The sequence below is a fragment of the Paroedura picta genome, chromosome 4 (genome assembly GCF_049243985.1).
Source record: "Paroedura picta isolate Pp20150507F chromosome 4, Ppicta_v3.0, whole genome shotgun sequence".
Lineage (NCBI taxonomy): Eukaryota > Metazoa > Chordata > Lepidosauria > Squamata > Gekkonidae > Paroedura > Paroedura picta.
The window spans coordinates 130,097,804-130,241,982 of NC_135372.1; the positions used below are offsets into that span (position 1 = coordinate 130,097,804).

A 144,179-nucleotide genomic window follows, 5' to 3' on the forward strand; every position below is an offset into this window, starting at 1 on the left:
CATACACAACATATATTTGGCTGTTCCCCCTATCCCCCCCTATCCCCCGCAATATGATTTACCCGGCTCAAAGGTTGTGCTTCTAACTTCTGCACACTGCCTTGCTTAGCGCCCTCTGAACTAGCTATTAAATAGTTCTGTCAGAGATTAAAACAACAGGGGGAGTGTGAATCCAAAGGTAACCTATGAAATAGAGTTCAGTCCATCCATCAATCAAATATTTATTGTGCTCTTCAAAGAGCACAGAACCAATCAAAATACAAAAAAGAAAAAAGAAAACCTTGAATATTCATAGACAGTCTCGGGCAACATGAATACATAAGAAAACATTGACGGACAGTGGACTGTTTGGATAATTGAAACAAAATTAATACAAAGGTAAAACAAAATTTTAACAACTTTCAAATTCCTGCCAAATCCTGTATAAGATGCCTCATATGAGCTTCCCAGTTTAATAGGCTTGCCAACTCCAGGCTGATCAATAGCTAAGATTTAGGGAGGGGGGGGGCTGGGAAAGAAGGAGTGGAGCCAAGGGAAAGGGCAGAGTTGGAGGAGGGGTGAAGACAGGGGAGGGCAGATTTTGGGGAGGAGTGGGACCTTAGCAAGATATAATGGCATTTCTACAGGGCACCTAATCAGCTGCAATGCCAGGAAAGCTCCAGAGTGCACCTGGAGGGTGGCAACCTTAGGTCTACACCATGAAAGGTAAAAATATACCCATGAGGCATCTCAACTGACTAGACATCAAATGACACATCAGAAGCCTGGCTGAGACCTGCCTCTGCCTGTAAGCATGTGATGGTAATGAAACCCTTTTAAGATGATGCCTCTACAATACCTAGATATGTCCCGTGGCAGACAGAAGGGCTGTGATTGTTCCGCCGCCTTTTGTTTCCAGAGTCTTTTGATATCAATTGTCAACTTTCCCATTTCTTTTTTCCTTTTCATCTTTCTCGGTCTTTCATGACAGAAAGCATGTTTGGGATCTGCACACGGGGAACACCAAGACAGCTTCAGTAATGCCATCTATTTTCAGCAGCCTGCAAACCCCAAGACTTGGCTCTGATCATTCAGCACTGGCGGGGGGGGGGGGGGGGGGCGGGGGGAAGCCTTTTCTTCTCTATTTATAAAGAAATGTAGGTCTCCTGACCAGATGTTCAAAGTGATGAACCTGAAACAAAAGCTAATTCTAAGACAACGGGGAAATAAGGCAAAGTCAATCAAGCCACAAAAGGCATAACAAAAGCGAAGGGATACAGACTTTTTGCTGGTTTGTAATAAAAGCCATCATGTTTCCAAATTTAAATCGTTCCAAGGGATAAAATGCCTTTCTGCAGTTAAAAATTGCGGGCAAAGGCTGCAAGATTGTGGACAGGAGGATTGTACAAGGCGGACTTTCTCAACTAGGGTTTCACAAAACCCTGGGGTTTCGGGACAGCCCCGGAAGGGTTTCACAGATTGGGTGGGAGTTTATTACTTTTAAAAATATATATTTTTAAATTAGAATTTTCGGGTGACATGTATGGTCATGTTGACTCCCCCTTCCCAAAATGGCCAATGATGGACCTGGAGGGGTGGGAAGGGGAGGGGCCCTGGCTGTTCAAATCCTTGCAGGCCGAGGCTCACTGAACATGGTAGTGACTGGAATCCATAAAAGTAAGTACTCTCAAGATCTGGGCTATTCAAGCTGTTTTGAGACACCCCAGGTTGGTCCTTAGCTGTGCAAGGAGGAAAAATGGCTGCCATCTTCCCTTTTTATTTCTGGTTCACTGTAAGCAACACAGGTCAGGCCAAACATATGGCTACCCAGAATGCTTTGCATGACAGAAATAGGTCAACTGGCAGACTGCGTGAAGTCAAGATCCTCAGCAAGAGATCTCCTGGCTGTTACAACATTAATGTAATCCTTTGCACAGAAGGGCAGGGCAGGATATTTATCCCCACCTGAGCACCACTGGTACAAAGGAATGGAACCACACCTGAACCTTTTGGTATTGTTTCACCTTAATGCCTCTTCCTGGTCCTTCTGTCTTTAATAACTGGCACAGATAAGGCAATCTTTGGCAGCTCTCACACACCTGACTTCTGGAAGCGGAGATGGCAATGTGATGCAATATTGTTGGGGCCATGGGTGAAAATTTACCAGTGCGGAATGTCTGAAGCTATATTCTGCACGATCGCTCCACTTCTGAGGTTTCTTGGAACCTGGAGAATGTTTCAGGGGTTTCTCAATGATAAAAAAAGTTAAGAAAGGCTGCATTAATGCAAAAATATAAGGGAGTGTCTCTAAATCACATCAATAATAGAAACCTGAAGAATGCTTTGGGGGTATCTCAATGATAAAAAAGTTGAGAAAGGCTGTACTAATGCAAAAAATATAAGGGCATGTCTCTAAATCACATGAATAATCTATTCCTGTACAACCAATAAACATTGGAAAACAGAGCCAGCACATTCAAAAGAGTAGATTAAAAAACAAACAAAGGTGAAACGAGAGTGGTTTGATGTAAGTGTGATAGATTCTAGCTCTACAAAGTGTGTATCCTGCTAAAGACAAGTAGCAGGTTTCTCTGCATGTGTGTGTGTCCTTTTCATTGTCTTTAAATCCTGGGCCAGCGAGTAAATACAAGCCAGCTTGGTTTAGTGGTTAGGAGCGCCAACCTCTAACCTGACAAACTGGGTTTGATTCTCTGCTTCTCCTCATGCAGCCATCTGGGTGACCTTGGGCTAGCCACAGCACTGATAAAGCTGTACTGACCAAGCAGGAATATCTGGGCTCTCTCAGCCTCACCCACCTTACAGGGTGTCTGTTGTGGGGAGAGGAAAGGGAAGGTGCTTGTAAACCACTTTGAGACTCCTTCGGGTAAAGAAAAGTGGCATACAAGAACCAACTCTTCTTCTTCTTCAGTAATATCAGGGCTCTCACCTCCCTCACAGGGTGTCTGTTGTGGGAGTGGAAAGGGAAGGCGAATGTTAGCCGTTCTGAGACTTGTTCGTGTAGAGAAAAGCGGCGTATAAGAACCAACTCTTCTTGTTGTTGTTAAGTTCTAGTAAGTAAATGCAGCAAGGGTTGCCCTCCTTTCTTTTGGCTCTGTGCTTATGTTGTGTAAGTCACTTAAACAGGAGATTTCCCAGTCACCTTTTTTCCGGACCAATTCTCCTCAGTGCAACCCCCTCAGACCCATCACGTACACAATTTCCAAACCCAGAGAGCTTTGCCATCCAAGCACAAAGTCTACTCAGGTACCAAAACTTCTGATTCCAGGACTTGGTGGCTCTGATCTGCAGGCCAGGAAAGGATGATCTGCTTCATGGCTACCAATGACACAGGAGCCTGCAGAACACTAGGGTTGCCAACTCTGGGTTCCAAAACGCCTGGAGATTTGAGGATGGAGCCTGGACAGTGAAGTTTAGAGAATGGATGGACCATGCAGGCCACCGTCCAAAGCATCCATTGGCTCTCGAAGAAGTGGAATAAATCTTCTAAACGTTCTAAATAAATCCGTAATGATTCATGTAGGCAGGACATCAGTTGTATTTCTGGGAGTTTTTCGCAATCCTCTGACGACCACTGCAAATTCACGTGGTGCCAAAGCTGACATAACACATTAGCCCCTTATTTGAAAGTGAATTCTAATCATTTCAGAAGGCAACTTGCAAGTCAGTGTAGAACAGGGGTAGTCAACCTGTGGTCCTCCAGATGTTCATGGACTACAATTCCCATGAGCCCCTGCCAGCATCCTGCCCTGCCCTTCTGTGCAAAGGATTACATTAATGTTGTAACAGCCAGGAGATCTCTTGCTGAGGATCTTGACTTCACGCAGTCTGCCAGTTGACCTATTTCTGTCATGCAAAGCATTCTGGGTAGCCATATGTTTGGCCTGACCTGTGTTGCTTACAGTGAACCAGAAATAAAAAGGGAAGATGGCAGCCATTTTTCCTCCTTGCACAGCTAAGGACCAACCTGGGGTGTCTCAAAACAGCTTGAATAGCCCAGATCTTGAGACTACTTACTTTTATGGATTCCAGTCACCACCATGTTCAGTGAGCCTTGGCCTGCAAGGATTTGAACAGCCAGGGCCCCTCCCCTTCCCACCCCCTCCAGGTCCATCATTGGCCATTTTGGGAAGGGGGAGTCAACATGACCATACATGTCACCCGAAAATTCTAATTTAAAAATTTGCTGGCAGGGGCTCGTGGGAATTGTAGTCCATGAACATCTGGAGGACCACAGGTTGACTACCCCTGGTATAGAACATGCATGCCAGCTCAAATTTGTCAGATTAATGGGATCGTGGCCTGAAATGAGTTGTATGCATGTGAGAGAGAAATGTTTCCCCCTTTGCTCTTGCACAGGTCTTTCCAGATGACAGGTGTCCGTGTCCCTGTCAGCTTCCTCAGTCCGATTACTCACTCCTGCACCGTTTGCGCCGATGCCTCAGTGGGGACGGCTTGTTCCTCTTTTCTTTGGATTTTGTGCTGAAGAAAAGAAAGAGAGTGGCTATCCCACAGGCCCTTAAATGTCATAGGACTCCACGAAACTAGGAAATAGATGTCTCCTGAATTTATGACGGGGGAATTAGCAATTCTGGTAGAAGTGGTAACAAGTTAGATATTCCACTTGCCTATACTAAGAGAGTATCTCGCAAGAAATCTTAGAGACAGCTCTAAAAATTAATAAAATTTAATCTAGATCCAACATACAGAGAGAATAGAGGTGACTGGGTGAGAAAGAGGGAATTTGGCTTGTATGAGAATTATATTTCCCATCCAATGTATTGAGAGGGAGGGTTTCAGAAGCAGCAGCCCTTCCAGCATGCTGGGTCCTCGCGTAAGGTAGAGACAAACACGAGAACAGAGAACACTTGGTTCTGTTCTCTTTTTATTTATTTAGATTTATATACCACCCTCCCTTACAGCTCAGGGCGGTTTACCAAGAACATGAATTGCATAATACAGTGCAATATAGTTTGGTAACGGTCTCATTAACAATGTGGAAGCTTCAACAGTCTTAACATAGCATGGATAACAGCAGAACTTTTAATCACAGTAAAACTTCAGTCATGCCCCCATATAATTAATGTATCTGGATGGGAGGGGGTTCTGGGAATCTGATTGGGTTGTCATTGGCCTCAACCCATATCCTGGTGGAAGAGCTCCATTTTTTAGGCCCCACGAAACTGGTAGCTCCATCGGGGCCTGGATCTCTTCCGGGAGCTCATTCCACCAGGGGGGGCCAGGGCAAAGAATGGTTGAGGTGAGATGTGCTTCCTTGGGGCCAGGGATCATTAGCCAGTTGGTGTTGGCTGAGCACAGTGCTCTTTGAGGAGCATGGCCAGAAAGGTGGCCTCCTAGATACACTGGACCCAAACCACGTCATTACCTTAAAGGTAATGACCAGGACTATAAAGTGAATCCAGTATTTGACTAGTAACTAGTAACCATTACAGCTATTTGGATCATGGGCCGGATATGGCGCCTCCAAGGTGTTCTCATGAGAACCCTGGCTGCTGCGTTCTGGACCAGTTGTAGTTTCCATATAAAGGATACAGGTAGGTCTGCGTAGAGCGAGTTGCAGAAGTCTAGAGGTGACCGTCACATGGATCACCGTGATAGGTGTTCCGGGGCCAAGTAGGGCACTATTAGTTTGGCATGGCACAGGTAGAAAAATGCAGAATTGTAACTTGGGGGTAAGGGCAGGGCAGAGAAGCCTTAAGACAAAGTTGTGATATGATCAGGGAGGCAATGACAAAGAAATGGAGGGTTGTTAATGGGTGAACTGGATTTTGATAATGCACCATTAGGAGTACTTCCCGGGCTATTGAAAGACTCCAGGTGAGTCCTTGGGCTCATGGGAATTGTAGTCTATTGACATCTGGAAAGCCACAGTTTGGCTACCCCGGCCCTTAAGGGAAACAAACTGATATAGGATGGAATCTATTTATTTATGGATACCCTGTGGCTTTCACATTAACACAGTAAGCCAGTAATTAAAGATCTGCTAAAGTTCCTTTTGCCCTGGTGCAATTCAGCAAAAGCATTATATATTGAGAGATGGTGTTGGAAGGCCAGACTAGGAACAAGGAGATCTCCATTTAATCTAAAACTCACTAGATTCTCTCTCTCTCTCTCTCTCTCTCTCACACACACACACACACACACACACACACACACACACCGCTCACGTTGTTGCTGTAGGGGTAAAATGAAAACGGCATGGGATCCATATACATCTAGGAAGATGGACAAGATAGAAATGTAATAGCTAAAATAAAGACTGTCTGGGAACACCACGTGACAAATTCCATTCGCATCTTAATGTATACATGGGCTCCGTTTAGTACTTCTAAGAACCAAAATGAGAGGGTGTAGAAAATGTGTTGTTTATTTCCTCTTGTGGACTCAGACGAATTCTGTTCAACTCTGGTGTGAAAGACAGACACATGCACTGTTTAATCCAGCGTTCATTCTGTCAAATTTCCCCCCTTCTTGCCATGCTTCTAGCAGTCTCTCTGCCTTTAAAAAATAACCTTTAAAATGATAGATAGATGATGAGTAGATAGATGATATGAGAAAATGTACAAAGACACTTCAAAAACAAACAATCCCCCCCCCCCAACCCATACGTACTTATGTGGGTATTTTTGCAAAAACACCAAGGACTTTAAAAAAATGTACAAAATTGTAATTAGACTAACTTGTGCTGGAAACGGACAAAAGATTTTAATTGTTTTTTTTTATGAGCTCAAAAATCATTCACCTGACCAGAACACAGGCAGCTGGCTTCTATCACCCCAAATTGTGCAAAACACTAGGATTTAAACAGGGCAACCCACTGGCCTCTTTTTAGAGCAGCCTTCCTCAACTTTTCTACCATTGAGAAACCCCTGGAACATTCTTCAGGCTTCGAGAAGCCCCAGAAGTGGCGCAATTGTACAGAATATGGTGGGAAAGCAGAGCTGTGGACACGCCCACCCCCTCCAGGCCAATCATTGGCCATTTTGGGGAGGGGTCAACATGACCATATATGGTCATATCACGCAATAAATATTTAACACAATTTTGAAACATATTAAAATCAATTAATTCCCACCCATACAGGAAACCCTTCCAGGGCAACCAAGAACCCCCAGAGTTTCACAAAACCCTGGTTGAGAAAGCCTGTTTTAGGGGATATTTCCTTCCCCCCCCTCTTTGTCCTTTTTTGGGGCACCCTTAAAAAAAGAAACTGATGGAAATGTCTTTTTTTGGCTTGGAAGTTTAGAAATATTCCCAGTTCCTAGCAAATGTCACAGCTTAATCAGTAGGGATATTTCAAATGAGATTGGCCACGTTTGTCTTGGTGATCACTTGTTGGAAGCAGTCAGTCGAGAGAAGCCGCCACTTTCCTGCTTTTCGAAATAAAGTAGCCCCAATTGAGCGGAAAGGCTTTCGTTTTTTTCCCCAGCCCTCCGAAAGTGAATCTCCACACCCTCTGCTGGTCGAAGGGGGCTACGGCTTCGGCAGGAGAGAGCCAGAGGCTGGAAGGGAAGTTGAGCAAGAGGGAAAAGGCGATTAGTCAAGCAGAGTGCGCAAGGCCTAACACAACTCGTTCGTTAGGAGGACTGTCTCCTTGGCAGGCCTTTTTTTTGGCAGAATCTGGGTGTGTGGGAGCAATTCTATTCGGAAAGTGGGAAAACCAAGCGGTTAGGACTTCTTTTTGAAAAGAAAATAGACTCTGGGGAGAATTGTCAGCTGCTTTTTGCCCTCCAGTTAATGGGGAAGTCTCATAAAAGTAGATTTTTGTACGTCTGGCAGTTCCTTTTTGAAATCTGTTTAGGCGATGACAGGGGCCGGAGCAGGTGGGAGGGAGAAGAACCTCATCATGAGGTCAGCAGCTCCTGGCTGCCCACCTCATGATTCTTGGAGGTTTGGGAGCATGGCCTCAGGAAGCTGTTCAATATACACCTGAAGCAAAATAAAACCAGAGTCCTGTAGTATTAGGCTACTTCACACCAACACGGCTACTCATTTGAATCTAGAGAAAGTGGTTTATAAATCAAAAGAAATAAAATGCTTTTATATGTGTGTCTGTGTATATGTATAAATCCAAAGAAATAAAATGTTTTTATATATGTGTGAATGTGTATATATATATACACACACATATTTTATTTCTTTGGATTTATAAACCGCCCTCTCCCCTCAAGCAGGCTTTGTTTCAGTTCTGGTTTTGGATTTCTAGTTGGTTCCAACATTACAATCAGGGTTGCCAGCTCTGGGTTGGGACATACCTGGAGACTTTGGGGGTGGAGCCAGGAGTGGGTGGGATTTGGGGTCAGGAGGGACCTCAGTGGATTATAATGCTATGGAGTCCCCCCTCCAAAGCAGCCATTTTCTCCAGGGGAACTGATCCGTGTCTTCTGGAGATGAGCTATAATGCCAGGGGATAGCCAGGTCCCACCTGGGGGATGGCATCTCTAAAAATTGCATTGGGCAGGAGTAGAAAAGGGAGGAAGGAGGTGGAATAATGAATTGTTTTAAAGTAAGGCAGTGTGAAATGGATCACAGCTGCCTATTCATATTTTATTTATTTTGTTTATTTCACACATACACACACAACGTTTCGGTTTTTGGTATGGATTCCATTGGATGCTTTAGGATGCTTAGGGCTGATCCTGCGTAGAGCAGGGGGTTGGACTAGATGGCCTCTATGGCCCCTTCCAACTCTATGATTCTATGATCCTCTGTGGAGCAAGGCCCCCACTTGGTGGAATAAGCTCCTGGAAGAGAGTTAAAGCAGTTCTGCAGGGCGTGCAAACTAGAGCTCTTCCACCAAGCCTTTGGTAGAATCAGAGTCCAACTCCACCAACCACAGCCAGAGCCCCCCCTCCCCCCAGCTGCCCCCTGCAGATACAGTTGTTTAGCATGAGATCACAGTGTCCTAATGCTACACGTTGAATATTAAAGGTTCCATCATTATAAGTTATAATGTTAAAAACTATTGTATGTTAGAAACTGTTGTACGTTCAAAATCATTGGGGGGTAATTGACAGCTTATATTGCTAAATTCTGTCAAGGCAACTTGGCTAAACTTTGCATGGCGCTAGAAGTCAAAACGGACTCCGGACATTCAGGCTTGATGAAATACATTAAATACTGACCAGTTTATATTTTGCTAATAATTTATATAGTGTATTGTATCTATTTGATATTTTAACTGCTGTTCTTGTCTAAATGAAACCATAAATAAAATTTCAGTTCCGGTACATAAAATGAAATTTATCTGATGGTCAGACCGACCTTTTGCGTGAACAGCAAAAGTTTAGTCATGGTACTGTACTAATTGTTGATAGTAATTAATCACATTTGGGTGAAATGTGTTACATATCATAATCTTGTGATTTCTGTTTGTTTTGGTATAAAATTGGGGGGGGGAAATGATAAATATGCTATTCTGTGTTTTTATTATTATTATTATTTATTATTTATTTGATTTGTATGACCGCCGCTCTCGGACACCGGCTCGCGGCGGTTCACAATGTTTTAAAACAAATACAATATATTAACCATTAAAATTCCCCATTAAAACCCCATTAAAATAATGACTGAGTCACAATGATGGCGATTAAAAAACTATTCCCATACAGGCCCACTGGATGAGCAGAAGGGAACGGATGGATAATTGGGCATAGGGTGGAACAATCTGGGGAACCAGGTCAGTCTAGTACTGGCCTCCCCCCTCCGGGGAGAGGGGTCCGATCTTAGCCCCGGGCCATCACCCGGCCTTAGACAAACGCCTGGCGGAAGAGCTCCGTTTTGCAGGCTCTGCGGAACTCAGAGAGCTCCGACAGGGCCCGCAGCTCTTCAGGGAGCTCGTTCCACCAGGTAGGGGCCAGGACCGAAAAGGCCCTGGCCCTTGTCGAGGCCAGGCGTGCCTCCCGGGGTCCTGGGATCATCAGCAGATTCTTACCCGCAGAGCGAAGTACCCTGCGGGGGACATAAGGAGATAGGCGGTCCCTCAAGTACGCAGGACCCAAGCCGCGTATAGTCTTGAAGGTTAGTACCAAAACCTTGAACCTAATCCGGAAACAAACTGGCAACCAGTGCAGCTGCTTCAGCAGAGGCTGAACATGGGACCTCCAAGATGATTTAGTGAGGACCCGTGCAGCTGCATTCTGTACCAGCTGTAACTTCCGGGTTAGAGACAAGGGTAGGCCCGCGTAGAGCGAGTTACAGAAGTCTAATCTAGAAGTAACCGTTGCATGGATCACAGTGGCCAGGTGTTCCGGGGGCAGGTAGGGCGCTAGTAGCCGAGCTTGGCGTAGATGGAGAAACGCCGTCCGAGCTACCTTAGTGACCTGGGCCTCCATGGAAAGTGAGGTATCCAGAATCACTCCCAAATTCCTGGCTTGGGGCACAGATGACAATTGTACCCCGTCCAGGCAGGGAAGACGCGCTTCCTGTTCCTGCTCCCTTCGGCCTAGCCAAAGGACCTCCGTCTTGGAGGGGTTGAGTCTCAGGCAGCTCCTCCTGATCCATCCAGCCACTGCTTCCAAACAACTGGCGAATTTTTCTGGGGGGAGATCTGGCCGGCCATCCATCAAGAGATAGAGCTGGGTATCATCAGCGTACTGATGACACCCAAGCCCATAACTCCGTACCAGCTGAGCCAGGGGACGCATATAGATGTTAAATAACGTGGGGGAGAGCACCGCTCCCTGTGGCACCCCACATGGGAGTGCAAAGGAGTCGGATAACTCCTCCCCCACAGCGACCCTCTGTGACCTGTTCTCTAGAAAGGAGGATAGCCATTTAAGAGCCACCCTTCCAATCCCAGTATCAGCGAGGCGGTGAACCAAGAGCTCGTGGTCAACCACATCAAATGCGGCTGACAGGTCTAATAGCACGAGAATGGCCGACCCGCCCCGGTCTAGCTGGCGCCGGAGATCATCTGTCAGGGCGACCAGCACGGTCTCCACCCCATGGCCAGGACGGAAGCCAGACTGGTATGGATCAAGGGCCGAAGTTTCCTCCAAAAATGCTAGGAGCTGGTCCGCGGCGGCCCTCTCAACCACCTTGCCCAGGAATGCAAGATGCGATACCGGGCGGTAGCTGGCGGGGTCCCGCGGATTCAGCGAGGGCGAACCACTGCCTCCTTGAGCCGCTGAGGGAATTCTCCCGATGTAAGGGAGAGGTTTATAATCTCCCTCAGGGGAACACCTACCCGTGGGTCGCTGGTCTTAAGCAACCACGACGGACAGGGATCAAGGGGGCAAGTGGTCGCCCTCACTGACCCTAGCAATTTGTCCACTTCGGATAAAGAGAGCCGCCTGAAGCCATCAAACCTGATACCCCGTAACGGCCACGGAGCTTCTAGTTCACAAACTGTATCAACTGTGGCAGTAAGGTCACGACGGAGCGACAAGATCTTATCCGCAAAATAGCTCGCAAAAGCCTCGCAGCCAAGTTCCAATTGTCTACTATTTTGGTGCCCTCCTTCGAGGGCAGTAAGAGTCCGAACTACCCTAAATAATTGGGCTGGGCGAGAGCTAGCGGACGCGATTTCCGCAGCAAAGTAGTCACACTTTGCCGCTTTCACCGCCATCTCATACGCCCTCATAAGCGTGCGATGAGATGTTCTTGTAGCTTCGTCGCGGGTCTTCCGCCACACTCGCTCTAGCCGTCTCACCTCCCTCTTCCTCTCCCGAAGCTCCGCGGTAAACCACGGAGCCTGCTTGAGGCGAGGGCGGAGAGGGCGCTCAGGGGCTATCTCGTCAATGGCGGCCAACAGGCGGGACTGCCAGTCCTCTACCAAGGCCTCCAACGAGACACCGGAAGGCATCGGGTCCCGCAGAGCATTCAGGAATCCTTCGGGTTCCATAAGTCTCCGTGGGCGGACTAAAATGCGTCCGTCACCCAAACAGGGGAGGGGTGGCATCCGTAGGCGAGCCTTCAGGGTATGGTGGTCAGACCACGGAACGATGTTGTTAGCCACCAGATCGATCTCAACACCAGCACCAAAGATCAAATCCAGGGTGTGGCCAGCCTGATGAGTGGGACCAGCAACAAACTGCGAGAACCCCAGTGTCGCCATGGCCGACACCAGGTCCAGGCCAAGTCCTGGAGCCGACGAATCCGCATGGACATTAAAGTCCCCCAAAATTAATAATTTGGGGAACTGCAATGTCCAGGCGGCCGCCGCCTCCAGCAGGCCCAGCAGGGCATCGGGCGGGGCAGTGGGTGAACGGTACACCGCCCAGATGGCCACGTTCTCGACCGATTCCCACGTCAGGCCGACACATTCAACTCCTGGGATCGATGGTGCTGGGAGAGCCCTGAAGGCATAGCTGTCCCGGACTAGGATCGCCACCCCACCCCCCCTACCATGGACTTTATGTACTTTAGTCTATGTATTCTATTTATATTGCAAACCCCAAGCCCTGCAAACAACAAAGGCAGCTAATAAAAGCTTTAAATAAATACGTCAAAATAAATAAATATTAATTGCTGGAATCACCCACCTTTACTCTCAGCATATCCAGCTGCAGGCTCCCATTTTCATTTGCTTTGATCTTCTTTGGTAGCCATCACCCTCCTGCTAGCAGCAGCTTTTTAAAAATTGTAATTTTCAGATTGTCTTTCATTGTGCTTCCCATTGTTATCATGTTACAGTTGCTTCCTTGATTCATGTTAAATTGGATGCCGTTGCGGATGTATTGGGTCTTTCCTAGTTGGTTGCAGATTCAGGTAGGTTGCCCTGTTGGTCTGAACCACAACACAAAAAAACAGGCGGTTCTGAATAAATATCCTAACAGAAAAAGAGAGAACCTGTCCCAGGCTATCAAAATCAGTTAACAATATATTTATACAATCTCTATCTTAATGATAAATGAAACAACCAGAACGGACTCTAGATTTTGTTCCGTTTTCAAAGTAGACCTTCCATCGGTGGTTTTTTCATTCTAGGATTTTGAAACTTCTAGAAGTTTTCAATATTTCAACCAACTCAAAGTTGTAATCAAAATTCTATGCATATAATACCGGCCTTTAGCTCACAGGTATGGGAGAGCTTTGTCCAGATACCATTCCTGCCAGATACATACTCTTCCTCAGACTAAGAACTCCCTACATGACAGTGGGAATATATAGCAAAAAATTAATTCTGTTAAATTAGTAAACTGCATTACACATCCAAATACAGCCATATGGTAATTCTTTGCCAAAACAGCCAATCAGTTCCCTGGAATTCAGTTGTAGTTCACAAAAACATAGGAGAAATAAAACTTCGTCAGTGATCAAAGGCTCCCACCCCACCATTTGCTGTTTGTCCCATCCACTCACACCAGGGATAGGCAAGTGTTTTGGCCTAAGTGCTGAAAAGAGCACATCAACCTGTAAAGATATTGGCGTGCCAGCAAACATGGAGGCTGGGGGGGGGGGAGTGTGATGGACAGGAGATTGCCCTGCTGTTGAGAGGTAAACCAATGACAATTCTCCTCTCCTGTCTGCACTCTCTCTCAGGGGCTGTTTCTGCACTAGTGGTATTATTCAGATTTGCATTTTTAAAGTGTCGTCTTTTTCATCTGTTTCTGCACTGAAATCTGTTTCTTCAGGCACGGGCCCGAATTGCCCCATCACTTGCACCACAGCAAAGGAAACCCCAGAACAATTGATTCCATCTTTTCTAATGGGATCTAACGGGGTCCGAGTTGGGGCTGTTCAGTGCGAAAATGTGTGCATTCGGGTTTTTTGCCGCACCCGCCATTTTGAGTTTTGGGTACACCCCTTTCCTTGTCGGGGTATATAAACCAACTCTTCTTGGCACATCGCACACAAACACATCATCAATAGAACAGGATAGGGATGCCAGTTCCCAGATGGGACCTAGGGATCCCCTAGAATTATAGCTCATCTCCAGACTAAAGAGATCAATTTCCCTAGAGAAAATGGCCGCTGTGGAGGGTGGACTCCATAACATTATAGCTCCTGTGAGGTCCATCCCTGCCTTGAATCCCACCCACTCTTGGCTCCACCCCCAAAGTCTGATGGCATTCCCTAGGTCAAGGGCATGCCAATTCTGAACCAACTCCTAAAATGGAGGGAGGAGTTATTTGTGTTCATTTCCCTTCTCTCTGTGGATTGCTTTTTGTTTTATTCAGGCAGCCAGCTCCAAGTGGACCTTCTTGTAGTTCTATTGAAGTCTGCTTTTCCCTCTAACTTCCAAGTGGCATTATCAGAAAAGCAGATGAGGACTTTCCCCATGACAGCATTGGTATTTGTCCTCCTTATTAACAGAGTGTTTGGAGGCAAGGAGTGATAAAGGACATACAATGAAAGATTAATTTGAAGACAGAGAGTTGGAAATCCGTCAAGTGGTATGGGGAAATATGGGGATGAACAGCTATTCTGACTAAGAAGCATGTAATCATAACCGCCCACTTTTGTGTGAATCAAGATATGGGTGAGCCAGAAAGGTAAATGTCTGTGAATCATCACAATACGAGAAACAGGTTTCTATTAGGCTTTTCATAAGAACATAAGAGAAGCCATGCGGGATCAGGCCGATGGCCCCTCCAGTCCAACACTCTAGAATCATAGAATCATAGAGTTGGAAGGGGCTATATAGGCCATCTAGTCCAACCCCCTGCTCAACGCAGGATCAGCCCAAAGCATCCTAAAGCTCTCTATCACTGTGGCCAAAACTCAGGTGTCGTCAGAAGGTATACCAGTGGGCCCGGAACTTCAGATGTCTTCCCTCTATGGCCCACAAAGCATCACTGCCCCAGACATAATATACTGGGGGTTAGACTAGATAACCACCTCTACTGGAGGTTAACTTGACTTGAGCCTTTAAAGTTGAGTCCTTAAACTTGAGATGCCAGGGATTGAAGCGTGGACATTTGGCATACAAAGCATATGAAGCACCAGTCCATATTTGCAGGGCCCACTGTGAGAAAGCCTGTATTGTATCACTGAAGTCAATCATTTTGTGGCTGGCTCCGCCTCTTTCAGCAAGCATTTTGTAGCAGCCAATCCTTGCTGTGCCATGCCAGAATTCCAAATATGTCCATGGGGTCAAATGAGTTGGAGACCCCCTGCATTGGAGGGGGGTCTATAGTATTGTACCCCCCACTGAGGTTCCTGATTTCCCCAGGCTCCATCCCCAAATGACCAGGGGCTTCCTAACCTGGCAACTCTGTCCCCAGACACACTCCTTTTACCCCACCCGAGGCCAGAGGGGATGTGGCGACCCTAAAACCAGGCAAATGTCATGTGTGGGAAAGGCCCTAGAACACCCAAGCCTAAAAGCAGCAGGCTTGACTCACTCCAGTGCACAATCTCCCCCATGCATATTCCACAACAGTCTCGTAGCAGACAATAAATAAAAGCCATGAGCTCTGTGGCATCTTTGCGACTACCCACCGCCTTTTTTGCAGCACAAACATCTGGAGGCAAGAACCTCTTCATGCCACTACAAATGGCTTCATCTTCGAAGAGCCACACATTTCTTTTGCTGCAGGCAGACCTGAGTAAAGTATACTCAAGGTCATACATTTCTATGATGGACCGAGGTCCCGGTCTATAGGAAATGAACAGCAGCAGCAACAAAAGACCAAGGAAGGTGTTGCTGCGTTTGGATCTTTGCATTCTGTTCCGACCAATTCTTCAACTTGTTGCACAAGGAGATTAGCTCCCCACGGTAACCTTTACCAGCGCTGGGTGCAGAATTTCCTGTTTTTGCAGGCTGTGCATTGCTAGGCTGGGCTGTCAGCAGATTCTGGGGGTGTACAAGGTGATTGAAGAAGGAGTTTGTGGTTCTCTGAAATTCTTTGATTTAGTACTTGCGAGTCAAGAGACGGGACTCGTAAAGCAGTTTCCCAGCGACTTCTGTCTCAAAGGTGCACGTGGGTCTGATAAATGTGTTGCCCATCTGTTCCCCCCCCTTCATTCATAAGACAATACTCTGAATAAGCAGAAGATGCTTCACTGCCTAAGGCTTTAGAATAATTACCCTGCTCATGGCAAGGCGACAGCCTAGCAACTGACACTGCATTGTTGCTCAACAACAGCGTGTTCGTCAGCTTGCTGATGTTCATATTTCCTCCATTTATACCCAGACTTTCCTCCCGAAGAGGCCTACATCATTCTCTTCTCCCTTTTATTCTCACAACAACAGCCCTGTGATGTAGGTTGGGCTGAGAGTATGTGACTGGTCACCCAGTAGGGTTGCCAGATCCCGCAGTGGAGGCGGGCCCCTCTGACAACAGGCCCTACTTCTCCACCTGCCAATCAGTGGACTGACAGGGGGACTTAGTGGTAGAAAGACTAAGGCCCTGTCCACATTTCCAGTGTCATACAGGAAGTGACATCATCATGCCATGACTTCTGGGTGCCACTCTGTTATCTGGAAACCAATATGGCAATAAAATATCCAAATTGGACTTATATAGAGTCGTCTCTCTTCAGTAATTATTTTATTCTTATTTCACACAAGTAGGACTAAATAAAATAGAATAAAAGAATAAAAGAATTGCTGAATAAAAGAATTACTGAATTAAAAGAATAAAAGAATTACTGAAGAGAGACGACTCTATATAAGTCCAAATTGGATATTTTATTGCCATATTGGTTTCCCAGTGTGTCTGTATTTTTCTATATCTGTTTCTTCACTGGGACCCACCCCTCCCAGTACATTATTTTCACTCCGGTATTTGGGCAAAAACTCTATGGTAGCAGCCAGTTCGGCCATTGCAGTATTTAATAGGAATGACAACAAGGACCACATTTTACCCACTTTCTCTTTATTTAATAAGAAGGAGATGACTCTTCATTGCATGTATACATCAAGCAATTTGGATCTTTAAGACGTTCTACAATGTGCTCTACCTTGGGGCTACTCTTGGTCTGAAAAAGTCATGTGCTCGAAAGTGTGGCGATCCACTTTCTGGATGGGGTAGGTATGGCACCACCACACCATTCCCTGAATGGGCTTCCACAGGGTCTTGGGCCAAATGTACCATTTCCCTTCAGACCTATAAACCGGATAGGGAGGGGGCTGCCCTCTTTGCAGTGTCTCCCTCAGAGGTCCCTCTTAGCAGCTCAGAGGAAGCTGAGGGGGAAGAGCTTTGCAGAACTCCAGAAGGGCGAAGGAAAGTATCAAGACTTTTCCTGCAACTATTCAAGAAAGCCCGGGTGCCTGGTTTAAACATTCACTCCCTGTTAGGGTTTCAAGCCTTAAGAAGGTATTTTGAGCTCTCCTGGTCTTCAGGCAAGAGCAATTTCTTTAGCTGGGTCAGATGGCAGTGCTGGAGGTATGATGGAGGGACCCCTGGAGATCTGGGGGTGCAGCCTAAGGTGAGCAGGGTTTGGGGAAGGGGGGAGGGACCCCAGAGAGGTCCCCAAAGCAATGAAATTGGCCTGGAACAGGGTCAGGGCCTTTTCAGCCCTGGCCCTGGCCTGGTGGGATGCTCTACCCAGTGAGATCAGAGCCCTGTGAGACCCGAACCATTTCCACAGGGCTTGTAAGACAGAATTGCTCCACTGGGCCTGTGGTTGAGGCCCTGAAATGACATCAAAAATTACCTGGCCATCTGACTCAGATTCACCCGATTAAATCCCAATGGAGGGCTATATTGCATACCCCCTCTCCCCCAAGAAGGATGCCACTTAGGCAAATTAGTTCTAATTTTAGAATGTTTTTTAAACCTCTAATTTTGCATATTTATTGTTTGTTTATAAATTGATGTAATCTGGGAAAGGTGGGAATCTGTCTGTCTCTCCGTCCATCCGTCCATCCGTCCATCCGTCCATCCATCCATCCATCCATCCATCCATCCATCCATCCATCCATCCATCCATCCATCCATCCATCCATCCATCCATCCATCCATCCATCCATCTGCAATTTTTATACTACCCTCCTTTATGGTTCAGGGCGGTTCACAGGAAATGTGAAACCAATGAGACATATACAATGTTAATTTAGTAACTGCATCAATCAATGACAACAGTAACATCAATAACACTGAACATTTAGTCTTTGAATTAGCATTTCGACCATAACCCTGCAGATTGGTCAGATTGGTGGTGTGTGTGTCCGGAGGGCACAATAGTTGTGATCGAATAATAAATGAATGAAAATAATGCCGCACAGATGACCTTCCACAGCTGTCCTTTTCTTCAGAGAACTGATCTCCATCATCTGGAGACCTGAAATTTCCAGGATTATCCCACATTGGAATGGGCCACCCTGGTCCTGTGGCTCGGTAAATATATTGACACTTGGCCTACCTCCAGCTAGGAGCAGGCAAGTCTCCAGAGCAGGGGTAGTCAAACTGCGGCCCTCCAGATGTCCATGGACTACAATTCCCATGAGCCCCTGCCAGCATTCGCTGGCAGGCGCTCATGGGAATTGTAGTCCATGGACATCTGGAGGGCCGCAGTTTGACTACCCCTGCTCCATAGCACCTTGAAGGAAATCCCTCCCACATAAGGAACAAAGTACTATGTTTGCAAAGAAACAGGAAGCGTATAGATTCTTCAACCAAATTGTGATCCTCTTTGCAGAAGGAGGAACCAAAAGTACAGAGGACAATGCCACAGAGAACAAAGACGTCACAGAACACACAGGTAGTAAATATGCAATGGCACCGGGAAAGAGGAAGAAAAAATCTAGGTAGGGACAGACAACTCTCACTTAACGTGAACCAGCTCCACAGTTGAGTAGTTGGAACACTGTGATACAGACCTTCTCTAAGGTTCCTGGAGCTGGCTGCCTACTCAATGCAGTACATTCTTGCTAACCAGATTTAGGATTTCTGATGCCTTGTTTGAATATCTGGACGATCTCTGGCCTTTTGTGTCTTCAGAATTAAATATTTAGTTACTATAACATGCCCAAATTGTGCATATCAGACTTATGGCGGGTCTGGGGAGAAAGTTTTCTCTTGAGTGATGCGTAAATAGAGATGCCAACTTCCAGGTGGGACCTGGGGATGCCCTGGAATTACAGCTCACCTCAGACTATAAAGTTCCATCCCCCTGGAGAAAATAGGTAGTTTTGAGGGGGAATCTATGGTATTGTACCCCACTGAGGTCTGCCCCAGCTCCATCCCCAAATATCCAATAGTTTCCCAACCTGTCACTGGAGATTGGGGAGGGGGAGGGGGGGGCTGGTCAACCTATATACAAGTGCTTCCATTTGGAGGATGGTTCATAGGTGGCCATGCTCTGTCACAGACTGAATGTCCACATCAATCCTGAAATCAGCATCTTGGGAGTGAGTTTTGTCATTAAGAGAGCAATTTGTGTCTCTCAGGCCTGGTGCAGACATAAGAATTAAATATGATCAGTAAAGATAGTGCAGGTCATAGCTGATCAGTTGCAGAGATAATGCAAAAGTTTTAGTTCTAGGAGAAGAAAACCCTGTAGAAGCTACTAATGCTTTTGCAATCCTGGCCCTCTGACCTTAGACGTTTGCTGATGGTTTCATGCCTACTAAATTTCAAGTGTAGAATCAAGGCCACTATAAATTTATGCGGGCAAAGAAATGCAATGAAAATCAATGTGAAATTTATCTGATTATTTAAAACATTTTTATTTCTGCCTTTTTGAAGTCCCTAAATGCAATGTCAAACAGAACAAGAAGTCTTCACCTACTGGTGGAAGACACAACAGTAGAGGGAGACAGAAGAATCTCTCTGGGGAGGGAGTTCCAGGTGCCACAACTAAGAAGGCCCTTTTCCAGATTATCACTTGCCTAGCATCAGAGGGAGGGGGAACATGAAGCAGAGCCTCTGAAGGAGATCCAAGTGGCCCAGCAGGTTCACATGGGAGTAAGCGGTCCTTAAGGGCTGCTTGCCTGAAGCAATATAAAGTTTGAAAGGCCAATACAAGCACTTTGACTTTAACCTGAAACAAGACTGAAAAGAATCTACCAACCCCAGCTCCCCTTTATCATTGGTGGGAGAAAAAAAAAGTTCTTAAAAATCATGATCAGCTAGTGGTATTATGTCACTTTTGGGGGAAACTCAGAAGTGATGCCAGCCTGCTCTAAGAATTGCCAAAAATTCTATGGTAAGCCTGATACAATCTATGGCAAAATCTGGAGATTCCTAGAGCAGGCTGGCATCACATCCAGGTTTACCCCAGAATTGATGTCCTCAACCCTCCTGGTCTCCTATTGGACAGCAGACAACCCTAGCTTGGAAGAAATGGGGAGCCAGTGAGAATGGAAGAAGATTGGAATGAGATGGTTTCTGTGTCTCACCCCAGTCAGCATTCTCACTGTAGCATTCTGTACAAACTATAGCTTTTGGACAGTCTTCAAGGGCAGCCCCATAGGAGTGCCCTGCAGTAATCTAATACAGCTATTACTAGGGCATGCCCCACAGAGGCCAGGTGTTTCCGGCCCAGGAATGGCTGCAGCTGGCTTACCAGCCAAAACTGTTAAAAGGCTACCACGGCCACCTGTTTATCCAAAGGGGTGCTTGCATCATTGACTGCAATGAGAAATGCTTGCACTCTTCAGGGCAGGGCATTCAGTCATGCCATGGAAATCAGTCCATGACCAGGCTTTAGAGTACATTTTGGTTGGGCTGTAGTTTCGCAAGTGGTACCAAATAGACTTTCTTCCTAATTGTGTTTGTGGCGAAAAGACATCAGGAAAATCCAGGTGGGCCTGCTAGTTCTGGGTTGGGAAATACCTGGAGATTTATGGGGGTGAAGCCTGGGGAAATGTCAGATTTGGAGAAGAAAGGGACCTCAGCAGGGTATAATCAGGCTCCTCCTGAGATGGTCCCCCTGAGGCATGGGTATTGGTATCCGTGGTTTGTTGAGCCTGGGAAGGAGGAGAGAGTGTTTGGATGGTTTTAGCAAGGTTTTCATGACTGTAATTGGTGTTTTAATTGCTGTTTTATGGGGTTTTATGGCAAGGAGGATTTTTGTAAACTGCCACAAGCCATTTGGGAGTGATGCTATGGAAACGGACATAAAAATAAATAAAATAAACAATGCTATAAAGTTCACCTTCCAGAGCAGCCATTTTCTCCAGGGGAACTGATTGTTGTTGCCTGGAAACCAATTGTGATTCTGGAAGATATCCAGGTCCCACCTGGAGGTTGGCCACCCTATATCCAGGTTAGGGCCAACCAATACCACCCCCCCCCCTCGGAATCATCTCCATTTTGTCAAGAGTAAGCGTCACCTTATGTCCTGGGCACATTTCACACACATAGGATAATGCACTTTCAATGTGCTTTGGCAGCTGGATTTTCCTGTGCAGAACAGGAAAATCTACTTCTCAAGTGCATTATCTATTGTGTGCAGAATAGGCCCTGGACTCATTATGGCCACATTAGATAACGCACTTTCAATGCACTTTCGATTATCGTATTCTGCACAGGAAAATCCAGCTGCAAAAGCACATTGGAAGTATGTGGGGTTTAATTTTGTTTCATGGCACTTCTTCTCCCCCACCCCAACTCTTAGCCACAAAGGCCCTGACGGTTCATAAGGCATGAAACCAGCATCCACCCAGGCCAACCAGGGCTTGAGCGCACTGTAGAGAGCTGAAACAGTGTTTCACAAATGAATGCAGTGAACATAATCCACGGTTTCACTGTGGCATCTGTACAGAACCCGGCTCTTGCCCAAGCATTCCACAAACCCATGTGAGTGTATGTGCTTGTATAATGTTGCCCTTATGTAACCAACTGTGTTCTTGCCCACGTAACCTATCATTAAAATCCAGCAAGGATGAGTGACGACTGTCATTAGAAACCGAGAATGCCAAATGAGATTTCTTACCGAATGTTTATTGAATCAGAAGGAAATCAAAATATACACTCATCTAGAGTTCAGGTGCTAGCTGTGAATTATAGCATTAGTCACTGTCCCTCCCTGTTACAATCATGCAGTTTTCTGGATTTTCTATCAACATTATCAGACCTGCACATAGCAGGAGCTTTATAAAGCTGGTACAATCGTGTCCAGCTTTAGGATTGGGTGGATGAATTTTTTTTTCCATAAAGAAAGTAGCTTTAACCACAGACATACATTATGAAAACTGCCTGTGAAGCTCCTCCCTAGCCTCAAGATAGAAAAAAAAATATTAGTAACACAGAAGTAGATACATCCTCTGAATTAGTAAGAAAAAGGAGATCACGTCTGCCCCCTTGTGTCGCTTTCTTGTTAATACTTTAATTGCTCCCCCTGCAAGAAGTTAACTTCTCCCATTTTACTACAGGAAGAAAAAAAGATGAGCATGAATTAAAAACTCTGTACATTTCAGCTTTTAAATAATATTAATAGCTCGAGAGCAAAATCGAAGCATATCTTAAAAGCTGATGATTCTGTATTTATGATCCTTTTACACATCGCCCACTTAAAAAAAAAATCAGATGGGGATTTTGATGGCTTTTTGAAATCTCTGCAATTGTCTCCCTTGCACACCCCGGCTGAGTCCTTCCTATCACATGCCTTGAACCACAAGAAACTGGTCCCCTTTATTATCTTGGAGAAGTCTTAAAACTTATGAGTTTAATGCCACATTGTTCCTGAGAAGCTACAACTTATGCTTTCTCTCCCTTGGTTACATGCTTCTTCTCGCCCCTTAAATGGTTAAGGGTTAGTGGAAAACCGGATGATGAAGTCATAGGATTGGACCCTGCAGATGATTTTCACCAAAGAACAGGGGCAGGGCTTACTGTTCACCGAACCTCTTCCACTGCAAACCTCCGAGTCCTTCCTTGAAGGTGTTCCCTAGGCATTTTAAGAGGGTAAGGCATAGATGTCTCACTCTGTAAGTGTATTTTGCTTCTAAGAGACCTTTTGTTATTTACTAGCCTTTTAAAGAAAACATTCTGTAAAGCAGGGGTAGTCAACCTGTGTTCCTCCAGATGTTCACGGACTACAATTCCAACGAGCCCCTGCCAGCGTTCGCTGGCAGGGGCTCATGGGAATTGAAGTCCGTGAACATCTGGAGGACCGTAGGTTGACTACCCCTGCCGTAAAGGATGGCTTCAAAATGTGAGCCCGTTTTCTGCCTGGGACTGAGCATTTGCTTGGCAGCAGGATCCTGAAAGTGGGGCGGAGGGGAGAGAGGAACCAAACCAGGAAGTCCCTTGTTTTTCCCAGCAAGGGTAAGAAATGACGGGGATCCAATGATTCTTCAGTAGCTGGAGAGGATTCATGACTTGGGTTTCACAGGAACAGGCGCAAAAGACACTGGATCCGTTTGGACTTCAGCGTCCGACATCCGTTTGGGGCTCTGTTGAAGGACAGAGAGAGAAAGAGAGTCAGATATTAAGTATGCTTATTCTGGAGCCCTGCACAGACATTCAAAAATCCTCTAGGCCCCTTTGCACATACGGTGAAGTAGACTGAAGAATTCTCTGTTTTGCACGTCAAAATTGAAATCATGGTAAGTCAACGTCTGGGTCAAGACAAGATGAGTTCTGCAACGTTATGCAATCCGGCTTCATTTTGTATAATTGAATTCTTTCTAACGACAGAAGGTAAAGGATGCAATGGAGCAATACAAGCTCTGAAAACCTTCTCGCCCTTGTTCTCCGGAATCTCATTCTATTTTCTCTTGGCCTTCTCTTATTTCACCAGGCATTGGTCATAAACCTTCATGCGTAACTTTGCAGACATAAGGTCCAGAAACATATTTTAAATAATAATAAAATACTTTATAAGAAAAGTGAAATAATTCTACACACATTCACAAGTGACATCCGGCTCAGGATCAGCATGCAAACATCTCTTGGCCACAGAATACTTTTTAAGCTTGCGGATTGCTAACGTTGATCCTTCCTGAATTGACCTTGCAGGAAGCCTGTGGACCATAGGGTTCGATGTGCACTGTATGTTATCAGGACCAGCTACTTTCATTCTAATACAGCATTATTTCTGATACCCCCTTACAAAAGCAGTAAGATCCCACCAGTAGTGTCTCTACCTGTAAAGGTAAAGGTATCCTCTGTGCAAACACTGGGTCATGTCTGACCCTTGGGGTGACGCCCTCTAGCGTTTTCATGGCAGACTCAATATGGGGTGGTTTGCCAGTGCCTTCCCCAGTCATTACCGTTTACCCCCCAGCAAGCTGGGTACTCATTTTATGGACCTCGGAAGGATGGAAGGCTGAGTCAACCTTGAGCCGGCTGCTGGGATTGAACTCCCAGCCTCATGGGCAGAGCTTTCAGACTGCTGCCTTACCACTCTGTGCCACAAGAGGCTCATGTTTCTACCTGTAAGGAATGTTAAAAAGAAGATGCGGATGCTACTCAAGTTGGGCCACAAGGAACGGTTTCAATAGCATAGCGAAGGAGGTGAGTGGGATCCTACCAGTCTGGTCAAAGGGGGACAATGTGTTTCTCATGCACACACTGCAGACAGAAGAACCTCCACTGCCAGTAGAGGACATCTTAGGGTCAGCACAAACTTCCTCAGGCACAGGAACACCTCTGTGCTAGTGGAGCAGACTGGTAAGACCCAACTAGGGTTGCCAACTCTGGGTTGGGAAATACCTGGAGAGTTTTGAGGTGGAGCCTAGAAAGGGTGGAGCTTAGACCTCAGCAGGGTCTAAGGCCATAAGAGTCCACCCTCTAAAGCAGCCATTTATCTCCTAGTGAACTTATTTCTGTTGCCTGGAGGTTAGTTATAATATCGTGAGATTTTCAAGTTCCACCTGGAGGTTGGTAACCCTAGATCCAAACCATAATTATTATATTTCATTTCAACAACGCCTGCTACTCAGTGATTTACAATTAGTATCCGACGACCCTGCCCGGTGGCTCACAGTCTAAACTGCCAACAGCCAGGTTCTCCAGTGACACTCGAAACGTGGAAAGGGATAATTGAGTGCTGGGTGTTGCGTCCAAGTTCAGAGCTTTAGACAGAGTCTGGGCTGGGGCTTTTGGGAGTTCGAAGATGAGGTCTGGAAGCACTTATGTTATAAGGGCTGGCAGGTACGTATTAGGCCAAGGTTTATGTAGGACGGGTTTGTGGACTGGGTTAAAATTGTATTCCCTGGCTCCTGTCCATGTTGCAGTGGATTTTAATGGAATTGGGCTCACAGGCATGGTCATTTTGATGCTCTATTTCTAGTACAGTGGCTTAATGCAGCCCACAGGTATACACTTCTTTCTAGACATCCTGCTAGCAGGAGATAGCATTCTACATGGAAGTCAAAAGCCTGGAGAACCTGTTCTAAATTCCATTGGCAACCAATGCATTTTTTTTTAAAGGCTGATCCTGCATTGAGCAAAGGGTTGGAATACATGGCCTACCTGGCCCTTTCCAACTCTATGGTTCTATGACTGCCAGGATTTTAAGAGGTTGGGAATCAGACAACACTTTCCCAGAGAGCTGAAAAACGGTTTGGTGCAGCTCTCGTTGCCAGAGGGGTGCCTACTTAATCCTGTTATTCCTGTCTCCTCTCAGATTAAAACAGGTTTTGTGGATTTTCTGAAGCACATCCACGACAGCTTTATTATACCACTTGCAACTCTGCCTGCAGAAAGAGAAATCGGATCCCCCTTCTTTTGCTCCTCCCTATTTACAACCAACCGCAGCTCCTTGGGACTTCTTAATGAGCAAAATCTCATGGTTTGTGCTTGCCCTGCAAAGCAGAACTGGAAATCGCAGTTTGATCGTGTTTTGCAGTTGGGCTGAGCTTTCTGGCTCAGATGGGAAGTTTCAAACCAAGAAGGGAGAGAGGGAATCGAGGAGGAGGAAGAAGAGGGAGGAGAGGGAGGGACGGGCCAGAACCAATGGGATGAAATTAATTCAGAAGAAATCCCATCTAAACATCCGGAAGAAGTTCCTGACAGTCAGAGTGGCTTCTCAGTGGAACAGGCTTCCTCAGGAAGTGGTGGGTTCTTCATGTTTGGAGATTTTTAAACAGAGGCTGGATAGCCATCCGACAGAGAAGCTGGTTCTGTGAAGGCTCAAGGGGTGGCAGGTGACAGTGGATGAGCGATAGGGTGGTGAGTGTCCTGCACAGTGCAGGGGGTTGGACTAGATGACCCATGAGGTTCCTTCCAACTCTATGATTCTATGAAATGAGCCAAAGGGTTGCTTCGGGTGCCTGCAGATGGCATGAAACCATAGCTTGGCACTCCATTTGAGCCCACCCACTGTCTCACTGATGAACATAAGAACGTAAGAAGAGCCCTCCTAGATCAGACCAATGGTCCACTTGGTTCAGAATCCTGTCCCTTTGGAAGTCCAACAACAGGGTGCAGAAGCTTAGGGCCTTCCCCTGATGTTGCTTTCCTGGCACTGGGATTCAGAGATACACTGTCAGCCTGAATGGAGGTTCCCTTGAGTCAGCAGGGTTCGTAGCCATTGACAGACCTCTCCTCCATGAATCTAGTTCTGTTTTAACGCTGCCTACGTCTGCGGCCACCACTGCATCCACATTTGAATCACTCGCTGCATACAGAAGCATTTCCGGCTGTCTATGTAATCTGGCAAGCCTAAAGCAGGAGTTTTCATGACTTTGACTGATCATTATTTTAAAAGTCTGCTTCCAAAAGGCAATAGCTAAAGCTACAGCTAAAGTAGAAAAAAGAGTAGCTGGAACGGCATCTTGAACTGTTCCAATAAACTGCTTTGAAACAGGCAACAGGCACAAGAGGAAGTAAACCACAGTGGTCTTTGCAAAGTCATATCCCCTGCCCTTGCTCTTCATTGGTATCAGTGAGGTGAACTTCTAGCACTGGAGCCCATACTAAGAAAGGATTCCCACCCCATACATGTAGATCCCCATGTAGCTTTGCTGTCTTAGAATCATAGAATCATAGAGTTGGAAGGTGACTCCAAGGTCATCTAGTCCAGAAGTCGTCAACCTGTGGTCCTCCAAATGTCCATGAACTACAATTCCCATGAGCCCCTGCTGGCATTTGCTGGCAGGGGCTCATGGGAATTGTAGTCCATGGACATCTGGAGGACCACAGGTTGACTACCTCTGATCTAGTCCAACCCCCTGCACAATGCAGCAACTCACAAGTGCCTGCCCACTCACAGTGACCCCATTTTCATGCCAAAATGGTGCCCCACACACACACCAAAAATCTCCAGAATCCAGCCTGGCCTGGAGGAAATTCGCCTACCATCTCACTGTGGTAATCAGCAATTCCCTGGGTATTCAAGGAAGGGCCACAAGAGCCAAACTCAAACACAACCTTTCCTGCCCACACAATCGGCCTAAGTACACAGAATCGGCCTCTCCATCAGATGGCTATCTAGCCTCTGGTTAAAGACTTTCCAAGAAGGAGAACCCACCACCTCCCGAGGAAGCCGTTCCACTGAGAAACCGCTCTAACTGTCAGGGACTTCTTCTGGATGTTTCCTACACATAAACCAGATTTTGGTTTATTTCTTAAAGGTGAAGTCCTAATATTCAAGATCGCACTGGTTTTGTGCCAATTCTTACTTTTTAAGGGGACACTATTATGGTCCACACATCTTCTCCTGTGCAAGGGAGGAAGCAGCAGGGCTGAGGAAGTGAGCAGCTAAACGCCAAGAAGGGCTAAACAGTCTCACACATAAACCCAACTAGATCTGCTTCAGAGGGCAGCTCCTGAGCCTATTTTTGTCTTAAAAACCACAACCCTTCTGGAGAAAGAATCTTGTTATTGGATGCCTAGAGCTTTCTGTCAAGTGAGAAAAGAGCATGTGAATGAACTAGCTGGTGTTTCTTAAAAAAAAAAAATTTTTTTTGAAGTCCTGATTGGGAAAGGGATAGGCCTTCAAGTTTTGTTTATTTTTTAAGGATCTATACCAGCTATGACTTGCATGCTGATCTTCCCACTAAAGAGACTCATGCATTTGACTACAACCGTGAAAAACAGTAGAAGTTTCCATATTCAAAACTCTTTCATTAAACATAGGGAGAACATAGTTGCAAATAATACAATTTCGTGAGTTCCAGTGAGTAACTCATAAAAACAGATCTATCTGGTTCCATCTCGACTTTATACAAATCTCCTGTAAAACGCACAAAGTAGCTACCCGTGGCCACCTGTTTGTTCTTGATCACAGTGCAATGCATTTAAATCCTAACTGATATCTTCAGAGGGAAAGAAACACCAGTGATCAGAGATTCATACCAGCCCGGCAGGTAAATCAGTTTTATGGCATGTGCAACCAAAGAGAACTATTAGACAATCCTGCAGGAGGAAAAACCCAATAGCTGCATATTTCTGACAACAACAGTCATATTTTCTTGTTGTTGACCCGACCAACTGAAAACGCTATAAATACACATATAACGCTTCTATGGCTACAAGGGGTGGATCCCAACGCCCTGCCTTGCGGACACAAGAAAGATTTCCCGGGCACTGTGGCCAGGTGCAGATTGCTAAAGAAAGGTGAAAGGTCACGTACAAGGCCCTTAAAAAACCCTCCGAACGACTGGCGCTTCTCTATCTTCTTAGGAGTGCTCTCCTTTGTCGTGTCCCCTCCGTTCTGAAGGGAGTCCGTTTCGGCTCTTTCTTGCTCCCGGGGCTCTTGCTGCTCTCTGACATCCTGTTTGCTTCCTTTCGGCTGGTTCAGGGCCTCCGTTGAGCTCTCTTTACTCCGTGCACCTGCAGCTTCTCTGCTCTCAGCCTGGGCAAAGGGCCTGTCTGGGAAATCCAGTGTCTAAAGCAGTTTCAAACAGCAGTTATTTCATTTTATTAGAAATGCATTTGATGTGGCGGGAGAATCCCCAGTTAAGTAAATTAAAGTTAGGCCCCTTGACATCAAGTAGGGGGAAACCCACGGCTGGTCCCAAAATGTTTTGTTGCCCACCCAAGCAAGATTCACCTGTGGCCTCCTTCTCCACTGCCAATGTCCAGGTCTGAGCCGAACCCCTGAGCCACTGGGGCTCGGCTCAGAAACGGCCACGGTAGCATGAGTCTGGAGGCAGTGCCCATCTTCTCCCACGCTGTTTACAATTAACAGCCTGATTCCCCAGTGCAACATCAGTGTGACCCCCTAACCCTGGGGTAGTCAACCTGTGGTCCTCTAGATATCCATGGACTACAATTCCCATGACCCCCTGCCAGCAAACGCGTTTGCTGGCAGGGGGTCATGGGAATTGTAGTCCATGGACATCTGGAGGACCACAGGTTGACTACCCCTGTCCTAACCCCCCCAAGCTATTGTTTAAGGGGCATAAAAACAGCACCACCTGCAGAGCATTTCTTTATACACATTTCTTTTATATCTTCCTGCGTAATGAAGAAAAAGAAAAGACATGGGGCATGTCCAGAAGACTCTTAGTTGGGTAGCTGACTGGGCTATTTCAGCATTTCTTGACAGTGTGGATGATGACAATTTAACCGTGATTATGGCTATTGTTCCCAGGTTCAGAGTCACGATTACATGGCTCCCTTTTTTTCTTGGTAGCTTCCATCTGATGGCTGTACTGAAAGCCCACACAAGTGCCAGTAGTGGTCAGGGGGCAAGGGGGCAGGGGGCAAGCATTGGGCATGCACTGCTCTTTGCTGACTTCAAGCGCCAGTTCCCCATGGGGAAAAGATATTCCAAGGCAACTTCCCACATTGCTCCGTGTATGTTGCCCTGGGCCAGCCATAGAGCCCAGGAAGAGCCCACCTGGACAGACCCCTGGATAAAGAGGCTTGGATCCTACGAACAAGTTGGGCACCTGTGAGATTGCCTCCGCTGCAGAGCATGCTCCCTCTTGAGTTGACACTTCCATCTGATCAAATTTAGTTGTTTCCAACCACCCTTTATACAAACAGAAGTGCTAACGTACAAGAATTTGTCCCTAACACCTGTTCGTAGAATCCCTGCAAGGAAGTTTTCACAGACATGCAACACCATCAACCAAACAGTATGACAATGTACTTCTCGTCCCAAGCCACGAAGCCAGAAACCGAAAAAGAGGGAGTGGGGAGAAAGAGATCTGAAGGACAGTAGATACACGACACCAGCAGGTTACAGAAAGGAAAAGTGATCTGAGCAGATTTCCCCTGCATCAAGTGAAAATATTCCCACCCGAAAATTGACAAGGCATGATCTGATCAAGGAAAATCCAGTGCCGCAGAACATTCTGCTCCAAATTGCAAACAGAGAAAAGTGGGGTTTTTTTGTTTGTCTGCACAAAGCAACAACTATTACCATGCAATTTATTACGCCAGACAAAGGAAGAAAAAAGAGCAGGACACAGACGAAGCTTAAGGTTTTCACGATTTACAGTGATACAGTTTTTGAAAGAATGAGAATGTAAGTGGCACCGTTAGTATTTCTGCATTCCAAGAGAGCATTGCGAATTGTTATGGCTTTCTCATTATTATTTATCATTTCCTACACTCCAGTCCATACCCAGCAGTCCTGGATGTCATGTCCAAGTCAGGAATTAAAAGACACATAGTTGTGGATCCAGTCTAGCATTTCCAATGGGCGGAGGATCTTCCACTTGCAGTGTCACAAATTAGAGTGTTTCAGGCTATGGTGGGAACTGCGTGGCAAGAAAGTCAGCCTGGGGATGGGTCCAAGCCATAGACCAGGGGTAGTCAAACTGCGGCCCTCCAGATGTCCATGGACTACAATCCCCATGAGCCCCTGCCAGCAACTGCAACTGCTGGCAGGGGCTCATGGGAATTGTAGTCCATGGACATCTGGAGGGCCACAGTTTGACTACCCCTGCCATAGACTCTTCAAAATTGGCTTTTAGCTGGTGTGACTCTCAATATTTATGAAAATGAGACGTGTATGGGAAAACATCAAACATTCGATTTTTACTATCATCATATCTTATATCTAATAGTCAAGTGTGGGTCCATCGGCAGATATTTAAATCCACATATTGGGGCTACACTGACGAGAAACAGTTCAGCAAACCTGGTATTCCTTGAAGCTCTCCCATCCTAATATCAGCTAGGGCCAGCCCTGCTTAGCTTATATCAGGGGTAGTCAAACTGCGACCCTCCAGATGTCCATGGACTACAATTCCCATGAGCCCCTGCCAGCAACATCTGGAGGGCCGCAGTTTGATTATCCCTGGCTTATATGATCTGGTTAGCTATCCAGTTCAGGGCAGACTCCACTTAGACCCTTACTGAAATCAGTCAGAATAAATTGAAGCAACTCTAGACAGGACTACACTGGTGCATCATTCCTTGGTGTATAAAACATTTCATTGGATTTTAAAAAAATTATAGATTGCACAACCCTCTTTGGGAGTCTGCATGGACACTGAGATCATTAAAAGCTGTAAGTAATGAAAATTTCCTCTAACTTAGGGGTAGTCAACCTGTGGTCCTCCAGATGTCCATGGACTACAATTCCCATGAGCCCCTGCCAGCAAACGCTGGCAGGGGTTCATGGGAACTGTAGTCCATGGACATCTGGAGGACCACAGGTTGACTACCCCTGCTGGTGCCTCCAAACCTGTCCTTTATTGTGTGCCTCATTGCTAGCTACAAAATGAATAGTTATTTGGGTCTCAGTTTTGGTTGAAGTTCAAACGTTGGTTAGCAGGTTCAGAATGGGCCTCGGAGTTGTGAGTTCCCTCTTTGGAGCCCCTCTTCTCTTGCGTGCAAAGTCTCCCCTCTCCCGTGTCCCCTTTCATGCCTCACGCTGACATTAATTATAGTTAATTTCAGCCTGTCTTTTATTTCATGTTTCAGCCGAAGATTTGCCCCTGGACTAGCCGGAATATCAGCAACTCCCCCCAGAATATCAGGGAAAACAATATCATAGAATCATAGAATCATAGAATATAGGCAGATAATCTGCAGAATGTCTCGATATTAATGTTTTAAAGCCTGAAATTGACACTTTTATTCTCCATGGAAGCAAGATCAGGAAATCCAAAATGAAAGCTATAAATAATGAACCGTCCATTCATCCCTCCTATTGTCACGGCAGATCTGGGCCTGACAGCCAGTCTCAGCTCATGAGCAGCTAGTATTTCCCGAGCAAGGGAAACCAGATTAACAGGATGACGTGATTTTTTCCTAAGGATTTCTTCTCACATCAGCCCCAGAGGCTGGAGGAAAGATTCTCACTGACTTCAGAACTGAATCAACTGAGCTCCTGAAATCTTTGATTTAGCAAAGATCCAGCATATGAGATTGGGGTGGGGGGGGGCCTGCTCCCCCAAACAGGACTCTCCAGAATGAAACACTAAACCAGGGGTAGTCAAACTGCGGCCCTCCAGATGTCCATGGACTACAATTCCCAGGAATTGTAGTCCATGGACATCTGGAGGGCCGCAGTTTGACTACCCCTGCACTAAACAGATGCAATGGCTGTCCAGTGGCCTCTTCCCCTTCTTTACTCGTCTGCTGTGTTGTCCCTGTAAGGTTAAGTGGCAGTGATCAGGGATGGTTCCCCTTAGCAACTGTCAAGTGTTGCAAGTCCCAAAGTTAGAAATGGGACATGCAAATGTGGAAGGGGGGATGTGCCCCTGTTAGGGCCTTGTGCCAGTTCAAGGGCTCCTTTACATATCTGTGTCCAAGGGACCTGTCGGCTAAACAAACTGCTCATCAGTGCCGTCTTTGCAAAACTCGAAGCTGAAAATTAAACGCATGTCCCTTTAATACGGCCGAGTGACAGACAGGAAGAATGAATAATAATATAAAAGAGGTCGCCAAGTAGGTACAATGGTTATGCAGACAGACTGGGCAATCCTCCTAAATACTAATATCTATTTCAATCCACTCAATCGGGGCTGCGGAGAAGACAAAGAGCTGCGTCGCGACTCCCTCGAAGGCACGGCGCTCACATTCCTGGGACAGATGGGAAATAGTTTGGCAGGCTGCACCACAATTGCATTCGGGACCCGGTATTTTGCCCCATTCGGACAACAGGTCTGCACAATGGCCAAAGCTGGTTTGTATTCTGTTAGTATGGATTTCTATTTCTTTATGAGACTTGTACTTGGCTTTTCCTTTGAAGGCAACTAGGAGCACCAGGCATGCTTGCCACATGGCCTTTGGCTAAGGACCAGATAGTTCTTTCCCCAGGCTGTTATTGTGCATAGCCATCTGATGGAGAGGCTGATTCTGTGAAGATTCAAGGAGGTGGCAGGTTACAGTGTCAGCGAGAGGGTTGTGGTGTCCAGCATGGTGCAGGGTGTTGGACTAGATGACCCAGGGAGTCCCTTCCAACTCTATGATCCTATGATTCTATGTGTGGGGAGGGGGTTGAAACTCCTTGTGCCCCATAAAGAGAGCCTTAATTCTCAAAAGCTTATACCCCCAAAATGTTTTTGTTTTCCTAAGATGCTGCTGGACTCTAGCTGTTCTTCTGCACCATGTCACAGCCCAGTCCAGGATGATAGCATCACAGCCAAATGATACATGATTGCAGAAGAGTTCACAGGCAGGGTCAGTGGTCCCCCATTCTGTGAATTCTGTCTCATGGAGATCAAGCCATAGGCAGGTGACCTCTTATTCAAGTAACCAAATTTCAGATGGGCAGCCAGGTTGGTCTGCGGCAGAAGAGCAAGATTTGAGTCAAGGAGCACCATAAAGACTGATGAGATGTCTGATGAAGGAAGCTTTGACTCTTAACAGCTTGACCCCTGGAAGTCTTGCTGGTCTTTAAGGTGCTCCTGGACTTGAATCTTGTCCAAGTGACTTAGAGGGCTTAGCCTGTGGAACTGTAGATGCATCTTGGGTTTTGCATCACACAAAACGAGGCAAGGATATGATAATAATGACAAGTCTATGGCTTGTATGGTCCACATTTTATACTGGAGAGACCAGACCAATGGGTCCAATGTAGGAAGACTGAAGTGGAACCATTCTTAATTTACTAATTTTGGAAATTTGCTTTCAAAGTGTTTTTTTTAAAACCCAAAAACCTAACAGTGCCACGATGCATTAAACATTATTAAGAAACTCAGAATGAATGAAATACAGAATATTTTTTGAAACAGTGACATCATAGGAAAACAGCAGAGGAAGGGCCGGTTCCACGTGTTTGATCACCACAAATTTAGCGCATGTTGAACTTGCCACTGGCTCATCTATGCAGTCCACTGTTTTGGACCTGCTGGCAGGGGCACGGGCCCAGGAAGGAATGCCACTCCCTTCCTGTGTCATGGATACCTTGGAGTGAGCTGAACTCCAAAAGGGGCCCTACCCAGCTGCTGCTTGGTTGGTTTGGCTGGAGAACAGGCCCTAAGTTGAGCTTTGAAAGTTGAGTAGAGCTGAGCCCATCACCAAGGCAAAATTGGATCCAGATACTTACTTGCTGATCAGGCGCTGGGCCATTTACCTCTTCGGAAGGGGATACACCTGCATCATCTCTGCCTGACTAAAATAACAAGGGATTATATGCCCCAAAGAAGTATGCTCGGCCTCAGCTAGAGACATAGCCTTCTCAGCCCCGATTCCAGCCTGGTGGAATGAGCTGCCAGTAGAAATTAGAGGCCTTTTGGAGTTGTCAAGGGTGCAAAGGGCCTGCAAAATGGAGCTCTCCCACTGGGTTGAGGCCAATACAGCACAGAAAGAAACATCAGCACGGGCCTCCCTCCCCACATGACCACCCCCTCCCCATCATCATCATCATCATCATCATCATCATCATCATCATCATCTATATTTGAGAATTTGGTTTAGTGGGATATGTCATAGTGTTTTAAAAATATCTATCTATCTATCTATCTATCTATCTATCTATCTATCTATCTATCTATCTATCTATCTATCTATCTATCTATCTATCTATCTATCTATCTATCTATCTCTATCTATCTCTATCTATCTATCTATCTATCTATCTATCTATCTATATCTATCTATCTATCTATCTATCTATCTATCTATCTATCTATCTATCTATCTATCTATCTATCTATCTATCTATCTATCTATCTATCTATCTATCTATCTATCTATCTATCTATCTATCTATCTATCTCCTATTGTTGCTAGGTGGCCAAAGGCTTTGCAAGAGAGTGGCAGCCTATAAGTCCAACAAATAAATAAATAATAAGTAAAGGTAGGGTATAGGTCCAAAAAACAAATCCTTATCCAGTGTTGTTCCTCTATATATTTCTGAAACAGCCTAGGGGGTAGGACTTGTCTGGCTGTCCAAGTTAGAATAGGGCCAATCAGGGTGCAGCCAGCTTTGCCCTGATTGGCCCAGCCCCTTCAGCTCCCGCCCTCCGTTGCCACAGCTTTCTCAGGGTTGTTTTGAGCAGAAAATGGTGAAAGGAGACCTGCAGACCCTCCCCTGAGCTCCTTGGGGGAAGGATGGGATAAGATGTCAGAGACAGGCAGAATAAACAGAAAAGTTTAGCATCCTGGAGCACTTTTTCCATTTTCAAAAAAAAATATCCTGCTTACCAACTTGAAGAATTTCCTCAGGTTTGTTTTGGAAGGCTTTTCCTCTCCTTTGGACCTAGTTTCTGCAGCTTCCAGACTTCTGCTTTTTTCATCTCTTGCAGGGGCTTCAGGGGAGACTTCCACTCTCTCCGTGGTCAGGACCTCAATGTCATCGGTTGGAGTCTGAAGATCATGGGCAGTAAAAAAAAAAAAAATAAAGCAAGTAATTTAAACGATTCATGCCATCTTTTAAATTACCCAAGTAAATTTTGCGAGCAATTATACAATAAAGGTAAAGGTAAAGGTATCCCCTGTGCAAGCACCGAGTCATGTCTGACCCTTGGGGTGACGCCCTCCAGCGTTTTCATGACAGACTCAATACGGGGTGGTTTGCCACTGCCTTCCCCAGTCATTACCGTTTACCCCCCAGCAAGCTGGGTACTCATTTTACCGACCTCGGAAGGATGGAAGGCTGAGTCAACCTTGAGCTGGCTGCTGGGATCAAACTCCCATCCTCATGGGCAGAGCTTCAGACTGCATGTCTGCTGCCTTACCACCCTGCGCCACAAGAGGCTCTAATTATACAATACAGTTAGCTATATTGAGACATCCACTTCTGCAGAATCCCATGCAATCCCACCCCCACCCCAATCTTTTCAACATTTAAGAGAACATAAGAAGAGCCCTGCTGGATCAAACCAGTAGTCCATCTAGCCCAGCATCCTACCTCACATAGTGGCCAACCAGTCCCTCGTTTCTTCTCTAAACTGAAATGTCCAAGACTCTTCAGCCTTTCTCCATGGATGTTTGAGGCTGATCCTGCATTGAGCAGGGGGTTGGACTAGATGGCCTGCATGGCCCCTTCCAACTCTATGATTCTTTCCTCCTAGACAAGATGCTCCAAGAGCTAGAGAGATTTTCTAAGGATCCAGTTTGGAAGGAGCATAACCCAAGAAAGCTAGTGAGAGAGGAACATCCTGTTCTTGCTGGTATGGACCATCCCTTCTTTCCCTGTCCCCTTCCCTCCCATGGCTGACTAAGAGGGTTCAGCTTGCCTGGAAATTGCAGTCTTTGGTCTGAGCTGCTGACTGCAATTAGGAATGGGGCGAAAGTGGGCCAGTGTCTCCCTTCCCTCCAATCTTCCCCTAATTTTATCTGAGTGTGAGTTCTCAAGATGCTCTCTCTTTTGTTGTTGTCGTTGTCAGACCATTCAGTTGAGTGACTCTTGGCAATTCCATGGCACAGCTGTTGCCACAATCCCTATGATCACCACCTCCCTCAGCTGTGCAATGTTCTGGCTGGTGTCCATTTTGATTGCATCCAACCACCGCATCCTTTGTCAGCCTGGTTTCCCGCTAACTAATCCTAGCATAATTGATGTCTCCATTGATTGGATAGCATGGTATGGCCAAAGTAAGTGAGCCAGAGTTTTGTGATTTTGCCTTCCAGTGATAGATCAGACTTTATGTGCTGTAGTATTTCCTTGTTTGTGAATTATGCTGTCTATGGAACCCACAGATGTCTTCTCCAGCACCAGAGTTCAAATGAATTGATTCTTCTCTTGTCTGATTTTTTCCTCGTCCAACTTTCACAGCCATAAGTGGCTACTGGAAATATGATAGATCTAACGAATGTGCATTTGTTAGTCAGGCTTATGACCTTGCTTTTCCATGCTTGGTCCAACCTCATCATTGCTGAACAACCCAGAGCAATTTGACATTTTATCTCCATACTGCAATCACCACTCTTACCAATTTGTGATCCAAGACCAATGAATTCTTGAACGTATTTGATCTCTTCACCATCAATTGTTATTGTGACATGTCTGTTTTTGGCAGTGGACATTATTTTTGTCTTTTTAGTGTTTGTGAAAAGGCTCTGTCTTTACTCTTCCATAAAAAAAGTACCGAGCAGCAATGCTATAATACAGGGATCCTCAACCTGTGGTCCTCCAGATGTTCATGGACTACAATTCCCATGAGCCCCTGCCAGCAAATGCTGGCAGGGGCTCATGGGAATTGTAGTCCATGAACATCTGGAGGACCACAGGTTGAGGATCCCTGCAAATACATCAGACAACCCAGAATGAGAAAGGCAGGAAGACATCCCCCAATCCAAGATACTGAACAACTACCATTAAATAACTAAATAAACACTAATAAAAACTGAAATTAAATGTCCCTGCTCGCAGGAAGACTTTGAATAATTTAAGCCTAAGCAATATTTACGTGTTGTTTGTCAAACTGCATCCCTCCAAGCTCACTTTTTCAATATGTCTTGGGTGGAATTTGGCAGTAGCAACAGTTTAAAAACCTCCTTACTTTAGCTATTCATCTCTGCTGCTGTTTCTACAGTAACACTATTAGCTCCTTCGAGCCAGAAAAACAGTCCCCACTTGTTTAGGTGCAAGAATTGCTTTTCTCCACAAAGCAGGACGCGTCCTCAATGAAGCAGAAACTGTCTTCCAGGAGTCCATTCTTTAAACATTATAGTGTAGATCGGATTACAGCTATTCCAGCTACAGCTGTGGACAAACACATTCATCTCCCGGGGTATGTTGATGCAGCGGGTTTAGTTTAGCTACTGACAACAATTGTACCCTGGGAGGAAATTCCAGACACCCCTCAGTTCAAAGGGAATGTGGGATCTTCAATAACTCTGAAAAACTAATCAAATGGCCATTTTATGGTTCACTGAAAACATAACAAGAACAATAAATTTTATAATAATGGGGACCGAGTGCTACTGTAGAATCGAAGTCACTGTTCTGAGGAAGACCAGCCAAAATGCCCACCCAGAATACCTGGAATCCAAGTCAGTTGCTTTTTTTTAATGGTTGCTAGTGTCAGGATCTAGCTGGCCTTAAAGAGTGACCTTTTTAAAGCAGGTTTTTGGTTTCACATATGCTTTCTTTGGACTCAGCTGCTTTACTGCCTGCAAAGAAGTATTACTGTTTTCTTTTCTTTTGGATTTGGTGCTGTTGTTTCGTAATATATAGGACTTTTCCACATTCTTATTTTCCTTGCTTGTAAGTTCCTATTTTTTCCTGCTTTGCATGTGTTTTTTTTTCTCTTTCTCTTTCTCTCTCCTTATTTATTAGGTTTTTATGCCACCGTTCCTAGCACCACTAGCCACCGTGGCTCTCCCTAGTGGTTGATACAATATTATACTAATTTATGTCTACCTTAAAAACCTGCAGTTTAAACCTGCTGGACATAAACCAGTGTAATATCAAATTGCCCACTAGAGGGATCAAAGTACATGAAGTCAACCCCCCTCCCCTCCCCCCCCAAAAGAAACAGGAACTTACAAAAATGAGAATGTGGAAAAGTTCTATATAGTTAACGTTATAGTATTCTTCTCCATCTTGAGAATCACTGCCTAGAAATGTAATCTATAAATGAACAAAATGAATATATCCCATATCTAGGATTCACACATACCTTTTTCCAAAAGAATTTACTTAGAGGTGTGGGGGTAGAGGCAGATCTCTCCTTCGTCACCTCTTTTGGCATTTCATTGGGGATGACAGCTGGTGCCGGGGGTGCTTGCTGTTGGACTGGAGGTTCGGGGGCTTTTGTACTCGGCTTTGTTGCCGGCGTCTCCTGAGATGGAGGGATGCTTACTTCTGGTTTCACAGTATCAGTGGCTACAGCCTGCTCAGCACTCTAGAAGCATGCATCACAAGAATTTGTAGGATCAAAGACAAGCTGAACAATTTTCCACATTACTGATGGGAAAGATCCCACACAAAATGATAAAGAATAACAATGCACCATCCAGCTGCAACCCCTTCCATGGGATATTCCAGACATGAAATGAACTGATCAGAAGAAGAAGAGTTGGCTCTTATATGCCACTTTTCTCTACCTGAAGGAGGCTCAAAGCGGCGTATAGTCTCCTTCCCTTTCCTCTCTCCACAACAGACATGCTGTGAGGTGGGTGAGGCTGAGAGAGCCCTGATATCACTACTCAGTCAGAACAGTTTTATCAGTGCCATGGCGAGCCCAAGGTCACCCAGCTGGCTGCATGTGGGGGAGTGCAGAATCAAATCCGGCATGCCAGATTAGAAGTCCGGACTCCTAACCACTACACCAAACTGGCTCTACACCAAAACGAAGACCAATCAGCTGAAGAATGCACCGAGATGAGAAACAAGCTGTCAGTGGCTCAAAATGAAGATTTGTAATGAAATAAATTATGGAGCCAGAATGAGCCCTGGTGTAATGTTCGTTTTCGGAGGGAAATCTTCTTCAGTGACTTAATATGCAGTATAATGTTTTCTTAGTATTGGTCCAATATAATGGTTATCCCCTTGACCATCAGAGTCATGCAACTGAATGCAGCAAATGGGGAGCCATGGACAAAGCCTACAATGGCCAAGTATTGGACCAATACTAGGAAAACATACTGTATATTAAACCACTGAGGAAGATTTCCCTATGAAAATGAGAATTGCACCAGGGATCATTCTGGCTCCATAATTTAATTCATGAGGTAAGCTGAAGCAATTCACCATTACCTTCCTCCATGTAGCAACCCTAGTATTCCTTGGTGGTCTCCCATCTAAGTATTCACCATGGCTGACCCTGCTTAGCTCCTAAGCCATGACAAGCTCAGGCCAAGCTAGGCTAATCAGGGTGCTCATATGTGATAGCAAGGAAGAAACTGTACCACTGTATCTCATGCTGGTCTATGCAGTCATCCTCAGAAACCTCAGAGGTAAATAAGACAGGCATGCGACAATGATGAAAGTCTCATGGTAATCAATTCTGGCTACTTTCACCATAAATACTTGCAATTGGAAAACAAGGGCCACATGAACGATGTTCAACAGTGTTACTCACTTTGGTATTAGCTGTTTGCTGGGCATCTTTCTTGGACTGAAATAGAGGAAACAAACACAAAGTCAAGTCCCTGGTAAACTGCTACTCCGTACTGGAAAACGCTATTTGCCATCTTCATTTCTTTCAAGAATCTATTATATAGTACAACTTCATGCATTTTGCCTGGTGGCTAACATGGTAACCACATACACTTCGGTTTTCTGGGAAAATGAGTTAGGAGATGAGATGGAATGTTCATACAAAGAGTTAGTACACAACACACATTATCATCTGGTGAGTCCATTGCTTCAGTCACTAGCAGAAATGCATGTGTTGTCCTAGTTCTTTAATTATGGTAATGAAAATCAATGCGTTAAATGACTTTTCTCTTTTTACTTCATCTGATATACATTTTTGTAGCTTGGACCCTTTGGAAAGGATTTCCCGCAACATTATTTATTATAACCAACAATTCACTCACAATGCTGGTCTTCATGTCTTCAAATATACACTGCTAATAATCTCGGGCACACGACTGAGTTGAGTGTTACCACACTACAGGACACATTAGAATGGGATATAATTCCGCCAAGGCTTTATGGGAATCACCAAAGACATTCCAGAACTGCTCGTAGTACTTCCTCCTTAGCCATTCGATTTGCTGTGAACAAACTGCAGTTTGGCCCTTATGCTCAAAACTTTAGGTTGTGATCCATGACATGCTTACTTGGGAATTAAGTTCTGTTCAGAACTGAATTAGTGAGTTGAAGAGCTAGGCTGTGTGTGTATTCAGTGCTCTACTGGCCCTAAGTTGTGAGCCATGCTATTGTTTCATAGTCTTCCCAGATCCATGTTTCCATGATTATAGGGAAGTGAGTGTCCTGCATAGTGCAGGGGGTTGGACTAGATGACCCATGAGGTACCTTCCAACTCTATGATTCTATGATTCTATTAATCACTAGGCCCAAAATTACCATTTTGAGAACTAAAGTCAAAGCACTTAAAAATGAGACTTTTAAAAAATGAGTGACATAGTAACACAGAAAGTCTTTCATTGTTGTTGATTAAAGGCTTTCTCCGTCAGAGGAAGGTTCTGTCGATGAAGCCTTTACATCCAACTTACCCAAAAAAGGTACCATATGTGTAACTCCAGTAACAGAACAACATTTTCTTGCCTCCGTCCTCCTCCTCCCACAATCTGGACCACTGAGCCCCCTGAAATGTTGCCCCTGGGGAACAGTGAGCCCTCAGGAATAGAAGGGATGGGCAAAGCTTGGATATACAATGAGAGATGGAATCCACTGCTTTCAGTGGGACTTTTGTCCTGAACAATTTTTCTAGAATTGTTGTCTTTGTGTAAAAGGCAACATGCAAATCCCAAAACGGATTGCGTCCTGATGGCACGACTTCAAATCCCAAATATTTAATGAAATTTGACCTCACAGATCTAGCTTGGCTCCACTGCGCAGATCAAAACATATGCACAATTGGACCACTCCTGGCTAAAGTAGATGTTTCTACATGAGGACGAGCCCCCTGTTTGCAGAAAAATCTTGAATTTAGTAAAAAGGTAGAAAAATAAAACAAAAAAAAATCTGTAATTGCCAAGGCCTTGCAAGACTAGCTCACAAGATTACGACAGCAAGTACATCACAGATGTTGTCAGTAGTTGTCTATACTAATTAAAATGGCCCACAAGATCTTATGAGATCTTGGTAATTTCAAGGAGTTGAGGTGAGAGAATGGGGGGGGGGGCAGCACTAGAGGAGGAGGGAAGCAGAAATGGAGTGGGGGAAGGGAAAAGTGCATAAAACAGAGAAAGGAGAAGCAAAATCCCTCACTTGAGTCCTTGTGGGTCTCCGACTCAAATATTAGCATTCTGGAAATGAAGAAGAAGAAGAAGAAGAAGAAGAAGAAGAAGAAGAAGAAGAAGAAGAAGAAGAAGAAGAAGAAGAAGAAGAAGAAGAAGAAGAAGAAGAAGAAGAGGAGTTGGTTCTTATATGCCGCTTTTCCCTACCCGAAGGAGGCTCAAAGCGGCTTACAGTCGCCTTCCCATTCCTCTCCCCACAACAGACACCCTGTGGGGTGGGTGAGGCTGAGAGAGCCCTGATATTACTGCTCAGTCAGAACAGCTTTATCAGTGCTGTGGCGAGCCTAAGGTCATCCAGCTGGCTGCATGTGGGGGAGTGCAGAATCGAACCTGGCATGCCAGATTAGAAGTCCGCACTCCTAACCACTACACCAAACTGGCTCTCTGTACATGTACAGACACATTTTTAGGTATAAATATCCCATTCAGAAATATTTGACTTCTCTTGTAATTCAAATGCAGCAATAAACTTTTGTCCAGGTATTAGCATCCATGATTACTTAATGGGAAAATTAGGTTTTTTTTAGAGGAAAAATATATCGCTTTGTTTGAAGTTAGTATTTAACAAGACCTGAAAAACAATGTTTTCTTGTTTAAAAACATCATAGAATAAAGGTGGTTTAAAGAGATACAAGTAGGGCTGTTGGTTCCCTTTCTCCATCTATCATGAGATGTACATGCGGGTACATGAGACGGAGCCTTTTCTATGGTGGTACCTATCATGTCACTTTTCCTTTTCCAGGGAGCCTTCCTTCAGCTCATGGACGTTCATAATGATGACTGGTTAAACTTTGTGGTTTGAAAAAGGATTTAGGACAACCAGTGATCAATTGTCCCTGTGCCCCATCTGGCTATGTTGCTTTTCTCTACTTTTTGTGTAGCTTTTTTTTTAAAACCTGTTGTAAGCTGCTTTCCAATTTTTTTCTGAAAAAATGGAAAGGTAGAGCGTAGATCTTTTAAGACAATACATAAATAGGAACTTGGGCATCACCACCTGTGGTGTTCCTGAAAGCAGGTGCCATTTGCACATCACTCTGGACACAATGAAGCTGCACAGAAAACAGGAAATGTGAGCCACTCACCACTTGTGCTCCCTCCTAAATCTTGTGAGAACTGAAGAGGTCTCCAGAGTCAAGCTTTAGTCTTTAAATTTCTCTAGCGATAAATATCTGCTTTAAGGGTGGTGCAGCAAAGGCTGCTCCACTCACTGCAGGGTTAAGTTACGTGTGGCACACTAGGAGCTCCACATGAGCAGAGGCAGCTTACTCATCCAGTGTTAAGCTTGGTAAAGCACATACAGAGCTCAGCATGAACAGAGGCTGCTCCATTTACACCAGTGTTAAGTTTGGCATGGAACACATGAAGTTCTGTGTGAGCAGAGGCTGCTACTCACTCCAGAGTTAAGTTTTGGTGAGCTCAGCAGGAACTGAGGCTGCATAATTCACTCTAGTGTTAACTTTGGAGTGGCATGCATAGAGTTCCACATGAGCAGAGGCTATTACATCCATGCCAGTGTTAACCAAATATGGCACACGTGAAGCTCTGCACCAGCAGAGGCTGCTCCACTCACTTCAGTGGTGGGGGCTGCTCTGCAGAGGTTACAGAATCCTAGAGTTGGAAGGCCATAGAGGCCATCTAATCCAACCCCCTGCTCAATGCAGGATCAACCTAAAGCATCCAGGATAAGTTCAGTATTTGGTGGCATATAAGACTACTTTCCCCCCCTGAAAAACATGCCTCCAAGTGGGGGGGTCGTCTTATACGCCGGGTGCACTTCAGTTGGGATAGACATAGCTGCCCATAGTGACCCGTAGTACTGTATTTTGAGTGGAAATGTTGGGGGGTCGTCTTATACGCCCAGTCGTCTTATAAGCCGGCAAATACGGTATCTGTCCAGCTACCAAAGACCATCAAGCGATAGGGTTGTGAGTATACTGCATAGTGCAGGGGGTTGGACTAGATGACCCAGGATGCCCTTCCAACTCTATGATTCTATGATTCTAAGTGGGAGGAAGTTGCCTCTCTGGCTAGTTTGTTTAGTCTCCCAGCTGGCCTGTTTACACTGGAAGGCATCTTAGCTGACATCCTGTCCTATCCAGAACTAAGTGCCTCTTAATTATTTGGATCTGATGTCCTTGCAAATACGATTAGGGCTGCTGTCTTAAAACTGACCCGAAACAGGGTCTCGGGCTCACAGTGTTTTCACTAAGGCGAAAGCTTGGCCCTTTTAGCAGAATGTGTGATTCCCTCCTCCTTTATAAAAATAATATCAAATATAGTACAGTTTTATAGGATTCCCTCTAAGTGTCTTCCACTGACATTCCATTACAAATAAGTGGACTTTATTATACAAGCCCCCTACTCACAAAAAATTCCATGTGGGTGTCGGACTGGAATTTCTGCATGAGGTTAATATTTGCTCCCCGCATCTCAAGGGTCTTTGTCCTTACACATTCTTGAGGATACAATGCTGCTATTCTTTCCTTCGGACCCCCTACTCATTAATGGGTCAAACTATTCAGCTACAGGCAGACTGAAGAATACATTGATGGCTTTATAGTTAAGAAGTCCAGAATTATGGACGAACCAAAGTCTTACTAGGACAAATGTCACCCCAAAATTAACGCAAATGCATTTGACTATTGGCATGCTGCTGGAATTGCCTAGAACAAGTCCATGATCCATAGCTAGTAGCTATGATGGCTAAAGGCAACCTTGGAAGTTTAGAGGTGGTAGAAATTGGACATTGCAACATGGGCAACAGCTGGAAATGGCTTCAGATGTGTGTCTGTTTTGCCACTGCAGGGGGGGGGGGACAGGACTGGAATAGACATAAAAACCAGTACTGGAATAGATATGCTCTGGTCCAGCATGATAGGCCTCTTATGTTCTTAAATCTGAACATATTTCATCCTGGAGACCTGCAGGTCATAGGCCATTCACAAATCCACCCCTGCAAACCAACATCTAAGATGGTTCCTACCCCTGTGCTGTTTGCAGGTGATGAGGATGTTAAATTATTTCTGGAAAGTATTATAGCCGTTTCTGAAATTTCCTTCAAAACAGCTAGTGAGAGACCGCCTAAATAGAGGAGCACAGGGTAACTTCTTACTCTTCCCAGGTAGAAACAGCCAGGCAGAGTATTCTTGTTAAAAGCAGCATAATTAATACTTTCTTATGGAATGTAAGAGACTGGGATAACTAGGATTGCCGGCTCTGGGTTGGGAAATATTTGGAAATCTGGGGGATGGAGGCTGGGGAGGGGAGCAACTTTCATGAACTACAATGTCCTAGAGTCTGCCCTCCAAAGCAGGGATCCCCAGGGGTCTGTGGAAGTTCTAGATGGGGTCTACGACCTTTCCCCTCCTGCTTTAATGATTTCAGCCACAAGCTAGGGAGCTGGCTGCTTTCATTGCTCCCCCCCCCAAGCATGAGTGAATTATCTCGTGGGTTCTGCACCTGGAAGGGGGTGGAGCCTGTACACCTACTTCCACAGAAACCCCTTCCTGTCTCTCCCTGTCAAACACCTGTGTTAACACGGGTGATGAAGTCACTTCTGGTGACATGTCACTTTAGGTGTATGTGGCTGGAAGGCGTGGACAACTGGCCATGCCTACCCCACTAACACATGTGTATTTTGGGCAGAGTTTGTTGTCAGAATCCAACTTCCTGCCTTCTGATGCATACATTTGACCCCATTTAGAGCATTAAGAGAAGATCTACATTTTGCAATCTTACACATCATAATTTGGGACACAAGACATAAATGCCCAGCATATCTATGAAATACGGCCAGCAGTGTGCCTTTCAGTTTTCATTGTTTGTCAGATCTGAGTTCCAGTTAAGGGAAAGACAGGTTTTGTTAGCAAAAAGGGACTGAGGATGACGACACAGGAAATGGTTACCATGAGGTTTTGTCTTTACCGAACCCTGAATTCACAGATGTTATCAGTTTCCAAACTTCCGAAACGTTGAAGACGCTTCCCTTCCCTCTCCGATTGGGATCAGTTTTTGAACCAGAACACCTGCCAAGATTGTGGCTTTGAGGAAGTGTCTGATCAATGCAATGTTGTGTTTAACTAGAGCTCATCTGTTGCCATTCAGGGTTCTCATGGGGGTTGTTCTCCAGTACCGACCTTATGCCTAAACAGTTTGCTAAATGTACTGTGTCCTAATCGGGGACTGTCTGTTTTCTTTTTCTTGGTGCCTTTGGCATGGGAATCGGCCGTCGTCTTCTCAGCAAGCTGTCCTCCTTGGGTCTTGTCTGCTTGGGTTGCCTTAGTGCGACATCGGTCAAAGTTGATTCTCCGTTACAAGCTCTGTTTTCCTTTTACTCACCACATACACCAGCAACATTACAACTATAGGGTACTGTCTCCAGAGCAATGTCTCAATAGTTCTGTGTTCTACTGTGCTGATAACCATCTCTCAGTTTATTTCAAAATGCCTTGAGGTACATTTTTTTTAAAAGCTCAGGGATTTGAATGCAAGAGGGCTGAGTTTATGACTTTGGTATCTCCAGGTAGCAAGATTCAAGTCCAGGAGCACCTCTGAGACCAACATGGTCTGAGAGTTAAAGCTCTCTTCATAAGAGGGTCTCAGACCAAGGGAGCTCCGGCTTGTTGGTCTTGAAGGTGGTTCCAGAATAAAATCTAGCTTTTCTCTACTACAGACTAACATGGTGGCCCTTCCATGTTGCCAAGTAGCAAATATGGGAAAGAGCTGCTGCCAGTCAGAGAAGATGGGCCAATGGCCTGACTCGGTATAAAACAGCTCCATCTTGTTAACAGCTTGGTACAGTTCCCACCATTATATACTGTATGCACTCTGCGGATTGGCTGGACTTTTGAGAGTCATGAAGCCACTCCTCCCTTCTTGGCCAGAACAGTGCTCTAGAACTTCACCAGCTGAGAAATGCATGAGCATTGCAGAAGATCTGGGGACTTCTGACACTATCCGAACCTGATGCCCACCCAATATGACTCTATAGCTGCATATTTCCAAGGCTCCTCAGTAACCAGCCATCTTTGAAGGAAACATGCCTGTCATTATTCATTGATTTGCTTCATTTATAGTCTACCTGCCTTGATTCTGCCTCATCTTATTTAACCAAGTCAGATAATCTCTTTGCAAATGCCAGAAAGCCAACGCGTTATTGCACTGGGGAGATTTGGATTTGGGGAGGGGAGGGACTTCAGCCATAGAGTTCACCCTCTAAAGCAGCAATTCTAGGAGATCTCCAGAACCCACCTAGAGGTTGGCAACCCAAGTGAGTGTAGGGCCCTCCATGGGTCTGAAGTTATCCATCCTTGGAAAGATGTGCAACCTTCAAATTGAATCAAGAAGAATGTCCACCCTCCAAGCAGCCATTTTCTCCAGGGGAACATATCTCTGTGGTCTGGGGATCAACTTTAAAATCAGGAAATCTCCAGTCCCCACCTGGAGGTTGGCTACCCTACTTGAACATCAGCAACATTTGTCCATCAAACACCAAAAGCCAGGAAAAGCAGAGTTTGCTCCACCATAGGAAAACCTGCAACCTACTCATGGATAACTCCAAAAAAGACTTAACTTTGCCCCAAAAGACTTCCCTGATTAAAAAGGAAACCTTTAGTTACAACCAAATAAATGGCAACATTTCATTGTCAAGTGCTTTACTAGGTTAGGCACTTCCTTCCAACATGGGAATAGCCCTTTTTATAAAAGAGATTGGTCTTCTGATGATGAAAGGTCACAGCTCAGAGGTCATGCTTTGCCTGCAGAAGATCCTTGTGTCGATATGCAGCAGCTCCAGGTAAAAGGATATCAGCTACAAAGGTCAGTAGAGACTTCTTCCTAAGGTCTCTATTTATATGGAGGGAGGATCCATGTATTTTCACATATGCATCTACTTGTCCGCATCTAAGGTGTACTACATCGGGTTAGTCAACCTGTGGTCCTCCAGATGTCCATGGACTACAACCTGTGGTTCTCCAGATGTCCATGGACTCCAGATGTCCATGGCCAGCGTTTGCTCATGGGAATTGTAGTCCATGGACATCTGGAGGACCACAGAGTGACCTCCCCTGTACTACATGATTTTACTATTGTGAACTGCCCTGTGCCCAGATGGGGAGGGGTGGCATACAAATATTATAATAATATGTGTCATGCTGTAACCAGCTCATAATGACCCCTGGACCTTGGGGTTTTCAAGGCAAGAGAGGAGCAGAGGTGATTGGCCATGGCCTTCCTCTGCAGAGTCTTCCATAGTGGTCTCCCTTCCAAGTGCTAACTACATCCAACCATGCTTAGCTTCCAAGCTCAGGTGAGATCAGACTAGTTGGTAGGCCAGATCCAGTTTGGAAAATACCTGGAGATTTTGGGGGTGGAGCCTGAAGAGGGTGGGGTTTAGGGAGGGGAAGGACTTCAGTGAGGTATAATGCCATTGAGTTTACTTTCCAAACCAGCCATTGTTTCTAGGGGGACTTATCTCTGTTGTCTAGAGATCAGTTGTAATCCCAGGAGATCTCCAGCCATCACTTGACAGTTAGCAAGGGAGGCTAGCCCTGCTAGTCAAGGCTATTCAGGATGTCCTCTAAAGCAGGGGTAGTCAACCTGTGGTCCTCCAGATGTCCATGGATGCTGGCAGGGGCTCATGGGAATTGTAGTCCATGGACATCTGGAGGACCACAGGTTGACTACCCCTGATCTAAAGAACATTGGGAGCACAAAAGGTGGATCACAGAAGAAAGGGGAACCACACCCAGACTTCTCCGATGCTTTACCTGCTATAGTCTATTGCATTCAGTATTTCCCCTGTAGCCTAACCCCATTCTGATATTGGAGCCAAGGTGTGGGGGAAACCCTGAAACCAATGGAGTACCCAAAGGTAGAGTATGGGAGAAGGTTTAGCATCCTTCACCCAAAAACTCTTTGTTTTATTTATAAACAGGCACTATTGGCCCTTGTTTTAGTTATGAATGGATGGACAGGTGTATAATACAGAAAGATCCCACCCAGCATGTCCAGCGTGGCTTTAAAATCTTACAAAACTCAGGTCTGCCAGCAAGTATTTGAATTGATTTATTACATTTTAATCCTACCATTCCTCCGAAGGTCTGAGAACCATGTACACATAATGTTTGGGAAGGCGTTTGATACACATGGGTGGCTTCCCACATGCATGATAGTCACTTGAATGACTTTCAAGTGTTAATGACCCAATCAGAGGTCTGATGGACTCTTATCAAATTTTGAGTGAAGAAGAAGAGTTGATTTTTATACGCTGCTTTTCACTACCCGAAGGAATCTCAAAGTGGCTTAAAGTCACCTTCCTTTCCTTCCCCACAACCCTGTGGGGTAGGCGGGGCTGAGAGCTCTAACAGAACTTCTCTGTGAGAACAGCTCTAAGAGAACTATGACTAGACCAAAGTCGCCCACCTGGCTTCATGTGAAGGAAAGGGGACTCAAACCCAGCTCACCAGCTTAGAAACCGCTGCTTTTAACCACTACACCAAGCCAGAGACCCAAGTTAAAATTGCCATTTAGCTATGATGTTCATCAGGTGACAATGGTCCAGTCCCTTTCTGGGTACACTTTCCAGCGCTCCTTGGAGGAATGCAGATAAAAGTGCAACAAATGATAATAAATGAATCACAGATTTAATGCCACATACAGAACTTACTGAATGCCATGATACTTACTCAAATGCAATTCTTTTTCAATGGAGACATTTCTCATAATCAGTTGAGATAGGTATGCATGAGTTAACACTGAAACACACACTAATCCAGATTAAACAGGAATGAAGAAAACACTCACCTTGTCCTCTGACTCACTCTTAGAATCTGCTTTGCTTGGAGAAACCTTAGAATTCAAGGAGAAAGATACAATCCATGGAATGTACATCATCAAAGAACTGAAAGTATGTGAAGAACCATGGTCTCTCTAGGGCCATAAAGGAAAACTTAGGCTAAAAGTAAGGATAGACACTATTGTTTATTGAGCCTATGGCATGTTTGGTGTAGCCAGGAGATCTGAGGGTTGTCCGGCAGCCAGGCAAGAGATGTTGGAAGGTGGTCTGCCATTTCCTGCCTCCGTGTCATGACCCTACTGTTCCTTGGAGGAACTACCATCCAAATCCTTGGTGTTGTCCCATTCAAATACTAGCCAGAGTAGGCCCTGCTGAGCTTCTGGAATCTGATGGGATTGGCTTTGCGTGAGCTATCCACATAAGGGAGGATAGACACTGAGGATGTGACAAGGACCACATAGGGTGATAGTCCTCTCCAGAATGCCATCTGCTGGATGTTCTCCTCCTTAAGGTAGCTTGCCTGGCATTAATCAGAACCTGAGCATTTTCTGTCATGGATCCCACTCTGTGGAATGGGTTCCTTGAAGAGTTTAGGGGACCCACCATCTTGCAAGACATGTAGTGCCATGGGAAGATCTCCCTAAACTATTCCAGGGATTCTGATGGGACAGGAACAGTAGGTATTGTTTAGGGGAATAGGGAAGCATTTGTGATTTTTAGTCTATTTTGTTTTAATTTGAAATGCTTCAGACTGTTCTTCTTGGAAGGCTTCTTGCGCCAAAAGGAAAGGGAAGGTATAAATGGTTAAATGAAGCTAGGGTGTAACTCTCAGTGCCATCCTAAGAACACTGTCCTGGGAGAAAGCTCCACTGAACAGACTATATCAGGATTCTCAGCACCCTTTAGGATTGCTCTCTGAATGCAACATCGTCCTTGTGTGCATTCCTACTCATATCTGCCGTGGTCTTATTGACCACGTATAAACTTGAAGTTTCCAAGTAGACAGTGGTCAGATTTGGACTGGGATTGTGGTCTACAGGAAAAGAGCACCAACGAAAGAACAAACAACCAGTTCATGCATGTAGACAGAGCCATACAATGGATGCTTTTTTTGATAGAAGCTCAAAGGCTAAAGCGGGTTCAGTTTCCAATTCTCCAAATTCTGACATGTTATCTGGATTGTAGTCCTTGTTTCAAATTACAGCATTCAACTTTTGATAATAATATCAATTACATAACAACTGAGTTTCCTAAAGGATTTATAACCACCGACTAGAAGAAGAAGAAGAGTTGGTTCTTATATGCCGCTTTTCTCTACCTGAAGGAGGCTCAAAGCGGCTTAGATTTGCCTTCCCTTACCTCTCCCTACAACAGATACCCTGTGAGCCAAAACAACTTTATCAGCGCTGTGACTAGCCCAAGATCACCCAGCTGGTTGCATGTGGGGGAGCAGCGGGGAATCAAATCCAGCTCGCCAGATTAGTCCACACTACACCAAGCTGGCTCTGACTAACAGTGCCCCAGGCCCCAATCTGAAGAAGAATGCATTCATGGAAGAGAAACCTAAACTGAAATGCTGTATGCAGACACTGTCAGCAGAGGCCACATTTTTTTAACATTATCGTCCCTCCAGAAAGTTCAGAGAAGCTTCAAAAGTTCCTCCCTCACCGCCATTTTATCTTCACAACAGCCTTATAGGATTGGATTCTCTATTAGACCATTTATGCACTGGGAACTTCACTGCCCTACCCCCCTGTCAGGAGCACAGATCGGGGGCTGATGAGGTGCACCAGGCCAAATGCTCCCCCCTGTGGGTGCAGGAAGAGGTGGGGCAACCTGCCATGACTAAAACTCCAGCCTGCAGCCTGGAATAAAACCTCCAGTGCATAAACGGTCTTACTGACAACTGATTGTTGGAAAAGATGACCCTGGGTCTAATCCAGGCCAGCAATCCTCTTGTTCTTGAACTGACTTAATTCAGTCCTAGAAGGTACATAAGGAAGCAAGACTGAAGACTCTAAAAGACAGCGTCTAAAAATCTGCAGCAGAATGACAGCTGGCCCTGGTGATATTTCCTGTTACCTTGGGTTGATATTTGATTAGATTGAACACAACCGTTCTGTTCTGCAACACTGAACTCCTTTGGCAGTGCCCTGGCAGGAAGCAGCAATGCTGAGGACAGCTGATCATTTCGTTCTGCTTTTTACAGTTAATTAAAACCATCAGTGTACATTTTGCCATACTTTAATTAGAGGAGAAGAAAAGTTGATTCTTATATGCCGCTTTTCTCTCCCCGAAGGAGTCTCAAAGCAGCTTACAGTTGCCTTCCCTTTCCTCTCCCCACAACAGACACCCTTGTGAGGTGGGTGAGGCTGAGAGAGCCCTGATATTACTGCTCGGTCAGAACAGCTTTATCAGTGCCGTGGCGAGCCCAAGGTCACCCAGCTGGCTGCATGTGGGGGAGGAGCAGGGAATCAAACCTGGCTCACCAGATTAGAAGTCCGCACTCCTAACCACTACACCAAGCTGTTTCAAAGCTTCTTTAAAGACCAATAGTTATCTGCTTTAGCTAATAAGTTCTCATACCTGTAGTATTCTAGGGGCCTGTTCCGCCTCTCTCCCATGCAGAAATCCTCTTCGAATGCTGAAGGCATTACAGCCCAGCATTAATATAATATAATATAATTGGAGAAACAACCCTGTTTTTATAATTCCTCATCCAAACTGTTAGAGCAGTGGTTCTCAACCTGGGGCGTCAGGACCCCTTTGGGGGCCGAATGACCCTTTCACAGGGGTCACGACAGGGTAAGCAGCTTGGCTGGTGGTGGGTGCCATCCACACAACCGCCTTGCAGGGTAGATTGAGATAGAGCATTTGTCTGTTTGGAGCAGCGGAAAAGAGCTAGATCAGCATGGTGGGGCAATAGGCAGAACTGAACCGAGAAACCCAGGGGGAAAAAAATCAATTTATATACAACCATGAACAAGGGATCTTCACGCCATTGGTCAGTTTCGGTTTAATTTCTGTGAAAGAACACTTGCCTAATTTTATGGTTGGGGGTCACCTCAACAAGAGGAACTGTATTAAAGGGTCGCGGCATTAGGAAGGTTGAGAACCACTGGGTTAGACTATTTGAGTGTTGCCCCACCCCCATATTTTCCTCCACATCTGCACGAAAGATACACAAACAAACCTCACAATGCACACCGATTACATGGAGTAAAACCAAAGGCAAAGTCTTACCAGGGTTTTAAAGAAACTCATGACGCTGTTGTAGTCTGTCCCAGCCGCTGTTCTCGCGTTCTCCGGTTTGACCTCTTCTTCGGCAAAATCCTCGGGGGCCGAGCGAGTGACACCTGGAGAGTCCTGGTGCACGGGGGGATCTTCACCCTCTACGTCCTGCAAAAAGGGAGCACCGTTCCTTCAGTCCCTCGCTCGCCAAATGCCCAGCGGAAGATTTCTAAAAGCAGTCTACTGGCCACGCGCATCGACCTGCTCTCTGAGTCACAATCCTAATTCCATCCATAGTTCTTCAGCCTACAGAGCCAGAACAATCAGCCACTTCATGTTCACCGCGTCTAATATATGCAGCATTTGCTACTGGTTGGGGGGGGGGGAACGTTGTCCCAAATGACAGAGAACAACCAACACAAGAAGTCAAGTTGTATTGCGGTGCTCTGAACAAGCCACTGCTTCTGTTCAAGGCAGCTGGACACTGAATAGCGGGTGACGCAGGGCTCCAAGTTTGGTAGCTGAATCCCTCATGGCGGATCACAACAGACCTCGGGAATCCTTCAGAGGCACATTCTGCACATGTCGGAGAATGCACTTTGCAGAGGGACTTCCCTGTGCGCAACAGGAAAACCTCCTAAATTGCTTTGAAAGTGCATTATTTCTCTGTCTCTCTCTGTCTCTGTCTCTATCTCTGTCTCTGTCTCTGTCTCTGTGTCTCTGTCTGTGTCTCTCTATCTCTCTATCTCTCTATCAATCAATCTCTCAATCAATCAATCAATCTCTCAATCAATCTCTCTCTCTCTCTCTCTCTCTCTCTCTCTCTCTCTCTCTCTCTCTCTCTCTATCTATCTATCTATCTATCTATCTATCTATCTATCTATCTATCTATCTATCTATCTATCGCATTTGTATACTGTCCTCCCCTAAGGCTAAATTATCCGATGCGTGTGGAGTGAGCCACAGTTTCCTTACAGAAAGAGTGGGTTCTAACTAGTGCGTGTTAGGAGAATTCAGGCTAGATATAATTAATTCTGTATAGTTTAGATTTGGCTATAAAGTCAGTCCAAGAGAACTTAAACTGGACCATAAGCATCCTAGTATCTCTCTAGTATATTTTTATCCCCACCCTTCTTCTAAGGAAGTCAGTGACTAACATTAGGGCAGCCTGAAGGAGAATACAACTGGGGCCTAAGTGAATTGCATAACAGAGAAAGGTTTGAACCCATGTTGCCCATGTTACCCCCCTAACCACTGCCCTATACTGGTTACATAAATGAAAAAGGTAAACATTGCAAGTCAAGTCCAAGGAATGACGTCTTCTTCAGTCACAATTAGGAAGTACTGCAGAAAAAATTTCACTGGTGCCAAACCCAGCCACTGAAAAATCCCTACTAATCATATCTCAGAGGAAGTGATGGCTGAATTCTATTTTGTGCCTTTAGGGAATTTGGGCCATTGGTGGCTTGGGTGGCCAACCTACCAGCACAGCTGGAGATTCTGCTGTAGGAAAAGCCATACATGAAGTTGTATTATTCACAGTTAGACTACTGATTCTCCAGCAGTCCCTCCAAACTACTCCAGGACCCTTTCATTAGGATTGTAGTTGGACCTTATTCCATCTTGGGACTGCAGTTTTCACAGAATCACAGAGAATCACAGAATCATAGAGTTGGAAGGGGCCATACAGGCCATCTAGTCCAACCCCCTGCTCAACGCAGGATTAGCCCTAAGCATCCTAAAGCATCCAAGAAAAGTGTGTATCCAACCTTTGCTTGGAGACTGCTAGTGAGGGGGAGCTCACCACCTCCTTAGGCAGCCTATTCCACTGCTGAACTACTCTGACTGTGAAATTTTTTTCCTGATATCTAGCCTATATCGTTGTAGTTTAAACCCATTACTGCGTGTCCTCTCCTCTGCAGCCAATGGGAACAGCATCCTCCAAGTGACAACCTTTCAAATACTTAAAGAGGGCTATCATGTCCCCTCTCAACCTCCTTTTCTCCAGGCTGAACATTCCCAAGTCCCTCCGTTTTCCATTTCTCCTGCAGAATAAAACCTATTTATTCTCTCAGCCATCAAGTTGCAACCAACTTATGGCGACCCTGTATAGTTTTCAAGGTCAAAGAGGTTCAGAGGTAGTTTGCCATTGACTCGTCTGAGTAGCAATCCTGGTCTTTCTCGGTGGTCTCCCATCCAAGTATCAACCAGAGCTGACCCTTCTTAGCTTCTGAGATCTGAGAAGATCAGATTAGCCTGCAGTATCCAGGTCAGGGCAAAACCCTATTAACAGGGATCATTAATGACTGAGCATAAATTCTGCAGCCTTATCCGCCATGCTGAGCTTAGCCAGTCAATCCAAAGTTGGCAACTATTATTATTTTGACACAGTTCCCTGAAAAGCCAGAATGTCCTTCCTCTAGATTCTTACTTGAGCACAGAAGATCATGTGACATTTCTGAATGTGAAGAATGTTCAGCTCCAAGCAAGGTCTCGCATGACAATTATATTCTTAACCTTTCCTTGCCTTGTGAATTAGCATTCCATTTTATCTGAAGAACCATTCTGGATAATTTAAGCCATGGCTCAACCTTCTGTACTCTCAGAGCAGGAGAAAGGGCTTTGTTCTTTGTTAACGAAGAGCGATTTGACTAAGATGTTTGTTTCTCAGACGTGCAAGACGAAGCCAGCAGTCACGTCTGGCTGCTGTGTAGTTCCCAGCATTCCACTGGAAACGCAGCACCAAGACAATGGCTCAGTTCGGACATAACGTGAAACCACAGGGAGTAGTTAGTTGATTGTCTGAATGTAGGTCACTCCATAACTAAGACAGAGCCTGTCAAACCTGAGGCCAAGACCTAAAATTGGTTCATTAACCACAGCGGATGAGAAAGATTCATGGAGGACAGGTCTACCCATGGCTACTAGCTAGCAGAGGAACTGGTTGGGAGGAACTGGTTGATAGCTGTGTGAGACAGGATGCTGGACTAGAAGGACCACTGGTCTGATCCAGCAGGGCTCTTTTTACATGCTTAGCCACAGTTTTGCACGATGTACCAGCACAAACATCCTAGTTAATTCTGGTATATCCCTGGTTCATTCACTGGCGCAACCTTCCCAGACTACTACAAAAAGATAACAACCTAACCATCCCATGATACCTAAACATCATCAGAATTGTATTGTTCTGTTTTTGTTTTAATAGGGTTTTATTGTGAAGGGTTTTTTCATGCTGTAACCCACCACGAGCCAGTGTGCTGAGAGCAGCGGGTAAGAAATGTAATAAATATTGATGATGATGATGATTTAAAAAGTACATCATTCTCAAATACTAATTATTAAATGCATTCTGAGAGCCACTCTCCATGGGGACAGTGGGAAAATGAGCTACACCCTCTCCTGCAAAAGTATTTTTAACCATGTGTTATAAAATATTCTATACGACCAATGTGTATATGCGATTGACCACTGTGTAGGTGGAACTGCTGGATCATCATTCCACTGGAAGAAGGTCTATCCTTGGGGGAGGGACCCACACATACCCCAGCATCGACAAAGGTGTACGCAAAGGAAGTCTGCAAGAGGTCACAGGGATTGGTGGATTTCAAGTATTTAAAAGGCTGCCATATAGAGGATGGAGCCGAGTTGTTCTCTCTTGCCTTGGAGGGACGGACCAGAACCAATGGGATGAAATTAATTCAAAAGAAATTCCGTCTAAACATCCGGAAGAAGATCCTGACAGGTAGAGCGGTTTCTCAGTGGAACAGGCTTCCTCGGGAGGTGGTGGGTTCTCCATCTTTGAAAATATTTAAATAGAAGCTGGATAGCCATCTGATGGAGAGGCTGATTCTGTGAAGGTTCAAGGGGATGGCAGATTAGAGTGGATGAGCGATTGGGATGTGAGTGTCCTGCATAGTGCAGGGGTTGGACTAGATGACCCAGGAGGCCCCTCTATGATTCTATGATTCTAGGACAAATAGGAAGGAACTAGGCTCAAAGAAAGAGCATTCTCCAAGTTCAATAGGAGCATGTTTCACACATTCCTCCTCACGGTTTAAAGAAACCAGAGTCAGGCATGTATGTATGTAAGAGAGATATATTTCTTGGGAATATGTTCCAATGACTAGGGATGCCAACTTCCAGGAAGGGTCTGGAGATCTCCCAGAATTACAGCCTATCTCCAGACTGCAGCGATTAGTTCCCCTGCAGTAAAAGGCTGCTTTGGAGAGTGAACTCCTCGGCATTGCAGCCCACTGAGGTCTCTGCCCTTCCCAGGCTCCACCTCCAAAATCTCCTGGAATTTCCCAACCCAGAGCAGCCAATCCCACCTGGCAACCCTAACTCAGCCTGAAAATCGCACAGGTGTCTGGAATTCTTCCTATCCTCTTTCTTGAAGAGTCTTCCTCTGCCCACAAGCCTTATTCAGTTCCATGTGTCTCCGTGCATGGGTCTGACTGTTTCCCCTGCCCCACCTTGCTTTCAAATTGTACCAAACATCCTGATGCAAAAACCAGAGGGAGAAATGGGTTTTCTTCTTTCCACAGCTGATTCCGAGAAAGCATGGAAGTCAGGTCACGGTCCAAAGTTCAGCATCCACACCTGTTGTGTCCGCCCCCTTCTTTTCCACTCCTCCTCCTCCTCTCCTCTGTCTCCCCAGCAGCGGCTCTTAATTGATTTCATAGCACTTGACGCTTCACAGACAAAAAGAAGGACTCTCTCAAAACACATCTCACAACGCCTGACTGAAGGCTCTTTTCCTGCCGCCTTGGTTGACTCTGCAAAAGCTTGTCTGGCTCTGACTGCAAAATTGGACAGCTGATTGTAATGACTCCTGTTGCTATACAGGAATTTCAGGTTATTTAGGTTGCTGGCCTAGGCACACATAGGAGGTCCAAATGAATTTGGAGTCAATGATGCTTAGGATTGACCTGCTCCAGACTGGTTATAGAATCATAGAATCATTGTTCTCCTCTGGACACAACAAAGAACAATTGACCAGAGGCATGATCCCCCAAATAATAAGATTCCTGCAAAATAGGACAGGTAGAGTAAAGCAGTATTTTCCTGGGCTCCAAGATCACTGCAGATGGGGACTGCAGCAAAGAAATTAAAAGACGCTTGCTCCTGGGGAGGAAAGCTATGGCAAATCTAGACAGCATCCTAAAAAGCAGAGACATCACCCTGCCAACAAAAGTGCGTTTAGTCAAGGCTATGGTATTCCCAGTTGCAATGTATGGCTGCGAAAGTTGGACCATAAGGAAGGCCGAACGTCAAAGAATTGAGGCTTTTGAACTCTGGTGCTGGAGAAGACTCTTGAGAGTCCCTTGGACTGCAAGGCGAACAAACCGGTCAGTCCTAGAGGAGATCAGCCCTGACTGCTCTTTAGAAGGCCAGATCCTGAAGATGAAACTCAAATATTTTGGCCACCTCATGAGAAGGAAGGACTCCCTGGAGAAGAGCCTAATGCTGGGAGAGATCGAGGGCAAAAGAAGAAGGGGACGACAGAGAATGAGGTGGATGGATGGAGTCACTGAAGCAGTAGGTGCAAACTTAAATGGACTCCGGGGAATGGTAGAGGACAGGAAGGCCTGGAGGATCATTGTCCATGGGGTCGCGATGGGTCGGACACGACTTCGCACATAACAACAACAAAGAGTAAAGCAGACATGATTTATGGGTCTTTGGTTCATCTGGGAGAAAATGTTCTAGCCCATGTTTGATGTACATCAAATATTTAACCCCAAACAAGGAATCAAACAGAGAACCAGGTTGTTTTTGATGCCACCAAAACATAAAGATGCTGAAAGCTCAGACTGTTTGTCTCCAAAGTGCCACTGGATTTCTGTTTTGATAACTATTAATATCCCAAATGAGATCTCTCGAGTTTGGCCACTTCAGAAGGGAGGACTTGTTGGAAAGGAAAACAATGCCAGGAAAAGTTGAAGGCAGTAGAAAAAGACAAAGACCCAACATGAAATGGATTGATTTGATAAAGGAAGCCAGGGCCTTCAGTTGGCAAGACTTGAGAAAGGCTTTTAATGATAGGATGCTTTGAGGTTCAGTAATTCATAGTAACCAAAAGTTAGAATTGACCTGGCAGCACAGAACATACACATAAACTCATATGGCTGATCAGAAGCCAGGCAAATGGTGCTGAATCATAGAATCATAGAATCATAGAATCAGAGAGTTAGAAGGGGCCATACAGGCCATCTAGTCCAACCCCCTGCTCAACGCAGGATCAGCCCAAAGCATCCTAAATCCTGAGGGAGGAAGTGTTTAATTTTCTGCCTCCTTACCAATCACACATATCACAAAGCTCCAATAAGACTGACCAGAAGCACCTCTTAATGAGTAACTCTTTTGTAGAATTCACTACTCGTGGGCATAGGGATCGCCAAGAGCACAGGTGGCTTTAACAGGGAATGAAACAGATTCCTGGAGGATAAATCCAACAGTGGTGGCCATTTCGCACGGCTTCAAAGTAGCAGAATGGTTGCTATTTGGAAACGCTACTAATTTGCCATAACCCACGACGTCGTAGACAATCTGCAACAATCCTGAAACCAATCAGCAAAAAGCGCTTCGTTGTGGCGCTTTCAGGGGAATCCAGAAAAGTGGATTCACCCTCCGGATAGCGATACACTCCTGCAACCAATCTGCAACAGTAGCGCTAAAGACCTGTGCGTTACCATTGTTGCTGGTTCTTCAAAGTCCCTCCCCCTGGCTCTCTCCTCCAAACTTCCGGCGAAGCGATCGCCATTTTTTTTTCTCCGAGCGAGCGGGGATAAACGCACCGGCGAGCCTCTTTCTGTTTAGAGGCTTCCCTGGCTTCAGTCCTTCACTTTTAGTCACTAAGCACAAACCACTGAAAAGCCCGTTTGCTGAAATAAAGTCCCTTTATTTTTTACAAATAAATTCAGCCGAAAATCGAGCCCGTGAGAGGGGGGGGGGGATTTTTTTTTTATCACTCGAGGCAGCGTGCAAACGATCATACAATCAAACGGCAGCTCACATTAGGCAGCTGGATGGGTCTCTCCATAGCAACGAATCTACCTAGATTCGTTGCTATGGGTCTGTTTTTTTTTTTTTAAAAACCTTTCTTAAAGGGAAAGGGGCTGTTTGGGAGCATGCTAACGGCTGCCCATTGGCTGCTTGACGGCCAGGGGCGGGACGAGCTTGGCAATAGCGCTTCCTTTCTAGCGATTTCTGCCGAGACCGGAAGCCTGTGGGAAACGCTAAAAAACGCAACTGATTCCACTACAAAGGCAGGTATGCATAACGACGAATTCCACTATTTTAAATGGCGATTTTTCATTCCGCAAACAATTTGCAACAAAGATCCCTGTGCGAAAAGGCCCTGGCTATCAGCTCTGTTCACCGAAAGGAACCTCCATAGCCAGAGGCAAGAAACCTTTGAACCCAGTGATAGGAGGAAACATCAGGGGTTGCCTTGGACTCTATACTTTGTTTGTTAACCCTTCAGGGCAGTTGCTTAGCCATTGCATGAAAGAGGATGTTCAACTAGATAGACCAGTGGTGGGACCCAGCTGGGCATCTCTAATATCATGAGATTAACACCACACATTTTTTTATTCACCTGTTCCATCCACTTGTAATAGCAAATTGGGGAGCTCAGTTTCAGCTGGCAAAACTAAGAGGAGAAGGGTTAAACTTCCCTTCTCCAAATGGCTCCAAGACAATCTAGAGCTGTCAACAGCACTTATAAAAATTCCCCTCCTCTATTTTATCCTCCCAGCAACCCTGTAAGGTAGGTTAGGCTGAAAGAGAGTGATTAGCCCCAGTTTCCTCCCAGCAGGATTTCTTGGCAGAATGGGGATTTCAAACTGGGTTTTCCAGATTCCAGTCTAACACTTCAATCCTTAGGACATGCTGACTCTAGAAATTCTGTTCTCTGAGCTGGAGATATTTAATAAGAATTATAAGGTTTTCCTGTTTAGGGCAATGTGCAGAAATCTCTTTGTAATTTGCCAAGAGTTTTTTTGGATGCATTGTTGAGCCTGCTTCTAGCTTGGCTTTCCCTCCTCTCCCTCTTCCCAAGGAATTTATATGGAGAATGGTTGACATATTAGCAAGAAGAGAGCAAACATTTGAGTGGGATTGCAGTGGGCCGGGGGGGTAACGCTGCATGTGAAATCTTGCATGCATGGAATTGCAGGGTAACAAAAGTCCTCCTTAGCTTCATGAAAAGATCATGGGAGAAGGATTCCTGTTCAGGCCGGCATCCAGAGAGTTAAATGCACAGGTCGAAACTGCCAGCCTCCCCTCCACATAATCCCTCCCACCATCTAACATTTGGCAAGCGGATTGCCAAAAAGCTATGCAGAACAATGGTTTCAAGTGTCTCAGCGAGTTCAAATATGCTTTTTAAGAAACTTCATGCAATAGTTAAAAGTAGCTGCCAATAAGCAGGGAAAATACTTTCAAAAGGGGGAGGGAGAGAATACAAGGATGATGGTCTTCTCCATGCTTCGTTAGTAACAAAAATGATAAAGATAAATAAATAAATAATAAATAAGGTGGAAGCATTATCGTACTGAAGAGCGAGGATGGGAAACAAATGGTATCTTGTTAAGCAAAATTAATGTGCCCATGTTAAGCAAATGTAACAGGGCGGTGATCCCCAACTGTTTTACCTCTGATAGTAGGTCTTCAACATTTCAGGCAGAAGCTCTGTTGAACAGGTAAAGGTAAAGGTAAAGGTAAAGGTAAAGGTAAAGGTAAAGGTAAAGGTAAAGGTAAAGGTAAAGGTATCCCCTGTGCAAGCACCGGGTCACGTCTGACCCTTGGGGTGACGCCCTCCAGCGTTTTCATGGCAGACTTAATACAGGGTGGTTTGCCATTCCCTTCCCCAGTCATTACCGTTTACCCCCCAGCAAGCTGGGTACTCATTTTACTGACCTCGGAAGGATGGAAGGCTGAGTCAACCTTGAGCCGGCTGCTGGGATCGAACTCCCAGCCTTATGGGCAGAGCTTCAGACAGCATGTCGGCTGCCTTATCACCCTGCGCCACAAGAGGCTCATATTTTAACAGGATGTCCTTTAAAATTAACATCTAATTTAAAATACTTTCTTGCATAAATAGAAAATAAATTTATTTATGGAGCAAGCTAATCTCGCCTGGCAGTGATCTGTCTTCATTTTGCAGACATCTAATGCATTTTAAATATATATATATGTGCAAAGCCATTGTCTATGTTATACTACAAAGATCAAAACTCAAAAAACCCCACCTGGCTTATTTTAACACTTGAGGAGCCCCAGGGTAGGCCATGGTGGACACGGTGGCAGTTAAGGGAGCTACAACGGGGAATCCATCCTGAAGTCATGACATCATTTCCAGTGTTTGCTGGAAGTGACATCACACAAATGCAAACCCAGCCCACTTTCGCCCTCACTAGTCATTGAGGGAGTGGCCTGCAGGAGAGGATTGTTAGGAGGTCTCTTCTCTTACTATACTGGGAAACCCGACATCCCTTTCTCAGTCGAATCTCCCTGACATGGTAGTTGTTATGAGGAGAAAATGGAGGACAGAATAATGAAATTGTAAGCTGCTTTGGGTCCCCATTCTGAAGAAAAATCTCCTGACAAGGATTCCTGCCCCTTATGTGGAACACATCCACATAAGGGGGGGGGATGGCTGGCACAGATTCCTTTTGCCCCCACTCCTCCATTGCCTCTCGCTTCCCCGGTGTCCTTCCTGACCCCTCCTGTCTCCCTCTCTCTCAGATACACACAGACACATACGGAGACACAGAGTCCTTTCCCCCCCTTGCCCTCTCCCCCCTTACCTATCACTTCCCCAACCTCGTCCCTGGTCCCTCCCCCCTCTCAGACACACACATACACACACACATCTAGATTCCTTCCCCTCCTTACCTCTCACAGTAGGAGGGCCGCTATGTTCAGTGGTCCTCCACTGCCTCACCTAGGCTACCTGTGACTGCTGGAGGGCTCCTTTGGGGATCTAGCAGCATATAGCTTGGTTGGCCTCCACGGGCACTGCCGCCACAGCTGGGCCGGCTTGTACTACCACTGTGGCTGCCATGAACTCTGTGGGTGGCATTGACATGATTGGGCCAGCTTGTGCTGCCATTGTGGCTGCCCTGGACTCGGTGGGCATTGCCCTCATGACTGGGCTGGCTTCCTCAGCCACCACCACCACTGATGGCTGCCTTCATGCCAGCTGCCTCCCAGGGTCTTCTGGCGTGCTCAGAGGGGTGGGACTCATGTCCGTCACATCCATGAGGTCTTCCGTTTCTCCGAGCGCTCCAGAAGATGTGTTCCATATCAGAAAGAAGAAGAGCTGGGATTTTTTTTACCCTGAATTTTACAACCTGAAGGAATCTCAAAGAGGTTTACAATCGCCTTCCCTTTTTCTCCCCATAACAGACACCCTGTGTGGTCGGTGGGGGTTGGGGGGGGGGAGAGAAGGACGGCTTAGTCAGTGAAACATTTCAGGCGCATCATTTACCTTGGAGTGAATAGTAAATGCTTCATCGAGTCATGAATCCGGCCCTTGTTTTAATTATGCAGCTTCCTGAATGTAGTTTTGTGGGACTTGAAAATAAGGCTCTGGTTCACCAAACACAGAATGGCCTGTGTCGTTCCTGGACCAAAACTGAAAATGGAGGCGTCTCTCTCTCAGCTTTACTTTCTTGTTTGTTGAAATTGTGACAGGGGGGGGGGGCGGGGATGGGACGGGGACTTTAATGTGGTTCAGCTCCCACAGAAGCTATCCGTCATGACCTTCTCAAAAGAGGGATGTGTGCCTGGAGTAAAGAGCTGGATAATTGTGATTATATCAAATATTTAGCCTCCCAGCATAAAGATATCACCCGTATAATCAGAAATTAGGCTGTCTGCCATCGGTCAGGGAAAGAAACCAGTTTTAAAGGGAACTGACTGCCTTACCCTCATGCCATTTAATCGTAAATCGGCACATTTATTTTTTCAGAATAAAACTGACGTCCCTGCTTAAGGAATTCTTACCAAGGTTTGTTTTAACAGACAAGGCACGATTCAGAACCACGCTGCTTGTGACATTGGTGTGCCTTGACTGGAATTCCAGAGAAGTTATTGGATTCTTTAAAAAGCACCCACTGGGGTCCCAAGAAGACTTGGAGCTGTGGTTTTTGGGGGAGTGGAACCCATACAGAAAAGGTTTTCTGGAAACCAGAGGGTTTAGAAGGTTCTTTGCATCAGGACAAAGAGAAAGAGCCACAGCTGAGGACTAAGGAAAACAGAGCTCCCATTTTAAGGTCAACCACAATTAGGACATTAATCAGATTAATCTTTCGATTGAAAAGCAGTTCTCAGTTGCACTTCCACAGTAGCCTTTTTTCAAAATAAAGAGTTTTCAATCCTTCTACTCCAAGCAACACCTCAGAGGAGGGATTCCTACGGACAGGAAGGAATGCTTCTTCTGAAGTGATACCTGTCTTGGTCACAAGGCTGCCAATTTCAGATTGGAGATTTTTTCCCCCAGGGTGGAGACTGGGAAGGACAGGGTTTGGGGAAAAGAGGGAGCTCAAGACAGAGCCATGGAGAGGAGAGAGGTCAACAGGGAGCTGTGGAGCCCAAAGCAGCCATATTCCCCAGGGAAATTGATCGCCATATCTGAAGATCAGTTGTAACTAGAGGACATCTCCAGGCTCCATCTTGAAGATGGCAACCCTATGTGACCAGCATACCACATCAGAAACAAAAGGATGCCTCTTCTCCCTGAGTACTCAAGCTTTGTTCACATTGTTGGCATAGATTTACTCCATTCAGTCTTATACAGTGAATTTATTAGCATTCCTACAGCCAAGCAATATCTCTGCCATTAGACCCTAGCACTTTAGAAGCCAAGGAAGATAACATGGTGTGCTACCCTGACTCAGACTGCTGGTCTGCAAGGTTAGCCCTTGAATTCTCTAACAAGGAGGGATGGGTACGGTTGTTACATCTTAATTTTAAAATACTGGTTTGGGGAAGGAGCTAAAGAAGGGCGTGGCACCAGATTTAAAAGTCTAGTAATGGCTGGAATCTGAGGGGTCATGTTGGTAAAGCCAGACAAGAGGAAACTAGATAGGACTCTTGATCCTTGAGTTGATTGGTTTTTCACACCACAACACTGTCTACCTGCCAGAACATGGTTTTACTGGTTGAACCAGTGAAGTTTTAATTGGCAACTCAAGGTACGGGATTGGCAATAGCTTCTGGTTTCAGCTGGAGTTACACAATGGTAGAAGACAAGCTGATTGGACACCATTTGATGAGATTCCAGTCATTATCTCAGTTCTAAAGAGCTCTTCTTTAAAAAAAAGACACACACACACACAACAACAACAACTATGCTTTATGACTAAAAGAACAACAGGATGTCTTAACTCTGGTTCAGCCAAAAATTCATCTGATTTGAATCCAGTGGACCAGTCAATGCTTTCTTGTTGAGCTTTTAAAAATAATTTCAATAGAAATGTTCTGTATCATCAGATGCTAGCATGATTGATTTTTGAAGATCTTCAAATGTTACCTTTTCAGAGGGAGAATTATAGGAAACTCTTGGGTTCAATGGCCTCCATCACAGTTCAGATCATTCTGCGATTTCGGAGCACCTGAACTGAACCCTACATACTAAACCCAAAGCTCAACGTTGCATTAACTGAAAATCCCCTTCGCTTGCCACTTTTGAAAAATAATTTGTTCATCTTTATCAGGGGTAGTCAAACTGCGACCCTGCAGATGTCCATGGACTACAATTCCCATGAGCCCCTGCCAGCATCTGCAGGGCCGCAGTTTGACTGCCCCTGGTCTTTATGGTAAATTGTGAACCACTCTTTGTTCACACCTGGGCGAAAGTCTGGTAGGATAGCAATATGTAGTGATTACAGGGTGCATAATTAGGAACAGAGACCCAAGTTCACCTATGAGATTTGAGCCCGTCATTCTCTCTCCATCTTTCCTACATTGCAGGGTTGTTATAAGGATAAAATGGAGGACAGGAGATCACTGTGCACTGCCGTTGGCTCCTTGAAGGAAGAACTGGATTTTAAAGGCCCACCTAATAAATCAATACTGTAGGGTGCGTGATATTGTTCTGCACCCCATATTTGGCTTCCATGGCTCAAATTGGCGATGCATGCTGTGAACCAACCTTCTTTTGGCTGCAGCCCTTTTCGGAACTTTTCTTGGGTTCCAGAGCCCCCTACAGTAGGTTGGCCCCTTGCAGAATGAGCTAGGCTTTAAAAAGGCCTAAACTAAGGCTGAATTAACTGGACTCGATGTACCTTGTCTTATATATACACAACACGGATTTCGAAGACATTCAACCAAGAGAAGCATGTGTGTTAATTTCTTCCCCTTGAATACATTAATTCAAACACACAGAAAGAAATGGATTACAAGATTTCTTTTCCTTTCCCCTGATGAAAGTCGAACTTTCTAGAAATTAACTACAGTATTTGCTGGCGTATAAGACTACTTTTCCCTCCTGAAAAACATGCCTCCAAGTGGGGGGGTCTCATATGCCGGGTGCACTTCAGTTGGGGTAGACATAGTTGCCCATAGTGGCCCATAGTAGTGTATTTTGAGTGGAAATGTTGAGGGGTCATCTTATACGCCCAGTCGTCTTATACGCCGGCAAATACGGTAAGTTATACGTGACGAAAAGAGTATTTCATTGGTTCAGTTATCAGGGCCCCCCATAAACTCCTTGAGCTTCCCTTCTCACATTCTGCAGTCTGCGGCCCCCTTCAAATGTGTCAGGGCCCCCCAAGGGGCCATAACCCCCCCCATTGAGAATGGCTGCTGTAGACCATCCACATTCCACCTGTAACTTAAATCTCTCCATTGTGCTTACCTGTCTGATACAATGCTATCTCGTCCTGTAAATTATATTTTCAGGTTTAATAAAGAAACAAATCAGGTGTTCTTGTTTAAATACTTGCCTTTCCTGGCAGGGCATTATCTGGGACACTTTGTAATCCTGAAGTTTCTTCTGCTGTGATGCTCACACCAGGGTCTTCTGCCTTCCCTTGCTCTTGGCTCTGGGCTTGCGTGTGGTTCTTGTCTTTCCCCTTTTCCAATCTGAAGAGTCTGTCGAAAAAGGTCAATTCTTTGGGCTTAGAGGAAGCAGCATTCTCCTCCTGGGACGAGGCTGGCTCAGAGAGTTCGATTTCAGTGAGGGATGCTTCGCTTAGGGTTTTATCTGCAGCTCCCTCGGGCACAGCTGCAGCGGGGAGATCCACCACCTCCCTCGTGGCTTTGTTTGCCGGGACTGCTGCCGAAGTGGCGTCCGGTGGAGCCAATGCAACCGAAGCATTTGTCGTCAGCTCTTCGGTACGTCCTGGTACGGGCCGTGCAAATGCAAAAGCAAAACGGGATTTGGCAGCTGGCGGGGCCACCTTGGCTTCCTTCCCGAGATTATTCCCGGGGGCCTCGGAGACGGGGATGATCTCCATTGTCTTTGGGGAAGAAACAGCCACATTATCCTGGACGCCGTTCGCTCTCGCATCCACTGCAAGTGCAAACAAGAAAACAGCCATTATCCCTCGAGACAGGAAAGAAACACCATTAATCTTAGCTGCTTGGATCTTTCAATGGACTGTCGACTGCCTGGCCTGAGTGTGCACTGCAGCCTTTTCAGACGCTACAGTCCACAGGTACTTGGAGGCCAACAACCACATGCAAATCCTTCCAGTTCTGCCAAGCTGATGGTGGAGGCCGGAGTTAACAGGGAGAAGATGCTGGCCTGGCTGTCTGGAAGGCCACCTGTAGGTAACATCTAAGTACTCCGACTGCCTCCTCAGGCAGATGTTTATAAGAACAGGTGGCTACAGGGTTTTAATTTATCGGACTGGCTGAATTTTACATCGAGATGTTAACATTTTAAACTTATACACTTTGTCTCTAATTTTATTTTAATCTGCTCTAAACCATTTTGAGACATGGTGATGTAAAAATCAAGAAATCAATAAATTATTATGTTGTCTGAAAGGGACAACATGTGGGTCTTCAGATTCAATAAACATGGACCAGAACTCTGAATAACCAGGTTTTCCAAAGAGGCTTTCCATGCATGCAGAATCTATTGGTTGCCCCATTCAAAAACTTGACCCCCTTGCAGATTTAGAGGACTGCAGGTACTGAGAATTCCTGATAAACCACAGTTGACAGGCTTCCATTTTGTGCAAGGTTGTCAACTCCAGGTTGGGGAATATCCGGCAATGTTGTGGGTGCAGCTTGAAGAAGGTGGGGTTTGGAAGAGGAAGGACTTCAGTGGGCTCTAATGCCACCAACATGGGCATTTTCTCTGGGGGAACTGATCTCTGTCACCTGGAGATCAGTTGTGACAGTGGCAGATCTCCAGCCAACACCTGAAGGTTGGCAACTGTAGGTATGCACAGTCATAACATCAACATGGCTAATGAACAGGCTTCCTTGGGAGGTGGTGGGTTCTCCATCTTTGGAGATTTTAAAACAGAGGCTGGAGAGCCATCTGATGGAGAGGCTGATTCTGTGAAGGCTCTAGGGGGTGGCAGGTTACAGTGGATGAGCGATAGGGTTGTGAGTGTCCTGCATAGTGGAGGGGGTTGGACTAGATGACCCAGCAGTCCCCTTCCAACTCTGTTATTCTATGATTCTAGGAATGTGTCATCCTCTTTATAATAGATGAGTTTTGACAGCAGCTTGCATGAGAATGTGGTCAAGACCTTCCATACTGTTATGGGTTTCCTTCTTGTGACCCACATTGGCATCACTTCAAATCATTGGCTTACAGGGGGAAAAAAAGAGGCTAAGAACGGCCTATAGCACTATTTAACTTGTGCATAATCTTTAGTGTGCGTACCTTATAGGATAAAAGAGCACCATTATTGTTTGTTATGAGAACACCGCATGAGAAATCTGATTGAAATGAACAGGAGTTAAACGAGGGTTTTGTGCAAAGCCATGTTGGCCTTCCTAACATTCTCACCCTGCATAGAATCCCAGATCCACTTCCTGAGATGGTTGTACTTGCCCCATTTGAGAATTATCCATCCCATTCACAAGGTAGGGGACTGTGCTAGTTACTTGCCACATCTTCCTCAAGTGGCCTACTGCACCCTTTGAGAATTCGAGTCCTACAGCAACGGTCCAAAAATTTGCCATTGCCTCATTAGTCAAGCTGCAAACTGTGGCAGATTTTGGCTTCAAAATGAAACCACGTCACTTATCTAAGAGCAGCCAAACACAGAGATAAAAGCAGGTCATGGTAGATTGACGCGCCTTTGATTTCAGAAGCAGCATCTGAAGCGAAAGCAAGAAAATGTTTTCTAAGGGTATTTCTTAAAACAGCTGTGAAAAGATCTGAGCCAAGGGGATCAGTGAAGAGTAGAAGCAAGGAGAGGGAGAGATACGAGGCCAGTGACTTTACAAAGTGAAAACAGAAACACAAAATTCATGAAAGTAATTTGTGCATTTCCTTACACAACCACCAGCAAAATGACAAAGGCTGTGGATAGCTGTACTCCGTAGTCCAAATTAAAACCCCAAATCAATGTAATGCCTTGAATTAAGATCAACCAAAACAACAGAAGCAGTAGCTCTGTCTGTGTTACAAGGAACACGTGTACAATCTAGCACGGCTCACAACAAAAAGGAGACAAATCAAGCAAGAGGCCAGGAACCCAAACCAAAAACATCTATAGCAGTGGTTCCCAACCCTCGGTCTGGAGACCGGGATCGGTCCGTAGATCATTTGGTATCGGGCCGTGGCTCCTCCTCATCCTCCTCCCTGGCTGCTGCCTTGGGGGCTGCCCTGCCACTCTGCTGCTGGCTCATCTTTGGTGCTTTCCAATGGCTAACATGGCTGGGGCTCCCCCTCGTCGTGGCACTACGCAGATGCTGCTGGCAGCGCCCCCCAGTGGGTGGCGGGAAGTCAGGGGTGCCAGTGGGGAAGCAAGTGGAACAGGGGCTCAGGCGGCGGCAATGTCCCTTGAAAAAAGACTCCCCCCCCCACCGGGCCTCAGTAAAATTGTCAAGTATTGACCGGTCCCCGGTGATAAAAAGGTTAGGGACCACTGGTCTATAGGCCTATTGGGGTTGGGCCATAAAGTTTAAATAAATCAGGGGATCAGTGGCAATACCAGGAGATCTCCAGGCAGCTCCTTGAGGCTGGCAATCCTAGCTGGAACTCTAGACCCAGCCTGTGATCTGTATTATGCCTAAAGAAACTAAGTCACTTGTAATGACCAAAAAAAAGCTTTTAGAAACTGAACTGAGTCAACTTCATTGCATCAAGCTTGAGCTCTTGGCTGTACAATTGGGGAAAGGAAAGTAGTAGGCAGCCATCGATGCATCATTGACTAACTGGGCTGATTGTGTTATGTTAACAGACTGACACACTCACTACACCCCTTTACTAAACACACCATTGAATACACAGCATCACTCCGGTTGCTGAGAAAGCCAGGAAGTATCAGGTATTCCAGATGCAGCAGGAGAGCTGCTACATTTAGGATTGCCAACCTCCAAGGATCTCCTGGGATTACAACTAATCTCCAGGTGAGAGAGATCACCTGGAAGGCGGATCCTAGCATTATGCTTTATTGAAGTCCCTCCTCTCTGCAAACACCACCTTCCTTGGACTCTGCCTCTCAAATCTCCAGGTCTTTTCCAAGCTGATGCTGGCAGTTCTAATTATATTCCATGTAGAAAATCCCAGGTTTGATCCCTGGTATCTCCAGTTAAACAAGCAGGTGATGGGAAACAGATTCAGGACAGATAAAATGGAGTACTTATTAATGAGATCTAGGGTGACCTCCGCCTGAGCCTGCCCCCAAGTACTCTGAGTGGTGGCGAGCTGTTTGACACATGCTCTGAAAATTGATTCCAACCCCTTGCAAGCTATTCCTTGGGACCTGGTGGAACATCTGTGTTTTACAAGCTCTGCAGGGAAAAAACATAGTTTGTGTTACGTCTGAACTGGGCTTGTGAGAAGTGTATGGAGTAGTTTCTACAATCGGGAGAACAGTGTCTCCCCAGGGCCATTTCACATTGGGATACGGGACCAGGGGCAGCATGTATAAGGAAGATTTTCTGCCCCTCTCCCTGCAGTCCCAAACCAAAATGGGCTGCAACAAAGCTGATAATTACATTTGGGAAAAAAATTATGGAGAATTCCAAACACCGAACGTTTCATCCGCTCAGGGGCAGATATATAAACAGTGTAATCTAGCGTGACATCCCTGTGATTGTGCCTTAATGAGAAATTAGACACAAGAGAGAGGCAGGCAGGTGAGAACACAGGGGAAAGATTTTCCCTTTAACTGAAAACAAAGCACAGAAGACAGGGTGACAAATTTTTGTATGAATCAGAACCAAGTCAAATACCATTAATCATTTCACGCTAACACCCACAGTTCATACATGAGTTTGACATATCAGCTTTTTGTACTAAAACAACATGCCTCCACCTCAGTACACAATACATGCGCACACACAAATAGTCCAGAAAGTCCAGAGAACAGAAATTTAAGGATCTGAGGAGACGAAGTGTTGTTTCCAATGTCATACTCCAAAAATTATGAGAATCAAAATAGTGTGGTCCTGAGACTGCTGTGGGGGAGGAATATCATAAAGGAAAACTGAGAGTTGCTTAATGCATAATCACACGCACTGCGCATGTCACGACAACACGCCTATTGAGCAGGACTCGGGGCTCGAGAGGAGCCTGAATTACCTACTCTCCACCTTGTCAGTCACTTTTGACATTAGCTTAACACGCTTTCATTTGACTTTTGAACGGCACCCATCCTATTTTGGGACTACACAGTTTCGCTCTGAGTGTCTTGCATCCACAGGGACTTTTCTGTGGCCAACAAGATTTCCATCTGTGGAGAGCCAATTTCCTGCTTGGCCCCCACTCACTGCAGTCAAAGCGCTCCACAGACAGACCTCCTTCTGCATTACCACTGCATTATTACATGATGATAAAGTTACACAGTAACAAGAACCCTCATTTCTGCAAGCTATACCCAGTAGGATAGACCAGTCATTCTCAGCGAGGGCTGTATGGCCCACTGGGGGGCTCTGGCATATGTGAAGGGAGCCACAAATTGAAAAATGTGAGAAGGGGAGCCCAAAGGGTTGGGGAGGCTAGTAACTGAACCAATGAAATACCTTTGTTGTCATGTATGGCATCATTAATTGCTAGAAAGCTCAACCTTTATCAAGAGAAAGAAAAAGAAATGGTGTAATCTGTTCCTTTGGGTGTACTTGAATTAATTAATTAATTTCAAGGGGGGAAAAACTGAATGCACATGGTTCTCTTGGTTGAATGTTCAAGAAATCTGTCTTGCATATATATATGTGTGTGTGTGTGTGTATGTATATATATATGCATATATATATATATATATATATATATATATATATATATATATATATATATATATATATGTATGTATGTATGTATGTATGTATGTATGTATGTGTGTATGTATGTATGTGTGTATGTATGTATGTGTGTATATATATATATATATATGACAGGGTACATTGAATAGCGTTCATTCACTCTTAGTTTAGGCCTTTTTAGCCTAGCTCATTGCACAAGCAGTCAGCCTAGCCCTGAGAAGAGCTCCTAAAAGGAATATGGCCAAAAATGGTTGAGAATGGCTGGTATATTCACCATCCGAGATGCGGTTTCTCTATGTCTCAAACTGATTCTCTGTACCCTGAATTTACCTTTACACACACCTTTATGAACTCATCAATCATGCAAAGCCCTGCAGCTCTGGAGCAAGCAGGTGTTTCTTCAGGGTGTGTGATTAGTCTTGTGGTGTTTGTCTTGCATGGTTTTATCTCATGCCTTTTTTAGCTCCTAGTTTTCGCCCTCACTCATGATGACTAAAAGATCAACCCTAAAGAGGTCTGCTGAGAGAATCATAGAATCATAGAATCAAAGTGTGTATCCAACCTTTGCTTGAAGACTGCCAGTGAGGGGGAGCTCACCACCTCCTTAGGCAGCCTATTCCACTGCTGAACTACTCTGACTGTGAAATTTCTTTTCCTGATATCTAGCCTATATCGTTGTAAGGTAAAGGTAAAGGTATCCCCTGTGCAAGCACCGAGTCATGTCTGACCATTGGGGTGATGCCCTCTAGCGTTTTCATGGCAGACTCAATACAAGGTGGTTTGCCAGTGCCTTCCCCAGTCATTAGCGTTTACCTCACAGCAAGCTGGGTACTCATTTTACTGACCTCAGAAGGATGGAAGGCTAAGTCAACCTTGAGCCGGCTGCTGGGATTGAACTCCCAGCCTCATGGGCAAAGATTTCAGACAGCTGCCTTACCACTCTGCGCCACAAGAGGCTCTTATCGTTGTACTTGTAGTTTAAACCCATTACTGCGTGCCCTCTCCTCTGCAGCCAACGGAAACAGCATCCTGCTCCTTTTCTCCAGGCTGAACATTCCCAAGTCCCTCAACCTATCTTCATAGGGCTTGGTCCCTTGGCCCCAGATCATCCTCGTCGCTCTCCTCTGTACCCTTTCAATTTTATCTACGTCCTTCTTGAAGTGAGGCCTCCAGAACTGCACACAGTACTCCAGGTAAAGGAGGATCTAGCTCTGCTTCAGCGGCGTTTCTATCACAGGAAAATGCTTTTAGGCGCATTTCCGCATGTCGGCAAAAATAGCGTTATGCCAGTTGATTGGTGTAGCGCTAAACATTATCGTGTTTCCTGGCCCCTCCTCACCTTTTTGCTGTCTCGCTCTAGTTTGCCACCTTTTCGCACTTCTCACCCTCCACATCACCTGCTGGAAATGGCGGAAGAGAGCAACGTGCTTTACACATGACTCTCTTCTGCCTGTCAATCAAGCCAGGTACCCAATAACCTTTCTCTTTGTTTTAAAGGTTTTAAATAGCAATGCCTGCTATTTTTTTCTTAAATTCATAGTTGTCAGTTGAAATGCCTCTAATCATAGATGCAAAATGCATTTTGAGCACCACCCCTTATAGAATCAGGAGTCTTGATATTTAAAAACAATTATTTTCTTTCCTGGTTTTTTTTGGGGGGGGCACTTTAGAGAGGCATATTTTGTATCACAACTTTGGGGAGGGGGAATTATTTCTGGCATAGCCTGCATGCTTGTCCACCTATTTGTTGCTCCAGGATGTTGTTGTTAATTGCGAAGTCATGTCTGACTCATCGCAATCCCATGGACAATGATCCTCCAGGCCTTCCTGTCCTCTACCATTCCCTGGAGTCCATTTAAGCTCACACTGACTGCTTCAGTGACTCCATCCAGCCACCTCATTCTCTGTTGTCCCCTTCTTCTTTTGCCCTCAATCGCTCCCAGCATTAGGCTCTTCTCCAGAGAGTCCCTTCTCATGAGGTGGCCAAAGTATTTGAGTTTCAAAGGGGGCCACACACTGAATGTTCCAGGATGTTAGCCATTTTTAAAAAGACATTCCTGTCCCTGGGAACAAGGGAGAGGGAGGCGGGTGTTCTCACCAAATCCTGCACACTCCAAGCTCCACCCCCAAAATATCCAGGGATTTCCCAGCCTGGATCTAGCAACCCTATGTGTGATCAATACAGCATGGTAACACTTATACAATACACGGAAATAGGCAGAACAGAACTTCCTCTCTGTAACATACCTGTTTCACCCTTTGTCAAAGAAATCTGTAGCGTCTCAGTAGTGATAGGTCCATTCTTAATATTGTCAGGAGGTTCAGAAGAGATCTAGAGCATCAAAATTTGGTTAGTCATGGGAATCTTCTTTGAACTGTACAAAGGGATTACATGCAACGGACAAAATTGGTAGATACGTTTAGAAACCATTTTAGGGGCCACTCAATGCCTTTTGGACACAGTAGATTGAGTCGTGGTGATATTAAACACACCCAAATTAAAGGTGTGGTCTCTTATTGAGGTTCTACTGAACCACCAGAAACCATATTTGAAGGTGCGAGTATCCTTGAGGCTCCACTGAGCCACAAACTATCGCCAATTGAAAAAGATCCATTTCAGGTCAAATCATCTTCCTTTGTGAATTCTACAGTCCTTTCCTGATGCCTTTGAGGATTCCTCTACAAGCAGTACATTTTTTGGGGGGGAAAAAATGCAGGTTAGTTTTTGTCGGTAAATAATTTTTTTATTGTAGGGGAATCCTCTTCCCATCTGCTGTACCACGTTGCTTTCCACAGGGCCTGCAAGGTGGAGCTCTTCCGCCAGGCGTATGGTTGAGGCCAGGGTGGAGTTCCGGTATTCTATCTGAGGATCCCCCCCATGGTCCAGCCAAATATGCCACCTCACTCCCAATGGAAGACCTGGCCTCCGGCTGGATGTGGAGGGAAGGGGATGGGAGTAATTAGAATCATAGAATCATAGAGTTGGAAGGGGCCATACAGGCCATCTAGTCCAACCCCCTGCTCAACGCAGGATCAGCCCAAAGCATCCTAAAGCATCCAAGAAAAGTGTGTATCCAACCTTTGCTTGAAGACTGCTAGTGAAGGGGGAGCTCACCACCTCCTTAGGCAGCCTGTTCCAGATAAATTACAAGGTTTATGTGATCGCCTGCCGCCTTTGTTGTTGTAAGGGAGGATTTTATGGGGTTTTACTGTATTTTAATGTTTTATTGCTGTGAACCGCCTCAAGACCATTGGGAGAGCGGCAGTATATAAACTGAAAAATAAATAAATGAATTGAAACAACCACAACAAAACCCTGGAAAGTTATTATAAAAGTACTATGAATGCTAACTGTCTTCACCAGTAGAGTTGGCAAAAGGACAAATCCCACCCCCTCCTGTGCCTTTAATTAGAGGCCTAATGAGTGGAAACAGGCAGCTGAAGATTTTCAGGGCATGGTGGGAAACCGCATCCCATAAACCATGGGGAACCAGGGGTGAGGACTGCTTCCTTTCAGTATCCGATCCTGAACAAAGACATTGGGCAAGTGACCTTTGTCTTAATACCTGAATACAAATACTAGAAAACCACATCTAAGCAGAAAATCCAGATTCTAATCCCATACTGTGTAGTTGGCTAGCTTCTTCGTTCCAAACATCCCATCTCAGTCTTTAAACATCTCTGGTATTAACTGTGTTACAGCAGGGCTTATGTTGGGCAGTTAAAGACCAAGGTTGTCAATTTGATTTCTCCAGAGGGCTACGTTCAAGCCAACCATGACTGAGCTTTTGGCTGAAAATTACCTCTGCGTATGACGTTCTGTGAATGATTTCTTGATCCGAAGGTTCCTCTTCTTTCGTTAATGTGTTCCCCATACTGCCTGCATTTGAGAAAACCCAAGTTGACGTTTAGGAAATGCAGGAGTGAATGCACACGAAGCTGCCCTACACTGAATTGGATCACTGGTCGACCAAGGTCAGTATCTGCTCAGACTATCCATGACTTTCCAGGGTCTACCAGGTCCTGAATTGGAGGTCCTGGAGATTGAACCTGGGACCTTCTGCATGCCAAGCAGATGCTCTGCCACTGAGCCACCTCTCACACAGGGATCCGACACGTTCTCAAATGGACTGATTTTCGATGCGACTCCGGAATTGAGAATGCAACTGATCCTTATATAGGATTATGCCATGATTCATTTCTTTAAACAGTGTAGGTGCTGCATCTCCAGGGACCTTCCCAAGATAGCTCATGAATGAAAACAATTCAAGAAAACAAAAAGCATAAAAAACAATCCCATAACAAAAACAGTGTAAGCATAAAAACAATCCCGAGTCAGCGTATTTCCCCACAGGGGAAGAAATGGAAGCAGGAGGGAAGTGGAATTGGTGATATTTGCAGAGGCCAATCTGCAAATGGGCAAAATCAACAATTTCCCATGTGTCATTTCCATCGTGGCCTCCCCCCTATGGAACTGGCCTGCCGGAGGAGGTCACAGGGTGTCTGTCTTGGAGAGAGGAAGGGAAGGCGGTTGTAAGCTGCTTTGAGACTCCTTTGGGTAGAGAAAAGCGGTGCATGAAAACATACTCTTCTTTTAAATATCCAGGCCTGCTTTTGTCACATGTCAGGCGGGCTCTTGGTTATTGCACAAAAGCTGGGTTGGCAGCTTTGAGTCATCTGAGCCATTTCAAGACCCAAACATCTGGCACGATACACTTAATGGCTACGTCTAAGGGAGGAAGTCTGATTGCTAAATTCAGGCTTATTCAGCAGGTCTGGATCATGAGTCTGGAACCCAGAAGTTTTGGGTATCATATTACATTCTGCAATGTGAAACTGGCGGCGGGGGGGGGGGGGAGATACGTTGAACACGTGTCTACCTGTTGCTAAAATAAATATCCGGTTACACACCCCACAAATGTTTGGAAAGGGATTCCACCTGTGTGCTTGCCAGGGACAGACTGCATAAAGGTGGGGAAGAGATTTCAGAAACGCCAATCTTTATTTCTATGTTTGCAGTTTAGCAGAGGCAGAGAGGAGAGTCCACTGTGCAACTAGTGCCAATGTTCAGGAATGATCCTTTAAAAAAAAATACACCCTTGCTGATTTCTGCCAATTAAAGGGACGAAAGCCAGCCGGGCCGCTTTTCTTCTGGCCGGCTGTTAGCCTGGAGACAATTCCCAAGGTCATACAATTCAAAGAAGAGCAAATGGATCTAGTGGGTATGGAAAGGAAGGGGGAGGGGGTGGACTATCTTTGCTTTTTAAAAGTTTGCCTGCTGCTAAGTTGACAGCAAAGGGTAGGGACTGGAATGAGTCAGGCTAAGCAAACAAGAACCACCCTTGAGCAATACAAACTGGGGCACCGCTGGGCTCCTACCATCTTTCCAGCCCGTAGGACTTCCACTTGACTACAGAATGCTCAGAACAAAACACTATTGGGATTCCATGGGGGGCGGGGAGCAGCTTTGGGTGGGAAATATGGAGTAAAAAGCCTGGCTGGTGGAGAAAGGGTTAAGAACCCCACCTTGCTGTTAGTTCTCCAAAATGGTACTTCCCAAATGTATGTTTCTTTGGATAAAACTGGCACTCAAGCGGCTTCCCTTTTTCTTTAGTAGCCAGGGGAAATCTGCTTAGGTGACCGGGTTAATGTCCAAACCCTAACACAATGTTGTTCTTGTAGAACTGTGGAAATCCCTGTCTGGTACAGTTCATTCAAGTGGATCACTGGTGGGAGCAGAAGGAAGGAAGGAATTGGAAGGAAGGAAGGAATTGGAAGGAAGGAAGGAATTGGAAGGAAGGAAGGAAGGAAGGAAGGAAGGAAGGAAGGAAGGAAGGAAGGAAGGAAGGAAGGAAGAAAGAAAGAAAGAAAGAAAGAAAGAAAGAAAGAAAGAAAGAAAGAAAGAAAGAAAGAAAGAAAGAAAGAAAGAGGGAATTATGCATCATTCAAAATGATTAAACATGAGAGACTTTAAAGGTAAAGGTATCCCCTGTGCAAGCACCGAGTCATGTCTGACCCTTGGGGTGACGCCCTCTAGCGTTTTCATGGCAGACTCAATACGGGGTGGTTTGCCAGTGCCTTCCCCAGTCATGACCGTTTACCCCCCAGCAAGCTGGGTACTCATTTTACCGACCTCGGAAGGATGGAAGGCTGAGTCAACCTTGAGCCGGCTGCTGGGATTGAACCCCCAGCCTCATGGGCAAAGCTTTCAGACAGCTGCCTTACCACTCTGCGCCACAAGAGGCTCTGAGAGACTTTAAATTCCACCAAAAAACTCATCTGCTCTATGAGTTTGTTCTGTTCGTAACAGAAATGAAGCTTGAGCATGTGTTTGGTCTCCCATCATCCCTTGTTATTCTTGCCTCACTTTTAGCTCTCTCCTTAGGTTTCTATTGTAAGCTAATTGGGGTAGAGGCCTTTTTGCCTATGATACTTTAGGAAGCACCATCTGCATTGGTAGGGCATAATAAGGGCGGGTCAGATCCAACCTATGATTTCCACCAACAGAAAGGGAGGTCGTTTGCACGGATTCCCTCCCCCCCTTGGCGATTCCCCCTGCATGCTGTTCTGCAGGAGGCACACGTACCCCAGGAGGGGTATTTTGGGCTGCTGCAGGAAGATTGTTCCAACCCCCCCTTCTTGACTTGGCACTAAAACAACTGTACACTTGATTTTGGCCTGCTCTTTAGAGATTTGCTTGGGTCAATTCTCTGCTCTGGTGTGGTTCTCACATAACAATGACAAGAGGCAAGAATCATTTATACATCTTGGTCTGATGCAGAGGATTAGTTCTGTCAGCTGTTCACATACAGTGAAATGACAATGATGAAGAAGAGCCGCTTTTCTTAATACCCTGCTTTTCATTACCCAAAAGAATATGAAAGTGGCTTATAAACACCTTTCCCTCCCTCTCCCCACAACAGACACCCTGTGAGGTAGGTGGGGCTGAGAGAGCTCTAAGAGAGCTGCTCTGCAAGCACAGCCCTGTGACTAGGTCACCCAGCTGGCTGCATGTGGAGGAGAGGGGAATCAAACCCAGCTCGCCAGATTATAGTCTGCCATGAACCCCTGTCAATATAGAACTTTCCAGTTGGGACAAGACCCAGTAAGGTTGTCAAACTCCACTTAAGATCTGGAGATCTCTTACAGTTATAGCATATCTCCAGCCCACAGAAATCAGTTCCCCTGGAGAAAAGAAATAGCTGTTGCGGAATGTGGAATCCATGGCATGACAAAGCTGCCCAAATCCTGCTCTTTCTGGCCTCCAGCTCCAATTCTCCGGGAATCTCCCAACTTGATTTCATGGAGGGTTTGTGTCACCAACACAGTCCTGATTGTTGTTTCCTACCATGGAATTGATGTCAGTTTGGACTCACTCTGCTTGATTTCCCATTTCTACTTCTCTTCAGTTCCCATTTGTAAATCAGGAACAACACTGGCCTACCTTGTAGGATTGTTGTGTGAATTACTGAGATGCAAATGAGTATACATTGCTGAGAGGAACCTAAGTATGCATTGCTGAGATGATCATAAGCAGTTACAGCACGGTGGGAACCGTTATCCAAGTTAGGGGCTGGGGCTTCTGTTACATTTTATACCAACCTTCTTCTACAATAACCCGATGAAGGAGGTTAGCACCATCTTAGCTGAATGGTAGAACAGGTGCTTCCAATTGAGTCTTTGCAATCTTAAGCTGGACCGCCCACTGACCAACTGAGTGGCTGAATGGTGTAATGGCTAGAATTCTGGTGGGCTCGGAATGGACAGATCAAGGTCCAAATGATCTTGGTATGGTCACATTCACTGTCCATCTGCTTCACATTCCTCTCAGGATTCTTGTGAGAAGGAAGCATAATAGCTCCTTGTTAGCGACACAGAGGGAGGTCATATAGAGTTTTGGATAGTATAGTGGGCGTAGTGGTTAAAAGCAGTGGCTTCTAATCTGGTGAACTGGTTTTGACTCCCTGCTCCTCCACATGCAGTCTGCTGGATAACCCTGGGCTTGTCACATCCCTGAAAGTGCTGTTCTCACAGAGCAGTCCTGTCAGGGCTCTCTCAGCCTAACCTACCTCACAGGGGTGTCTATTGGGAGAGGAAGGGAAGGTGATTGTATGCTCCTTCAGACAGTGAAAAGCGGGGTATAAAAAACAACTCTTCTTCTTCTTCTTCTTCTTCTTCTTCTTCTTCTTCTTCTTCTTCTTCTTCTTCTTCTTCTTCTTCTTCTTGAGCAGAGCTTCCATTTTTGGTCATATCACCATCAGCTTTTCCTCTGTTAATTTCCACCTCAAAGCAGTGGGGAGAGGATTTCATTCTCGGAGTTCTGGTTTGTTTCCTCCAAATCCGATGGCTATATAAACATGGACTGGCTCTCTCGACTGTTCCAGCGCGCACACAAGCCGCGAGCTGCACGCTGAGCTATTCCTTGGGATCTTGCTGTTCCCCTGGTCCCTCTTGAACGACTTGGGTGGGTAATTTATGCCTTTGCCCGGGCCCTCTCTCCTATCAGACACCTGAGTTGTGCGGAACAATCTCCGTTTCCCCAGTGGCGCATTTTGGCATTAATCTTTGAGGCACCAACCCCCAGTGGGTGTGGGGAGGGGAGTCATAAAAGCCCCACAAGCCATGCTGGCAAGCAAACAAAACTCCACTCTGGGAAGCTGGCCGAGAATTCCTCCAAAAGATTTGTCCCCCACAGTTTTCCGAAGGGCTCAGGGCAGAGAAGAAGGAAAGAAAGAAGGAGTGTATGTGTCTATGTGTGAAATTGGACAGCACCCATTTGATTCTCCTCAATCATCCCCCAAAGAAACAATGCAAAGGAGAGAATCGCTTACCTGATGCCGCTCTTCAGCCCACAGCCTAGCAGTGCCGAGTTCCCCGTGGAGCTGTTCAGGCAGAGGTCTGGACTGAGAGAGCCCTTCCCAGTGGTCAGCAAACGCCTCACCTCACCTTGAGCAATCTTCGGAACGAAACCTCACAACGGCAAAGTGAAACCACACCGACAGGGTGGAGTTTGCGCCACTCAGCTGCCCTGCTAAACTATTTTCTCCACCTGGCTGGCAGGGCAACCCAAACCTGTTCGGTTAAAGGCACACGGTGTGCTTCCCCCTCCCGCCCCAAAAAACACAAATGGTTCTTTTTAAAGAAACGGCTTGTGCAGCCGATTATGCAACTCCGCTAGGGGAGATGCCTAGAAAGGACAGAAGGAAAATAGAAGACACTGTTTGAGTGAACCTCCTTCCAGCTTTGCTCCTAAGAAGGAACCCCAGGACTGTCCAATGTCATCGGCTCTCAGAAGCTAAGCAGGGATGGCCTTTGGACGGGAGACCACTGAGGAATATCTGGGGTGTGAGGCAATGTTGGGAAGGGGCAAATGAAATCTCAGCCTCTCTTGTCTTGAGAACCCCACAGGGTCCCCATCAGCCAGCTGTGACCTGATGGGGAAGAAAGGGGGAATGATTGCTGCATCATGTGGCAGGACCCAGAAGAGGCAGCATTGAAATACACGAACGAATCTCTTTTGTACTATCTGGGAATGTTTCTCCAAGGAGAGGTAAAGGTTAAGAGAAGGCTTCCTGATAGCTTTTAAGTGAGACAGCTGTCAAAACTGGGAAGCGTATCCTGCTATAGCTACCTGTCCGTCAAGGCATAGTTGACTTATTGTAATCCCGTAGGATGTTTAGGACAAGCGGTGTGCAGGGGTGGTTGAGCCATTGCCTGGCATTGCTTCATAAGCCTGGTCTCCCATCCAAATCCCTGCCAGGGATGACTCTGCTTAGCTTGTGGTGAGAGCAGACAGGCCTGGCTGTTGTATATGTACATTCAAAATGCACTCCAGTCTTCCTGGATGCTGCCATGAGGAATTCCTGCTTCCTCTTTTGAGAATGCCTGCATGTAGCCTACGATTTCTCAACTGGATGAAAAAGCACCTGGGAAGAGACTTTGGTTATGGGTTTCCCCAACAACTCAACATAACACAGCCCATTATTGACTTGTTATCTTCCTTGTGCATCGGCTAAAATTTATTGCCAACATCTTTAATATGGTGACCTCAGCCGCTCTCAGCCTTTAAAAGGAAGTGTATGTCCTGTTCACCACTGCTTGATTCTGTATTTTTAAAAGAATGCATCCATTATTATTAATAAGGCCTAATGAGGTCTGGGCATGGCATCCGGCCCTCTCGATTCCTGGCAAATAGATGGGGAAGAAATGGAGGTAGTGACAGATTTTATTTTCCTGGGCTCCAAGATCACTGCAGACGGGGACTGCAGCAAAGAAATTAAAAGACGCTTGCTCCTGGGGAGGAAAGCTATGGCAAATCTAGACAGCATCCTAAAAAGCAGAGACATCACCCTGCCAACAAAAGTGTGTCTGGTCAAGGCTATGGTATTCCCAGTTGCAATGTATGGCTGTGAAAGTTGGACCATAAGGAAGGCCGAGCGTCAAAGAATTGAGGCTTTTGAACTCTGGTGCTGGAGAAGACTCTTGCGAGTCCCTTGGACTGCAAGGCGAACAAACCGGTCAGTCCTAGAGGAGATCAGCCCTGACTGCTCCTTAGAAGGCCAGATCCTGAAGATGAAACTCAAATACTTTGGCCACCTCATGAGAAGGAAGGACTCCCTGGAGAAGAGCCCAATGCTGGGAGCGATTGGCACTCCTCTGGCAGGCATTTGGCTGAGGCCAAGGATCACCACTACCATCAAGTCCGGTCCCCAGCCAGACCCCCCCCACACACACACACACACACTATCCTCTGTTTTGTGCTTGGTTGACTAACTGCAACCATCCTATCCACAGAGATATAAGGAGAGCAGGAAAGATGTGTATAGATTGTTTTCATGCATTTTAAAACCCAGATTTATTGTATCACTTTTAACTGATTGTGTAAGCTGCCCCAAGACCATGAGGAAAGGGGAGACCTATAAATAGAAATAAATGAATTCATTCATACATACATCTTATATGCATTAAAGAGTGATTCTTGAAAACTTTCACAGTTGTTTTATGTCTTTTTGGTGGGACCTAATTCATGTTGGCAGAGTTTAAAAATGTGAAGAGGGGTAAAGCACCAGAATGCTTAAAAAATAATATAGTTTTATAAAGAAGGTAAACAAACTTTGTGTAGAAAAGAGAGAGAGAGAGAGAGAGAGAGAGAGAGAGAGAGAGAGAGAGAGAGCTAACTGTCTAACTATCTGCAGAATGCCTGCAGGCATTCTGTTTATTGAGAGGCAAGCAGGGAGGAAGTATGCTCAAAGAAACAGGAAGTCTCCAAATGTGCCAATCAGGACATAGGAGGAGACTGTTTAAAAATATCAGGAAATTCCTAATCCAAATATGCTAAATACACATCTCCTCTGACACCCCCTGCAGGATAACCTTCTTATGCTTTTGAATCATGCACACTACATTTTTAAAAATCTGCACAGCCAATCAAATCTCCTATGACCAATCAGAAGCCTTGCTGGGAAAAAAAAACCACCCACCTTTGCACACTTTTGAAAGTGACCGCCAGGCTGGGTGGGGCTTTTCCCAGCAAGGCTTCTGATTGGTCACTGGAGATTTCACTGGGATCTGGGGCTTGAGGGTCTGAATCCCAACTCTGCTATCAAAGCTCACTGGGTAACTTTGAGTCAGTCACACTCTTGCAGCCAGCCTAACCCACCTCAATGGGTTTTTTTGTTGTGGGGTCATGGAAGAAGAAGAAGAAGAAGAAGAAGAAGAAGAAGAAGAAGAAGAAGAAGAAGAAGAAGAAGAAGAAGAATGTGCAGGATCCATAGCACGTGCTACATGGATAAACCAGCCCTGGTGCACTGGGAAGGAAAAGCAGGGGGATTTTTGCCATAAATTATTTGTGGTGCCCTCTGGGATGTTTACCTCCTTTATGTCCTCAAACATCCTCTTGTGTTTGGAGCAGAAGTGGAAAGGGGAACAGGACTATCGGTGGCTGCTGAACCAACCCCTGAACTGGAGAACATCACAGTGTCCACCTAGAGAGGGGAAATTGCATGGTCATCTCGGTGTACACGCCCAGTCCTCTGTGCCACTTCCTCAACACAAGGGCCACCAGGGCAATAATATCTGGCCACCCTGCAAGAAGTAGACCTTGCTGTGATTATTCTCAAGGAGAATTGCTTCCCCTTATTTGCTGAAAGATCTGTTGCGCTCTTTCTCTCTCTCTCTTTGGTATTTCTTATGTAGACATTTCTCTTCATCGTGTCACCTGATTTGGCTGACTCTTAGCCTGACTCAGGCGTCCCTGAAAAATACACCCTTGCATTTTTGCAAGCCTGCAGATAGCATCAGCAACGCAGAAGAATTAACTTTTCTTTGGGAAAAGGCTTCCTGACCCTCCCACTAGAGAAGTGAATGGACACTTTCCAAACAATTTTGTGTGTGCGTTTGTGTGTGTTGGGGGGTGGGGATTGTGCACATGCAGGGATAAAGCATTTCCTTCCCTTGTTCTGCACAATTGCTGGGTGACCCACTCCCCATGCACCTCAAACTGCTTTTTAAAAGAGCCCCATGTTTAAAAGCCCCAAGCGGGATGACCTGGGCTGGCCTGATCATGTCAGCTCTCAAAAGCTAAGCAGGGTTGCTATGCGGAGGCAGGCAATGGAAAACCATCTCAGTTAGTCTCTTGCCTTGAAATCCATACGAGGCTGGCAAAAATTGGCAGCAGCTTGACAATAGTTTACAGTAGAGATGGGCACGGACCGAAAAAGGTGGTCCGGTTCAGGGTTCATGGCAGCCCACAAACCGAACCCTGAACCAAACCAGCCTCACCGGGACCAAACTTCAGGATGCAGCAGAGCATTGTGGGGGGATCTCCCAGGAAGGGAATTTTTCTTTTCTCCTGGCTGTGGTGAATTGCAAACAGGATAAAGGGAGGGCAGATTGCCAAAGACGAGGCTTCCCTCTGGCCATGTCAAAAGCTGAGGAGATACAATAGAACAGGGGTGGCCGAAACTGTGGCTCTCCAGATGTCCATGGACTACAATTACCATGAGCCCCTGCCAGCATTCTGGCAGGGGCTCATGGTAATTGTAGTCCATGGACACTTGTCGAGTCACAGTTTGGCCACCCCTGCAATAGAAGATGGTATTAGCCTTACAATACCCTATCCACATGCTTCCCACGTCCATCTTTGGCTATAATTGGAAACCAAATGCTGAAGAAGCTGGATCCTTGGGTCCAGCAAAGTAATTTCTTAGGTCGTTTAAAGATGCATTACAAGTAGCTGAAAAAATGTAGCTGATCTATTGCTGAAGGGTGTGTGTGCTCTGGAACAAAACAATGGATTAAAAGCAGGATTAGTAACACTAGTTAAACATTGTGCTTTTACTCAGTATTTACTTGACAAGCCTTCTGTTTGCTTCCACCTTATCTGTCATCTGCCTATTCGTCTAAGTGAGGAAATTAACTGGGGATCCACAGGAGTTAAAACCGAAGGCGGTGCCTTTGTCTCACAGGCCTGTCAATGGAATCGCTCTATTGCATGAGGAAAATCGGCATAGCACTGTGGTTAAAAATGGCAGCCCAGGGCCTGTGACAATCAGGTCCAAATTCCCTCTGTGCCATAGACGTTTGCCAGGAGACCTTGATAGGGGTTGCCAGGTACCCACAGGATGGAAGGGTAGGGTTGTCAGATCCAGGCTGGGAAATTCCTGGAGATGGCGCCTGGGGAGGACAGGGACCTCAGGGGGGTACAATACCATCTAGTTGACAGCACCCTTCAGGGGAATGGATGTCTGTAGTCTGGAGATGAGCTATAATTCCAGGGGACCCCCAGGTCCCACCTAGAGGTTGGCATCCCTAGACCTTGGGCCCAGGATTCTCCTGATCTGACCTAGCCCATGGGGTTGTTGTGAAGACTGAGCAAGAGAAAAGGATGTGATAAGTTATTATTTATTTCATTTATTTTATATACCACCCTCCCCGAAGGCACAGGGTGGTTTTCTTGAAACAGGAATGATACAGGTCATTTGTAATAATAATGTGGTGATTGCAATAACAACAATATAGTAACAATAAACAGCATTGGAGAATGGTAGAATACTATAGAACATTAATCAACTTGTACATTCCCAAGGGACTTGGGAATGTTCAGCCTGGAGAAAAGGAGGTTGAGAGGGGACATGATGGCTCTCTTGAAGTATTTGAAAGGTTGTCACTTGGAGGAGGGCAAGATCCTATTCCCGTTAGAGAGGAGAGGACACGCAGTAATGGGTTTAAACTACAAGTACAATGATAAAAGGGCCTCTTGTGGTGCAGGGTGGTAAGGCAGCAGAAATGCTGTCTGAAGCTGTCTGTCCATGAGGCTGGGAGTTCGATCCCAGCAGCCGGCTCAAGGTTGACTCAGCCTTCCATCCTTCCAAGGTCGGTAAAATGAGTACCCAGCTTGCTGGGGGGTAAACGGTAATGACTGGGGAAGGCACTGGCTAAAGACCCCGTATTGAGTCTGCCATGAAAACGCTAGAGGGTGTCACCCCAAGGGTCAGACATGATCTGGTGCTTGCACAGGGGATACCTTTACCTTACAACGATATAGGCTAGATATCTGGAAAAAAAATTTTCACAGTCAGAGTAGTTCAGCATTGGAATAGGCTGCCTAAGGAGGTGGTGAACTCCCCCTCACTGGCAGTCTTCAAGCAAAGGTTGGATACACACTTTTCTTGGATGCTTTAGGATGCTTTGGGCTGATCCTGTATTGAGCAGGGAGTTGGACTAGATGGCCTGTATGGCTGACCCTTGGGGTGACACCCTCTAGCGTTTTCATGGCAGACTCAATATGGGGTGCGTTGCTAGTGCCTTCCCCAGTCATTACCGTTTACCCCCAGCAAGCTGGATACTCATTTTACCGACCTCGGAAGGATGGAAGGCTGAGTCAACCTTGAGCCGGCTGCTGGGATCAAACTCCCAGCCTCATGGGCAAAGCTTTCAGACGGCTGCCTTACCACTCTGCACCACAAGAGGCTCTTTTTCAAGGAGAATTACCATGGAGCAATTTTTGCCAGTTCTTCCCTCCTGGTTTGGACTTCTATTTTGCCTTGGCCACATACCTTACCCCGGTTCCTGGGGGTGCCCACACAAGCACAGTTAGAAAGGTCACATAAAACAGGAGGGGGAGAGAGGAGTTACCATCCCGAAGGATGACTCCACTTGCGTGTCTTAGGATCCATCCCTTCATTTTAAAATTATTATAATAATTTATTCATGATTTGTGACAAACCCCAAATCTACCTCATCAGGGAAACTGCCTCAAATCGGCTCCTGTGAGGGCTGTATAGAAATTTAATAAATAATAATAATAATATTCAAGCGATAAGAAAGAACATGTGCCATCAGTATTTTTATATTAGGATAATGTTTAGAAGAATGACAAAACTGAAGACAGCTATTTCTTCATGTGGGAGCTTCCAGGAAAGATAGAAGGTTACTGTGTCAGGACCAAAGCGAAAACAGAAAGCCATTGTGTGGCTGCAGGGGAGGTGGGTGAGACAGGCATTTTGGAAGCACAATCAGTCCCCTGTACGAGCTGTTTTGTGTTCCCACCAAATATGCCCCATTGATTGCAATACTATGCTAAATATTTCATTTCATTAATACGGTTTGCTATGAAGCTAAGAAAATGGTTCTCCTCCCCCCGGGGCAGACTTTACACGTCCTTTTCTTCTGCTCCTTTCCCCCGATCATTTTCTCTTTCTCCCTTTTGGATTGAAACACGAAGAAAACGCAGTTGACCGAATAAACCACGGATTCCTGCCTCGAGACCAATCTCTTTCGAACCACACTTTGCCGTGGCGGGACTTCTGTGCTGTATTCCGTAGCAACGTTAGCTCAGAAGGTTTCTGCTCTGTCTGGAATCATACAATGGTCTTTCTTGTCCCGTTAAATGTAGGCCTTCAGTGACAAAGACTGATGGGTATCCTCTAGGTTTTCGTAGCTGGAATAGGGATATACTCACCTCCTTTCCATACCCACAATATTTTGGATGCCTACAAATTCTTTTCCACCTGCAATGGGAAGATCAAGATGAGGTGACTATTAAGGAAGGAAAGAGATCACAGAATGGGGGTAGGACTGGCAGCAGATCTGGTGGTGAATGCTGAGTGCTGCCTAAGGGGGACAGAATCTAGCACTGGGGTGGGCAACTCCAGTCTTGGGAATTCCTGGCAATTTGGGGGGAGTGGCAGGAGGGGTTCTCTCTGTTGGACGCTGTGCCCTAAGGATCAGCCCTAAGCATCCTAAAGCATCCAAGAAAAGTGTGTATCCAACCTTTGCTTGAAGACTGCCAGTGAGGGGGCACTCACCACCTCCTTAGGCAGCCTATTCCACTGCTGAACTACTCTGACTGTGAAAAAAGTTTCCCTGATATCTAGCCTATATCGTTGTACTTGAAGTTTAAACCCATTACTGCGTGTTCTGTCCTCTGCAGCCAACAGAAACAGCATCCTGCCCTCCTCCAAGTGACAACTTAAAAATACTTAAAGAGGGCTATCATGTCCCCTCTCAACCTCCTTTTCTCCAGGCTGAACATTCCCAAGTCCCTCAACCTATCTTCATAGTGCTTGGTCCCTTGGCCCCAGATCATCTTCGTCGCTCTCCTCTGTACCCTTTCAATTTTATCTACATCCTTCTTGAAGTGAGGCCTCCAGAACTGCACACAGTACTCCAGGTGTGGTCTGACCAGTGCCGTATACAATGGGACTATGACATCTTGACATCACTCTCCAAGCTGGTGGTTCTCAACCATCCTAGTGCCGCAACCCTTAAACACAGTTTCTCATGTTGTGGTGACCCCCAGCCATAAAATTTTGCCAGGGTTCTTTCACAGAAATTAAACCGAAACTGACGAATGGCGTGAAGATCCATGGTCCATGATCGTATATAAATAGGGTTTTTTCCCCCTGGGTTTCTCAGTTCAGTTCTGTCTCTTGTCCCACCATGCCCATCTTGCTCTTTTCCGCTGTTCCAGACAGATGAACTCTGTATCTTGATCTACCCCGCAAGGCTGTTGTGTGGATGGCGCCCCCCCAGCCGCTTGCCCTGTCCTGACCCCTGTGAAAGGGCCATTTGACCCCCAAAGGGGCCCTGACCCCATGGTGGAGAACCACTGATCTAAGCTACTCATTAACATAGAAGCCCCACTCAGCAGCCATCTGCCCATTGCCCATTTCAAGTTCTATTATGTTCAGGATGTGAACTGCTCTGCTCAATTTGTTTGTTTGTGTTTTTTTTTGGGGGGGGGGAATAGAAGGAACACAGGGGCCAGGGGGGTGGAATTTGTGGAGGGGATGGAGCTCAATGGGGATGCGATTCCCTAAAATCCACCCTTCACCTCAGCTGTTTTCTCCAGAGAAACTATAGACCGGATATCAACCATAAAGGCCCTACCTAAAGATTTCTGTAATGGTGGCTCTAAAGATCAAATAATAATGTCCCCAAATGTGTAAAAAATAAGTCTATATAATTAAGAGTAAGTAAGTTTATTGTCATTTGACCCATATAAATGATACTTATGTAAGGACCAAGAGCAGTAAGATTATACAGCAGGCAGTAAAATTAAAACATCACAAATTAAGAAGAAGAAGAGTTGGTTCTTATATGCTGCTTTTCTCTTCTTCCCTGTGAGGTGAGTGAGGCTGAGAGAGCCCTGATATTACTGAGGAAGAAGAGTTGGTTCTTATATACCACTTTTCTCTATCCAAAGGAGGCTCAAAGTGGCTTACAGTCGCCTTCCCTTTCCTCTCCCCACAACAGACACCCTGTGAGGTGGGTGGGGCTGAGAGAACCCTGATATTACTGAAGAAGAGTTGGTTCTTATATGTCGCTTTTCTCTACCCGAAGGAGTCTCAAAGCGGCTTACAGTCGCCTTCCCTTTCCTCTCCCCACAACAGACACCCTGTGAGGGAGATGGGACTGAGAGAGCCCTGATTTTCCTGCTCGGTGGGGCTAGTGGTTCTCCTCTAAACCATTGTAGGGTGCACAGGAGTCATGGCTTTTGTTTGCAGAAAATGTTCATCTCCCTGGAGGGAAGGGCAGCTCCCAACACTGTTCAAAATCCGGAAGCTGCTGGGCACTTGGCTCATTGGTGCATCCATTTTCCACACCCTTCGGATTTAGTGGTTCTGCATTTACTGAGTTAACTCATGCGATAAAGAGCATCTAAGCACCCATCAGGCCGGAGATTAACTGCTGGTCTTCCTCTCCTAGTGTTTGCACTGGAGAAACCATGAAACAAACTCTATTGCCCTCTTTGGCAGCCTCAGGGAATAACAATGGAATCCTAAACATTGTTACACCATCTATGGAAGCCAATGGGTTTAGGCTTCTGCTGTCCGTTTCTAGCTTGGCTCTCTATATCAGGGGTAGTCAAACTGCGGCCCCCCAGATGTCCATGGACTACAATTCCCACGAGCCCCCTGCCAGCATTCGCTGGCAGGGGGCTCCTGGGAATTGTAGTCCATGGACATCTGGAGGGCCGCAGTTTGACTACCCCTGCTCTATATTCAACCTTTATGCTCAAAAGACTCACTGCTTAATTGAGCCTTGCTCCTTGGGCCCAGTCTTTTCAACAGAGGAAGAATGGCTGTCCCTCTCTCTCTAAAGGGCTGAGATTAGCAGGCCAATTTATTCATCACATTTATTTATTAACTCATTTATATCCTGCTTTCCTCCCTAGTGTGGAGCCGAAGCAACTTACAATACCGAGACAAAAATACAGCACACGATGAAAGGAAGCTTATGTTTTTGATTCAGGAGCAGGAATGTCTGTCTCCCAGATTTTTCCACCTAGGTCTTGGTCTGGGGAAGCCAAATAATGGCTCTCCAGATGTCCATGGTTTACAGTTACCATGAGCCCCTGTGTCATATCTGTAGACAGCAGGGGTAGTCAAACTGCGGCCCTCCAGATGTCCATGGACTACAATTCCCAGGAGCCCTTGCCAGCATTCGCTGGCGAATGCTGGCAAGGGCTCCTGGGAATTGTAGTCCATGGACATCTGGAGGGCCGCAGTTTGACTACCCCTGGTTTAAGGTGACCAGATTTTAACATTGGTAAAGCGAGACACCATTGACCCCGGGGGGGGGGGGTGTTTCTTGATTAAAAATTTGGTCTATATGGAGCAATTTTCATAGAACGCATATAACGCAAAAATAGTATTGTAATATATATTTTTTTGACTTTCAACATAAGTACAATTTGCCAGGTGCCTCAAGATGTCCCTCCAAAAGTGGGACAATCTGGTCACCTTAAGACAGTTACTTGAATGTTATAAGGATACTAGCAATGAAGCCCGTTGCATGCTGGAATGCCACGGGTGCTAGGTGGTAGCCACCTCTCTGCACTCTGGGAGGGTGGCAGTGTGTGTGTGGGGATTAAAAGAGCAAGTATCTTTCCCATCAGGAGAGGTGCTTGCTGGCTCCTTCCTGCTGCACCACCTCTTCAGGGTGCAGGGGGGAGAAATTTAAAAAGCTGACAAGCATTTTTCCTATCAAGAAAGTTGCTTGCTCACTTCCTCCCCTCATGCTGCCTTCTCAGGGTGCAGGGATGAAGGAGGGGGAATTTAAAGAGCCAACAAGCAGCTTTCTTATCAGGTGAGGTGTTTGCTGGCCACTGGCTGTGCAGGTTTTTAAAACCTTTGCTTTGGAAGAAGCTGCCAGCTGAGCACACGGATCTTCACTGTGTGACTGAAAGTAAGCAGCAGTAGCCATTTAGCCCCGCCTCCTGTAGCAGCCATTTTGTAGCTGTGCCCTCCATGCAGTGTCAAAATTCCAAAAAACTCAGAAAGGTTGGTAAGCCATGAGCGGCTAAGTTGTTGGCCTGAACTAATGTCACACAGGAAACCTGGTGGGTTGGCTCACCTTTACTGCTACCCTTTCTTCCTCCATCCCTGTTACATTTGAGATGATTTCTGAAAGGCGTAGAACATGGCAGCAGCATCTGAGGCTACCTGTAGGCTCTATATTCTAGTAGCCCATGACCCGGGGGAAGTGTATGTATGAGCTGATTTGTCTTCCCGCTGGCATTAATTTGCATTGCATTTATTTATATTCTGCTTTTCCTCCCCAGTAGGGATTCAAAGTGGCTTAGAACTTTGTTCTTCTCCATTCTCCCACATCAACAACCTTGTAGGTAGGTCAGACTGCGAGAAAACAGCATGCCAAGGTCACCCAGTGTTATCTCATGGTAGAAGTGGGGATTCAAATCCAAGGCTCCCAGGATCCTAGTCCAATGCTCCTTCCACTGTGCTGCAAGAGCCAGTTTGGTAGTGGTTAGGAGGGTGGACTTCTAGTCTGGTGAGCCAGGTTCAATTTTGTACTTCCCACATGCAGCCAGCTGGGTGACCTTGGGCTCCCCACGGCACTGATAAAACTGTTCTGAACGAGCAGTGATATCAGGGCTCTCTCAGCCTCACCCACCTCACAGGGTGTCTGTTGTGGGGAGAGGAAAGGGAAGGCAACTGTAAGCCACTTTGAAATGCCTTCGGGTAGAGAAAAGCGGGGTATAAGAACCAACTCTTCTTCTTCTTCAGTAATATCAGGGTTCTCTCAGCCTCACCTCCCTCACAGGGTGTCTGTTGTGGGGAGAGGAAAGGGAAGGCAACTGTAAGCCACTTTGAAATGCCTTCGGGTAGAGAAAAGCGGCATATAAGAACCAACTCTTCTTCTTCAGTAATATCAGGGCTCTCTCAGCCTCACCTCCCTCACAGGGTGTCTGTTGTGGGGAGAGGAAAGGGAAGGCAACTGTAAGCCACTTTGAAATGCCTTCGGGTAGAGAAAAGCGGCATATAAGAACCAACTCTTCTTCTTCAGTAATATCAGGGCTCTCTCAGCCTCACCTCCCTCACAGGGTGTCTGTTGTGGGGAGAGGAAAGGAAAGGCAACTGTAAGCCACTTTGAAATGCCTTCGGGTAGAGAAAAGCGGCATATAAGAACCAACTCTTCTTCTTCAGTAATATCAGGTCTCTCCAAGCCTCACCTCCCTCACAGGGTGTCTGTTGTGGGGACAGGAAAGGGAAGGTGACTGCAAGCCACTTTGATCCTTCTTTGGGTAGAGAAAAGCGGCATATAAGAACCAACTCTTCTTCTTCTTCAGTAATATTAGGGCTCTCTCAGCCTCACCTCCCTCACAGGGTGTCTGTTGTGGGGAGAGGAAAGGAAAGGCAACTGTAAGCCACTTTGAAATGCCTTCGGGTAGAGAAAAGCGGGGTATAAGAACCAACTCTTCTTCTTCTTCAGTAATATCAGGGCTCTCTCAGCCTCACCTCCCTCACAGGGTGTCTGTTGTGGGGAGAGGAAAGGGAAGGTGACTGTAAGCCACTTTGAGCCTTCTTTGGGTAGAGAAAAGCGGCATATAAGAACCAACTCTTCTTCTTCTTCTTCTGCATCGTCCTTCCTTTTTCTACATCCATGGGAGACCCAGGTAACCTCTCAAGGCCATAGTGTGACGTGTTCTCCTGAAGCCACCTGCCTGGTCCCTGCTGATACCCCCAAACTTGCCAACTCTTTGCTCAGCTTTCAGCTTAAGTGTCCATCATCACCTGTGGATGACATTACTTAACAGGTACTACTTGCTATAGCAACATGGGACGATTCCACATCAGTCAAATGATTCCAAATCATTCATACCTGGAGTTATAACAGCACACCCTGGCATCATCCCCACCATCAATCTGTGAATCTCCTGTTTTTCCCCGTTACCTTCCCATGTTTTTCCTGGCAACGAGTTGTTTTGTTTTGGTTTTCTTTCTTACTATTTCTTTCTTACACCATTTCTCACCTTAACCACAACCTCCAGGCAGTGCAGTGACAGCTGCTGAGAGCTGCTTAAAAATGTTTAACCGTGTCGTAACACAACTCAGAGTTAGCACTGCTTCTTACTCGGTGGCTTCCTAAGGAGATCGTTTGCGTTTGAGAGGAAATATTTAGCTCAGCTCATCACACAACCTTATTGGGACTCTGAGAATAGGAAGAGGGGAGTTGTCAGTTAGCTCTATGAGCCTTTAGTCTCTTCTGACTCAGCACCCCCTAACATTGCTTGGACTGGTCCGAGACAGCTGCCTGCTATCTAGTTCCTGTCCAGCTCAGCCCAGCCTGATCTCAGCGGCCTGCCAGAGACACCTTTTGCCCCCGATTGCTTGGGTAGAGAACAGAACATGTTGTCTCTTCCATTGTCAAGATTTACACTGTAATCTCCACAGGAAAGGTTGATGGACATTCATGGCTAATTATAATAACAATGGTCTTTGCTTAGCAGTCAATGTAGATGAAATATTTTGCTAATACTCTAGAATACCCTTTTCATACCCTTTGACTGTGAAGGAGCCCCTATAATAAATGTTCAGACATCAAGGATCCCTGGAATTGATGTCAGTTGGCCACGCCTCCATGCCACGCCCCCTGGAAGTGACATCGCTACCCACATCCTTCATTATCCTTTCACTCCCTCCCCCCCACTTTACTACTACTATGGTGTATCTGCCTCATGTAAGTCAGAAAGAAGGGCAGGAGCTGAGAGGTCAGCCCGCTCATGCCACAATTGACTCCTCCACTTTGATTTTTACACTCACGGCCTACCGACCAAGCCTAAGATTGTCCCACTTTTGGAGGGACATCTAGGGCACCTGGCAAATTGTACTTATGTTGAAATTAAATATATATATATTACAATACTATTTTTGCATTCTATGCATTCTATGAAACTTTTTGTTGCTCCATATAGACCAAATTTTTAATCAAGAACCCCCCCCTCCCCCGGTCAATGGTGTCCTGCTTTACCAATGTTAAAATCTGGTCACCTTAACCAAGCCCTGCAGGTGGAGATGGCCAGTTCCCTAGCTTGTGGACAAGTCTATTAAGACAGGAGGGGGGAAGCTACGGAATTGCTGCTCTGTAATGTTGTGCATTAAAGAGCCTCTTGTGGCGCAGAGTGGTAAGGCAGCCGTCTGAAAGCTTTGCCCATGAGGCTGGGAGTTCAATCCCAGCAGCCGGCTCAAGGTTGACTCAGCCTTCCATCCTTCCAAGGTCAGTAAAATGAGTACCCAGCTTGCTGGGGGGTAAATGGTAATGACTGGGGAAGGCACTGGCAAACCACCCCATAGAGTCTGCCATGAAAATGCTAGAGGGCATCACCCCAAGGGTCAGACATGACTCGGTGCTTGCACAGGGGATACCTTTACCTTTACCTTTAATGTTGTGCAAGCTCTCCTCTGTTAATTCCCCCCCCCAATTGCCACCATCTTTCATTTAGCATAATTTGAAGATGGAGAGAAAACAGTTGGAGACAAGAGGCCTACCAGTTTTTTGTTTAATCTGTACACACTCTTGTTTCTACCCTGGATATATTTTTTAAAAAATACATTTTATTTGTATCCTGCTTTTCTTTTCTGGGACCAGAAAGTGGCATTGTGTATCTTCCTCCCTCCTTCACCCAATCCTTACTGGTTTAAATCATGGTGGGCCAGGGTCACCTGGCTGACTTCCATGATTGAGGGAAGGTTCTAAACCCAGGCATGCCAGATCTGCTGTAACCACTGTACTACACCAGACCTGTAGTGGGGGATAGCTGCCCTGATCAATATCCTACAATGGTCAGCCAGCAGGGGGAGCTGTTGGTTGTTGTTGGCTCACCAGCTGCTTTCAATACCATCCGACAGGGTCTCTGTCTGAGCAACTAGGTTGGGAAAGGTTTAGAAGGAAGTGTTTCACAGCGGTCCCTATCCTTGCTGGTAGGTGGGTTGCATGATGAAATCAAGATTAGACTACTGTAGGACATTATATGTAGGGCTGGCTTTGGAGATCATCCAGAAAGTTTTTAAAAAATGCAAACCATGGCAGCTGGGAGGGACACTAACATGACCATCAGCTGATCTACTGTACTCATTTCCAGTCCTATGAAACTTTGTGTTGTCACCCATGTTGTTTAACGTTTGCAAGAAAATTCCTAGTAATGGTCATCTAGAGATTTAGGGAGAGAAAACAATCTTTCCCTTGCCATCTAATGCCAGGAGAGAAAATATATTTGGAGCCATCGCCGTGGCTCAGTGTAGTATTGGCAACAACAACTGTGTCTGTCCTGGAGGAAGCAAACATGGCAATTGCACTCATGTTCCCGCCTCCCACAGTGGCTTCTGGAGGGCAAGAGAATCCCAGGAAGAATCATACAATCCTACAGTAGGAAGGGGCCATCCAGGCCATCTAGTCCAACCCCCTGCTCAAGGCAGGATCAGCCTGAAGCATCTCTGAGAAGTATCTGTCCAGCCGCTGCCAGTGAAGGAGAGCATAACACCTTTCTAGGCAGCCAGTGCCACTTCTCAGCTACTCTGACTGTAAAAAAATAATAATTCCTAATAACCAGCTGGTATCTTTCTGCTTATAATTTAAACCCATGACTGTGGGTCCTCTCCTCTGCCACCAACAGGAACCGTTTCCCGCCCTCCTCCAAGTGACAGCCTTTCAAATACTCAAAGAGAGCCATCGGGGAGAGTGGGAAGGGGGAGAATCATCTCATGAGCAAAATTTGTCCATGGGGGTCCAATCCCCTGTCTCTCTTGGCATTTTGTCTCTGAAAACCCATTTAGGTTGGATGGCCTTTGCCTTTGTAGACACGGCTCCTTTTGGTTGATTGGCTTGCTCTCTGCTGCAATGACTGATGGGAAATATTGTAGCTCTGACGTTCATTTTGCCTGGTTTCCATTCCCATTACTTGCAAGGTATATTGTAATTCCTCCCATCAAATAAGCCATCCCATAAAAATACCATTCCATTTACTTAATATTTCTCTGTATTTTCAGAATGCTAATGCACACATACCGTAGTGGCACAATAAAACCAGAGTCCACTAGCAACTTGAAGACCAACAAAGATTTATTCAAGGCGTGAGCTTTCAAGTGCAAGCACTCTTCCTCATGCCTTGAATAAATCTTTGTTGGTCTTCAGGGTGCTACTGGACTCTGGTTTTATTGTGCTACTTCAGACCAACACGGCTACCCATTTGAATCATACCGTAGTGGGTTAGGGCAGGATACGGTATTGTTATCACTGATTTGGGCAGCAGATGGCACTGTTGAATTATTTTAAGGGCAGGTTGTTCCTTAATACCTATCAGTCTGGAAAACTATTAATATGATTTTTTTAAAACCCTTTAATTGGGTATATCCCTTTTCGTGCTTGAATTTGACTTCTTTATTTTAATTTTCTCAGCCTTCATACTGGATGATTTTATTTATTTTTAAACACGTGCCAATGAGACAACAAGATTAGCAGAGGTGTGTCTGGATAGTGATCTACAAAACTTAAGTGGTGTGTCTTGAAGGTCCTATGGGACTCTTGCTGTTTTCTACTGCTATGGACGAACTCGGCTACCCATCTTGAGCTATCTTAGGGTCACTTCCCTGCCCTGGATAGACCAGCCCAGCCCGATCCCATCAGATCTCAGAAGCTAAGAAACCTGGAACCTCGCTAGTATTTGGATGGGAGACCTCCAAGGAATTGGGTGGTAGTTCCTCCAAGGACCACCAGGGGTCATGACGCAGAAACAGGCAATGGCAAACCACCTCTGAACATCCCTTGCCAGGCTGCCAGATGACCCTTGGGTATCCTGATCACACTGCATATGCCCTGCAATAAATAGATGAGTGGCAATGGTTTGCATCATTATCTGCTTCTTTCAAATGGAGAGGCCCGAGGACAGGCCAAGCAGATGCTCTGCTCCTGAGCCCCAAATTTAATTAGTGGAACTCACAGCCACTAAGGTCGTTAGCTAAGATGGCTTTAAACATGGAGGGAGAGGGGCAAATGTACAGAGGATCATATTCACGATATTCGGACGGTCCTTCTAGGTTCAGAGGCAGAATGTGAGCTGCTCGCAGACACCTAAATCATCACTGCTGCAGACATAGTGTCCATCTATACATTGTGACTAGTAGCCACTGATGGGCGTCTGCTCCAGATGTTTAACCAATCCCTCTTGAAGCTGTCTCTGCTTGTAGCTGATGCCTCTTCCTATGCAACAGGTGAAGAAGATCCATCAGCCGTGATACAAGCAAAAGAAATGAGTTTCAAGCTAGCGATGGCAAATAACAGTTTAATGGAAAACAATTTCTCAAAATGGGCCAACAGGGTTTCACAGGTGGAAATGAGGCCACGGTTATAAAACATCAAGGCTCCCCCTCCTGTAGTACCAGGCACATCAGATGATTGAATTCCGCCAGGTTTCCACTCATCAAAAGCCATCCGGGGCTCTGTTCTTTACATTAAAATATATTGGGAAAAGAATAAATTGGGAAAAAGCAGAGACATCACCCAGCCAACAAAAGTGCATTTAGTCAAGGCTATGGTCTTCCCAGTTGCAATGTATGGCTGCGAGAGTTGGACCATAAGGAAGGCCGAGCGTCAAAGAATTGAGGCTTTTGAACTCTGGTGCTGGAGAAGACTCTTGCGAGTCCCTTGGACTGCAAGGCGAACAAACCGGTCAGTCCTAGAGGAGATCAGCCCTGACTGCTCCTTAGAAGGCCAGATCCTGAAGATGAAACTCAAATACTTTGGCCACCTCATGAGAAGGAAGGACTCCCTGAAGAAGAGCCTGATGCTGGGAGCGATCGAGGGCAAAAGAAGAAGGGGACAACAGAGAATGAGGTGGCTGGATGGAGTCACTGAAGCAGTCGGTGCAAACTTAAATGGACTCCGGGGAATGGTAGAGGACAGGAAGGCCTGGAGGATCATTGTCCATGGGGTTGCGATGGGTCAGACATGACTTCACAACTAACAACAACAAGAATAACAACAACAACAACAATATTGGAAAAAGCTGCGTGTCTGACAACGTAACATCCATGGCTGCAGTTGTTAACATATCAGACTGTGCACTGCAGTATACTTTATTGTCTGGGTGTGTGCATTACAGAGAATGCACACTACAGATGCGATATATCCATTCCTCACTCAGGTAGTTTACTTCTGGGAATGATGGAGAGGGAGTTGATCCTTGAGAAATTACAGCTCTGGCCATCTGCACTGACAAACTTTTAACCAGGCATTCCCAAAAGGCAGGATAAAATAGAACAAAGAATGGATTTGCTGGAGAAGAGAAACCAGAAAATCTGAGAGGTGCCAAGTCACTAGTAGCTGTTGGGGCTTAACGTCTAGGACTGCAGTTCAACTTCTCTAATAGAATGATGAAAAGCATCTATTACTTTTAATGTATTAATCTTGCAATCCTGGTTGTTCCGGGACTCTGAATGCTGCCAGATTCCTGACTGAGAAGAGAGAGCTTTCTTGGAAGTTGAATCATGTATATGTCATCCCTCCCCAAGCCTCCCAGGGGGTGGAACTGAATGCCGTCCCAAGTCTGGAGGAAAGTCAGAATTAAAACTGAAAGTTATGAGTCAAGAGTCCTGCAAATGACGGTCAGCAGGGAGACCCACAGACTCACGGGTTTCACAGATACAGATGAAAAAGTTCATTGGGGTATTATGCATAACACTGCATGTTGCAGAACAAAGTTTGAGTCCAGGAGCACCTTTAAGAGGGACAAAATGTGACGCAAGGTGCAAGATTCTGTGTGCACAGCCCTGGACCCAAACTTTGTTCTATGGCTTCAAACCAACACAGCTACCGACTACATGTGGGGAGATTCAGGAGAAATCGTCTCACACTTCTGTTACCTAATGGTCTTAAACAGCTCTCTGTGCTGGTTTTCTCCTTCTGATGTATTCAAAGAAATTTCTGTTGTTTGCCATAGTATATCTAGCAATGCTCTCCTTGAGGTCATGACCCACATTTTGTGCTGCCAGCTCATAGCTGACTTAAGGAAACCCATGTGGTTTTCAAGGCCAGAGATTTTCAGAGGTGGCCGGCCCCTGCGGAGGAGCCCTGGATTCCTTGGTGGTCTCCCTTTTAAATACTGGCCACGGATGACTCTGCTTGGCTCCTGAGGATTAGGACAGAGCAACCGTTACCTTACCTTACCATGATTCTGCCTTTCAGCAGAGGCTGAGCTCTGGGATTTTCTCCATACTTTCCACTCTTCCTTTCCTATCCTCTCACCCGCATCGCCAGATAGGCCTTTTGCTTTTGAAAAAATATATATTGATAGGGGGTCTATCACTTTCGTGTTGGACACTGTGTGTGTGTTTAAAGATGGATGGATGGGTGGATGGATGGATAGAAGAAGAAGAAGAGTTGGTTCTTATATGCCACTTTTCTCTACCCGAAGGAGGCTCAAAGCGGCTTACAGTCGCCTTCCCTTTCCTCTCCCCACAACAGACACCCTGTGAGGGAGGTGAGGCTGAGAGAGCCCTGATATCACTGCTCGGTCAGAACAGTTTTATCAGTGCTGTGGTGAGCCCAGGGTCACCCAGCTGGTTGCATGTGGGGGAGGGCAGAATTGAACCCAGCTCGCCAGATTAGAAGTCTGCACTCCTAACCACTACACCAAACTTTGAGACTCCTTTGGGTAGAGAAAAGTGGCATATAAGAACCAACTCTTCTTCTTCTTCTTCTTCTTCTTCTTCTTCTTCTTCTTCTTCTTCTTCTTCTTCTTCTTCTTCTTCTTCTTCTTCTTCTTCAGTAATATCAGGGCTCTCTCAGCCTTGCCTCCCTCACAGGGTGTCTGTTGTGGGGAGAGGAAAGGGAAGGCGACTGTAAGCCACTTTTGAGCCTCTTTCAGGTAGAGAAAAGCGGCATATAAGAACCAACTCTTCTTCTTTTTCTTCTTCTTCTTCTAGAATGGTGATGCGAACCTGGGTTTCCCAGATCCTAGCCCAACAGTCTTACCACTACATTATGATGATGTGATGTGATGTTAGCCATTCAGTCGTGTCCAACTCTTGGTGATCCTATGGCTCAGCTGTCTCCATGTCTTTTGATCTTGCACCACTTCTTTTAGTTGTATAATACTCTGGCCAGTGTACATTTTGAACGTGTCAAACCATCATATTCTTTGTCAGCCTGGTTTCCTTTTTCCACTGACCAATCCTAGCATAATGCTTTCTCCATCAAGTTGGGTCATATGATATGGCCAAAGTAAGTAAGCCGGAGTTTCGTGATTTTGCGTTCCAGTGATATACCAGGTTTTATGTGCTCCAGTATTTCCTTGTTTGTGACTTTTGCTCTCCATGGTATCCACAGAAGCCCCCTCCAGCACCAGAGTTCAAATGGATCAATTCTTCTCTTGTTGGATTTTTTCATCAGCCAACTTTCACAGCCATAAGTGGCTATTGGAAATATGACATTATGCCCACCCTTAAAAGCCACTACAGCTGGGACAGGAGAGCTCTGCGGAGACCCAACCTGAGTCCCCTCCAGCAGATCTCTGGATAGATCCCATACAAATTTTCCAAATCAATAAACTCCCAGACCTTAACAGCCATTCCCAAATGGGCCAAAAGGTAGCTTAGAATATGGGGATATTCTTGATTGCTACACAGCACGACCATCTTCCACTGGAACAAGGGTAGGCAAACTGTGGCCCTCCAGATGTCCATGGACTACAATTCCCATGAGACCCTGCCAGCATTTGCCACATCTGGAGGGCCACAGTTTGCCTACCCCTGGGCTAGAAAGATGAGCACTGCTAAACCATGCTTGAACTTGGATGATCTCTTGCTTCCAGGGCAAGTGCCAGAGAAAGATTTGGGAAATGGGAATGCCTTTTCTAACTTGGCACCAAACACACACACACACACACACACACATACACGCATACCTCTTTGGAACTTGCTTTCAATTCTGGCCATTATGCTGTTTTCAAATGCCAGCCCCTGCGTGAATCACATTTCTCGTGAAACTGGAAAATGTGAGATGGGATGAAACATTGAATGCGCGAGTCCCTTGTAGATTTCTATTTCATCCTTGCGAAAGCCTCCTAGACCAGCTTTGGAAGGTCAGACTCTCCCCCATGGCTGTACCCTGCTCATTTAATTAGAAAACGGTAATTTAATTATAGAAAACATCATTCAGGAAATTTAAAAAGTCAGGTTAAGCCATGTAAAGAGCAGCCATACAGGCCGTTTTTCATTTGGAATGCGTTGACGTTAATCAAGGAATCTTAAAATCTTGTTGACAGGAATCAGGGCTTCATCATTGATCTCCTGTGCAGTCCCACATCGGGACAGCGCATGAACAAGCCTGCCATCTGGTAGGCCTTACAGCTGAAAGCTTCTAGGGGGTGCTGCATGCCAGAATCAGACATTTGTCCCTGTTCTTTCCCCCTCCTTTCCGCTCCCCCCCCCTCCATCTTGGCAGAGAAGAAGCCTTTATTGCTGCTTATCAGCTCCTATTATGGGAGTGGATTCTTTCATTCCTGGAACTCCTGCCTGAAGATAAGCATCCTAATAAGTCCGCATTCTTCGAAAACACAGCTCTTTTATTGAATCCAAGCACCAACCTAATACCAAAAAACAATGGGAAAGGCATGAAATTATATACAACTCTATGGGCCCACCAAGAGCTCTAATTGATTAGCCCTTATCATAGCCCTGCGATTGGTCCAGACAGTCCTGTATTGGGAGTTTGTGATTGGTCCTTTTTACATGCTTTCATTTGTATGGTGGTTCACATTAGCACCACATACATAACACATCCCATCCCTGGAGTTCTGCATGCTGAGGCCATTAAACTGCAGAAGCAGTAGATTAATGCAGGGCAGAATTCAGCAGATCGGTTGAAGCTTTGCAAAATTTGAGTCCAATGGCACCTTTAAGACCAACAAAGTTTTATTCGAGGTGAGAGCTTTCGTGTGCATGCACACTTCCTCTGACAATGTGCAAGCACACAAAAGCTCATGCCTTGAATAAATCTTTGTTGGTCTTAAAGGTCTCAAATTTTGTTGTGCCACTTCACACTGACATGGCTATGTAGTTTTGTAATCTATATTTATGTGTGACATGTAGTTTTCCCATTAGGGAAAGGATATTGAGAGCATTAACAGCACCCATTGCTACCTACGGTTAAATAGCCATCGGCATTTCCTTCTATCAATAATTGGAGAAGATATCAGTTAGTGGCCAGTTACCACCTTTTATAGTAAGTATCCAGACCGTTTTGGAGAACAAGACTAAGCCAACTTCATTCTGTGTCTATCAAAATAATTGGCTGAACCAAGAGATAATGTTATTTATTTGAACAATCAGCATAATCTTTTTGTACATGGCCAGCCTGCAGAGACAAGGGAAGTCTTCTGAATGAAGCAACAACAGGAAAACTCAGTGATTTGTTTGGACCTAAAAGTGCTTTCAGAGATGATGGGAGAAAGGGGAAGGAAACAGGGAGTGGACTGATGCATATCAAAAGGAGAGAGTGATTCTGTGAGAGGAGTGGGGACAGAAACAGAAAGAGTGAGATAAATGATCTTGATTTGAGGACCTTTTGTGTCCATATTCAATGCCTACCATCTCCAGCAAGAATACTCTGGTAGAAGGCGATATGAAAGACCTCTCCCCAAGACCATGCAAAGCTACTTCCAGTTACTCTGGAATCTATTGTCCTGGATAGACCAGATATTCCAAATACTCTACACAAAAGTGAAAGTCCAACGAGGTCCAGCAAGAGGGTAAAGCAGGTGTGGATAAAGTTCCATTCCCTAGTCAGTGGCTCAAAGGTGTGGGCTTCAAACAATTCAAGACTTAATCAGAATGGCAGATCTCTATGACTTCAAGGCGTATGGAGACTTCAGGAGTTAGACAGAGATCTATTATGCACAACAGCAGCTGTGCCGGGCTGCTGGCGATTTCTTGCAGTGGGGCAACATGCCCCGCTGCTTTCTGTATGCCGACAGGGGAAGATTTCCCCTGGTGCACACGGTCTGCCTGCACACACACAACTGCAGGATGGAAAGGCTCTGCTGTACTTTGCTGTGGTGTGGGGGGGGGGGAGGGGGCAGGGGTTATTTCCATGAGGGTGGGATTGTGTGCCAAGGCAGCCCTACCTTTGAGGAATGTTTAAAAAATGCCCCATTCTGCTCTGTGGTGCTGTGAAGCCAAATGGGGGCATTTTCTGTTCCTGCTGGGACTGTGTGCAGGTGCCTGGCCCAGCATGGTTGCCAATGGCAGCCGTGGCCAAAAAGGGAATGAGAAAAAAACAGCATTCCCTTTCCTTGGCCACTGGAGGCCCTAAAGCAGACCAGGGCTGGGAAGGGGTTGGGCCAGCGTTGACGTCATGCATGCGTGGGGATTTGCCCTGCTGTCCTGCAAGCACCAGTTTGGCCTTTTCTTCTGTGCATAATTGGCCAGAGTCATCTGGAGCTAGTCACACTTAGAGACAGATCTTGGATCCATGAAGTATCAGCGGCTTGTGGCGGAAGCAGAATTAAAGTGGAGGAGTGACCAAGTCTTTATTCGTTCATTCAACTAATATACCGCCCCTCGCTATGACATCTGCCACCTGACTGGCCAAGGAAGTGGTGAAGGAACAAATCTAGATATTGGGAATATTTCGAAAGAGGGCCAGAGAACAAAGGTGAGGAAAAGGTGTGGTGGGAGGCAGTCTGTGTGACTTCATTTACCTGAGGTTGTGGTGGGCAATGCAGACAGCCTAAATCACCACAGGTGGCAGGCTGACCAATCTGTAGGGAATGTAGGCATGGGTGCAACTCTTTCTTCAGTCCATTGCAAGTATGGAAGGATTCTTGTGTGGCTAAAACGACAGTGATTCATCACCACAACAACTGATGTAATGCATCTGAAGGGCCTGAGCTCAGTTGGACTCCTCTCTTGAACAGCTCTTTTCCTCAGGAAGTGTGAAGAAATTAAGAGAAGCTTGGCTTCCTTGGCTGGGTCTCTTGCCTTAGTGGTAACGAGAGTTTCACATTTGCTTACCAGCCCAAAGGCAGGGAGATGAGAAGCAGGTCCCAGGCTAAGATGGAGGAAAGGAGAGAAAGACCAGCCAAAACGAAGCCCGGTTGGAAATATATCCTGCCAGGAGAAAAGCTGGCAACCCCAACTGGATTTCCATGCCCTCATCCACTCCCACATCTCCAGCTTCCCAGACTTGGTTTGCACAAGTAGCAAGTGGATGTCTTTATCCTGGGTTTGTTGTTCTGAGATATCAGCTGCAGCCTACGAGGATGGATCCCAATGGACTCTTAGAATCATAGAGTTGGAAGGGTCCTCTAGACTCAGCCAATCCAACCCCTTGCACAATGCAGGAACTCGCAACTACCTGCCTTCCCACAGTGACCCCAATTTCATGCCCAAGTGATCCCCCCCAAATTGTTTTCCCAGAATCCAGCCCAGCCTTGAGCAATCACATGCAAGATAACATGCAACTCCTTATACCATGAAGCTTGTGACCTATCTACATGCTGCTGCTGATGTTTTGCTAATTACTTGATTTACTTTAGGCATAGGAAAACCAATGAGAGCCCGAAGCAGCTTACATCAAACCTCCATGTAGCTTTATTACAAACTGGGAGGGAGGGGGAGCTGGCCTGAGAATGGTTGATGGGTCCAAGGTAGCCCAGCAAGTTTTCATGGTAGAGTGATGATTTGAGTCTGGGTCCTCCCGTCCCTGGTCCGACACTCAGTTCTATACCCAGAAATATATTCTCAGAGTCAGGGCCCCCAATTTGGATTGGAAGAGAGGATTTAAACCATCTTTCCCATGCCATTTTATCTGTCTGAAATGGCCATGGGGAAGCACTGTTTGTTCCACTGGGGAAATGTAAACGTAGCCTTTTGGTACACCTAAGTTCCCTCAGGAAGACAGGAAGGCCTGGAGGATCATTGTCCATGGGTCGGACACGACTTCGCACCTAACAACAACAAAGTTCCCTCACATAAAGGAGTGGTTCCCTGGAGCCATTTCAAGTCAGGAAAATGGTGCAGAGGTAAAGACCTAAGCATCCTCTCCCCATGCACCATTGTAGAAGAAGAAGAAGAAGAAGAGTTGGTTCTTATATGCCGCTTTTCCCTACCCAAAGGAGGCTCAAAGCGTCTTACAGTCACCTTCCCATTCCTCTCCCCACAACAAACACCCTGTGGGGTGGGTGAGGCTGAGAGAGCCCTGATATCGCTGCTCAGTCAGAACAGTTTTATCAGTGCCATGGCAAGCCCAAGGTCACCCAGCTGGCTGCATGTGGGAGAGTGCAGAATTGAACCTGGCATGCCAGATTAGAAGTCCGCACTCCTAACCACTACACCAAACTGGCTCTCAATCTGGTCACACTTCTATGTCCTTGTGGAGTTGCTGGCTCTGGGTTGGGAAATATCTGGAGACTTTGGGGGTGGAGCTGAGAGTGGGTGGGATTTGGGCCGGGGCAAGAATGTAATGCCATGATGTCCATCTTCCAAAGCAGCCGTTTTCTTCAAGGAACCTGTTGTCTGGAGATCAGCGGTAAAACTGGGGGATCCAGGTCCCACCTGGAGGCTGGCATCCCAGTGTGCTTGGGAATTAAGCACAGAATCAGCAACAGGACTGGGTGGATTCACCTGCAGTGGGGAAGGGGGGGAATGAAAACATGAGGAGCATGGGATATTTATTTTTGAATTTATTACCGCCCTTCTCCAGAGGCTTAGGGCAGCTTACAGAAAGGTTTAAAATACATAATGGAATTAAATTTTAATTTTTTAAATTCTAAAATCAATTCTAAAAATAATTAATTAGAAAACCTACAGCCGCCTCCTCTCAAGTGGAACTTTAGAGGGTTGCCAAATTTATAGTTAGGCCTGGAGTTATTCGGACCTAGATTATTCTACAAGGTTAATGTTCTTGAAAAACTCACTTGAATCTCCGCTGAGCCGAGATTTGAGGTTTGTTGAGTAAGTAACCGAAGAGAACGTTGGGTCTTGAAAATTCTTGACTTACTCTATTTTGGATTTTCTCAGGCCATTGTCCACCACAGCCCTAAAATAGACCTTTTTGTGCCTTTTTAAAACTTTCTGGCCTCAAGAAGCCATTTTTGGAGTTTTACCTTACTGGAAATGGACATTCCCACACTTAACTAACCACTAAGTAGACCCTCGGTGTTCTCCAGTGGCATTTGTATGTTTGAACCCGTCTAACAACAACAGAGATTCTGCAGCTGTCCTCCTGCTTAGAGGAAACCTGTGGTTTCGGTTAGAGAAACTCCATGGTTGTTTTGTTGTTGTTGTTGAGCTATACATTTTTTCTTCACTGGAAGAACAAGCAAAATTGAAGCAGCTATAATGGAACATGTGAATATATTTTGTGGAGAGGTCCTAGGCAGAGCTCTGCTTCCTGAAGGCCCCAGGGAGCATGCTGACTCAGTAGAAGGCTAGCATGAACTAACAGAGATGTTGTGGAATAAATCTGAACTTCGAACCAAGGACTTGCGTGATTGCCCGGTGATGGAAAATGCTGTCAACTCACAGCCAACTTATATGACCCTGTAGGCTAGAAATGTAGAGCTGGAAGGGACCCCAATGTCACTTAGTCCAATCCCCGGCACCATGCAAGACACCCCCACCCCTTCCCTAGTGACCTCTGCTCTATGCCCAGAGGAAAGCAAAAACCTCCAGCTTCCCTAGGCCAATCTAAGCCCTGCTTAGTTTCTGAGATCTGGCAAGAGTGAGTTAGGCTGGGCCATGCAGGTATACATGTATGCACAAGGTAATAAACATAGAAAGGACATCATCAATCTCTGAAGACATCAGTGCTGCACAAACATGGAGCAGTTTCTGCTGTATAGGCCAAGTCTTTATGGTTCCCTTCGTCAAGGATGAGATGTGGCAGCTGTCAAGTATTCCTCTACTACATGCCATGGATTAAGGTCAAAAGCAAACCAGGGTCCTAGGAGCCATTGGGCTCAGCTCTTGTTTCCTGTTTTCCCTCCTCCATTCTCTTTGTATGGTTCTTAGCATGCGCACATGTGCATGCAGGCACACACACACACACATGCGCGCACACATGCACACTCACACACATGCACATTGTAGGCTGTTCCCAGGAGGTAGATAATGTCCTTCACAATGCTATCTCTTATTCAGTATCTCTTATTCTGCATATTATGGCTCTATCAGTAGTTCTAGCTGCATTTTTGCCCATTAGATGTTAAAATGTAGATTTTGCTTTGTTCTGGCTGCCCTTTGAAGATAAAAGCCCTTCCTCCGTGGGAATAGCAAATGGCAGGAAAGTGAAGGATTGGGAGGGACGGGATGGGTGGGGGTTTCTAGATGTATCCTAAGACTGGTCAAGCCAGTCATTCTTAGCAACATTCTATCAGAATACTTCCAGATGTACCCTCTTGGACATAATAAACAACTCTGAACTCTTTTCTATGAAGAATGTCTAAGTTGTCTTATCTCCTACAAGAGAGTAGACTTGGGTCATAACAGTGGCTTGTAAATGTGTTAGCTGTCCCCTGCCCTAAGTTGTCACTCAGCAGTTGTGTTGTTGGAGTACGAACCTCAGTGTAATATTAAGCTGGATGGAGGGGACACTGATCCCTTTCAGACATTTTACCACACATACAGGAAGAACCACTGACTGTCCATCATGGATCCCACCCAACCTAGATAGCCCAGACAATAGCCAATCCCATCAGATCTCAGAAGTTAAGCAGGGTTGGCCCTGGCTAGCACTGGGAAGGGCGACCTCCAAGGGATACCAGGGAGTAGGTAATGGCCAACCATCTCTGAACATCTCTTGCTTGGCAGCCAGACAATCATAGGCTCACCATGCCATATAATAAATAAATAATAAATACATGCCCAGTATGTTGTATGAATGGAGTGGGGTAGCATTGTACATATTTAGAAGAAGAAGAGTTGGTTCTTATATGCCGCTTTTCCCTACCAGAAGGAGGCTCAAAGTGACTTACAGTCGCCTTCCCTTTCCTCTCCCCACAACAGACACCCTGTGAGGTGGGTGAGGCTGAGAGAGCCCTGAGATTCCTGCTCGGTCAGGACAGTTTTGTCAGTGCCGTTGTGAGCCCAAGGTCACCCAGCTGGCTGCATGTGGGGGAGCGCAGAATCGAACCCGGCACGCCATATTAGAAGTCCGCACTCCTAACCACTGCACCAAACTGGCTCCCATACCAAACTGTCTCCTACTACACAATCCATCTTTGATCAGTGCAAACTGACCACTGGATTTTTTTAGCGCTTATACTTGCAAACGGTGATGACTGGGGAAGGCACTGGCAAACCACCCTGCATTGAGTCTGCCATGAAAACGCTAGAGGGCGTCACCCCAAGGGTCAGACATGACTCAGTGCTTGCACAGGGGATAAAGGTAAAGGTAAAGGTATCCCCTGTGCAAGCACTGAGTCATGTCTGACCCTTGGGGTGACGCCCTCCAGCGTTTTCATGGCAGACTCAATACGGGGTGGTTTGCCAGTGCCTTCCCCAGTCATGACCGTTTACCCCCCAGCAAGCTGGGTACTCATTTTACCGACCTCGGAAGGATGGAAGGCTGAGTCAACCTTGAGCCGGCTGCTGGGATTGAACTCCCAACCTCATGGGCAAAGCTTTCAGACGGCTGCCTTATCACTCTGCGCCACAAGAGGCTCTGCACAGGGGATACCTTTACCTTTACCTTTACTTGCAAATACTGGGGTGGTATGCACATAGCAAATAAGAGTCCTGCAATGTTCACAAAACATGGAAACTGGACTTCTTGGGGAAATCTTGAGTAAGAGAGCCAGCCCTGTGTAGTGGTTAGGAGCGCTGACTTCTAATTTGGTGAGCCGGGTTTGATTCCCCGCTCCTCCCTCCCTGGGCTCACCACAGCCCTAAAAGATCTGTTCTCACAGAGCAGTGATATCAGGGCTCTCTTAGCCTCACCTCCCTCACAGGGTGTCTGTTGTGGGGAGAGGAAAGGGAAGGCGACTGTAAGCCACTCTGAGACTCCTCCAGAAAGAGAAAAGCAGCATATAAGAACCAACTCTTCTTCTTCTAATGCAGAATCCTATTTTGTGCCACCTGTGGGGCCTTTTGTATTATGAAGGCCTAGCCATATTAGAGCAAAATAAAGTGCTGCTGGACTTTTGTTTTAGTTTGTATCATAACCCATAATGTAGAAAGCAAACTCTTTCTTTCTTTCTTTCTTTCTTTCTTTCTTTCTTTCTTTCTTTCTTTCTTTCTTTCTTTCTTTCTTTCTTTCTTTCTTTCTTTCTTCCTTCCTTCCTTCCTTCCTTCCTTCCTTCCTTCCTTCCTTCCTTCCTTCCTTCCTTTCTTTCTTTCTTTCTTTCTTTCTTTCTTTCTTTCTTTCTTTCTTTCTTTCTTTCTTCATTATGTTTCCATGCTTTGTGCCCAAATCTGACCAGTGTTCTCCTTAAACCATTACATGGAATCTCTCTTTAAAAGTTCCACATTCCCAGGGAAGATCCCTCCCCCCCCCCCACATGCCTGTGGGTGGAAATTGCATAACATGTGAATGCCCGCACTAAGCCATGGATTTCTCGGCTGGCCGAATCAGGTGGGATCAAGAGTACTGAGAGAATTGATGGGGAAATCTCATGTACTGCAGGAAAGGAAATGGGTGACTCAGAGAGAAACGAAAAATTTCTCCTTTGACTCAGGGCTGGCTGGGTGGGTTCTCTGTTCCAGCTAAGTGAAAGTCACAATCCCTGTGTGAAGTGTAATATAATCTGCGTGTCACCAGGCTATGTAGGGTAGTGGCCAGAGAAGAGGGTTCTGTTCTCCTTGCCAAGATGTTCCTTTTTCTCCTTAAACAGAACCCGTCCTACCCTCTCTGCTTTTTCTGGCTGTGGCAGTTCCAGGTTTAAATATGCAGATTTGATTTACCTGTACAATATAGATTCAAGTGGGTAGTCACGGCACAGGTGAGTTTTGCAGCTTCAAACAGATTGCTTCTTTTTTGTTGACAAGATAAAGAAGAAGAGTTGGTTCTTAGATGCTGCTTTTCTCAAGAGAGCCAGTTTGGTGTAGTGGTTAGGAGTGCCGACTTCTAATCTGGCATGTCAGGTTCGATTCTGCGCTCCCCCACATGCAACCAGCTGGGTGACCTTGGGCTCGCCACGGCACTGATAAAACTGTTCTGACCGGGCAGTGATATCAGGGCTCTCTCAGCCTCACCCACCCCACAGGGTGTCTGTTGTGGGGAGAGGAATGGGAAGGCGACTGTAAGTCGCTTTGAGCCTCCTTCGGGTAGGGAAAAGCGGCATATAAGAACCAACTCTTCTTCTTCTTCTTCAAAGCCTTCCCTTTCCTCTCCACACAACAGATGCCCTGTGAGGGAGTTGAGACTGAGGGCCATTCCGCACCAGGATCTATGTGGCAAATTGGTTGCGGGACGAAAAAACAGCATTTTAAATAGTGGAATTCGTCGTTATGCATACCTGGCTTTGTAGTGGAATCCAGTTGCGTTTCTATCGTTTCCCACAGGGTTCCGGCCTCGGCAAAAATCGCTAGCCAGGAAGCGCTATTGCCGAGCTCGTCCCACCCCTGGCCGTCAAGCAGCCAATGGGCAGCCGTTATCATGATCCCAAAAAGCACCTTTCCCTTTAAGGAAGTTAAAACACACACACACACACACACACACACACACACACACACACACACACACACACACACACACACACACACACGTTGCAATGAATCTGCGTTGATTCGTAGCAACAGAGAGACCCATCTAGGTAGCAGCTGGTGTTTGAGTTGCCGTTTCATCGTTGCCATGCTCCCCCCGAGTGAAAAAAAATACCCCCCCCGGCACGGGCGCGATTTTCGGCCGAAAATACAGTAAAAAATAAAGGGAAAATAAGCCAGCAAACGGGGCTGTGTGTTGTTTTGTGCTTGGTGACTTAAAACAGCTCTGTAGCCAGGGAAGCCTCGCTGGATAAACGAAGGCTCGCCGGTGCGTAGATCTCCGCTCGCTCGGAGAAAAAAAAATGGCCGTCGCTTCGCCGGAAGATCAAAGGAGAGAGCTAGGGGGAGAGACTTTTCAGAAACCGCAACAATGGTAACGCACAGAACTTTCCCGCTAGTGTTGCTGATTGGTTGCAAGAGTGTAGCACTTTCCGGAGGGTGAATACACTTTTTGGGATTTCCCTGAAAGCGCTACAACGAAGCGCTTTTTGCGGATCGGTTTCAGGAGTCTTGCAGATTGTCAACGACGTTGTGCATAACGGCAAAACTGTAGCAATTTCAATTTGTAACCATTGTGCTATTTTGGACGAGTGCGGAATGGGCCTGAGAGATCCCGGAGATTACTGCTCAGTCAGAACAGCTTATGGAGGTTGTGCACTAGTAGGTGTTGCATGGTAGGAAGGAAGCTGCCAGTGCTATCCTCCCAAAAGAGAAGAAGAATTGGTTTTTATACACCGCTTCTTACTGCCCGAAGGCTTACAGTCGCCTTCCCTTCCTCTCCCCACAACAGACACCCTGTGAGGTAGGTGCAGCTGAAAGAGTTTTGACAGGATTGCTCAGTCAGAATGGCACTATCAGGGCTGTGACAAGCCTGAGGTCACCCAGCTGGCTGCATGTGGAGGAACAGGGAATCAAACTTGGTTCACTGGCTAAGAGTCCATTGCTCTATAACCACTACACCAACCTGGCTCTCAGTATACCAGTTAGACTGTTAAGACTATCTCTGTCCTCCCTTCTTTACAAAGTTGTTTCTTTTCTCAATAGAGCTATTTATTCTTTAAGAAGTCAGCAATTGCTCCTCCTTTGCATATTTAAATTCTGCCAACACTAGCTTGTTTTCCTATACCAGATCTCTGAGCCAGAAATACACCTTAGTAATGCTACAGGTTTGTTCTGGGCATAGTATGCAAGTAAATACTATCAGAGAGTCTCAACTTAGATTCTAAGCTTTTAATTACAGCATAGTCATGGCATTCGCAATATAAACCAAATCCATAAAACATCATACCATTCATAGCTAAAAGGCAGCAATGACATGAGTCCATAAGATTTTGTTGCATAAAATGGAGAGCAACCAGCCTTACAAAGAAACACACAACAATATTTCAGGTATCCTGGAAAGTTTTATTTTAATGAATCCTGAAGTTGACTTTGATGGAGTTGAGAGTCATATAATTTTGGGTGGTGTGGTATTTATTGTTCAACTGAATGTTTTTATTTTTGTGAACCACTCTGAGACCATATGGGGAGGGGCAATAAGCAAATTAAATCTTATACATAATTATATAAGAAAAAATTAGAAATGCAGAGTTAGTGCTTTGGGGAAAATATTGGTCCCTTCCAACTCGATGATGATGATGATGATGATGATGATGAGAGAGAGAGAGAGAGAGAGAGAGAGAGAATTAGAAAAGCATTTCTCACCAACTCTGAAGTCAGGAGAAACGTGTTTGCTTTAGAGGTGTCACAAGGTTGTTTGCCACAATCTCTTGTTTCCCACCCTGGCTGAAATCTGAAATGGCAGCTCTGGCTGGATCATGCCCTTGTTTTCTTAAGCAGGGCAGGGTTTGGAGGGGAGTCAACTTATGCACTTCTCAACCCCCTTCTCTTGCTGTTGTGGTCACTGGGTGCGTTGCTGTGTTGCCAAGGGGGGGGTTAATTATTTAATGAGCCTCGTCTGTCACACTTACCTCCAGTTCTTGTCACAGCTCATTTGACATCCCTGACTCACTGGGCTGTCTTATCACTGCATGACAGTAAAGTTGTCCAGGGTTCAGAAGGGAGAGAGAGAGAGAGAGTACAATTATCTTTTCATCGTATCTATCTCAATTGTCTCTACTATTTGCTCCTACAGTGTAAAATGATTAGATATGGCTTACCAAGTAAAGAAAAAAAAAACTGCATTCCTCAGATCAGCCTGCTCTGTGTCCTTCTGCTGATATAACATGTTGGGTTTACGGAGGACAGGACAATTCATAATGTGTTTGCAGTTGAAGCATGATGTATAGGGAGACCAAATGCCAGCGGGGGAATCTGTTTAGGAACGGCAGAACTGAACTGAGAAACCCTGGGGGGGGGGAAACAATTTATATACAATCATGAACAACGGATCTTCAAGCCATTGGTCAGTTTTGGTTTAATTTCTGTGAAAGGACACTTGCATAATTGTATGGTTGGGGGTCACCACAACATGAGGAACTGTATTAAAGGGTTGCGGCATTAGGAAGGTTTGCAGGTTCTGTGAGGCAGAACATGGCATTTCAGGTTAACATCATGTAAAATAAACACAGATCTTAGTTTAAGGCGTCAGAAGTCTTTGTCATTTTGCATGCCTTCCGGCATGATCAGGGAAGCTGTGAACCTCAGAGCGTGCAGATTCAGGTTGTGAACATACCACGTTCAACAGGAAGGCTCCCACAGTAAGGAGGCCAAGGCCAGGTTGGGAAATTCCTGGGGATCTGGTGAGGACAGAGATTGGGACGGGAAGTATCATTATTAGAAGAAACATAATGCCCTGCAATCCTCTGAACCTGCCGCCTTTCCCAGGGTATTGCACTGTACTATCTGAATACATGAAAAATAACCTGATGAACAACGTCAGGCTAATCACAAACAACCTTTCCTTGAGAGCCAGCATGGGATAGTGGTTAAAGAATGGCATACTCTAATCTGGAGAACGGGGTTTGATTCCCCACTCCTCCTCAACATGCAGCCAGTAGGGTGACCTTGGGCCTGACACAATCCTCTCAAACTTCTTTCACCCCCACCTACCTCACAAGGTGTCTTTTGTGGGGAGAGGAAAGGGAAGGCGATTGGAAGCCACTTTGAGAGTCCTTTGGGTAGTGAAAAGTGCTGTATAAAAAACCAACTCTTCTTCTTCTCCTTTCAGAAAACCAACTCTCTGCCACTTGTAGCTGTCAAGTAGAACATGAGCTGAACCAGTGGGTGTTTGCACACCCTTGCTAAATGGCAATGTCAAAAGTAGAAGGTAGGCTATGTTGTTTTATAAGATGGATAAATAGACAGAGAAACAAAAGATACCAGCTGATACTCTTCATACTCAGGGCAGATACAATGGTAAGAAAAGACAAGATGGGTCAACTTATTAGACAAAGTCTTCGGAATTCCATTTGAGCAGGATTGATATGTTATCCAGTTAAGTCCCGAATTCCAAAATAGCTGGTTTCAAAGACCTTCTAAAGCAGTGGCCCCCAACCTTTTTAAGGCTGGGGACTTCTAGCAGGGGTGGAAGGGAGAGGGCGGTCTTGTGGTGCCGCGCACGTGCGGCAGCTCTGTGCAAACATGCATGCGTGAGGCTGAGAGAGCCCTGATATCACTGCTCGGTCAGAACAGCTTTATCAGTGCCGGGGCAAGCCCAGGGTCACCCAGCTTGTTGCATGTGGGGGAGTGCAGAATCGAACCCGGCTCTCCAGATAGGAAGTCAGTGCTCCTAACCACTACATCAGGGCAGGCCTCCAGACAAGAACTGGAACATCTAAGTCTCCAATTTAAGATGTTTAAAGGTAATTTCCTTTACTCTGAGGGTGCCATGTAATGCTGTTGTGGGGAGGGAGAGTATCCTCTAACAGGAAATTCTTACTATCCTCATATATTGGGTTACTAGCTCAGGGCTGGGAAATACCAGGATGAGCCATAAAAACAGGGGATTGCCAGGTCCCACTTGGGAACTGGCATCCCTACTCAGATTACTTCAATTACTAGCATCTCTCTTAGGGAAACCATGATGTTAAAACTGGTCTGACTTCTCAACCTGGCAACTCTACCCTAAGGACTTCCCATGGGGATCTTTATGTAGCTCAACTCTTCGACTGGGCCAGTGTGGTGAAAAGGAAAACAAGGGTTCTCTGCCATGCAGCTTTGTTGATCATGTAACTTTTGATCTCTGGTTCATAAGAAGGTGAATTCTGGTCTCCTGAGTTCGATCACAGGGGCAAACAGTTTCTCCTGCAGTCAGAGAGGTTGCAACCATAAAATTGTGAACCCTAACTTGCTTTCTAGTTCAACACTGCACATTGCTGCATTTTTGAGGTCCGTAGCAGGCAGCTAGTATTACTATGCCCTTTAATGGAGATACAAAGTCCGCAAAACTAAGGGAAAGGGCAGAGGCCAATTTGAAACACTCACTGTGACCCGTGATTAAGAATCTATGAAGTGCCTCACGCAGGTTGTAAACATATGTCAGGCAGGAGTGGTTTAAGGATCTTGCAGAGTACAATTGTGGCAGGAGCAACCAGACTGGGGGTCAGAGAGCCCCCCCTTAGAAAGGAGGATCACGCCGCCGTGTGTTCTTAAAGAAGGAAACGGGGAGGAGAGAGGCTACAGCCCTCATCCACGGAGGGAAGGCACCATGGACGTGGGAACTCACAGGATTTTAAAAATTCTCCATACAAATATGACCCTGCCTATTGAAGCTAGATGCAGGGGTAGTCAAACTGCGGCCCTCCAGATGTCCGTGGACTACAATTCCCATGAGCCCCTGCCAGCGAATGCTGGCAGGGGCTCATGGGAATTGTCATCCATGGACATCTGGAGGGCCACAGTTTGACTACCCCTGAACTAGAGGGTCTGGTTTGACCTCCCTATAACATAGCAGGGTTCCCATCCCCTTTTAAAAGTGTGAGCAAGGAATTCTTGTTTTGTACAGAGAAGATTTCAATCATGTGAGTCTCCCTTTGCTTTCCGAGTCGTTATGGCCCAGCGAAAGGTTTACCGCCTCAGTGAGAACCGAGGCAAAAGTTCCTGTCTATTAATAGTACACCCGGCCTCAGGGTATCAGCAGTTCAGCCGGTCTTCTACGAAAGGAAGTTAAAAATAGACAAAAGTCCAACCCTGGTAAAACTTTAATTTGCTGAGATAAAAATAAGAACCACACGAGGACAGTCAGGCCAAACAAAACATTCCTCGGGGTCATGGTACCTTCTGCAACTGCTTAAACTGTGGAATAAGCAGAATAGCTAACAATTCGGTCTTCGAAGGACAATGTTTGACCGTGGGCTGGAGGAATTAGACTGGCTTCCCGCCAGCAGAGACTTTTGCGTGGCAGGTGGTCGTTTTGATTCTTGATCCTTCACCTCCCAGTTAAAGAGGCCCTTGATTGCCTTCATGCTTCTAATTTGGCAGGGTGTGGAAGGAATTCAAGAAGAGGGTCATGGATGATGACGGAGGCCCTGCGGAACTCCCTTCTGCAGGCCCTGCGGAACCGCCCGGACTTCCACAAATCCGCAGGGCCTGCAAAAGGGGGCTCCTCCGTCAGGCATTCGTTTGGGGCCGACCGACTCGGAATATCTGCTGGGCCCCCCTCCCAGACGCCCTTCCATGATGGAACGATTTGATCTCCCCAGTGCTGTTGTCGTTCATGTTGTGTCGCGAATTGTTACTTGATAGACAGTGTTATGATGTTCTATTGAAATTTGTATGTTATAGATCAGGGGTAGTCAAACTGCGGCCCTCCAAATGTCCATGGACTACAGTTCCCATGAGCCCCTGCCAGCGAATGCTGGCAGGGGCTCATGGGAATTGTAGTCCATGGACATCTGGAGGGCCGCAGTTTAACTACCCCTGTTATAGATTGTTATAATGTTCCATGTAAATGTATGCAATGTTCCATGTAAACCACCCAGAGCCGTAAAGAATGGGTGTTATAAGAATCCAAATAAACAAGTAAACAAATAAATAACTTGTTTGTTTGTTTGTTTGTTTGTTTGTTTGTTTATTTATTTATTTATTTATTTATTTATTTATTTATTTATTTATACCCTGCCACTCCCATACAATGGCTTGTGGCGGGTCACAAGGTCCTCATTAAAAATCCCATTAAAAACCCCGTTAAAAGGACATACTGATACAATATAAAATACAAAGCAACAGGCGAGAAATAAAACACCCAAGACTGATACTCACTGTCTGGGAGGAGAGAGGGGTTAGCTGGCAACATCCGGGTGCTAACACCAGCCCTGGGAGGGGGGGTGGCGGCGTGATCTTGCAGTGATCTTCCTTACTGCCCTGGGCTCAACCAAAGACCTGGCGGAAGAGCTCCGGAATAGTTTCTGTCATGATTTATTTCAAAATTAGACCTGGCCTTTCCACCGACATGCCTTCAGAGCGGCTTACATATGAAAATTAAAACAAGACAACCATGAAGATTTAAGCACACGTTAAAATTAATGGCATCACCGTTATTTACCTGAAAGGGAGACTAAGGACATTTCTACCCAGTCTGAATGCAACTGGATTTTACTGTGCAAAAGTGCAAAATCTTCTTGAAACGATGGCTATAAGTGGATTGAAATTGGATTATTCAGAACGTGTGAAATTGGATTATTCAGAACGTGTGAAAGCACCCAGCTCCTCCCTAGAGATCCTATTTTGAAAGGGTGGTTGTCTTAAATTTGCATATACGTTTTGGATATGCAGAGCCTCTTGTGGCGCAGAGTGGTAAGGCAGCGATATGCTGTCTGAAGCTGTCTGCCCATGAGGTTGGGAGTTCGATCCCAGCAGCCGGCTCAAGGTTGACTCAGCCTTCCATCCTTCCAAGGTCGGTAAAATGAGTACCCAGCTTGCTGGGGGGTAAACGGTAATGACTGGGGAAGGCACTGGCAAACCACCCCGTATTGAGTCTGCCATGAAAACGCTAGAGGGCGTCACCCCAAGGGTCAGACATGACTCGGTGCTTGCACAGGGGATACCTTTACCTTTACCTTTTACCTTTGGATATGCATGATGAATATAATAAAATAAATAAATAACTATTTTTAGGGAGGTTGACTTGAATTTAGGGTTCTCTTCTTTTGGGAGGAAATAGTTTAGTAGCCATTTTCTCCAGGGGAACTGATCTCTTTAGTCTGGAGATGAGCTATAATTCTAGGCAGGATATCAGTTCTACAAATCAAATAAATAAATAACCGAACAGCTTCTATTTGTTGCTGATGCTCCCACACTTCCCCCCAGTTTCCTCATGCCACTTACGGACTTTGAGTTCATATTTGTTTTCACACAATCCAGCTCTTGAAATCAACCTGCCTAAGGAGGTGGTGAGCTCCCCCTCACTGGCAGTCTTCAAGCAAAGGTTGGATGCACACTTTTCTTGGATGCTTTAGGATGCTTAGGGCTGATCCTGCGTTGAGCAGGGGGTTGGACTAGATGGCCTGTCTGGCCCCTTCCAACTCTATGATTCTATGATTCTATGAACCTGCAAAAAGAAAACCAAAATGAATTGCGGATTGACTGGGACACCATAATGCTATTTGGCAATTTATCGATGGGTCTCATTGCAGCACGAGAGAGCGCCTGCTACAATATGACACGAGGAGAAGGAAAGTCTGCCTTCAGCTGCACAGAAAGGGCAAAAATCTTGACAGATTACTCATTCAGAAAGACTGGGGAAAAAACCAAAGAATTAACTAACAGTCCACCATCTAACTTATATACAATTCAGAGATTCGCACCAAATGCCTGTGACGGGCCCTAAGTGAAGCCCACTGATTGAATAATTATAACAACCAATAGCTGGCTGGATCCCGCATGCTAGCCAATGGTAATTATGCATACATGATGCTAGGGCCAGGATCCAAACTCTCGATCTCTGTTGCACCTCATACACAACAGGATCCATAGCATTATCTGCTCCGAATATCTCTTCTAGAAAAGATGAATGATTCACTTTAATGCAAATCTCTCCACAAGGCTTCTAATTAGTAGGCCAAAACAGGGCTGATTCTGCACACAGCTTTTATTCAAATTGCAGGTCGATTGAGTCCCTGCTGTCTACACTGAATGTGATTTCCATTTTATTTGGGGCAATTTAAATTTTTCATCTGCAACAAGCATGATTGATCCAGAGTGACCTTACCTTTCCCCCGTGATACCCTGGAGTGGATATAACCCTCAATATTTGAAAAATCGCCATCAGTAAGTGTGCAACTATCTGCTTTTCCCAAAATAACTTGCTGCCTCAAGCCTCCAATGCTATAGGGCATCAGTTCAAAGGCTTCCTCATTCCCAGGTAGCAAGGGGAAGCCCTAACTTCTCTCAGCAGAAGCTCCAGAAGCCCTAACTTTTCTCGGCAGAGATTTTCCTCCTGGATTTATTCCCTCTCCTCTGCTGTCTCCAATCCTCTCCCCACTCCCCCACCCCCATTCAAGAAAAGGCTCCTGCTGCGCTTGGACCCCCCCCCTTCCCGAGCTTCTCCAATCAAATGCAGAACACTTTTCTGTTTCAATGGTGGGGGGGGGGATAGAGGAAAACCCGAGTACAAATCGATCTGAATTCAGCAGGATCCACAATGGACTAAACAAAGTAAGTGCAGAATCAGTCCAGGAGAAGAGGTTAGGCAGAGATGTTTGTCCTTCCTTCTAGCTAGAGAGCAAAGACGATGGCATCTGTCCTTGTTGACCTTCTTCTGTCCCAAAGCAGACACTGCCTAGTTGAAAGCAGGCCAGAAAAGACTGCAACAACCTTTGACAGCATGTCTCTTATCCAAGTACTTCATGATGTTCCTTCAGCATTTAGCGAACTTGCAAACATGCTTTTACGGTGCATAGTCAAGGTTGCAGCAAAGTACAAACGTGCATAACTGGCTTTTGATCACTCTCCTAAAGTCAGCATAAGAAATGTGAAACAGCTCTTCAAGAAAATGTACACACAAGAGCAAAAAGTATATATATTTTCAGATCATTTGTAAGAAGTACCCCTTCTGTAGGGGTGATTTCAAATGTCACATTTCTATTATGTCAGAAGTTCTCTGTTTGTTTTTCCCTTTTCTGAACTGAACCAATGATGCTTTATTTAATAATGCTTTCTATTTCCTTAGACCAAAGAGTTCCTGTAAAATAAATGCATGCAACTGACTATGCATGACTGCGGGGGGGGGGGGGGGGGCGTCGATACAAAGCACCCGCAAGGAAAATAATTGAAACTCCATCACTAGAAGGAAATGAACACCACCAGAGCTACTGTGTAGACCTGCCATTTACCTACCAGGTTTTGGGGGGGTCTTCTATCCCACCTCCTATCTCCTGCTGCAGCTGCTGCAGTCAGCAGGAGAAAACTAATGTAAAAAAATGAAATGCTATCATTGACTGTGAGATATCATTTCCAGGGAAAGCCCAGAAGTGAAATTGGTCCACTCTAGGGCCCTTTCTGCACACACTAGATAATGCACTTTCATAGCACTTTAGAAGTAGATTATCCAGTTCCGCACAGGAAAATCCAGCGGCAAAAGCACACTGAAATTACATTATCCAAGGTATGTAGAGTGGGCCTAGGAATCACCAGAAACTCTACAATTTAGCACAGAGTTTCCAGCAATTCCTAGAAAGATGTGACGTGACAAATTGCCACCAGAACACATCTACTATCCCTCCCCCTTTTTGATTTGGGGAAGGAGGTGTCTGGAAATCAGCCTACTTATTTTGCACTGTATTATTAATTTTAATACTTCAAATTTAATTTTATGTCCGATTTATGTGTTGTAACCCTTGGTAAGCGGCCCCAAGCCTCAGGGGAAGGGCTGGGTATAAACATGATAAATTCCACAAGACGGACAGCTCCATGAGATTCTTGGGTTTGGTTGTATAATAAACCACTGGGTTCCTTTAAGCATCCCAAGATGTTATTGTTGTGGTGTAACCAAGCACTTGATTCGAGAGTTGTCTCTCTCTCTTCCGCCTCCAGCCATGGTGAATCACGAGGCAGCTGGAAACAAGTAAAAACGGTGTGTTTATCCTCTAATAAGCAGGTTAGCAGTATTAGCATGAATGGGGGAATGCTACAGAGAGATGATTACTCTGTTCTTGGAAGGCTAATGTTTTCCGAGCCGTTTGGTTTGATGCTCATCCCAGTTCTCAGTACATGCTGTTGCGGGATCCGTCTTGGAGACTACATGCATGCCATCCAGGGTGTGAGGAAGACGGGAAAGATGGCAATGGAAACAACAACTTTTCTTTTGCCTAGCAGCAAGGGTCACTGAGTTTCTCAGGTTGGAGACAAGACAAATCTATTCGAGTGAACGCGTAGCAGCTCCATAGAGAAACTTGCTTTAGGTTCAGCCTTCCTATTTCATTTCAACTTGTTAGAACCTTCTACAGCGGTGGTTCTCAATCTGGGGGTCGGGAACCCTTTGGGGGGTCGAACAAGCCTTTCACAGGGATCGCAGCAGGGCAAGCAGCTTGGCCGGGGGGGGGGGCGCGCCATCCACACAACAGCCTTGCGGGGTAGATCAAGAGAGCGTTCATCTGTCTGGAGCAGCGGAAAAGAGTGAGATCGGCATGGTGGGACAGGACTGAACTGAGAAACCCTGGAAAAAAACCCAATTTATATGCAATCATGAACCATAGATCTTCACGCCATTGGTGAATTTCGGTTTAATTTCTGTGAAAGAACCCTTGCCTAATTTTGTGGTTGGGGGTCATCACAACATGAGGAGCTGTATTAAAGGGTCACGGCATTAGGAAGGTTGAGAACCATTGTTCTACAGAGTGCATGTGGACATCTCGGTGATTTCAGAGGCATGCTAAAAATGCCAAACATCCTCGGTTCTTGTTTTACGATACTCTGAAGAGGCCAGATTTTCAAAACTGTGAGTCTGCTGTCGCCAGGAGTCAGAGTTATGGAACAACAAAACATGCTGGGTTAAAAAAAAAAAAAAAAGAACCCTCCCACATGCTCTAGTTCTATTATGGGCATTTCTCTGGCTCTTTTGACAGCTTTGAATGTACAGCAGTCAACAGGACTAGGGATTTGAGTGCTGTGTCCATGCAGCAGGGCACATGTTCAATCTGCACCTTATCAAATGCTCATTGTAATTTCTTTTAAGCTGTGCCCAGCGCTGGAAACACAGAGCAGGGAGACAGTGTCAAATAGTGTTTGAAAAGGCAAATGAACAGCGCATCCCATTTTAAATCCAGCTTGTCAAGCAGCCGTGATATAATGCAACATAATTAGGTGATAATTTGTCGCGGCATATTGTGGAAGCAGATGAGACCTTTGGGCTGGCTCATGCTTGTTCACACAGTTGCCTGCTCCCCACTTGAAGGCTGCAGCATTAAGTCATTGCTCAGGGGTACGAATGAATGGGCCCTCACAGGTCTAATGCACCACGTAAGAACATAGGAAGAGCCCTGCTGGGTCAGAAAAAGAGTCCATCCAGTTCAGCATCCTGTCTCTCACAGTGGTCAACCAGCTCCTCCGGCTTCTCTTGAACAGGTTTACAGCATCTTAGCTCCCAAGGGGCGACAACAATAATCAAACAGAGTCTATGGGACACCATCCTTCAAGTTGGGGAAGGCACTGGCAAACCACCCCGTATTGAGTCTGCCATGAAAACGCTAGAGGACATCACCCCAAGGGTCAGACATGACCCAGTGCTTGCACAGGGGATACCGATACCTTTACCTTTACCTTTACCTTCAAGTTGACATATCACAGGCCCACTCTGTTCTGGTAGCAGGAACGGCAATGAAAATTTTATTACATAAAATTGCCTTTATATGTTAAAATTCCCCAATTGCTGTAGAGACCTCACTTTGGCCCAGCTTAATGCTCCTCCATCTGCCCTTCTTGAAGGGAGACGTACATGTATGCCGTCTGTACCAATGTCTCTGCCATGTCAATCTGGAATGGTAGAAACATTTGAACGTGTCTTCACACAGTGCTGATTTGACTAGGATGTTTGGAATATTGCTTTCGTTATTCATTTGATTTATATACTGCCCTTGATGGTGATGTCTCAGACCTTACATCAGTTACGTCCAAATATCTAGGGAGAGCAAATTATTTTTATGCTTCTCCTCTTTTAGCCAGCTGTTTCAATGAAACTGCCCTTAAGGTAGCAAGACTCTATACCAGGGCTAGTCAAACTGCGGCCCTCCAGATGTCCATGGACTATAATTCCCATGAGCCCCTGCCAGCATTCGCTGGCAGGGGCTCATGGGAATTGTAGTCCATGGACATCTGGAGGGCCGCAGTTTGACTAGCCCTGCTCTATACTCTGGCATGTTCAACAAGGCAGAAGAACACCGTGTGGTGTTTTAATAATTCTGTTATTATTATTATTGAATGTATAATTTCTGTATGGATGCTGAAATATCTGTTTTATGCATCCAGTGTATTGTTGCTGTGTATTATGCATCCAGTGTATTATGTATTGTTGCTGTTCTTGACTGCTGCTCTCAAATCGTATAATAATTAATAACATTGAATAACATGCTTTGGAAAAAAATTAACCTTGAAACTGTTTTTCAGCAGATATGCCAAGCAAGCACTTGGCTTATTTAAAAATAGTGTTTTCTAATTGGGGGGGGGAGGGGGTTAAAACACACATTCCTTTGTGTTTTACTCACTCCAAACCAAAGGGCTTTGTTACTTCACAATGAATCTTCATCTTCCCTGACTCAAGAATGAATCAAAATACTGAAATTCAAAGGAAAGATTATTTTGCTTATTTCCCTCCCTAGAACGAACCCATTGACTGTAAATCCTACTAACTGTTTGGATAGAATTTTCCACATTTGTTTTTTTCCCCCCCATCATGTGTCACTGAGCTCTGTTAAAGCAAATGGATGGGTGGGGGAGGGGGGCTTTCCACTGAAACAACAAAAATAGTGAAATTAATGGGAGGTGGGTATGAAAGTACCCACCTTTCCTCTTTAGGGAAAGGGCAATGGGGACTGTCTTCATTCAGGAGGCACCCAAGCATAGATCCAGGTTGGACGAAAGGAGTGAAGAATACCCTATATACTCGTGTATAAGCCTAGTTTTTCAGCACCTGTAAAAGGGTATTTAGGGTAATTGAAATAAAAGCCTGCTCCAGCCAGCCAAACGTTGTTCTGGCAGCTTGTAGGACATCATCAGTTTGACTGAGGGACTCTGATCTTTTTTTTCCCCTTTGCCTTCACTTCTTCCTCTTCTTAATCATTTCTTCCAAACTATTCTTTTGGTTTCTGTGAGTGAAAAGCGGGGTACAGAAACCAGCAGCTATTCATCCTCTTGTCTTTTCTGTATTTGTTGGGGGAAAGGGGGGAGGAGGCTGGATGGGAGGGCCTGTGAGGATGGAGCATTCCCACCCTCAGCTTATATGTGAGTCAATAAATTTGCCCAGATTTTGTGGTAAAATTAGGTGCCTCGGCTTATATGTGAGTATAATTCTAAGATCTGCTGCTAAAGGAAGAAGTGATCGCTACAGGCATGGATGGTTTGAAAAGGGGGATTTGGCAGATGTGACTAAAAGGAGGTACTAAATTGAATATCAACGTCAGAAGGCAAGGTAAGATCAAGGTAAGCCATACCGTATTATTCCCCATTACTATGGATGGGTGTGAAAGTTGGAAGCTGGAGAAAGCTGATTCATTTGAAATGGTGGAGTGCAGGAGAGTTTTATGGATACCCTGGACCACCAAAAAGACAAAGATGTGGGTTCTAGATCAGAACTTGCTAGAGGCTAAAATGACTAAACTGAGGCTATCGCATGACAGCTGCATTATGAGATGTCAGGAATCACTGGAAAAGACAGCCGTGCTAGGAGAAGTTGAAGGCAGCAAGAAAAGAGGAAGAAGACCCAACTGGAGATGGGTTGATTCAGTTGAGGAAGCCACAGGCCTCAGTTTGCAAAGACCTGAGCAAGGCTGTTCATGATAGGGTGTTTTGGAGCTCTTTCATTCATTCATAGGCTCATCATAAGTTGGCAGGGACTTGACGGCACTTCACCCATCCAGTGACCAAAGTAGCATGGCCTGGTCTGTTCAGCTTGTGACTAAGTAACCCAGTAGCTGTGTCATGCTAGGCGGAGTTACACCCTTCTAAGCCCAATAAAATCAGAGTCCAGTAGCACCTTTAAGACCAACGAAGATTTATTCAAGGTATGAGCTTTCGAGTGCTTGCAGGAACCAGGTAACTGGTGCTGCGTAGACATTCCCTTGAAAGCTCACGCCTTGAATAAATCTTTGTTGGTCTTAAAGGTGCAACTGGACTCTGATTTTATTGTGTTACTTCAAACCAACACGGCTACCCATTTGAATCTAACCTGCTAAGCCCATTAAGTTAGAACTTAACTTAGACTTAGAAGATTGGACTTAACTAAGACGGGACTTAGAAGATTGTTCCTTGGCTGAGGAGGGCACCATAGGCTCCCCAGCACTCCATATGCAAAAACAGACCCAGTTGTTTTTAATCCTCCGAAGTCATGGAGGGCTTTCATAACGTCTCCGGTTGTGCAATGTTTCCTAATGGGCTGGAAAATCCTGTGTACTCATGAGTTTAGCCCTTAACGATTAAAAATGCCCCTTCGTGGTGTGCCAGCGGCTGGTAAATTCATTATGGGCGAGGCCCCTCTTGCATCTGCCAATAATGGTTTAATAATAGGCTTAAGGTGTTCAATTAGTGGCGAGGAATAAAGCAGCGTGTTTTAGTTAATGAGTACAAGATCACTCATGTCGAGCTGTTGGCTTCCTGACATGCCCTTCTGAAGCTCCGCGGCATTCCTTGAGATTTAGACTATGGGTTCATAGGCCACGTTATTACAGGGCTAGTAAGACTATGAGGAGGACCAAAGGTAGTTCGAGGGGACTGAGACAACATGAAGTCCTCTGATAAGCAACTCCAAATTCATGAGCATTCGCTTGGCATGCAGGAGGTCCCAGGTTCAATTCCCAACATTTCCAGTTAAAAAGATCTGTTAGCAGATGATGGGAAGGACCTCTGCCAGACACCCTGGAGAGCTGCTGCCAGTCTGAGTAGACAATACTGACCTTGATAGGTCACTGGTCTGACTCAGCAGAAGGCTGCTTCATGTGTCCATGGACCACATGTCAACCATGGGGAACCTGTGGTCAACTGAAGAGATGGACGTTTAGGGCATCGTCCATCATGGCTAAGTGCAACGTTCGCTACCTTATCCTAAGACCAGAAATTGGTCTGTCTAGTTCAGCTTTTCTCAACTTTCTTACTCCCCGCTCCTCCACATGCATCCAGGAAAGGGAAAGGGAAGGTAATTGTAAGTAGCTTTGAGACTTCTTCTGGTAGAGAAGAGCGGCATATAAAAACCGACTCTTCTTCTTCTTTTTTTTTTTTTTTAATTCAGTTTTTATTGTTATTTGTTCTTATAAAAAGCATTTACAGAAAAGCAAAAAACAAAAACAGAAAAGCAAAAAACAGAAAAAGCGACCAGCTGATAAGTGTCATCAATACACGTATATCATACTTGATGTAGTCTGATATTATCTCAAGAGATATATAGTCAGTTCCCATTACATATTGGTCCTACTCTAACAGTTACTGCTGTCTTTCTTAAGAAAGTCCAAATAATCACTCCACTGTTCATCATATTCTTTCGGAGATCTCTTCTTAACCATGTTGGTGAGTCTTGCCATTTTTGCTAAGTCCGCTAATTTATCAAGCCATGTAGAAATAGTTGGAGTCTCAGTCGCCTTCCAGTGCTTCGCCCACACCAACCGTGCCGCCGTAGTTGCATGGAAGAAGAAGATTCTAGAAGAAGTAGGTAAAGCACTTGGGTGGAAGCTTAGCAGCATAGATTCAGGCTTCATTGGGTATCGCATTTTAAATATTTCCTGTAACACCATATGTATTTTAACCCAATACTTTTTTGCTTTTTCACAATTCCACCACATGTGATAAAAAGAACCTACTGCTTTATGACATTTCCAACATTTATTATCAAACCTATCTGAGATTTTTGCAATGACCTTTGGAGTAATATACCATCTATAAAACATCTTATACCAATTTTCCCTTAAAATTTGGCTGTTAGTTTGTTTAGGAATTTTGGTCCAAACTCGCTCCCATTCCTCCATACCAATTATGGAGCCCAGGTTTTGCATCCATTTAATCATACAATTCTTTACTTGTTCTGACTCAGTCTCGTATTTCAAAAGAAGTTTATAGATCTGGCCCTGTAGGTGTGGTTTTTTGAGCAATAACATGTTTTCAAAATCACTAAGAGGTGAGTTTTTGTCCACTCGAATCTCAAAGTCTGTTTTTAGTCTGGCTTTCAGTTGGTTATACTCCATCCATCGTAGCTCATATCCTTCTTTGTTTAATTCTTGCAGACTCTTGAGCTCACCTGTTCTCGTTAACAAGTCCTTGTACATTGGGCATGTTATTCTTCTTTGCTGTTGTCTGGAAAAATACGCCTCTATTGGCGATTTCAGTAAATATGATGAGGAGCAAAGTCTTGTTTTGTATTTATTCCAGATCTTTAGTAGGGATCTTGTCCAAAAGCTGACCTTGGGTTTTTCCTTTCCTTTTGTTTTCAAAGAGGGCCAGAGCATTTCATGGAAGCTTTGCTTACTATCTGCCTTTTCCAACACCAAATCTCTTGTCATTGGATCAATTATCCAGTCTGCCACTGCTGTCAGTGTTGCCGCATGTAGGTATAATTTTAGATTTGGGACGCCCTGTCCCCCTCTCTTCTTGTCATCTTGTAGAATTCTAAAGGCAATTCTTGGCCTCTTATAGTTCCAAATGAACTTGTTTATTTCAGACTGCCATTTATTTACCACAGAGTCATTAATATCTATTGGCAGAGTTTGAAAGAGGAAGTTAAATTTTGGTAATATTGACATTTTTACTGTGGCCATTCTTGCTGACCACGAAAGGTTCAGGCTGTTCCACTTCTTAATGTCCTGTTGGATTTGTGACCAGAGCTCCCCGTAGTTGTTAGCAAACAAGGTATCAGAGCGATTTCCAATTTGTACTCCTAGATATTTGACCTTTTTAGGGTTGATCTCACACCTTAGTGCCCTTTTGACTATCTCTATGTTCAAGTCTGATATGCCAAATAGCATAATCTTGGTTTTAGAGAGATTTATCTTGTATCCAGAGTGTTTCCCAAAGGTGTTTATCTCTTCAAACAACAATTCTAAAGTGGTGCTTGGATTGGTTAATACACAAACAACATCATCAGCATAGCTTTTAAGTTTAAATTCTTCTCCCGCAATCATAAGTCCCGAGAGCTTTGCGTTTGCTCGAATTTTACGAGCTAGTGACTCCAATACCAGGTTAAATAATAGGGGGGATAGCGGGCATCCTTGTCTAGTTCCCTTCCCAATTTGAATAGGGTCTTTAGTTAACATTCCATTAACCAAGATTCTTGCCTCTTGTTTTGAGTATACATGCTTGATTAGGTTCCAAAAATTGTCCCCACATTTTAGTTGGGTAAGCGTGGCCAGTAGGAACTTCCATTGCACCTTGTCAAAAGCTTTTTCAGCGTCCAAAAACACAAAAGCCGCTTGAATTCCTTTAGTGCGGACCACCTCCATTGCATTAAGGACAAATCTGACGTTGTTTTTCATGTACCTTTTGGGCATGAATCCTGTTTGGTCTGGATGGATGATTTCATTAAGGCATTTCTTCAGTCTTTCTGCTAAAGCCTTTGCAAAAATTTTGTAGTCCACATTAAGTAGTGATATTGGTCTATAAGCATTTGGTGATAGTGAGTCCATACCTTCTTTATGTATGAGTGTTATCGACGCTTGCTGCCACGATTTGGGGAGTGATTTTCCAGAATTGTCCACTACCTCATTCACCATCTGTGTCAGGACTGGTAGTAATATATGATTTAATTTCTTATAATAAGTTGCGGAGAGTCCATCTGGGCCTGGGGCCTTGTTTAGTTTCATAGCTGTTACCGCTTCGGCCAGTTCCTGAGCTGAGAATCTCTGATTTAGTATCTTTCGTTGCTCATCTGTGAAGGTTAAGGATGGGGTACCTCCAAGATATTCCATGCTGTCAGGTATGGTTTCTTCGTCTGTTTGGTATAGCTTTTGGAAAAAGTTTGAGAGACATTGTTGTATTTCCTGATCTGTACGAAAGTGGTTGTCTCCATATTTAAGGCTGGATATAACACTTTTGTTATGATTTCTTTTTAGTTTATATGCCAGCCATCTTCCAGGTTTGTCAGCATGTTCAAAATTCTTTTGTTTTATCCAATCCAGTTTTTTCCTCATATCTTCGGTTTCCAATGCATCTCTTTTTAGTCTTAAGAGCGTTATTTGTTTGGCTGTCTTCTTAGACAGATGGGCTTGGTGCTGGATTTCTAATTGTCTGATTGACCAGACAATTTCGTTCAGCTCTTTTTCTTTCTTTTTCCTTTTGGCGGTGTTCAGGCTTATCAATCTTCCTCTTATATACGCTTTACTCGTATCCCAGACCGTGGATAATGGAATCTCTTTTGTGCAGTTAAGTTTGAAAAATTCTTTTAAGTCAGCTTCGCACAGATTCAAATTCTCTTTGTCTTCTAGGATGTATTCATTCATTCTCCATCTTCGCATACCAGCTCTGCAGAAGGAAAATTCTGCCCATATTGGGTTGTGATCTGCAAAGGTGTTGGGGAGAATTTCCATATTTGTCACTTTTGGTAATAACGATTTTGAGCACCAGCATTGGTCTATTCTGGAATATGAGGAGTGTCGAGAAGAATAGAAGGTATACTGTTTGCTTTTGGGGTGGAGTTCTCTCCAGAGATCTATTAATGAATTGAGATGGATATTGCGTTTGGCCGATTTCGGAAAATGTGCTCCCTGTCGGTTATGTGATTTGTCCAGCGATGGGTTCATTACTGCATTAAAGTCTCCGATTATGATCCACTGTTCAGTAATAGTTTCTGTGTGCTTCTGAAAGAATTCTTCAAAAAACTTATCCTTCGCATTGTTGGGAGCATATATGTTTGTCAATGTATATTTCTGACCATCTGGTAGTTGTATTTCAAGTGTCAAAAATCGGCCGTCATTATCTTGGATTTTCTGCTCAACCTTAATGTTGGGGTTCGCAATGTAAGTAATCACCCCTCTTTTTTTCACTGTGGCAGAGGCTGCAAATTCTCTTCCTAGTTTTCTTGTTGACAATATATTTAGATTTTTTTTTCTCACATGTGTTTCCTGTATACAGTAGATATCTGCTCTCAATTTTTTCAGTTGATTGAAGAATTTGGTGCGTTTGGCCGGTGAATTCAAGCCATTAGCGTTTACGGATAGCACCTTTAGCTTCTCCATTTTTCCGTGTTGGGGCGGTTGCTCCTTGTTCTGCTTGAGAAGGGGTGGCTTGTGTTCCCGTTGCTTGTGTTAGGTAGGATGATCTATCGTCACAGAGTTGAACTAATCGACGCGTAGTTTCCGCTCTTGTTGGGGAGGTCCTAGGTGATCCTGCCCCTGAAGTGCCTTGAGATAAGCTGTCAGCAAGCTCTTGAGCCTGTTGGAGCGTTCGGATAGTTTTTCTTCCCGATGGTAATATCACTTCCAGGGCGAATGGGATTCTCCAAAAGTATCTTATCTCTTTGGCAATTAGGATCTGTCTCAAAAAATGAAATTGTGCTCTTTTCCGTAGTGTGTCTGCTGGCAGATCTTGAAAGATTTGTATTTCTTGGCCTGCCAATTTCAATGGCGTCTCCCGATGCTTTTGGAACAAGTTATTTCTTACTACTTTGCTATCAAAACTTACAAGAATATCTCTTGGTTGTTTCTTGCGTACGGCAGCCTTTGAGTATACTCTATATACTTTGTCAATCCGGATTTCTTCCTCCTCCAGGTACTCTTCAAGGCTTTCGGTGATTTCCTTCCTCAGGTCTGTTTTCCCAAATTCTTCCGATACGCCTTTAAATTTCAGGTTCCTGGCTTTAGATTCTACTTCCAGGACTTCAAACTTGTCATCTGCTACTTTTTCCCGCTCCTGCTGATTATCTTCCACGCGTTGGATTCTCGTTTGGTGTGTTGCCAGCTGGTTTATGTTTTTGCCTACTACTTTCTCCAGACCATCAATTCTGTCTGAAAGTTCTTTCTTAATGTCTTGCACCTCCTTATCAACCTTTTTAACTGCTTCTAGTATTTCTGAATTAGCCTTACATAATAGGCGGTACATCTGTGCATTGGTTAGGTTTTCAATATCACTTTCCTTCTCTTCTGCTTCTGTTCCCCCAATCTGTTTCTTTTTTTTTTCTGCTTCTGCCTCCTTTCTTGCTTCAGCCATCTCCTTTTTCCTCTTCCAAAAATTGGTTATAGTGACTTCTGATTTAGGGGATCTGATTTGCTTTGGGCGAGGTCTTAATCTGTCTGTCATCAAAAAAATTTTTTTTGTTTTGTTTTGCTCAAAACCAACACTATAGTTTGACTTTATGACCGCTTTCACAATGCCAGTACAGTAATTAGAGTTTTAAATACAGAGTTATAGATTAATATATGTTGCTGTTACTTCTTCAACTTTAGGTGCTTGCTTTATCACCTTACAGTAATCATTGAACCAATACTCTAACAGAATAACAACCTGAACATTCACACTCTCTGTTAATCTATTATCTGTGCAATACTAATTTTTTATGTCAATATAATAGGTCTAGATTGTTGATTTCTTCCAACCTGGTTGGTGGGGCTGACTCTCTCTTTAGATCCTGCAGATAACAGAACAAAACAACAAAAAAGCATAGGAGGAAAGAGGGGGGGGATAAGGGGGGATAGAAAGATATGTCCTTCCAGAATCAGCTATAGCTCCAAAAATAACTTGTAGAGGGGTGTTGAAATTTTTTTAAAAAAAAAAAAAAAAAAGAAGAGCCGTTGTAGAAATAATAACCACAAATAAACAGGAGCTTTGTCTCAGAACAAAAGCCAAAAAGTGTTACAAAAGGTGAGGGGGGGCCAGGGCTATAAAAATATCAATAGGAGTGTATATAGAAAATGTCCCCCCCCCCAAAAAAAAGAAAAAATAAAAAGCCACCAGGAGAGAGGGAAAAAAAAAGAAAAAAGCAGAATCGGCAAATTATAATCCACTCAGACAGGCGCAAGTTAGACGTCTAAAATGGGTCCTTCCTCCATTGCAATCTTCGTTAACTCCACTGCGTAGATCCACCGCAAATCCCAAACAGGCGTCTCGCGAGAGTTGAGAAGCCTGGTAGTTATCAACCAAGCGATCTCCGTGAATTGTAAACAATCCCTGCCGCTTTCTCTGTCGGTAAGGATTTAAGCTTTTCCTTCTCTCTGTTCTGCCCAGTGAATTTCGCTAATTTCCCTCCCGTCTGTGAAGAGCATTTCCATGCAAATTGATTAGATCGGGGGGTGGGGGAGGATTGGGCTGATGCCTAGCTTTGAAGCAATAGAGCAGACAGAGAAACTCACAGTCTTTATGCTAATGATTCCGTTCCGTTCCTTTTGTCAGTCGAGAGGTGGAGAGAGTCGGCAGGAGAGATGCAGAGTTTCATACAGCTGGTCGTCTCAAGCTTAAAGATTCACTTTCAGTTTTGGCTATCGGCTGGCTGCTGTCCGGGCCTCTGACACAAACTGCGGAGATCCGGAGAAATTATTCTCCACGGATCTGTAGGACCCTCTGGGTGCCGCTCCCGGCTCCCGGGGCGACCACGAGCAAGGTTTGCGCACCTCGCTCAAGTCTGACAGGAGTTGCTGCCCCTGCCCCTCAGTTAGGTCTGAGAGACCATAAGATATGGTCTGCTACAGCGCCATCTTTCCGAAGCTCTCCCGACTCTTCTTCTTCTTCATCTTCTTCTTCGTCTTTATCTTCATCTTCGTATAACACCCAGAGCCAGACATGTTTTCCATGTTAAGTGTGGTACAATTCTCCCATCCATTCCTTTGTATAAATGAAATGTTTAAATAATTGAGATTTCTCTGCCTTCTTGGCTTAGTGTTCAGACATGTTCCCATTCACCAAAAGGGAATCTTTGTGCATGTGGCATGGGGCCTCTGCCAGCTTGACATTTATCTATGCCCAACTGAGCATGCTGGTAGCGCTGTGCACTCCTAAACTGGATGCTTTCTTCAGTGTCAGCACATGACTTGCCATCTCTTCTTCATTCCCACCCAGCTTTGAGTTCAATGGGCACACGCTCCACTAAATGCCAAACTATTCTGGCTCGTCAGCAAAAGCATGTCCAAGAAAGCAAAGTGTAATTTCCCCAGAAAATGAAGTACATTCCTCCTTGCTGCTGTTTTGAAGCTGTCCCTTGGAACAAAATGCTTTGTGTTTCATAAAGGACTTCATGGCTGCCATAGGATTGTTGATGTCACTGGCATTGAACAATTAGTTCCATTTCGAAGGCTGAGAATTTAACACTGAGCACTTCTATGCAAGATTTAATCTCTGCCTCTAAACCTTTGCCGGGAGAGAGTCCAACGCACACCTTCCACGTACGCCTGGATAGATGCATGAATGCTGATTTTCTTTTTCAGTGCTATCTTTCCCCCAGTCTTGAAATTGGGGGAAATCTGCCATTTTTCTAGTAAAATTGAGAGTTATGGTCAGCTTCCACTTTAACCACATTAGAACTTTGGAAGATCAATAGAAGGCCCAGTGCTGGTGTATTATGCACTTTTGCTCCACAGTGCAATCGTGTCGATTTATTATTTATTTATTTCATTCAAAACTTTATTAGCCACCTTTCAGTTTCTTGAAGGTGGGGGACTGCAGCTGAGTTTGTTGCATGTAGGGAAATGACAAAATGGCTATCCCTTGTATGTTGGGCAGGAGACAAAGAAAACAAATGAACTAAGTGTTATTTTCCAGTTTTCTTCCAACACACACTTACAGGTGAAAAGATGGTCATCTTGGCATTCATTCCTACATCTGTGAAATGAGAGGTTATCATTGCAAGTCCAGGTTTTTGAAAATAAAAGGCTGCAGATTTACAGCATGACTCCAGTAAATTTTGGCTTTGGTGGAAGAAGACTCAGGACTGTGGATCTTAGGTGTGTGTACTCAATGACCCCATTGTTGTTTTGGCCCTCTCTCTCTCTTTTTCTCCTGTGCCAGATCACATATCATAGCTTGGGATCAGTCCATTTCCTCTCAGCATTTCTCACAGCTCGGCACTCTTCAAAGTATGCCAGTGTATAAATTAAAGAAGAGGATTTTGAGTTCAGTTTCATAACGCTCGTTGCAAAGGATGCCTTTCAAGTCTTACATCTAGCGTATGTCTGCCAGCAGAGCCATGCTTAATGCCACCCATGCTTTGGGGTATATTCCTATTGAAGGCTAATTTGTTTTTCAGATTCAGTTTTGCCACTACCTACGTTGGAAATCCAGGGTGAACTCTGAATCATTTAGCTCCGGGTATTTGGGAAGCAGAATACTTAGGCTGCCTGGGGCTCACCTCTCCAGGAGACCCTCTGTATGCTATTGTGGTACTGCTAACTTAAGCCTTGTAACTCATACTGTCTTTAAAGATGGGTATGCAAATCCCATAATTCAGTGTAGGAGGATATGTTTCGCATGTAGAGAAGATCAAAGGTATCAGAACTGGAAAGACTCTTTGGAAAGCTGCTTCAGGTCAGAGGGCAGCAATAGGCTAGATGGTTTAATATGTTTCAAGTCTAGTCATCCATTTCAAGACACCAGAAGTGGTCCCCAGCCGTCTTTCTCTCATATGCCTGGAGTACTGTGTGCAGTTCTGGAGGCCTCACTTCAGGAAGGACATAGATAAAATTGAAAGGGTACAGAGGAGAGCAACGAAGATGATCTGGGGCCAAGGGGCCAAGCCCTATGAAGATAGGTTGAGGGACTTGGGAATGTTCAGCCTGGAGAAAAGGAGGTTGAGAGGGGACATGATAGCCCTCTTTAAGTATGTGAAAGGTTGTCACTTGGAGGAGGGCAGGATGCTGTTCCTGTTGTCTGCAGAGGAGAGGACATGCAGTAATGGGTTTAAACTTCAAGTACAACGATATAGGCTAGATATCAGGAAAAAAAATTCACAGTCAGAGCAGTTCAGCAGTGGAATAGGCTGCCTAAAGAGGTGGTGAGCTCCCCCACACTGGCAGTCTTCAAGCAAAGGTTGGATACACACTTTTCTTGGATGCTAGGATGCTTTGGGCTTATCCTGCATTGAGCAGGGGGTTGGACTAGATGGCCTGTATGGCCCCTTCCAACTCTATGATTCTATGATTCTGTGAATCAGTTTACCAAAATAAGTACTGTCTACTCAGACCAGCAATGGCTTTCCAGGATCTTAGCTTAAGACCTTTCACGTCAGCTGCTTCCTAGTTCTCTTACCTGGAGATGCAACAATTGAACCTGGAACCTTCTACACACAAAGGAGAAGCTTTTCTAGTGAGCCACACTTTGGCAGAGTTTCAATATGCAAAGAGGGCAAAGCACCAAGCTGCTTAAAACATAAAATAGGTTTATTTAGAAGAGAAAAACTTTGTAGTGAAAGAGAGGAGAGAGAGAAATCTAACTAACTGTCTAACTGTTGTCATTTGTGCATTGTGTCTTTTCTGGAGGCAAGTAGTGAGGAAGTGTGCTCAAGGGAACAGGAAATCTCCTAATGAGCCAGTCAGGATGTTGGAGAAGATTATTTGAAAATATCTGGAAATTGTTATTCAATCTATGCTAAATATACATCTCCTCTAATGCCCTCTGCAGGAAAGTCTTCATATTCTGTTCTATCATGCATACTGCAGCTCTTGCATATTCCAACACAACAGACCCTCCCCTGGAACAGGTGACAAAAGTCTGGCATGATGGGGTACAGCTGACTGGGCATTGTGTGGGACCCAACATTTTCTTCAGGAGATGTTTCCAATATTCCTTGAATGGATCTCTGCGAAGTACATTCCTTCTTCCTGTCCATTTATTTCATCATTCATTAGTACTGTGCTCCCATGTACAATAATAATAATAATAATAATGAATTCTTATTTCAAAGGCCCAGGGCGGATAACATCCATACAATCAGTATAACATTTAAAAACTTTTAAATGATCAACACATGCAATCAGCCCCTTTACAATACCCAGATGGGAGCCGATTGTCTAGTTTCTCCTTCTCTTAGAATCATAGAGATGGAAGGGATCTCCAGGGTCATCAATCCCATGCACAACGCAGGAAATTCACAACTACCTGCCCACCCACAGTGACCCCAATTCTATGCCCAGTTCCCTCAACATTTCCTCATACATCTTGGTCTCCAAACACCTCACCATTTTCACTGCCCTCTTCTGGACGCGCTCCAGTTTGTCTACATCCTTCTTCAATTGTGGTGCCCAAAACTGAACACAGTATTCCTAGCGGTGGGGCCAGCTGTTCGGCGCATGTTATTGTGGGCCTCGACCAGAAACCCAGTGGAACAGCTCCATCTTACAGGCCTTGCGGAACTGATTAAGGTCCTGCAGGGTCCAGATCTCTCTTGGGAGCTTGTTCCACCGGGCTGGGGCCAAGGCCGAAAAGGCCCTGGCCCTGGTCAAGGCCAATTTCACCTCTCTCGGGCTGGGGACCCTGGACAGATCATCATTGTAGCACTTGTGGGGGATTATAGGGGAAAAGACGGTCCTGTAGGAATAATGGACCCAGACCATTTAGGGCTTTAAGGTTCATATCAGCACCTTGAACCTGATCTGGTCTCCCATCTGGAGCAAATGCAGCTGATCAAGCACTGGTGTTACGTCTGCTTTCAACAGAGTCCCTGTCAGTGTTCACAAAAGGGGAAAAGCCACTCTTAGCAAGGTAGCTGGGCACATACCTTCTCAGGTTCTTGATGTGAACAATAAGAGTTACAATAGGAGAAATTTCCACCCAGCACAGGAGCAATGTGAGCAGCACTGCAGTTTATGTGCCTGTAACTGTAGGGGGGGGGAAATCAAGAAAAGCATCATGCACACTCATGCTACATCATGCATGCCAGAGCACATCCTTTAGGGTCTGGAGCCCTGGGCCCCATCAAAGCTGCAGCGGGGAGGGGGGAGAACCCATTGACTCTTTCAACATGTTGCTTCCTTTGGGAGTTATCCGATATGAATCTGATCCCTGAAATAGCAAGTAGTGCAGACACGGCTACGGGGGAAGGTGTGCCTGGCAAGTCAAAGAGCTTGTGATGATTTTTATTATAAGTGGCAAGCAACAGAGGTGGGCCCATTGGCGCTCTCCTTTCCATGGAGGCAAACTGGCATGGTTGAGAGGAGGCCTCGGATGATGGTCAGACAAGGCTCTGGGAAACGAGGGAGCCAGGTGCGTTCAGTAAGAGCAGTTTGACAAAGACACCAGTTTTCTGTCTCTTCTGAAGCCTTCAAGCAGATGCTGGACTGCCGTATGTTGGAAACGCTCTGGATTTTCTGCATGGGACGTGGGGTGGGAATAGATGGCCTTTAAGGACCTCTATGATTTTATTCTTCTATCCTCAGAAGAACTCCTGACAAGCTTTTGGAAGGAAAAGGAAAAGGCTTCAAATATCTTAGGGGCATGTGCAGATTTAGAATTAAAGTTGGTTCTTATATGCCGCTTTTCTCTACCCGAAGGAGTCTCAAAGTGGCTTACATTGTAAGTGGCTTACATTCGCCTTGCCTTTCTTCTCCCCACAACAGACACCCTGTGAGGGAGGTGAGGCTGAGAGAGAACAGCTTTATCAGTGGTATGGCAAGCCCAAGGTCACCCATCTGGCTGCATGTGGAGGAGGAATCAAACTTGGCTGGCCAGATTAGAAGTCTGCACTCCTAACCACTACACCAAGCTGGCCAGGTTAGAAATCTGCACTCCTAACTGCTACACCAAGCTGACTCTCATAACATTGCATTACATAATAATGCACTGTAACCATTAAACTAAACACCACATCTCCAATGGCCTGCTTCTGAAAACACTTACGCAGGAGTAAATCTACATTTCCACTCTGAACACAAAGTTGAGCCAATCCCTTCCCTGCAAATTGCTTTCTGGTGCTCTGCTGGAGAGTGACGCTCTCAGGCGAAGCCTAAGGATGCTTAGGGCCGATCCTGCGTTGAGCAGGGGGTTGGACTAGATGGCCTTTGTGGCCCTTCCAACTCTATGATTCTAAGATTCTAAGATTCTAAGATTCTAAGATTCTATGATTCTATGATTCTAAATTTCTAAGATTCTATGATTCTAAGATTCTAGGATTCTAGGATTCTAAGATTCTAGGATTCTAAGATTCTAAGATTCTAAGATTCTAAGATTCTAAGATTCTAAGATTCTATGATTCTATGATTCTAAGATTCTAAGATTCTAAGATTCTAAGATTCTAAGATTCTAAACCTGGAAATGGTTTTGTAAGTGTTGATGGGATTGTTTTAGCATTCTCTCGCCCACGTGGCTCGGGGTCCAGCACCGCCCTGCTTTCATAACTAAGGAGAGCAGATGCTAATTGAGGAGCAACAAGCAGGTGCTTGTGCCCAAGAATGTGGGTGGCAGCAATTCAAAGAGGGAAACGCAGGCGTTCGAGATACTGTCTTGGCATGATGGACAGTGGAGCCGATTCTCAAGCGGCCTCGGTCGGCTGAACCGCTGAGTGACAGGCCGTTTCCACACAGGTTTTTTGCCCCAAGGGGTTTGTTGGCATTCCTTCTCCACAGCATTGTGAAGCGTTCATATACCGTCCGTGGTTTCTGTGGTATTTCTTGAACATACTTTGCTGCAGAGCTTGGAGGAAGAGTGTACTAGAACTTAGATCAGGGGTAGTCAAACTGCGGCCCTCCAGATGTCCATGGACTACAATTCCCAGGAGCGAACGCTGGCAGGGGCTCGTGGGAATTGTAGTCCATGGACATCTGGAGGGCCGCAGTTTGACTACCCCTGACCTAGATGGTGGTGAGGGGGAGAGTTCAGATTTTCAGCAGCCATTCCCCCCACAATAGCCACTTCCTCCCTGATCAATGTGTCCCTTTTTTAAAAGGAAGAAGAGTTGGTTTTTATACCCTGCTTTTCACTGCCCAAAGGTGTCTCAGAGAGGCTCACAATCGCCTTCCCTTCCTCTCCCCACAACAGGCACCCTGTGAGGTAGACAAGGCTGAGAGAGCTTTTAACAGGACTGCTCAGTGAGAACAACTCTAACAGGACTGTGACTAGTCCAAGGTCACCCAGCTGGCTGCATGTGGAGGAGTGGGGAATCACACCTAGCTCACCAGATTATAAACTGCTGCTCTTAACTGCTACACCACGCTGGCTCTCAATTGAATATTTAATTCATTTGTACTCTGCCTTTCTCCCCAATGGGGACTCTTGTCAGCTTACATTGTTCTTCTCTCCTCCATTTTATCCTCACAACCACCCCATGAGGTAGGTTAGGCTGAGAGAATGTGATTGGCTGAAGGACATCCAGTGTGCTTCCATGGCATAAGTGGGGATTCAAACCCAGCTCTTCCTGATATTGGTCCAACACTCTTAACCACTATATCACAATGGTTCTCTGTAGTATAATAATAGAATCACAGAATCAGGGACCTCCCGGGCCATCTAGTCCAACCCCCCGCACAATGCAGGACACTCACAACCTTATCGCTCACTCACTGCAACCTGCCACCCCCTTGAACCTTCACAGAATCATCCTCTCCGTCAGATGGCTATCCAGCCTCTGTTTAAAAATTTCCAAAGATGGAGAACCCACCACCTCCCGAGGAAGCCTGTTCCACTGAGAAATTGCTCTGTCAGGAATTTCTTCCGGATGTTTAGGCAGAATTTCTGTTGCATTAATTTCATCCCATTGATTCTGGTCCATCCCTCTGGGGCAAGAGAGAATAACTCTGCTTCAAATCCCCTCTCAGTCGTCTCCTCTCCAGGCTAAACCAACCAAGCTCCCCCAACCTTTCCTCATGCGTCTTGGTCTCCAAACCCCTCGGCATCTTTTAATGTTATAACAATATGTAAAGGTAAAGGTAAAGGTATCCCCTGTGCAAGCACCGAGTCATGTCTGACCCTTGGGGTGACGCCCTCTAGCGTTTTCATGGCAGACTCAATACAGGGTGGTTTGCCAGTGCCTTCCCCAGTCATGACCGTTTACCCCCCAGCAAGCTGGGTACTCATTTTACCGACCTCGGAAGGATGGAAGGCTGAGTCAACCTTGAGCCGGCTGCTGGGATTGAACTCCCAGCCTTATGGGCAAAGCTTTCAGATGGCTGCCTTACCACTCTGCACCACAAGAGGCTCTATAACAATATGTACAACAGGTTTTCTCTCTGTATGTGTTTTTAAAGTACCATATATACCCGTCTATAAGCCGAGGAGGGCTTTTTCAGTGTGAAGAAATATGCTGCAAAACTTGAGTATATACGTTATATACTTTCATTATTCTACAGGCTCCACAAGGTTGGAGATTCCTGTCTGGAGGGAACATGATGAATTAATTGGATTGTGTTGGATAAATGGTTCATTTATCTTAGGCGAATGCCTGAATGTAACCAAACCATTCTCACAGAATTTCAAATTAAGCTAACAAAATTGTGTTGGGACACAAGAATATTGAATAAAGGCAAAAGCGTCTCATACAAAAAATAATTCACTTTTATTGCAAATGTCTTCAAGAACGCCAACAGAAAATCAAATTGCGCTTAATGTTACAAGGGACTGCCGACTCGTTAACACTTTCCCAAAGCGCAGGTTAAAAAAACAAAAAACAAATCTAAATATAAAAAAGTACAAAATAGAGAGTTATATAAAATTTTAAAATTGGAAGGCACAGCTTCATTACAAAGGAGCGGGGAGGAACGCTAGCGAGGTATACAACTCATATTTTATAGCATGCCATGTGGCAAGAGCGGAATTCTGCACAACCTATAAAGCACCCAGCAATGCCACACACAAGCCAGGTATTTGGCCCAGAATGGTGCTTTACAACCTCCATGTGTCACTAGGAAAGGGCTTTTGCAGACACAGGAGTTGCAAGTTATAAAATGTGCACGCCCAACTGAAATGATTTACTGATTCCCTGGATTGATACATAGAGGCAGCAGAATATGGATGTGTGTTTACAGTACTTCCCACAAACACAGAGAGTGTAATTCAGCCCAGTTCCAGCTATGGTGCCTAAGTATTCTCTCAGGCTCAGTGGAGCTCTGTTTAAGCATAACCCACCCAATGCTTTGCTTCGGTTCAGTCAAGTTGCTAGTCCTCAGGATTCATCAGGCAAAGACAGCTGACTGGAGAATTGGAAGGTATGCTCAGACCCTCCCCTGCCTGCAAGGGTTATTAGTGCTGCCTGGATAGCCACAGGTGAGGGAGAGGGTGAACAGGGCTCTAATGAGCTTGTAGGCATGTCGCTGTTTTCCTCCCCTCTATAATAATCAGCACTGCAACTCTCTTGGAAGGCTTTTTTTTTTTTTTAGCCAGTAGAATAAAAAGACAAATCAAAACAAGCAGCTGGCCCTGCAGCTAAATGAAATCTTCACAGAATATTTAAAAATATCAAGAATTTTAGAAGAGAAGAAACGAGATTCTCCTCCCACATTCTCATCCCTGCCCTGACAATGCCCATTCCTGGGAGGGTGACGACATCAACCCGCTCCCCACCAAATAACCCAGAAGACCAGTGTATTTTGTGCCGGAAGTGGAACAGTACAGGATTTCTGTCCGGCCTGAAGAGTCCATGACCAGTCTTTCAACCTCTGCCATTCTTCCATTTCATCCTTTTAGAAACACGAACAGGTTTCACTTCAGTGCTCCAAGGATCGCTCAGGCTGAGCTTCCAGCCCTCTGATGGATTTGCCCCTCTAAGCACAGGCAGACCGAATTCTGGCTGGCCCTGTCTTCGGCACATGGCTGAATGGATGCCTGTCGGCTGTCATTTCCTCAAGGAGGCGGCAGGACCTGGGACTCCAGACCTTCATGGGTATCGTCTTCGGACAAAAAGCAGTCGGTGGATGTCCTACTCTTTCCTTTTAATTGTGTCTGAGGGAAAAAAGTGAGAGTCTGCTTTACTCTGTGGTTCTGAAAAGGCCAAGCGGCACAGGCCCCGTGCACAGGCTGAGGGATCTGTCCCCCTAGAACTGTTAATGACTCATTCTGGAAGGCTATGCATATAATTAAGTAACAGAATCCTGAGTTCCAACAATCGAGCTTGCGTTCAAGATCTCTAACAAGAGTGAGGAAGAACTGTCCCCCGCTTTTTACTACCTGAAGGAGTCTCCAAGTGGCTTACAATCACCTCTCCCACAACAGACACCCTGTGAGGGAGGTGAGGCTGAGAGAGAGCTCTTAGGGCTCTCTCAGCCTCACCTTGTGGGGAGAGGAAAGGGAAGGTGAATGTAAGATGCTTTGAGACTCCTTCGGGTAGAGAAAAGTGGCATATAAGGACTAACTCTCAGGGCTCTCTCAGCCTCAACTCCCTCACAGGGTGTCTGTTGTGGGGAGAGGAAGGGAAGGCAAATGTAAGCAGCTTTGAGACTCCTCTGGGTAGAGAAAAGTGGCATATAAGAACCAACTCTTCTTCTTCTCCATAAGGAACAGACAAGGCCACCAATGGACAAGCCATCACAGCAGTAGTCAGAAGTGGGCAAAAGAAACATCTCCCATTGTCCCAATGCCCAACTTTCCCAAAGGTCTCCTTTAGGCTTTGGATCAGCTATACATTCAGCAATATAAACGGGACCAAAGGAAAACATCACCTAGTTTGACTCTGCTTTTCCCCAGTGACCTGCAAGACCATATAATCCCCCTGAGGAAGCTCTTCTATTTACCTGATCGTATTCTGAACGCAAGAGGGATTTCACGGTTGGGGATCATGAGTCCGGAATGCAGGGTTCCTACTGGCTTGTCATCGGTCGCAATAACCTGGTACTTCCGGACAATCTGTGGGAGAAAGAGAACACAGTTGGGTCTCTGGAACTGACCTATAGCAAGGCTGCCTTCGAACCAGTTATTTTCAGCCTAGGCAGCTGGACAGAGGCAGGTTGCTTGCTGTCAAGAAGCAGCCAACTTATGGGATCTGTGCAGGCTTTTCAAAGCAAGGAACTTCCTTGATGGTCCCCCCCCCTCCCAAGAACTGACACTGCTTAGCTTCCAAGAACTGGCAGGATCGGGCCAGCCTGGGTCACCCAACCACATCACAGAAAGCTTAATTTAACCAAAGCTAAATTGGTCATTCTTGGAACTCACAAAATCTCTGTGTGGGCAAGCTATACTCTGCAACACAGCTGAGTTGCCATTCATTCGGAACAGTTCCATTCACTTCAACAGGAAAGCCCCCTGAAATAATTATCTTGACCCAAAGGAGTCTCAAAGTCACTTAAAATGGCCTTCCCTCTC

General features: G+C 45.5%; 2 protein-coding genes across 5 annotated transcripts in view; both read right to left on the reverse strand.

Annotated features, from left to right (window-relative positions):
• Nucleotides 1–21,776: 21,776 nt before the first annotated feature.
• BCAS1 (brain enriched myelin associated protein 1) lies at nt 21,777–81,394 on the reverse strand. Of its 4 annotated transcripts, XM_077335651.1 has the most exons (13): nt 81,240–81,394; nt 76,212–76,288; nt 74,656–74,740; nt 66,957–67,525; nt 53,014–53,169; nt 49,779–49,823; nt 46,112–46,252; nt 40,127–40,162; nt 38,723–38,947; nt 35,301–35,462; nt 34,201–34,266; nt 28,378–28,632; nt 21,777–23,251 (listed from the first exon to the last, which is right to left on the reverse strand). In XM_077335651.1, the coding sequence occupies exons 2-13, from the start codon at nt 76,281–76,283 to the stop codon at nt 23,171–23,173; spliced, it is 1,893 nt and encodes a 630-aa protein (XP_077191766.1). In that variant the 5' UTR covers nt 76,284–76,288; nt 81,240–81,394; the 3' UTR covers nt 21,777–23,170. The 4 variants fall into 4 exon arrangements, with proteins under 4 accessions (XP_077191766.1, XP_077191768.1, XP_077191767.1 ...); XM_077335653.1 differs by lacking the exon at nt 46,112–46,252; XM_077335652.1 differs by lacking the exon at nt 34,201–34,266 and having other exon boundaries at nt 81,240–81,393.
• A 60,025-nt stretch (nt 81,395–141,419) lies between these two features.
• CYP24A1 (cytochrome P450 family 24 subfamily A member 1) overlaps nt 141,420–144,179 on the reverse strand; it is a 15,089-nt gene continuing 12,329 nt past the window's right edge. Inside the window, exons 11-12 of the mRNA XM_077335648.1 lie at nt 143,612–143,723; nt 141,420–142,823 (exon numbers count right to left, since the gene is read on the reverse strand). Of these exons, the coding sequence (XP_077191763.1) occupies nt 142,801–142,823; nt 143,612–143,723 (135 nt within the window). The 3' untranslated portion in view covers nt 141,420–142,800. The remainder of the gene's footprint in view (nt 142,824–143,611; nt 143,724–144,179) is intronic.

Excerpts from the sequence above, each read along its gene's own strand:
- BCAS1 (XM_077335651.1), bottom strand. The coding sequence starts at position 76,283 with ATGGGGAACACATTAACGAAAGAAGAGGAACCTTCGGATCAAGAAATC. Across the intron at positions 35,463-38,722 it reads GTAAATTCTTTTGGAAAAAG|ACTCCAACCGATGACATTGA; the intron begins GTATGTGTGAAT and ends CATGATCTTCAG. Across the intron at positions 34,267-35,300 it reads TGAGGAAATTCTTCAAGTTG|TCAGGCAGAGATGATGCAGG; the intron begins GTAAGCAGGATA and ends TTGTTATTTTAG.